The following is a 102,571-nucleotide window of genomic DNA, read 5'->3' as shown; positions in this document are numbered from 1 at the left end:
CCAGAGTGGTGGCCCTGGGCTGGTGGGCGGCTCCCCTGCACCCCCTGACAGCTGCCCTGCCCCTTCCTGTCGGGCCTCCCATTTCCTGGGGTCCAGTGGGGACAGATCCGTGGGGACAGCCCTGCCTGCCTCACTCCCAGGGGTTGCCCTTTTCACCAGCATTCCCTGGAGGGTGGCCCTTGGGAGGGAAGGGGCAGCATCTCCCCACAGACTGCGGCCCTAGGCGGGGAGGCGGCTTTCCTGGGGCTCAGCGAGCACCATCTGCCACCGGGAGCAGATTTTATCTAGTTTCAGAAACACGTCAGGACCTCCTACTTTTTTTTACTTAGAAAACAGTTTTATGAGTGTTGCAAATGTAACTTAGACTTAAAACAACATCATAATCAAACACAGCAAACATGGACAGTTTGGCAGTTCCTCTCAAAGTTAAACAGAATTACCATGGGACACTGGCGTCTGGGCCACCCACCGGACGGGCCTGTCATTACCCAAAGAAGCGGAGACAGGCTTGAGCCTCGATGTTCCCACGCCGGGTGCATAGCAGGATCACTCACAAGAGCCAAGTAGGCGGAAACAACCCACTTACAGGACACACCTAGGAACGCAAACATACAGGCACAGGAAGGACTAGACACGATTAGTCCTCGGGGGAGGGAACGGGCAGCTGCTGCCTAAAGGGTGTAGTTTCTTTTGTGTTGTTGACAGTTGTTTTGAAGAGATGGAGATGATGGCTGTACAGCAATGTGGATGTCAATGTCACTTAAAAACCGTTAAAACGCCAACTTCAGTGTTGCATAGATTTCACCTTAAAGTCTTTAAATAGAAAGTAACATTGAGTGTACTTCTCTACCCACCTCCCCGCGGCTGGGCAGTTGAGTGACAGCTGGGTTGGGCGCTGTGTCCCAGAAGGGCAGGCTGGAGGGAGGGAAGGCGAAGCCCCAGGAGCCCCAGGCAGCCTCCCTCTGCAGCCAGGGCCAGGGAGGGCCCTACCCTCACTCTCCCTGGAGCTCCATTTGGTGAGTCATCCCCTTTCTGTTCTTCTCCACTCACTGTCCTGTGGACTCTGACCCGGGCCCGGGCCTGCGGCTCCCCCAGGACAGGGAGTGACAGCCACTGTCCTAGAGCTCAGGTCAGCCCCACAGGAGGGATCGCTGAGTGCTGGCTCCCGGGGCTCCTTCCCCTCAGGCCTGGTGAGCCACCATGGCCACCTCACCTCCAGGGACCTTTCCCTCCCCGCCTCCGCCCCTCTGAGAGCTCCCTACCTATTCCAATCCCTCCCTCAGCGGCTGCAGGGGCTGGGCCCAGCACTCTGCCCCTCTCCTCCCTCCCAGCCCCATCAGCTCGGCCCCACAGGCTCCTCACACTTCTCTCATGTCTCCCAAAAGTGGGGAGGGCAAAGTGTGAAGCTCTCACCCTAACCGGTTTGGCTCAGTGAATAGAGCGACGGCCTGCAGACTCAAGGGTCCCAGGTTCGATTCCGGTCAAGGGCACGAACCTTGGTTGTGGGCACATCCCCAGTGGGGGGTGTGCAGGAGGCAGCTGGTCGATGTTTCTAACTCTATCCCTCTCCCTTCCTCTCTGTAAAAAAACAAAGTGTGAAGCTTTCACAGGTGCCCGCTCTCTGAACATGGAGGGTTCCTATGAAACCTTGAAACCTATGAAACGGAAGCCAAAGCAGCGTGACGCCAAGACGTTCCCTTAGGGCACCCCGATAAGAGGAGAAAAAGCCCAGCCGTGCGCTCACGGGCAGCTCAGAGCTCTGGCAGCTGGCCCTGAGATGCTGGGTGTGGCTCCGGAGGGAGCGGCAGGGCCCTCGCCAGGCCCGCGCTGCCTCTGTGAGGGCTGAACACACTGGTGCTGGTGAAACAGGCCCTTTGGGGTCCTCCCGTTAGCCAGGTCTTTCCTAAAACCAAGGGCGTCACGGGAACCTGCACTTTAAAAAGACATCACATGATGTATCATGGGAAACGAGGGTTTGTTGGAATCTGGGATTTTGTTACCCCTATTTACAGTTTTAAATTTCTTCTCAGTTGAGTGGTGGGGTGCTAGACTCTAAGGGTGTTCAGCCCTTCGGAATTTTGATCTGGTGCTGCCCAGCCTGCCTGGTGGGGGTCTCCCCCTCCCAATCCTCAGTTCTCTCCAGGCCCCTGAACAGCACAGGGAGGCCAGGCTGGGCTGGGGAAGAGAGGCAGGCGTGGAGGGCACCTCCGGCTCCCCCAGGGGAGTGTGCTCCCCGGGGACAGGGCCTGGGCCAGCCCGGTCCCAGCAGACATGTTCAAGAGGTCGGGACTGGATGGGGGAAAGCTAGGGTCTGTGTACAGGGAGGGGATCACCCTATTGACCCATTGGGGCAGAGATCAAGAGCAATAGGGCATCGCCCCCTGGTGGCTAGAGAGGGAGGCACCAGCTCCTGGAGCATCAGGCTGACAGGTAGCCCTGGGCACTGTGGTGAGGGTCCCATGACCTCTCGCCTTGTCCTTGGTGGATAGGGGACAGTCTAGAAGAGGTTGGACAGATACTCATGTGCTCCCCCTGGAGGTGTGACCGCACAGCGGGCCCTTGCCGGTTACGTTGGCCACTTGGAAAACCTGTTGGCCTTGCCTGGCTGGTGGTCTGGCTGTGGGAATGGCATGTGTCTGGAGACCTGCGGCCCCCACCCTGTGCCCTGCCCAGGACTTAGAAGAAGGGAGGAGACAACTGTGGGCCAGGAAAGCCCCTTCCCTTGGGAGTGCCGGGAGCACAACTCCCAGTGGGCACCAGGGGGCAGCACTGCCCAGGCATCAGGCTCCTTCCACTGGCTTCAGGGGCTGCCCAGGCACTGAGTTCCTGGCGTGGCCTGAGTATCTCCAGGGCCCTCTCCACTCTCCAGAGTGTCCCATCGCGGAGTGGAAGAAATGGCACGGTTCTCTGCACAGCGGGACCTTCATCTGCTGCATGCTCACCAGCCTGACATGTGAGCATGAGGTGACGAGGGAAGGGATGGAAGTCTACGGCAACGGATACGTCAAGAAGGCAGGTTGAGGAAGGCATTTAAGGCCATAGCTCTCCCCTTCTCGTAGACCGAGAGCTCAGTGTGCGTAACCGTCTCCCTCCTCGCCACACTATAACTGCTATTCTCTAGCACTATCCGTTCCTCTTCTCCCTCTCTCCCTCTCACCTCTCTCCGAGAACGCTCTCATTCTCCTTCTCCGCCACGCCGCTCTCGCACTCTCCTCTTCTCTCTCCGTCTCTCCGTCTCTCCCTCTCTCCGTCTCTCCCTCTCTCCGTCTCTCCCTCTCTCCGTCTCTCCCTCTCCCCCCCTCCCCCCCCTCCCCCTCTCTCTCTCTCTCTCTCTCTCTCTCTCTCTCTCTCTCTCTCTCTCTCTCTCTCTCTCTTTCTCTCCCCCTCCCTCCCTCTCTCTCTCTTTCTCTCCCTTTCTTTTTTAATTCTGGGAAGTCTCTTATCTACTGTATTCTTAGAAAGGTTGGCAGAAAGCACGGGGATTTCCACGGCCCCATCACGAATCCTAACCGGGTTGTTTAAAACCAGGAAGGTGGTTATAAATGCTCCGTCCGCTCCAGCCGCCCTCAGACCTGCTTCCGGAGGGCCCCGTGGCGGGACGGCCGGAGCCCGGTGAGTGGTGGGCGGTGGGGTGGACTCAGGTCTCTGCCCATGTATTCAATGTGCCTGTAGCCGCGGCTGCTCGTCCGCGGGCCGGTGAGTCCACTCACAGATGCTGAGTGAATGTGAATTTTTAAAAACTCGAGAAGGTACTTAATAACTCACGTATTGTAATGAGATGAGAATCCTTCATTCCTGGCACATGGCCCTGCTTGCATTTGGTAAGATTATCTGTAGTTCACGTGATGGGATCAGCACAGCACAGTACCTGGGTATTCCATGGATATTATATTGTGATATTATTATGTGGCGCATGCGGAAGGAGTCGTGTAATAACCTATTTTGTCCTTGAATGGACCCCATACAGGGCGGGGCAGACGTAGGTTTACAGTCGTTCCTATGGAGAATAATACAAGAGTGAACTGTGTTTCGGGGACTCTGAAAGACCGCTTCTGTTTCTCTCTTAAGGGATGAGGTTGGCGCCTGTGGGGTCTGAGGCCACAGAGCACTAACCACGGGGCTGCCGCCGTGCCAGGCAGGGCCTCATGTCTCCGGGACCCCACGTTCCTCCCCCCCGGGTCTGCTTGCCTGCCAGGGCCGCCTGGCAGCGGGGTGGGGTGGACCAGGAGTTTGGGAACAAATCTTTATTATTTTATTATTGATTTCAGAGAGGAACGGGGAAATTGAAGCATAAATGATGAGAGAATCATTGATTGGCTGCTTCCCACATGCCCCCCCCCCACCCCCGGGGATCCAGCCCGAAACCTGGGCATGTGCCCTTAACTGGAATTGAATCTGGGATCCTTCAGCCCGCAGGCCAACGCTCTATCCACTGAGCCACACCGGCCAGGGCCGAATCCACCTTTTTGGAAATGAATCAGCTCCTGGGGAGACAACAGTCATGGGCATCACCACGCTGCTCTGAGGAGCCAGTGACAGGCGGGGCTGAGGCAGGGACTGCAGAAACAGAGGTGCCAGGCGCGATGCCCTCTTGGCTCAGACGTCCTGGCTCCGGGCGCAGGACCCCGGGCACGAAGCTGTGTGACTCTCGCTGGGCAGCATTTCTCATCCCCCTGGGAGCCGGCTGGCGGCGGGGGTTCCTTCCTGCCCTGAGGTCCCGAGCCTCCATCCGGGAGAGGTCTGACATTTCCCACCCCTCCTGGCTCCTCTGGGTAAACCCTGGGCCCCACCAAGGCGGCCGAGCGGGCTTTCTCAGTCCTGAGAAGAGCTGCCAGGCTGCCCCCCTACCCTCACCACCCCCCCCTTCCCCAGGAGCACTGAGGGGCTGGGAGAGCAGCTTGGCGGGGAGCCTCCTGCTGCTCACAAAGGCCCTTCTCTGTGACAAACGCGCGCGCTCCGGCCAGTTTCCCAGGCCCGGCTGGGAGGGGAGCCGTAGGAGAAAGTGTGCGGGGACTTTTGGTTGTGTCTCCTGACTCGGCGCCAGATAGCCTCTGGGTTCAACAAAATGACATCACTGCTGACCGAGGGATGGCTCTGTCTGGCCCTCCTGGAAGGATGGCTGTCTTGGCAACAGATCGCTATCAGTTCCTTCTTGATTGGCGGGAGGAGCAGCTTTTTTCATGTGGAAAACCAGGGGCCCGAGAGCTGGACGCGCCAGCCTCCCTCCCAGGTCCTCCCTCCCAGGTCCCCGCGGATGGCAGGGCACGAGGGAGGGCGCTGGTCCGAGGCCCAGGCTGTGTGCTGGCAGCAAGGGCCTGGCCAGGGGTGCGATTCCCCATGTGGCCCACCTCCCAGCAGTGCGCTCGGCTGAGCCACCTGGAGCCGGTGTGGTGCCTGGGAGAGTCTCACCACCAACACCGGTGGGACACACACTCTCCCTGGGCCGTGGGTGTCAGAGCCCCCTCTGCTCTGCGTCCACGCCTCCGCTCCCAGGTGCATTTAAAGCTAGTTTCCATATTTCCCAAGAAACCGGGAGCACCTGTCAGAAAGAATGTGTGCACCCTGTGTTCCTACCGTGTTTCCCCGAAAATAAGACAGCCTCCAAAAATAAGACCTAGCGCATGGAAAGATAAGACATCCCCTGAAAATAAGACCTAGCGCATGGAAAGATAAGACATCCCCTGAAAATAAGACCTAGCACATGGAAAGATAAGACATACCCTGAAAATAAGACCTAGCGCAACTTTGGGAGAAAAAATTAATATAAGACACTCTTATCCTCGGGGAAACAGGGTAGCAGCGCAATTTACAATAGTTAACGATTTTGAAACAGCCCATCAGCAGGTGAGTGGATACAAAAGCTGTGATACACGTTCACCGTGGAATACTAGGCAGCAGTAAAAAAAAGAACGCTTACCATGAGCAATAGCATGGAGGGACCTGGAGCATATCATGCTAAGTGAATCAAGCCAGTCAGAGAAAGATAAGAGTCACATGATCTCTCTCATGTGTGGAATCTAATGAACAAAATAAAAGGATGAACAAAATAGATCTAGAGACCTAGAAGCATGGAACAGACTGATGAATTTCAGAGGGAAGGGGGAAAGGTGGGTGGGTAGGTGAGTGGAAGAGATCAACCAAAGAATCTTTATGCAGCCCTAACCGGTTTGGCTCAGTGGATAGAGCGTCGGCCTGCGGACTGAAAGGTCCCAGGTTCAATTCCATTCAAGGGCATGTACCTTGGTTGCGGGCACATCTCCAGTAGGGGGTGTGCAGGAGGCAGCAGATCGATTTTTCTCTCTCATCGATGTTTCTAACTCTCTATCCCTCTCCCTTCTTCTCTGTAAAAAATCAATAAAATATATTAAAAACAAACAAAAACCAACAACAACAAAGAACCTGTATGCAAATATGCATAACCCATAGACACAAACAATAGAGTGGTGAAGGCTTGGGGTGGGGGGGGAGACTGGCTAGAAGGGGTCAATGGGGGGAAAGGAGGTACATAATACTTTCAACAATAAAGATTTTTAAAAATCATCAAACTTCCGGCTCACCCCAGAGGCACACAGAAGCTGCTGTTGGGTTTGAATTGTGGCTGGAATATTAATTCAGTGAGGTCTATGTACTCAATTTCTTCTGAGGGCCTCAACGCCCCTAGTAAACACTCAGTGGCCATGCCTTCCCACAGCACCAACAGGAGGCCTTTCCAGGTAACCACACCTCACCCCAGATGCCATCGTCAGCCAATGACAGTCCAGAGTCCCGTCGCGGCTGCATTCTGGTTGCCTGGGCCTAGGCAAGTGGCGACCACTTCAGACCTATATTAATTTTCTCAAATGAAAATGAGGATGATGTCCCATTACCGCCTCCTGATTCACTCAATATGATCATGTGTGGGAAATGTTCAGTGTTCTTCAGGAATGAAACATTTTTGGAAAGTTTGAAGACTCTCAAACCATGAATAACTCATTGCATAATTAAATTGGCTGATATCGGCCTACCATGCCTAAAACAAACACATTGATTAAGTATGGATTTATAAACAAACTACTTAAAATTTTACTTAGATACAAGTGTTCATTGCACAAAAGGATTCTTCTTTATAACTTCCCGAATTATTGGCATCCAACTGCATTCAATTCTTAAGACGTCGCTTTGTTACTTTCTCATACTCAGATGTTTTCCTTGCCTTCTCTCTGCTGGGGGCACACTGAGGCCACCCCCCTATTTGGAGCCCTGAGTCCACCTCAGACCCACGTTTTTAGGAAGCCTGCTTACCACACCTCCACTCTGGGAACAGGTATCAACTCACTGGTCTTGAAGTCACTCTCTGTATCCCTAAAAGGAAGGGACATTCTTTCGTAAGCTGATAGGAACTTAGAAGAAGCAAGTTCTAAGAAGGGGTGTGGGGGAGGAGTGGGCTCAGTGTGAAGGGGGCACCTGGGGGATGGGGGCTAGGGAGGCGGGGAGATGCCTGCTGGGTGGTAATAGCCAGACATGATTGCTGATTGGGAATGAGGAAATGAATACGGAAACAAGTAAACACAGCTCCAAGACCAAAAATTTTGGTGGAGGAATCCAGAATCCTATGTATCTTTATAACCCATAGAGCATGTTCTATTAGAGTTAGCAGGATATTCACATAAGGAGCATTGATGTGGTAGAAGAGTTTAGATTAGGCTCTTGTAAAACAGTAAGTGTGTGGGGGGAAGAAGGGGGAGGGAGGGGGTTGCCCTGGCCTGTGTTTCTCAATGGTTAGACCATTGGCCTGTGCATCCAAGGGTCATGGGTTCGATTCCCTGTCAAGGGCACGTATTTGGGTTTCAGGTCTGTTCACCACTGCTGGTCAGGCAAGTGCAGGAGGCAACCAGTTGATGTGTGTGTGTGTGTGTGTCTTTCTCATATTGATGTTTCTCTCTCTTCCTCTCTCTCTCCTCCTCTCTCCCTCCCTCCCACTTTTCTGAGAAACAATGGAAAAATGATCCTCAGTGAAGATTAACAGACAACCCAACACAAAAAGGTAGTCACTGTAGTGTTCAGACAGTACCTAGCTGTTTTCCTTTTTCTTGTTGTTATTTTGTACTCCGTATTGCCTGGCATATGCATATATATATTATAGTCTTATTTATTTAGTACAAATATTTATGTTCTCTTTTACTGATTACTTCTGTGTTGTTGTTTTTTCTCATCACGTTTCATGTTTAAATCCTGTGCCGGCTTCACTGCCCCACGGGAGGTGCTGCGCTTCATGGGAGGAATGGCACCTGATGGGCAATGAAGGGACAAGTCAGGCACGTTAACCTTCTCTCTGACCTTCCCCTCCCTCAAGTCCCTCCAGCACGCAGGCCTGGGCCACTGGGAGGGAGACCTGTGTTTAACGCAGTCTCCACGGCACCTGTGGTGAGCAGTCTCCCTGCTGAGTCCCTCATCAGACCCGGAGGCCAAGGCCAATGCCTCCTACAGAGAGCCAGCCCTGCTTGCGCCTCAGGGTGAGGGGAGGAGGCTCAGGCCTTCGCAGACCAGATGCGACCACCCTGAGTTCTGGGGATGCAGAAAGAGCAGAAATCCACAGGTGATTTCCAAAGGGCAGAAAGAGAAGTGAGAATCTGCTCCAGCAGGTGAGAGTGGGCAGCTTGCATTTATTTAAACATCAGTAGCATCACCCGGCGTGTTTCCGTGGTTGAGCACCCACCTATGAACCAGGAGGTCACAGTTCCATCCCAGGTCAGGGCATATGCCTATGTACGGGCTCAATCCCCACTAGGGGGTGGGCAGGAGGCAGCCGATCCATGATTCTCTCTATTCCTCTCCCTTCCTCTCTGAAATCAGTTTTTAAAAATTTAAATATCAGGCCTGGACCGGTTTGGCTCAGTGGATAGAGCATCAGCCTGCGGACTGAAGGGTCCCGGGTTTGATTCCGGTCAAGGGCATGTACCTTGGTTGCGGGCACATCCCCAGTAGGGGGTGTGCAAGAGGCAGCTGATCGATGATTCTCTCTCATCGATGTTTCTAACTCTCTATCTCTCTCTTCCTCTCTGTGAAAAATCAATAATATATATATATATATATATATATATATATATATATTTATTTATTTATTTATTTTAATTTAAATATCAGTACCATCATCCTGAGGCTGGGCGTGGGAAATTCTAGTGTTTGAGGGGTACACACTCCTGGGGTGGAAGGATTGTGCCCAGAAGAGAGGGGTGCCCTTCTAGCTGGGCAAGGCTGGTGGGCCAGACACCAGATGGAATCTGATGCTCACGTGTCAGCCGTTCCTGTTCTGCTTTGTGATCTCACGTCCTTCCAAAGCTTCAGGTATGTTTGCTGAGCGCCACGGTCTTGTGTCGGCTTTGTTGGGAGGATAAAGGAAGACCTGTGTTTAGGGGTGCTGCTGGCCTGGAAGAGGGGCTCACATGAAGAAGCTGGCTCTTCGACAGAGGAGCCTGGATGGCCAGGGAGAACCCGGAGCAGCTGTCAGAGGGAAAAATGTCCAAGGAACCTCAACCACAGACATGCCATTTCCCCTTTCTGCTGCCCTCCCTCACCCCGTCAGCGTCTCCTGTCTCCCTCTCCGTGAACACGCTGTTCTGTTCCCTCCTTTAAGAACGAGAGTGACAGACGTTACACCTGGAAGCGACTGGCAGTGCGTAGGAGCAACCTGCACCCCACGCCTCCCCCTCTCTTCACTCGCCGTGCTGCCCGGTCCTGGGGCCACCTTCCCGCTAAAATAGCCCAAGAGTCGGCGCTGATTTTGCAAGCATCGTCGTGGTGCAAAGAAATCTCTTGCTCAACTTTTCGGACCTGGAGCGTTTGCCACAGAACTGCTCCCACGCCAAGAATTCATGCCCCGAGGCCTTCCTTTCACCGCGAAGACTTGCAAGCGGATCCTTTAGCCTCAGCCCTGGTTGCCAGGCCGCCGACCTTACAAACAAGAGGTGCAACCCGATCTGGATGGAGCCTGTGTCCGCTGTCTATTTTTAGGGAAAAAATCATTCACCCACAAGGCCGCTGGGAATACGGCGTCGCTGGGGGTGGGGTAGAGAGTTCAAACAGCCTGAGTCCCCTGCTGTCAGCGGGGGCGGGAGGTGGTTAGAGGGACAGGAATTGTTCTGGGTTTGAGAGGAGGTCAATGCAGTTTCCCAAAAACCATCGACTGTTTTGCAGAGCGATAAAAATAATCCTTCCTTCTAAAAATAGCAGCCTCCCCCCCCCCCAAAAAAAAAGAGAAACAAACAAACAAACAAAATAAAAATAGCCCTCCTAGAAACCAGAGGCCTGGATCTGATTACAGTCACAAGCACAGAGCAGGTTCCCGGTCCCAAGGCCCAAAGTGCTACTTCGCAGATATTGTGTGACGCCCCCGACCCCACCCCACGGAGCTGGGGTCTCCCCTCCCGGGGACAGGTGAGCGCCGAGGGCCTGCGAGGGAATTCGGAGCTTGCCCATCACTTACTCTTCACTGTTTTCATTTTCCTCAGATCCCCTAGGCCCATGGTCGGCAAACTGAGGCTCTCGAGCCACATGAGGCTCTTTGGCCCCTTGAGTGTGGCTCTTCCACAAAATGCCACGACCTGGGCAAGTCTATTTTGAAGAAGTGGCATTAGAAGAAGTTTAAGTTTATTGTCAAAACTGGTTTGGCTCAGTGGATAGAGAGTCGGCCTGCGGACTGAAAGGTCCCAGGTTCGATTCCGGTCAAGGGCATGTACCTTGGTTGTGGGCACATCCCCAGTAGGAGGTGTACAAGAGGCAGCTAATCAATGATTCTCTCTCATCAATATTTCTAACTCTCTCCCTCTCTCTCTGTAAAAAATCAATAAAATATATATGAAGAAGAAGAAGAAGAAGGAGAAGGAGAAGGAGAAGGAGAAGGAGAAGGAGAAGGAAAAGGAGAAGGAGAAGGAGGAGAAGAAGGAGAAGGAGAAGTTTAAGTTTAAAAAATGTGGCTCTCAAAAGAAATTTCAATCGTTGTCATGTTGATATGGCTCTGTTGACTAATGAGTTTGCCAACCACTGCCCTAGGCCACAAGTTCCCAAACCGTGCTGCCCATCAGAATAAATGGAGACACTCTTTTAAAAATTCCAATCCCTGGGATATCCCCCAGGCCTGCTGACTCCCGGCGTCCGGCCGGGGCAGAGACAGCTTTCGTTCCCAAGAGGATTGGGACGCACAGCCCAGTCTGAGGTGCAGGGGGACAGGCTGGGTGCAGGGGCTCGGGGGGCCACCTCCTTGTCTCTCCCGTCTCTTCTCAGCCCCGGTGACCTCCCGCTGCCTTGGGCATTGCTGGCTGCTCCTCCGAGTCACGCTCCCTCTGAACCTGGGGCTCTCCCCTCTGCTTGGGAGACTTCCCACCCACCCGCTCCTCTGCCTCACATGTCAGCTCCAATGTCCTCTGTTCGGAGGAAAGCACCAGAAAGGCGGGATGAGGCCTGCTTCACTCACAGTGGTACCTGCTGGGCCTTCTACCGGGAGGGAGGGAGGGAACGGGGGAATGGGCTGGGCAGGTGGAGGAGCAGGAGGAGGAGAATGGGGTTCTATCCTGTCTGTGCCAACTTGCTGCACAACCATTTCTTGAGCTACTCCCCCTGAGGGGCTACTCTCCCCGCAGACAAAGGAGGGGCTGGGTGGGTGGCCAGCTGCAGGAGGTGTCAGCCTGGCACAGGGAGCTTGTGTGAAGCTGAGCTCAGCCCCTCCAGGCTGCCTTCTACACGAGCTCAGGGGACTCTGAGGCCCTTCCTAGCCATGACCTTTCGTCATGTCCCCGTGAGCACACAGCTCCTGCGATCTGGGCATGCGGAGGACAGAGAGTACCAGAACAAGTGCTGGCTTCTCAGAACCTGCCTTCCCCCACCCCACCCCACCCCGGCTGCCCCGCAGCGCCATCCGTGGAGGCGGGACCTCGAAGGCCATGTCCTCTGTAGCCCACTACGTGGGTCTCCGCTCTGTGAGCCCATCCCCTGTTACAGGCATCCTGGGGGCCGCAATGAGGGTGCCATTCAGGACCCCCACAGGCCTGTGACCGCCGTTGCCACGAATGGAAGGCTATGAAGTTCTTTCTCCTCAGCCCCTTTAAAAAGTGTAAAACGGAAGACCTATGGAAACCCCATCAAATGAATGTAAAGCTAATGTATAGCTTCACGAGGTGCAGTGATCGTCCCTTCATCACTGCTCACCTCCCGGGATCGACTTTCATGGCCCCTCAGAGCCCCTCCACGTCCCCTCAGCGCCTCCCTTCTCCTGGAGCAGGGGTGGGGAACGCCCGGCCCGGGAGCCGTGTAAGGCCCGAGAAATCACTCTCCCGGCCAAGGAGAGAGCTAATTAACTGTCTGACCAAGTGTAGCAGCTGGTTTGTAAGTTGATGGAGTTGTATGGCCCACAAATGGTGCCATAAATATCCCAATGGCCCTGGCAGGAGAAAGGTTCCCGGGCCTAAAAGTAAACACCCTCCTGGCTTGTAGGGTTGCCACTTCCTCTCGTTTCTTCCTGATTCCATCGCCTGCTCACATTCCTGGTCTCCACAGTCTCAGCTTGCCTTCTAAAAACGTGTGCTATGCCTTTTTTTTTTTAATTAAATTTATTGGGGTGACGTTGGTGACTAGAATGACACCGGTTCCGGGTGTACAGCTCTATGACAGACACACCATCTGGCCTCTGCATCGTGTGCTCACTCCCACGTCAGGTCTCCTTCCAGCACCCCGGGTCCCCCTTACCCTCTGCCACCTCCCCCAGGTGTTGGGCCTTCTGCGTCTCCTTAGATTTACAGGTGCCCTGTCCCTCTAAGACAGGGGCCTGGCGCCTGTGCTTCCCCAGCCGGGTTTGCTGATTGCACATCAGTGCTCTGTGCTCCGGTTTCCTGCAAGTTGGCAGCTGAAATCAGAGGTTTCATCAGTCTCACTTCCAATCCTCTTGGCAGGACTAGGTGGTGGTGTGTTCTTTCGTCAGGAGACACATGTCTGGTTTTCTCTTCCTCCCACTCCTCCTCCTCCTCCTCCTTCTCCTCCTTCTGACCCTCCTTGTACCTCGCTGCCCCGGCTCCTTCACACAGGCAGGCTTTGCTCTGGGAGCCACAGCGGCAGCGTGGAGCGGATGGGCGGAAGGCAGGCGCCCGTTTGTGCTCCTGTTTCGGCAGATGCCAAGGCTGCCTTGCTGTTCGGACCACAGAGACGCTGTGAATACACCTCCTCTTCCGAGGGGACCGGCACAGGCTCCGGGGCTTTCCTGGTCTCCCGAGCTCACCCGGCAGCACAGGCACCAGCCTGGAGGGAAGGGCTCCGGAGAGGCCCTGCCAGGCTCGGAGCAGCGGAGACATGGCCACGTCTGGTGTGTGTGGTGCCCGCCTGAGGGGCCTAGCTCAGGACGCGGAGCCCAGGGGGCCTTTGCCACCGTCTCTCCACCGTCTCTCCTGGGGCCTGGAGTCCTGCCGATGCAGATGCGCCCTTAGTTTCCTGGTGAAAGGCTGCTCTTGCCAAAGAATAGCAATGCATCAGATCCTTCCTCTTTCCCTCCTCGTCCTGGGGTCCACCCCTCAGGCCTCACGTCCGACGTCCAAATTCCCTGGTTCTGAGTGCTCTGGGCCCAAGACTTGGAAAACAGCTCGGCTAAGAGGAAAGTTCTCCACCATAAAAAAAGAAGAAGAAGAAGAAGAAAAACAAAGAAACCTGAAGCAATTAACGCTTTAATTTTTCATGACCCATGTTTTTATAGGTGCAAATGACTCATCGCCATCATGAAATATTAACCAAGTCAGTAATCCAGGATTAGGTACGAGGCCAAATTGCTCCCCATTGTCCACCAGAAAGCGATCAGGCAGCAATTTCTGAAAACAAACCGGAGCTTCCAAAGGCCCAGCGGGGAGCGAGGGCTCCTGTCCCACAAGGCCGGTCCTGAAGGGCCCCGAAGGCTGCGCTGGCCTCCAGCAACCGAGCAGAGAGCCACAGGGAGGGCGGAGGGTGCGAGCCGGGCCTCCAGGAAACCCAGCAGGCTGCGGGCTGCGGGCTGGGCCTGGGGGCGGGCACCTCTCACCAGGATCAATCCTGGTGCCCCATGTGTTCGGCGATAAGAAGATGGCGCCAGAAGGGGGCCTGCTGGAGATTACACTTGTTTTATTTCACTTTTTTCTTCAGCAAAATAGGCTACGGTCGCATCACAATGTGGCGAACGCTGTGGGTCGTATTGGCTGTCTGAGTCGCCTCTGCTTTCCGGCCGGCCTGGCTCAGTGGTTGAGCGTCAACCTCTGAACCAGGAGGTCACGGTTCCATTCCCGGTCAGGGCACATGGCTGGGTTGTGGGCTCCAACCCCAGTAGGGGGCGTGCAGGAGGCAACTGGTCAATGATTTTCTCTCATCATTGACGTTTCTCTCTCCCTCTCCCTTCCTCTGAAATAAAAAATAAATAAATATATAAATATATAAATATATAAATATATATATTACAAATAGAACCTTTGTCTTGCACAGGCTTCCTGCCAGCAAAGGGCCATCTCCCCACGTCTCCCCAGAGGTAGGCAGCCCTGTCCTGGGGATTGGGGGGGATGGTTCTCCCTCACAGTAGGTGTGTCCGGGAGAAGGAGCATTGACTCGCGTGGAACTGGGCCAGCCTGTGAGTGGGATAAGGACCTTGAGCGATGGAGGGCCGAGAGGCCTCAAGGGAAATGCTGAGCCTCTGAGAACAGGGCATGGGGCGTGGGCCATTCTAGTGTGGCCGACGCCGCTGTCTGCTGACCCAGCGGTCCTTCTAGGGAAGAGCCCTTCCCGGGAGCAGCCACCTCCCTGAGGAGCCGGGGGTGCCAAGTCCTCTGCCTCCCAGACTGGCCTGGGCCGAGGTCCGGGTTTGCCAGATGAGACTCTGAGGCGGTACCCGGAGCTGGAGGGGCCATTCCCTTCCCTTCCCCACAGAGAAGCACCCAGACCCATGCCCAGCAGTGAACTTGGCCCTGGAGGACGGCCTGGCTAGACACCGCCTTCCGGCTCCTGCCTCAGGCCCTCACCAGTCAGAGGTGTCCTGGCCCACGCCTCACCCCCAGGACCACAGCTTGCCCCTGGGCAGTGGCAGGGACCCAGGACCGCCCGGGAGGAGGCCCAAGTAATTGTGGCAACTCCCTGCCCTAAGCCAGTGTCCGCTGTTTGCACCTCAGGGACAGCGGCCCGATCTGCCTGACTTTTGTACGGCATTGCGAAGTGCTGGGCATTGGCAATCGTGTCCCGTTGCTGTTGCTTCAGAGACGGGCGCTGTGGGAGGCATGTGACACCCCTTCCGCTCTGTCCTCAGCTGAGGAGTGGGCACAGGGGCCATGGAGAAGCTCCAGTCGAGACTTGTAAACGGCCTGGCCAGTGTGGCTCAGTGGTTGAGCGTCGATGTGTGAACCAGGAGATGTGGGCTGGATCCCCAGCAGGGGTGGAGGTGCAGGAGGCAGCCAAGCAGTGATTCTCTCTCATCACTGATGTTTCTATCTCTCACTGCCTCTCCCTTCCTCTCTGAAATCAATAAAAATATATTTTTTAAAAAGACGTGTAAACAGTTTCAAGCTGGCCCACTCACCCCTGCCCACTCTCAATGTATTTCCATCCAGTGGCGGCGACTGAAATTTACCTTTGCTCTCATTCCCTCTCCTGCCATGTGCCTTCCTACGTTTATCCCTTTTGCATGCAAAGAGAGACAGACTGACAGGGGCGGGAGGGGAGGAAGCCAGCGCCAAATACAGGATTTCCTCTTGTCGGGCTGGACCGGCCGAGGAGGCCTTTCGGAGTCTCCCCACCAGGTCCGTGCCACCGCAGATCGGTGTGGCTGCTCTTACAAAGAGACCCCGACGCCATGCCCTGTCCCACGTCAGTCAGGAGTCTCTCTCTGTGTGACTGCCTGGGTGGGGCTCTCAGGCTGCTGGGATGGGTCGGTGCCGCCCGAGCCCCAGGCCCCCTCAAAGTGCAGCTTCTCCCTCACAGTCAAGGGCACTGCCCCATTTCCCAGCATCACTGCCACGTTCCAGCCTCGCCTGTGAGGGACACGGTGCTGTGCGAGTCCAGTCCGTAGGGAGACAGCAGGATAGTCTGTCCTGGCTCCCAAACTACGGTGAGACTTGTAGGCAGCAGACACCCTCAGGGTGAAATAAGTATAAGTGTAATCTGCCCTCTCCCAGAAGGTCAAGCTCACAAATCCCATGGGAAGTGTGAGGGCCAGCGGGTCACCAGGCAGCCGGGGGTTTGGGGTGTGGGTGCCCTCCTCACGAGTGTCTCCCGCCAGCCCTTGCACAATTAAAGACCCCCAATGCTTTTGATTGATAAACTAGATAAGGCCATTGGCTTAATGACAATACTATGAATCAAGGAAGAGACCCTACATCTACATAGATAAAAGAGAAATATGCAAATTTACCATCACTCTGTGACACCCACCAGTAAATCAGGAGTGAGTATGCAAATTAACCTGACAAAGATGGTGGTGGCCACGCCCCCAACCACTCCAGGCTTCTCGGCAGCATGCATGCAGGTGTGGAGTGGCCAGGAGGGGTGGGATGCCTGCTGTGAGGGTAGGGCGGGGTGGGGGTGGGGGGTGAAGGGAACTACAGGAGTGGCTCTCTGGCCAGAACGAAGGCCTGGGACCCAAGTGCCAGAGGAAAACCGGTGCTGGGAGCCAGAGGAAGGAAGGCCTATTGCACAAATCACGTACAACGGGCCTCTAGTTTTCAAATAAAATAAGAGGAAACTGGCTGAATAAAAGATAATGTGCATTCTGTTATTATTATTAATCCTCACCTGAGGATATTTTTCAATTGATTTTTAGAGAGAGGGAAAGGCAGAGAGAGATGCATCGATTGGTTGCCTTCTGCACGAGCCTCACCCAGGACCCTTTGGTCCTCAGGCTGATGCTCTATCCACTGAGCCAAACCGGCCAGGGTAGATAAGGACCATAAGCGATGGAGGCAGCTCAATGATTCCCTCTCATCATTGCACGTCTGCTTGCTCCAGCACCCTCCTGGGCCCTGTCTCTGCGCCAGGGGGGTGCCTGCTAGGAAACCCGAAAATGTCCTCACAAATCTCCTTGCCCAAAGACATGTTGAGAGGGAGGGAGGGAGGGAGAGAGGGAGGGAGAGAGAGGGAGAGAGAGAGAGAGAGAGAGAGAGAGAGAGAGAGAGAGAGAGAGAGAGAGAGAGAGAGAGAGAGAGAAAAGAGAGAGAGAGAGAGAGAGAGAGAGAGAGAGAGAGAGATCAGCTGACTGCCCTCCACCCTCCACATGTGCCCAACCAGGGATGGAACCCAAAACACCCAGCTGTGCCCTGAACGGGAATGGAAGGGGCGACCCTTCAGTGCCCAGGACTCCGGCCAGCTCTCCTGCGTCTTTTGCTCCCTCACTCGCTGCCCCATGCCCTGCAGGCGTCCCAGGGGAGGTCCATGCGGTGAGAGGACATGTGAACGCGAACGCCTGCCCTGGCTGAGGAGAGCCGGCAACGAGGGGAGGCTGTGGGGTGGCCTTCGCTGCCCTTGGCATTGGCCAAGGGTGTGGGGGGAGCACGCAGCTGGCACCGGCCCCGCTGGCCGGGCCTGACTCCCTGGGAGGCACTTGGCATGACTGTGAGCGTCCGAATAACCTCCCGGTTCCAGGTACCAAACACCTTTGCTCGGCTTTGGCAAGCGTTTGCCTCTCTCCCCGGGAATTCGCAGTTTGGCCGGCTCACTGGGGAGTGTGGGGGGGGGAAGGGCGGGTCCCGTTTGTGGAGTTCCTGTGCTCCTCCGGCACCTGCTCCTTTACACTCCCATCTGCACGTCCTGCCTGGGGGGTGGGGGGCCCTGCACCCATTTCACAGCGGTTTTCCAGATGTTGGTGCTCAGGTGCGTCAGAGGCAGGAACCTTTCACCTTGGGTTTGCACCCAGGTCTCTCTGACTGGAAAAGTTCACTTTTCCACCTCAGTGCTCCCTACATTCAAATTAAACCTTTTTTTTCCCCCAAGAATTAAACATCTTCACATTCCCCCCTACCTGCCCCCTGGAGGTCAGATGCTGGGTTGCCATCTGTCCCCCAATGTCCAGTCCTTCCCAGCCGGAGTCAGGCCTGGAGTCAGGAGAGGACCCCAATTTCTAACCCGAAATTCTGGGACCCGGTATGTTCTTGCTCCAGAAATGGAGGTTCAGATGTGTTCAGGTTTTATAAAGGAGTGCTAATGCATGTGTCCCGCCTCACGTAATACCCGGCAGGGCCGGAGGGAGAGGGGGAGGGCGGGTGTTCACATGAGGCAACTCCACTGGCGGAGCAATCCCGATTGAATTGCATTCCGGTGGCGAACCCCCAGCCTCCGGATAAACATTAAATCATTAACTGCAGCAGAGGGCACCAGGGCCAACGGGGTGTGCCTCCGGCATCGACTTCCGAGCCCACACCGCGCCGGTGGTTAAACCCCAGCCAGAGGCCACGGTGGGAAATGTCGCCGTCCCCTCCCCGTGACTGTGACTCCTCTCCTCCCGATGGGTCCTCCGCGCCCACACACTTCCTCGCCGCCTCCAGTCCGCCCTGGGGGGTGAACCCTCCCGCGAGGGCTCCTCCTCCAGGAAGAGAGGGCTCTCTCTGGCTCCAGGGGCTCCCAGTCAGGCTTTCCCGCGCGTCCAGGAGCCCTCGCTCTCCTGGCTGCTGCATGCTGCTGCCCAGGCCCGGGCGGGGGCGGGGCAGAGGCGGAGGTGTGGCTGGGTAAGGTCAGCTGCCCAGGCCCTGGGCGGCCCCTTCCCATCCTCCTCCTCACCCCAAATTCACAATTCGATGCTCACCCATGACCTCCCCATCTGTCCCAGCTGTGCCATGCCTGCAGGAGGCATTTTCTGGTCTTACGAGTTGCAAGCAGAGGGGTGCCTCTGTCTCTGCCAACGTTGCTAAAAGCCTCCAGGCTGCCGAGACCGGTTTGGCTCAGTGGATAGAGCGTCGGCTTGGGGACTGAAGGGTCCCGGGTTCGATTCCGGTCAAGGGCATGTACCTTGGTTGCGGGCATATCCCCAGTAGGGGGTGTGCAAGAGGCAGCTGATCGATGACTCTCATCGATGTTTCTAACTCTCTATCTCTCTCCCTTCCTCTCTATACAAAAATCAATAAAATATATATATTAAATAAATAAATAAATAAATAAATAAATAAATGCCTCCAGGCTGAGCACAGCCTGAAAAGGGCCCTTTGAGAAGGAAATCCTCGGTTGTGTGCTGCTTCCTGTGTGTGTCAACCTGCCCCGTGGCTGTCACTGCACTACCGTCCCACCCCAGACCCGAAGGGGACCCACAGAGACCTCATAAAGGTTAAGTCAGGGCTGGGGAACCTTTTTGCTGCCAAAGGCCATTGGGATACTTATAACATCCTTCCTGGGCCACCCAAAGTTACCAACTGAGAAAGTAGCTAGGTTTGGTCCAGCGTTTCATTAACTCAGCCCCAATGCCTGGCAGGGCCAGGCCAAACGAGTTCACGGGCCTCTTGCGGCCCATGGGCCCGACGCTCCCACCCTGGTAGTGAACCAGGCCGACCGACGGGCATGCCTTCACCTTCCGTGGACGCTGCCTGAGGCGCAGCCGCACCTGGAGGCCCTTTGCCATCAAGAGAAGGTGCTCGGTGCAGGCAGAGCCAGAGGAGGAGGAAACAGGAGCGATGCGGGTTCTCAGGCAGGTGAGAGCGTTTGGGGAAGGCTTTCTGGCCATTGGGATCTAGCCTAAAGGAGGTAGCCCTTCTTGGAGTGGAGAGGGAGGGGGAAGGATTAGGAACGTTCACCCACTGAGGTCTAACCCACACCCCCGCTGGCTCAGGTCCCGCCACCTCTGCTCAGGCCCCAGAGCTGCCCGGGGAAGCTGGGTGAGGGGCGGTGTGGGCTGGGCTGGGTCCTCTCTCCTCTCCCCGCCAGATCCACAGGACCCTGCCTCGGAGGGACGTGGGTATTGTCAGGAAGCCGGAGGGTAGCTGCCGCTGTGGGTAACATCCTATGCACCAGAGATTTCCATTTGCCCGGATGAACTCAGGAGCCCCCCCAGGACCGGGAGCTGAGCCTGACTTCCGAGGAGGAGGGATCCCGGCAGGAGCAAGGCCCAGCCTCCCGTGGCCCCTGGAAACTCAGATGTGCAGCCTTTCATTTCATTTTATTTTATCTTATCTTATCTTATCTTATTTTTACCACACTTTGATTTATATTTTCATTCTTTATATTGTACATTTAAAACTTGTTCACATTTCTTCCTTAACACTCCATTAGATTCTCTTCTTTTTTCTAGATGAAATCTGTTGGGGTGACACTGGAGAGTAGGATAAGGTGACCAGACGTCCCGCTTTTGATGGGACAGTACTGATTTTTAGCAATTTGTCCCATGTCCTGAGGCGTTTTAAAAAAGTCCCGATTTTTGGCATCGCATCCCTGTCATGCCTTCCTGTTCACACAGCTCTCTGCGCACACATGCACACACACTGGAGCATATCACACACACACACACACACACACACACACACACGCACACGCACGGGGGCATGGACACCACAGCTTCCTGGAACACGTGCTGTAGGGCCCGGAGACCACAGCCAGGGAGAATGTCCTCAGGGCTCCTGTCCTGACCGCCAGGCGAACGTGTCCCTTTGTGCTCTGCGGGCTGAGCCTCGTCCCAGGGCTGTGCCCGCAGCAGGACACACATGGGATCCACGTCCAGAGACTGTCACCTCCCAGAGCGGGGTGGCAGGGGGGACGCTGTCCTGGGATGCTCGGCCGCCGTCCACGGGTTTGGCCCCCGTGGCTTCCCTTCTCCTCTCACGGCGGGTCTGTCTGGGGCCGGGGGACTGCCCTCCATCCAGCCTCCTCCTGGCAGGCGAGGCTCCGCACAGTGTCTCCGGAATCCACATTTCCCGGGTAAATTAGATCCCGGACAGGGGTGCTGGGTGGCTGCGAGGAGTGGGGGTGCGGCTGTTACAGGAGGGAGGGTGAAGCCACCGGATGAACCTGCGAGGTGGAGGCAGGCCCCTCGCCCTCCTGAGGACGGTTCTGTCTTCCTCCGGCCGGGCTGACTGTGGCTGTTTTTGTAGTTGATTCTGGACCCCAGGTCACATCTCTATTTAAACCCAGGTCCCCACTTCCCTGCCTGGATACATCCTGCCCTGCGGGGGCGGCTCCTGGTGAATGGTTCCTGTCCTTAGCGCCTGGGCCAGCGAAAGTGGAGAGAAGGAGAGAGAGTATTGACAGGACATTCAGGGAGAACATTAGGCAGGTTTCCTCCAGGGGCCAAGTTGCTTTTATTTTATTTATTTATTTATTTATTTATTTATTAAATATATATTTTATTGTGGATTGTTTTTTTTGGTTTTTTTTACAGAGAGGAAGGGAAAGGGTTAGAGAGTTAGAAGCATCGATGAGAGAGAGACATTGATCAGCTGCCTCTTACACAGCCCCCACTGGAGACGTGCCTGTGACCAAGGTAACATGCCCTTGATTGGAATCAAACCCAGGACCCTTAAGTCTGCAGGCCGACGACGCTCTGTCTACCGAGCCAAACCGGTTAGAGCTGCTTTTATTTTTTTTAATAGATTTTTATTGATTTCAGAGAGGAAGGCAGAGAGAGGTGTAGAAACATGAGTGATGAGAGAGAATCATTGATCAGATGCCTCCTGTGCACCCCACTCTGGGGACTGAGCCCGCAACTCAGGCACGTGCCCTGACTGGGAACTAAACGGTGACCTCCTGGTTCAAAGGTCGAGAGCCGCACCGGCTGGGCCCAGGGTACGTGCTGAATCCCCACGGGTGGAGCCGGAATCTGTCGCGTTCGAACTGCCCGTCACAGGAGACAGGAGGCCCAGGTCTCCGCCCCTGAGCACAGTGACTCCTGTCCTGCGTGTCCCCCACAGAAGCCGCGGCTATTTCAGTTGGCCGTGACTCTAACGAAGGGAAGCATCGATGTGCTGTTTGGCCCTAAAAATGGCAGGACTGGTTTCCTTTAACAGCGGCCGTCAGGGCTGCGGCGGGCCTAATGCACTTTTCACAGCGGATCGTGTTCCTCTTTCCCGGCACCGCGCTGCCAGGGGCACAGACTTCCTCCTCCGTGCGGCGCTTGGCTTCCCAGCCGGGGACCTGCTCTGGCCCACATCCTCAGACTCCGCCAAACGGGGCTGGGAGACCATCGTTTCTGAAAAGAGGTCGAAAGGAGTATTGATCGGACTTCCATGCACTTACGAGCCCGCTGTCATGTTGCGCTTCCATTTCCCCGCACTGCTGGGGCCTTTCCGGGCCTTCCTTCCCCTGCGCTCGCTGTCCTCTAATAACCGCCGGCTCTTCCCAAGTCACGGGGACCCCGTGGGTGCGGCGGGAGCTGGCAGAGGCGTGAGGAGGCGCCAAAGGCAGCTGCCAGCATGAGCCACGGAACCTCCTTGGGCCCTTTCTCCTCGGGAGGCACTCTGAGATAAGAAACCTGCCGCCCACACCCCTCTGCTGCCCCCGCTCCCCTGGGGTTCACAGCTGAGTCACTCCTCAGGCGTGGGCGTCCCCCTCCCCGGGCAGCTGGCACCGGCACCCGCACCAGCCCCCCCTGGCACCCTATCCACAGGCCCTGGTGAGGGGTGGGGCTTCCAGGGGCCCCCGGAGCGCACTGGGAGGGCCTCCCGGGGTCACGTGGGATAACTGAGAACCAGCCTCGACGGAGTGGTGACCCTGGGCAGGCGCTGTGTTAAATGCACAGGAACCCCGAGAGGGTGGGACTGTCCTTGTCCAGGGAACAGATGAGAAAGCCCGAGGCACAGAGTTGGCCAAGGTCACCCAGCGAGTGGAAGGGTGGAGCCAGGACACGAACCCAGAGTCCGCACTCCGCACCGCCACCCGGACGGCCTCCACGGGACTCGTGCAGAGTGCCGGGCAGCGGGGCAGGTGTGACCGGGGTGTGGGGAGCGGACCCTGGCTGTGGAGGTGATGCCTCCCTGGCCATAGGACAAGCCCCCCCCCCCCGCCCCCCTCCCGAACCCCGTGAGCCAGTCTTCTCAGCGGAGTTTCCTGTGGCCAGGCCTGGAATGTGAGGTCAGCGAGGGTGCCCCCCGCGGAGGTGGCTGTGAGAAGGAATGAAGATAAGGCTCTGGGCCAAGTGGACCATCGTCCACGCCCTACACATGCGACCTGTGGTCACTTGTCCCCAGAGGCTTGCCAGCAGCTCTGAGTCACCCTGGGAGGCCAGGCCTCTTAGAAAAACCACAAAATACCTCCCCAAAGAAGCTATTTTGTGGGACGTTGGGTCAGAAAGTTATTGAATCGTAGTTCTAGCATCTTCCAGACTGTATTTCCAGTGTCTCTCTGGCGCCTGGGCCATCGGGCAGAGCACACCTCTGGTCAGTGTGCACAGGCCCGGAGGGTGTGTCCTGCTGCCTGGGCACGGACCAGAGCTGTGAGCACACCGGGCTCCTCGCTGAGTCACACCGCAGCCCCGTCTCTCCGCCCGCAGAGTGTGGTAATGGCCTCTGGCCACAGGACTTACGAGCATAGATGGGCCTGGAGCCTCCCCCGCTCAGCCGGGGAGCCTCTCTCACCACAGGCAGGAATGGCTTTGGCCCTGGGACCGACGAAATCCACGGCACAGACGTAAAGCTCCATTGTCAGCAAGGCTCCAAATTGCTCCCACCTGCCCTTCCCCTGATTTTACAGCCCAAACCCTTCCCTGGAAATTCCTGTGTATCCACCCCCCCACACACACACGCTCCCTCCCTCCCGAATCATTTACACAGAATCTAACACCCTTCGCCTGGTTCCGGGAATCCTTTTTCCATCACAGGTCCAAGCACCACTATCAGCTTTGTGGTCGAGTCATTGCTGTTTGACCAAGTCACAAGCATTTGCTGAGCTCCGCCTGTTTGCCAAACACTGTGACTGGATACCAGGGTGAAAGCGTGGCCACCCCTGGGCCTGGCCCACGGCGCTGAGTGGTGGGTGACGTGGGGTCAGCTGCACAAACAGGTGACTGAGGAGAGGGCTTCCCGGGAAGGAGGAGGGGCAGGGGGACTGCCCCTTCCAGGCTGGCGAGGACCATGTCCCGCCGTGTGTTCCCACTGCGCTGTCCTCGCCTCCTCCCTCCCATCCCCGTGTGCCTGGCTCCTCTGTCGTCACCTCTCATAGGGGTGCTCCTGTCTGTTTCATCCGCGGTGGCCCCTCACCCCAGCACACGGTCCCACTGGCATGTTTTCCTCCACGTGTGTTCACATGGGCATCCTGCGTTTCCCCACCCAGCAGACGCCTGGTGAGCACGTGTCCGTGACCCGCAGAGCCTCTGCATGAAGGTGAAGGAAGGAGCGACATGCTCCTGGGCGTTGGCGGGATTGACCTGCAGGGTGAGGGCAGCTGGTCCAGTAGCTCCCTGGTGGGAGAACATTCCAGAAGAAGTGGGGACGGCTCGGGAAAGGCTCGGGAGAGCAGCCTTGATCGCCGAGGGAATGGTCTGCAGCACGTCAGGCCTTTTCCTGAGAACAGTGGTCAGGGCTCTTGTATGATTGCAACAGAAATCATACATGGACTGACATCAACATGGAAGAAATTTTGTGGCAAAGCCCTACACATTAGAACCATATATCTAAGTCAAGACTTCAGTTCTAGAGACTTTGGGAAAGAGTGACCATTCGTTTTGATGGTTTGTCCCTTCACCTGCCTGCTATAAAGGTCAACCAGACATGAGAAGCGTCACAGAGCAGCCAGCCAGCCAGCTGTGCCCCAAAGAATATTTAAAGCATCTTTAATCACACACAGAGTGTGTATATGTGACATATGTATATGTATGTGTATACATATATGCACACACTATTTGTCTATTTTGCATACACTGTCTATGGGAGACTGACCGACCAGTTTGAGCTGGACAGGTATCCTTGAAAGTGGGCTCTCTCCTCTGCCCCGGTTTCCAGGCACACTTGCAGTGATGCATTCTAGAACATTCTTGGCCTGTTGAAGAGTGAGTTCATTGGCTGGCAAAGTGCCACCAGCACTAGAGGCTTTACTGCAGGCCTGGCCCATGGTTGCACATTTCTGGAGATGTGCTTATCCAGGAAACATATGCAGAGGCCCTAGTCGGCCCCAGCCCCCGTGTGTGTAAGGAGCCAGGCGCACAGAGGACAGGCTCCTGATGGAGACAGACAGACAAGTAACCTGTAGAGGGTCAGGGGGCAATGGGAGGGGCTTGGATAGTCTGGGGTTCTTAGAAGGCCAGATCCGGGCTTGCTGGGTGGAGAGCAGGGCTCAGGGATGAGCGTGGCAGGTCGGGCGGAAGAAACTGTACCTGCAAAGGCAGGGAGAAAACACAGCCTGTGGAGGGAGGTGCTGGGGGTGGGCAGGATCCGCAGGGGTGGTTGCCTGCCGAGGGAGGCAGGGGCCCTGTGGACAGGGACCTTGTGTCTGAAGCCAGGGAGTTTGTGCAGTGGAACTGAAGGGTGTCCTTCAGGATTGCTGCAGACCTGCCTCTTCGCAAGAAGCCCTGGGCAGCTGGGAAGACGCCCCCGAGGGGAAGAGGCCTGGCTGTCAGCAATGGTTCCTGGGAAGGAGACCTAGTGCAGGAGATGGAGATGAAAGGGGGTGAAATGGAAGATGGCCCAGGATGGGGGAGACGATAGGATGCGACCAAGAGGCTGAGAGAGCGGGGCTGTGAGGACGGGAACCACTATGCACCAGGCCCTGTTCTAGGCTCCCGGCTCCCAGCACACGGAGCAGACAGCCTGCCCGCCTCGTGGCTCTGGCATCTAGTGGGCGGAGCCAGACTGAAAAGGACAAGCGAGTCAGCAGGCAGTGGGCCAGGGCTAAGTCCTCAGGAGGAAAAGAAAGACAGCCGTGCTGGCCGGCGGGGTGAGGGCATGGCATTCTAGGCAGGTGGCCAGCAGAGACCTACAGGGTGAGGGAAGCTGGCCCAGTAGCTCTCTGGTGGAAGAACATTCCAGAAGGAGTAGACAGCAATGCAAAGGCCCTGGGGCAGCCTGTTCCAGCAACTTCAAAGGGCCCTTGTGGCTGGAAGGACAGGAGGGCAAATGGCAGATGAGATGAGAGCTGCGGGGTGAAGGAGGGGAGCCAGGACTGCATGAGCCTTGTAGGCCGCGGTCAGGACTTACCGGTAGGCTTTTTCTCCGCGTGAGACGGGAGTGAGCGGAGGGTTGTGAGCAGTGGACATGATCTGACCTTCGTGGTCATGGGCTGACTCTGGCTTAGGGATGAGAGCAGGCTGGAAGGGGCAAGGGCAGAGCAGGGAGACCTGGCATGGCGATGGCAGTGGAGGGGGTGAGTTTGGTCAGACCTTGGATTTATTTTAAAGGTCAAACCCCAGGCATTGCTGACAGATTCGATGTGTCTGAGAGGGAAAGTCAAGGTTGACTTCAAGAGCTGTGGCCTGAGCAGCTGGAAGATTGGAATAGCCACCTTCCGCGGCAGGAAGATCAGAGGTAGAGCTGGTTTCTGGGTGGGGATGGGGATAATTACGGGCTTAGCTTGGGAGAGGCCGAGTTTGAGATGCCAGACGAGATGTCCAATCACAGTGAATTACAGAGGTCTGGGTCTCCCCGGGCTTCAGATGGGCTGTGGGACCGGGCCGGTGGGAAGGCCAGTACCTGCAAGGTGTCATGACAGGGCCACCTCCCACCTGTTAGCATGTGGCTCTTTCACAAAATTCCACGGCCTGGACGAGTCTATTTTGAAGAAGTGGCGTTAGAAGAAGTTTAAATTTACAAAATTTGGCTCTCAAAAGAAATTTCAGCCGGGACCAGTTTGGCTCAGTGGATAGAGTGTTGGCCTGCGGACTGAAGGGTTCGATTCTGGTCGAGGGCATGTACCTTGGTTGCGGGCACATCCCCCGTGGGGGGTGTGCAGGAGGCAGCTGGTCGATGTTTCTCTCTCATCGACTTTTCTAACTCTCTGTCCCTCTCAATTCCTCTCTGTGTAAAATCAATAAAATATATATTTTTAAAAGAAATTTCAATGGTTGTACTGTTGGTATTTGGCTCTGTTGACTAACGAGTTTGCCGACCACTGTCATAGGCCATTAGGAAACTGAAAATGAAAACAGCAAGATGCCACTCACACCTATTAGAGCAGCCAAAACCCAGACCAACACCAGGTGCGAGGACAGAGGGACAGGAACTCACCCATCCCTGTGGGAACGCAGAGCAATGCAGCCACCTTGGAAGACAGGTTGGCAGTTTCTTCCGGAAGTAAACACACTCTGACCACACTCTGATCCAGCAGTCACAGTCCTCGGCATTTGCTCTGAGGTGTTGAAAACTTAAGTCCATACATAAACCTGCACACAGGTGTTTATGGCAGCTTTTCTCATGACCGCCCAGACTTGAAAGCATCCAAGGTGTCTGTCAGGAGGTGCACAGATAAGCTGTGGCCCATCCAGATGATGGAAGGGTATTCGGTGCCAAAAAGAAATGAGCCTCAGGCCATGGAAAGACACGACAGAGAACCCTTAAATGCATCGGAAGAAGTGGAAGTGGAAGAAGCCCATCTGAAAGGCTACTCACTGCATGCATCCAACTAGGTGACCTGGAAAAGGCAAAACCATGGAGACAGGGAAGCTCAGTGGTGGTCAGGAGTGGGGGTTGGGAGAGGAAGGAGTGAACAGTCGGAGCACAGAGGACTCCTAGGGCAGTAAAGCTCTTACAACACCATAATGGCTGACACATGTCATCATACATGTGTCAAAGCGCATAGAAGAGTGAACCCTAATGTAAACTATGGACTTTGGGTGATGAAAAAGAAAATAAAACTAAGAGGTGGAAGTTTAGGGGGTGGGGCGGGGATAGAAAAAAGAACATAGTGATTGAACGAACTTTAAAAAGTTAATGATGCCTGACCCGTGTTGCTCAGGGGCTGAGCGTCTACCAATGAACCAGAAGGTTGCAGTTTAATTCCCGGTCAGGCTCGATCCCCAGTAAGAGGCATGCAGAAGGCAGCTAATCAATGATTCTCTCTCATCTTTGATGTTTCTCTCTCTTTCTCTCTCTCTCTCTCTCTCTCTCTCTCTCTCTCTCTCTCTCGCTCTTTTTTCCTTTCTGAAATCAACTATATATAATCAATAATAATAAAAGCATTATATGCTAATTAGACCAGACAGCTGAACGACCTTCCAGATGTCATTCCGGACATCCTTCTGGACATCCTTCCAGACAAAGCTGTGGCCACGGGGGCTGAGGCAGAGGCAGTTAGGGGCGATCAGGCAGGCAGGCAGAGGCAGTTGGGTGTGATGAGGCAGGCAGGCAAAGTGGTTAGGGGCAGGCAGGCAGGCAGGCCAGTGGTTAGGAGCCAGCAGTCCCAGATTGCAAGAGGGTACAGGCCAAGCTGAGGAACCCCCCTCCCCCCACACATGAATTTTGTGCACCAGGCCTCTAAAATAAAAAAAAATAAATAAATAAAAAAAAATATATATATATATATATATATATATGTGTGTGTGTGTGTGTGTGTGTGTGTGTGTGTGTGTATGTATATATATATACAATATATATGTGTGTGTATGTGTGTGTATGTATGTGTGTGTGTATATATATATATATATATATATATATATATATAAAGTATTAATGACTTAGCAGATGTCATTTGAGTAAAATGTGCCTTTTGTGCTAGGCTCTCAGCAGGTGCTGGAAATGGGTGAGGGACTCACATGGGACCATCGCTGCCCTCGCGGAGCTTACGTTGCAGAAAGCCTGCTGGAAAAGCACGGGGAAGGGCGAGGAAGCAAGGGTTCCGGTCACGGTGCCTCAGGCAGAGCTGTCTCTGCCGGACAGAGGCTCCTGATGGTGTGGGCTGGGAGGTAGCCCCCCAACCCCAGGCACCAGGAGGAAACACGGGGGAGGAGCTCCACCGTCACCCCACCTTCTTGGACCTCAGCTGAGGGTGCAGCATCTCAGCCCTAGGCAGCCCCCGCTTCCTCCCGCACCCCGGCAGGTATCTTGACCCCCGAAAGAACTGAGGAAAGGCCCCAAAGAGGAAACTGTGCAGCTATGCTTGCAGCAGCATTATTCAAATAGCCCCGTAGTGGGAGCCGCGTAAGCACCCGTCTATGGATGGATGAGCATATGGTCTGTACATCTAGGGGGATACTAGGAAGTAAAAAGGATGTTTGACTCAAGGTGCTATGTGGATGGACCTTGGAGAGGTTCGCTACCCGACATAAGCCAGTCGCAAAAGGACAGGTCCTGTGTTTCCTCATCGAGGAGGTCCCTAGGGGAGTCCCATTCACAGAGACAGGAAGCAGAATGGAGGATGCGGGGGGCCGGGAGGCGGAGAGGGATGGGGCGTTAATGTTTAAGGGGACAGAGTTTCGGTTTGGGAAGACAAAGAGAAAGGTCCAGAGTGATGGTGGTGATGGTTGCCCAACAGTGTGAGTGCACTTCATGCCACTGACCTGGACACTTCACACGGTCAGCATGGTCCATTTTATGTTGTGTGTATTTTACCATAATTGTGCTAACCAAGATTGGAGCCCCGCTCAGGCAGGCTCAGGTCGTGTGGATGGGGCACTGAGGCAGACGGGGCTTCCCAGAATCCTGAACAGGAATGGCTGGGGGTCAGGGGGGCTGCTGCCTGCCGTCTGTCTGTCCTGGTCTCCTGTGCACATTCTGTCCCTGGCCCCACAGGTCTGCCCTCCGCGCTGCTTCTCCTGGCTTCCTCCTGCCTGCCACACTCCAGTGCCCACCCTTCCCCATACTCGCTCCTCAGATGTTGCGCTGTCTTCAGCCTCCCAGTCCACTGCCTTTTCTGTCGCCCCCAGTTCCAATTTGAAGAAATCGCATCAGTCATCCCATGTTGGGGAAGCAGGTGTATTGTAAGCGTCTGGCAGCTTGGGCTGGTACTCCTTAATCTATCATTTTGGCTAGGTTAGCGGGTGGCCCGGGGCAGACGGGCTCCGGCTGCCATGGGTGGTGGAGACAAGGGGTCCTGATGATGGGACTCCCTGGAACAGCAGTAACCTAATCTGAAACCTCCAGCCTGGCTGGTTCTATATTCGTCCCAGTCAGCTGCTCCCTCCCTCCCTCCCCTCAACCTTTCCACCGCTTGCTATTCTGTTGCTCGTTTATTCCAGAAATAGCAAATGACGTGCAAGGTAAGGCCTGCCCTCTTCATTTTTATATTCCCACATCCCCACGTGGTTGCACTCAAATGTTTATTAATAAACTAATTAATGGGAAAATGAAAATATAGAAAGAGCACTGAGTTTGGGATCTGACCATCCCAGTCCAGGCACACAAGGTCACTTTCTGTCTGAGTGACTTTTCAGAGGGAATCTAATTTCTCGGGCCTCAGCCTCACAGTCTGCAAAACAGACAGGCCAGAATGCATTCATATTCCGAGGTGCATTGCACTGCATCCCCCAAAAGGCCTTGAATGGGTATCTTTCCAGCAGAATTTCTCAGTCTTTAAAAAAATTTTTTAAAATATTTTATATGTCTATATAAAAGTCTAAGTGACCATTAGGACCGTTGACTAAACGACCAGTAACTGATCGCTATTTTGCACACTGGCCACCAGGGGGCAGACGCTCAACACAGGAGCTTTTCCTTGGTGGTCAGTGTGCTCCCACAGCGGGAGCACAGCTCAGCCAGAAGCCGGGCTCATGACTGGCGAGCACAGTGGCAGCAGGCGCAGTGGGGCCGGGATGAGCAGGAGTGGTATCACACTCAGCCCAGGCTCAGGCTCCTCCCCGGCCGCCTGGCACTTTGAGCACTGACCAGAGGGGTCCCGGATTGCGAGAGGGCGCAGGCCAGGCTGAGGGACGCACTGGTGCGCAAATTTTGTGCACTGGGCCTCTAGTAATTATATAACTGATTTCAGAGATGAAGGAAGAGAAAGATAGAAACATCAGTGATAAGAGAGAATCATTAATTGGCTGCCTCCTGCACGCCCCCTACTGGGGATCGAGCCTGCAACCAGGACAGGTACTCGGCCCAAAAATTGAACCCTGACCTCCTAGTTCATAGGCTGACACTCAACCACGGAGCTACACTGGCCGGGGTCAAAGTCTTTAATATGCTCATGGGCCTGATGAGCTCTCCAGAGGGAGATATACTAGCGAACACTCCCCAGGACTGCTTGTCCACACGGTCCTTCAACGTGGATCCCTCAGTGGGGCGTGGCTGGGCAGGTGACAGCCGGATACGCCCGGCTTCTCAGGTCTGCTCTAGCCTCCCAGCATCGCAGTGGACCTGTGAGTGCACTGGCTGCTACCTGTTTCCTCGCCTGGAGCAGATGGCTTTGGGTTTTGGATTCTCAGTGGTCCTGGCTGGCTTTGTTCGCTTCCTGTCTAGTGTTCTTTTCCTCGTGGTTGGCTAAGGTTCACGTCCCTCCGTCTGTTTATCTGTGACCTGCAGGACACCAAGGCCACTGAGTCAGATGCTACGAAAGTCGCTCCTCCTTATCTCGGGACGATATGGTACCTCCTGTTACCAAGCGAGATAAGGCACGGCCCCGCCGAGTCCCTGCTGCTGCCGATCCGGGGAAGGCGTCCCTGCGGGCAGCTGCTGTGCGGGAGGTCCCGGAGTCGTCATTCCGCCGCCAGATCAGTATCTCAGCCACGCGATTACGGGAGGCCCAATCTAACCTGGGAGTTTATTGTAGGAAAGTTAAATATCTTCCTGACTTTGATTAACGGCCAGATATTCCAACTGACCTGGGAGCAAGGAGCACTGTCAAATCAGAATGTGGGGTGCTCAGGGCAGCCAGAGACGAGGGGAGCACTCCCCTGCAGTGGTTTCCTGGAGAAAACCACAGAAGTGTATTCGCTCCCCCGCCTGCAGGCTGGAGCCTGAAATCAAGGTGTGGACAGTACCGCGCTCCTGGGCCCCGCTAGGGGAGAGCCCTTCCTCGCTCGCCTGCTTCTGGACGCTCCAAGGGCTTCTTGGCTTGTGGCAGCATCGCTCCCACCTCTGTGCCTCCTTTCGGTGGCCCCTTCCTGCCGAATGTGCCCAGGATTTCCTGGTTTATAAGGACAGCAGCCGTACTGGGACAGGGGCCCATCTTAATGACTTCATCTTAACTCAGGCAGGCAGGCACTGGCCCCGTTTCCAAATAAGATCCATTCGTGGGGCCCAGAGCCAGGAGTCCAGCGTATCCCTGGGGGACGGGGTTCCAACCGTAACACCTTCCCGTCAAGGAGAAGCATGCCCGGTGCCAGGGGCCCTGTCTGTGAGCAGGGACGGCCTAACCTCGCCCCTCGGCGCCCGTTCTTGGCTTTCCGAGAGAAGAGTCCAGAGGTCAGGCACCTCGGCACAACAGGCAGAGTTCAGAGCCCGATGTCAAAGGCGCTGGAGGCTGTGTTTGCAGAGGGGAGGACACCCTCGAGTCAGCAGAATGAGGGGCGCAGAGCCAGCTGCACTTCCTGGAATGCTGCCCCCGCTACTTGGTAGCTGTGTGACACCGAGCAAAGCCCTGGACCACTCTGAGTTCTGGCTTTCTCACGGGTAGATGGGAATGACACCAATCCCATCCCGGGGGTCACACCGGGGGGAGGCTTTGCCACCTGCCCCCACCCCCACAACCCCCTGAAGATAGATGGCAATTTCAGCAGATATTTTTGGTTTTTACAACTGATTGGGACAAGACTGGTTTGTAATCGTCCTCAGAGGCAGTGGGGACGTGAATTTATTGTGGGAAAGTTAAATTGGCTTAGCAAATACCTAAATCAAGGTGTGCACTGGGCCTGTGGTGGGTGGAGGCCATGGGTGCTGCTAAACATCTTATGATTCACAAGACGGTCCCACACAACCCAGAATGCTCTGGCCCCAAAGGTCCACAGGGCCATGTTTGAGGCCCCCTGCCCATCCTCAGGGAGCTGATCCTAAGGGGGCTGATAACTAGCTTTGGAAAAGAGGCAGGCTCGGTGCCCTGACATTGAGTCTGCCCAATAAATGGAAAAGTAGGGAGTTGGTGACAAGCCCATAAAAATATTTGAACTCACTAGAATCTTCAGGGTATGAAGAGGAGAAAGACTCGATGAATTCTGAGTGCCTGAGAAACATAAAGAATGTAGAAATATAATTAGCAAATGCAGACAGGGGGCATACAGAAGGGATAAAAATATTAATGAAGCACTTGTAATGTCGTAGGCTGGACACTTTTCCCTGAGTCACTTCATTTAATCTTTTTAGTGATGTTCTGAGATGAGGCTTTTCATTCCCATTTTATAGATGAGGAAACTGAGGCTCATGAGAGTTTAGTGTCTTGACCTGGGGTTCCGCTCCTTTAAGTGGTAGAGCTGGTATTTGAGCCCAGGTCTCCCTGTCGCTCCACCCTATTCACATGCAATTCCTGCCGCTGACAGGCTTATTAGTCATGATTCCAGCACAGGGTGTGGATCTGAGGAAGGCAGCCAGGAGATTCAGGAACCTGCTGGAGGAGCCTCAGGGATGCGGAAGGACGGGACCTCTACGCTTCTGAGGTCTGCTCTGCCTTTCATGTTCCCTCTGGAGAGTCCGACAGCTGGGCCAGGCCTGCCCCCCAGGAACAATGCAAAATGTGAAAGAATGAGCCCACATACGTCCCTTCTTCTCGCTTCCCAGGGCAAGTCCTATCTTCTCTGGGTAGCAGAGCACAGGTAAACTGCACAGAGGAGAGCATCTGATTTTTTTTTTAAATGGTAAACTATCTTAATGTAAATTTTTTCTTTATTAACTAAGGTATTTGCTAAGCAAAATAAGTCAGTCAGAGAGCATCTAATTTAACCAGGGATGTGACGACACCAGCACAAAAGGGGAGCGGATAAACGGAAGTGCACATTTGGAAGATTCTTGAATGTACACGAGGTGGAATAATCTCACGTGAAGGTTGAAAGTGCTAAGTTAAGGATGAATATGAACCCTAAAACAACCACTAAAATAACGATACAAGATTTACAGCAAGTAAGCCACCAAGGAGATAAAGCAGAATCATAAACAGTAATCAGTTCACCAGAGAAGATACACAAGTGGCCAGTAAGCATGGGACCAGATGATCAAATCTCCCACACTTCTGTGTCTTCTAAGTTCCTCGTCCTCACCCCCTTGGACTGCATGCACGTTGGGGGATGCTCTCTAGGGCCTCGGAGGTTATTTCTTAAGGGAGTCACTCCTGGAAGAGGAGCTGTGAGGTCAGGGACCAGGCTTGTCAGACATTACGTTTCCCATTACTTAGGAGAAATGAGGCTTAAAAAGAACACCAATGGAAATGGCGAAAGGCCAGAGAAGGTGATGAGCAGAAAGTGCATCATGAACTTGAACCTGACGTGAAGTCAACAGCGGGCACCGGGCTGCTGCCAGGTGAGCTTAACGTGAGATGCACCTGCTGTTCATAGGCCTGGCTGGAGGAGCCTCCTCACTTCCCCTGCCCCCCAGAAATGCAGGGGTCCAGGCCACTGCCTTGATTTACCTTAAAGTAGAAATAAGTTGCCTCACTCCCTCTTCTGACTCCGAAGGATCCTGTGCTAAGAGAAGTCTCCTGATTAGACATTTAAAAAATAATAGGGCTTTGCCAATAATGTCTCTAAAACCCCCAATTTAATAAACAAGAAAGAATACACTGTTCTGTGAGGAAGTGGAAGTCTGAAACTAACTGGAAATGTTGCTTTTAAGAGGAAATGAATAAAACCAATAGGAGCTAGAGTTCCTAAGTATGATGGTCATAATCGCATTACTTTTAAAGATTAATGAATATTATTTTCTGTAATAATAATAATTCTGGAGGTGGGGGGGGGGGCTGACAACACAGGGCCTCTGATGGTAAATGCTGTCCCTTTGGTCTTGTAAACGAAGCCGCCTCATTCTGTTGGGACTTCGCTCCGATAATTTCCTGTCAAATGCTCCATAAGAAATAGAGTGCCATTTGGAAAGGCATTTAGCGTGTCGGGAGGGATGACAAAGACCGTCAGTTGTCAGCCGTGACATGAAACAAAACCTCAGTGGAGAGACTGTGGACTTGGAAGGAGGAATGTGATGCAAAGACACTCAAACCGGTACTGCCCAGGTTTCATTCCACTCCCCAGGGAGAAGGTCAAGTTCACTGACGGAGGAAGAAATCACACTGTGGGTTCCACGGGCGTACTGAGTGGAAGCATCTGTTTTTTACTGGGATTGACCTCTATTGTGGGCGCTGATGCTAAGCCCGTTAGTAAAACCAGGACAGACGCAGGTTGGCACGTAAGAAGGACTGGAAGCTGTTTCCTCCTCCGTATCCATGTCTCTCATGGGGAGAAATCAGCTCCTCTGTCTGTCTCAGCAGCGACTCCTTGGCAGATTAGCGAACGCATTTTCAAACAGACAAATAGAACCTAAATGCCCCCCGCCCACTCCCACCCAACACACACACAATTCTTTGTATTTACTTTATTGTCACGGAATTTTTTTTTTTATTAACTCACTTTAAAAACTTCATTCTGGGGCGAGGGGGTTGAGGAGGCTTACACAATAGACAGGTTGCATAGGCCTATATCTCTTAAAGAAATTGAATAAATATGAATAACCTTCCACAACAGAAAGCACCAGGCCCCGACGGCTTGTACCGGTGAATTCTACCAGGCATTTAAGGAAGAAAATACCAATTCTTTACAATTCCTTCCAGAAGAGAGAAGGGGGAGGAATACTTCCTTAACTCATTCTACGAGACCAGCATTACCCTAATAGCAAAGCCAGACAAAAACAATATATTTTTTTATGCAAAGGAACATTTCTGTACAGTATGATGAGGTCTGTTAAGTTGTGGTATCATTTTGAGACCAGTCACTCAGGGTTGAAAGAAGAAAGAATTGATTATTCAAGGTGTTGACGTTACAAGCTTTTTAAAAGTCAGTACAAGCTTTTTAAGAGTCAAAATTATTATTACTTTTCAAACTAGGAATCCAAGGCCGCGGGACCATCCCACGGTTTTAGTTGCTAATAAGGTAAACATTGTTGCTATATCCGCTGTAACACTGAGCTTTATAAAATATTGTGTTTTCATCCATAGTTGCAGGCTCACAGCTCCCCAAACACTTGGAATTTATGAGTTGAGAGTGACAAAGGTGTCTTTTATGCTAATGAGGTGACTGTTGGGCCCCTGTTAGCTCCAGACTCAACTTCTTGGGCATCCTTTGCTCCCTGTCGACCCCTCCTGTCCACCCTCCAACCCATCTCTTTATTTTTTAGGCTCAAAGAGTGTTCCTTTTTACTTTTTGAAGATTTTCCCCAACTATATTGAGGTAAATGGAAGTTTACTAAACCTCACATATTTAAAGTGTACAATTCTATCAGTTGTGACATGCATATACCATGACCTTGCAAACATTTCCATCTCCACACACACTCCCCACCCCCAAGTTTCCCGTGTCCCTTTTCATCCAAGCCTCCCTCCATCGAATCTCCAGCCATCTGCTGATCTTCCTCTCTCTGCAGATTAGCTTGTATTTTCTGGAGTTTTGTATAAATGGAATCACACATTATGTTCTTCTCTTTCCTTTTGGCCTGCCTTCTTTCACTCAATATGATTTTGAGATTCTTCAGCACTGTCTATATTAACAGTCTTCTCTATTGCTCAGTTGTACTCCACTGTATGGTTTTACCACAATTTGTGGTGGATTGGGGTTGTTTCTGGATATTAGCTCTAACAAGTAAATCTCCTAGTCAAGTACGAGTCTTTGAATTTCATGCTTTCCTTCCTCTTTGGTTAAGTATCTAGGAATGGAATGGTTGGGTGAAATGGCGAATGTATGTTTAACTTTTTAAGAAACTGCCAAACTGATTTCGAAATTTACACTCCCACTAGTAACTCATGAGAGTTTCAGTTGCTCCACAACTGAAACTGTGGAGTTTAAAATTTATCCCCTTCATTGGGTTTTGTTTATTTTAATGCACAACAGTTAAGTTACCTCTTGGTTTCATTTCTACCAAGGGGCACGCATGCTCAGCTTTACAGGGAATAAGACCAGATCATGCCTGCTGTGCCAGTGAAGTTAATAGTGGCCTCCAAAGCATCCTGGTTTGGACATAAAATATGTGGTTTCTCTACTTCTAGCCCAACTAGCCATGACCCCAGGCTGCTCACCCACAGCCACAAAACTCAGCAAGGCATCCTGCTCCACAAAGACTTTTCCCTCCTCTAAAAGGGATTCTCCTGCTTTTCTTAAACAATTGTTTTCTTACTTCAACCTAATTACAGGAGGAAGGATGTAGTGCATCGTGGGGGAGGGGGACAAGTAGAAATTGATAGATGGAGGGAGTGGGAGCAGGTCCATTTGAGCTGGAGGCAGCCATGCTTGAGGAAGGATCTACTTAACTTTTCCACGCAAGAACCGGGAACCCCCCCTTTTTTGTCTGAGGTAGCGTGACTTGGATTTCTGTCCCTTGCAATTACGAGTCCTCACTAGAACACACAGTAGGGGACTGTACCTCACAGGCAACCACATTTTGTGAGCCTTAGCTGCCTCTCATTTCACATGTCTCCCCGAGAGTGGCTGTTTCTGCTGACCTGGCCCTGGGGCTTGAAAGCAGTGACGCTGGTTGGGAGTGAGACCTCAGAGAGCATTAAGTGACCAGGGTCAAAGTTTTTCACGGTCACTTCGCAGTTTGTTTGATTGAATACTCTAGTTTTGTGTGTCCCATGTAAAGCAGCAGGATCTTTAATATCTAACTCACTGTCATTTTTGTGGTATGACCCCAAAACTTCTGAATTTGGGGAAGCAGCCTTCGTTTCCAACTAGCATTTTCTTTCTAGCGGAAGAGAAGAGGTCGAAAGTGGGGGACAGAAGTTAAAAAGGCCCGGCCCAGTCCCCTCTGGAACATCCTCAAGTTTGACTGCAGAACTGAGGGAGGCTCCTGCCCCGCTGCCCTGACTCTGCCCCAAGCCCCAAAGAGAGGCCAGGTAGTGCCTGTCCCTGGGCCACCCTCTCCTCTGTGGGGCTCCGCCTGCCCAAAGCAGCCGCGCAGGAGAAAAGACACAACAGCCTCCAAGCCGCGCAGGAGCCCTCGGACTAGGGTGGCAACCCCAAGTCAGGATCAGGAAGTCCACCACTGCCCCCAGGTGACCCTTTGCAAAGAACGGGGCGTAGGCCACGCCCCTCAGTCCCTAAGTCCCGCCTCTGCGCCCCCCTGAGGCCCGCCCCGTGGCCCCGCCTCCCGCGCTCAGGGCCCCGCCCCCGCGCTCCGGGGTTCCGCGCTCCGCGGCCCCCGCCGCGCGCTGGCCCCGCCCCCACGTGCCCGGGAGTCCCGGGGAGGAGTGGCCGCGCGCGGGGAGGAGTGGCCGTGGTGCCGGCGGAGGCGCGGGCGGCGGGGCCCGGACTTTAGCTTTGACACGGGCGGCGAGCGGGACCCTGGCGCTGGTGCGGGACGCTGGATGCGGTTCTGGCGGGTCCTGCGTCCCACCGGAACACAGGACTTTTTCCTGGGATCCACGCAACTGCCGCGACGCCGCCAGCCCAGGTGCAGCCGCCGCGAGACGGTGCAGCCGCGGGCGGCGGGCGGGCTTCGCTGCCTCCGCTGCGTCCCCGCAGCCCTGCTCCTCCGCCGGCGCTAGGAGAGCGACCCGGAGAGTTCTTCCCGCAGGAAGCGCCGGGACGCGCGGCCCGAGGCGGCGTGGGCGGGATCCCGTGGCCCGGCCCCGACCCGCACCGGCTCCCGCGCGGGCGCCAGGGCTGGAGGCAGGGCCCCGGCGCTGCCCGGGGCTGGGCTCCGGCCGCGGAGTCGCAGGTGGAAGAAGGACGCCCCGGGGGAGCGCCGAGAGGTGGGGCGCGGGGCGGGCGGCGGGTCGGTCTGGCGGGAGCCGGGGAACATCTCCGTGCCGCCCTAACGAGGACGGAATTCCGGCAGGCGCAGGAGGTGTGGGCGGGTGGGGTAGGTCTCTTCCCCGGGGAACAGACTTGTGGCCTCTCTGGGTCCCGGCGTGAGAAAACCGGACCTCTCCGGAGGAACACCCAGGGCGCCCAGCCTCCCTGCGGGCCCCAGGGCCCGGGCGGCCAGCAGCCGGGACTCCGGGGGAGCACTTCAGCCTTAGGTGTGGGGAGCGCGAGTGCGGATGGATGAGCCGGTTCCGTTGACTTGAGCGGATGCATGTGTCTTCCAGGTGGCCAAGGGACCGCTGCTCCGGGACGCCCTCCGGTGCCTGCCCGGTCTCCTGGGCTCCCTCCTCCCTGGACAGCGCGTTCCTCTGCGGCGGCGTTGGCGAGGCCTCCCCGCGCCCCTGAGCCCGGCCGGCCATGGGCAGCACCCTGGGTTGCCACCGCTCCATTCCCCGGGACCCCTCGGACCTGCCGCACAGCCGCAAGTTCAGCGCCGCCTGCAACTTCAGCAACATCCTGGTGAACCAGGAGCGGCTCAACATCAACACGGCCACGGAGGAGGAGCTGATGACCCTGCCGGGGGTGACGCGCGCCGTGGCGCGCAGCATCGTGGAGTACCGCGACTACATCGGCGGCTTCAAGAAGGTGGAGGACCTGGCCCTGGTCAGCGGCGTGGGCGCCACCAAGCTGGAGCAGGTCAAGTTCGAGATCTGCGTGGGCAGCAAGGGCAGCTCGGCGCAGCACTCGCCCAGCTCCACGCGGCGGGACCTGCTGGCCGAGCAGCAGCAGCAGCCGCAGCACCACCTGGCCACGGCCACGGTGGCCATGCCCCTCACCCCGCGCGTCAACATCAACACGGCCACCCAGGCCCAGCTCCTGAGCGTGCGGGGCCTCACGGAGAAGATGGCCGCCAGCATTGTGGACTACCGCCGGGAGCACGGGCCCTTCCGCAGCGTGGAGGACCTGGTGAAGACATCGGGCGGCATCAACGCCGCCTTCCTGGACAGGATCCGGCCTCAGGTGTTCGCGGAGCGGTCCCGGCCCCCGTCCACCCACACCAACGGGGGCCTGACCTTCACCGCCAAGCCTCACCCCAGCCCCACCTCGCTGAGCCTGCAGAGCGAGGACCTGGACCTGCCGCCGGGTGGGCCCACTCAGATCATCTCCACGCGGCCTTCAGTGGAGGCCTTTGGAGGCACCAGGGACGGGCGGCCTGTGCTGAGGCTGGCCACCTGGAACTTGCAGGGCTGCTCCCTGGAGAAGGCCAACAACCCCGGGGTGCGAGAGGTGGTGTGCATGACGCTCCTGGAGAACAGGTGAGGACAGGGACGCCACAGGTGTTGGGGTGCATGCAAGAGTGGACTTTTTTTTAGGGGGGGTGGGAGGGGGAAGGGGACAGAAGGAGGGCCAGGGTATTTAATCAGTGTCCTCCAGGCCCCAGCCAGTATTGTTACCCGCCGCTGAGGTCTCCTGCTCCATAGCTTTCAGAATACGGCTGCCTGGGCTGGTGGCCCGTTTCATGAATGTGGTATAGCTGAGGCCAATTCATAGTTTGTGGGAGAGTGGAGACTGTATTGGTGTGACTGCTTTGGAGAACGTTGTTTGACTCGAGTCTTCGTGGGTGTATACCCATGAAGTACTCAGAGCCTGGGGACCATAGCTCAGTTTTGCATGTGAGGAAGAGCTAGTCGGATTTCCTCCCTCCCTCCCTCTCTCTCTCTCTCTCTCTCTCTCGCTCTCTCTCTCTCTCTCTCTCTGAGTGTGAGCGGGAAAATCATTTGTTTCCCTAAATAGGCCTATTTGTGTGCACAAAATCAGCTTAAACACCAGATATTTGCAAACACATGCGTGGTGTATATTTACCAAAATGCCATGAATGAATCACTCTTCATTCTTTCTCCTTATTTAGCCCGAAGCTGGCTTTCAGGCCCACAGTGGCAGCCCCAAATGCCTGCAACCTCTCCTGTCCCGTGGCCAGCGGAGGTCACAGGGCCGCGAGGTGAACAGTGGCCACATTTCCCCACTTGGCCCGCAGGAGAGGCTGTGGGATGGGCTCTTATCACAGAGCTGGCATTATTCTCTGCAGAGTTCTCTGCGGGAACTTCCGCTAAGCCCCCATGAAACAAAACAATATTATTGTAGCAGTAACTCCTGCCGTTAATAAAATAGTGAACTGTATAATGCAATCAGCTCTGGGAAGGAAGGAGATGTTTTTATGGTCCCTTCCAGGTCAGAACTCCCCTGGCGGTGGTGGCTGCTGGTGGGGGCTCACAGCTTTCCTTTGCTCTGTCTGGGTTGTGGGTGAGGCTGGCCCTGGAACCGCTTGGTGACACGGTGTGAGTGGGGGCTGGGGGACGGGAATCAGTGCACGGTGAGGGAGTGGCAGGATACATGGGCGAGGAGAAAGCAGGTCACAGTGTCTCGCTGGCCCAGTCCCAGCGACACTCTTATCACTGAGGATGGAGGGACCGTGCTCCGGCTCAGAGACCTGGGCCCCCGAGGCCCGAGCCTTCTCCCTGCACCGCCCTGTCCTTTGCTTTGCAGCACGACTCACTCCTTTTGCAAAATCATCTTGTGCACAGGTGAGAGCCGGACTCGGCCCTGGGAAATAGTTATCTGGAATGGCTTGTCCTCACCCATAGCAGCACGGATGTGTGTATGGGCGGGAGGGGAGGAGGGCGAATGGCAGTTCAGTTCCCATCAAGAATTTCCCGAAGGCTCCTGTTGGGGTGTGTATGTGTGTGTGTGTGTGTGTGTTGGGGGGGGGGGGGTGAATCAGGATCTGAAATTGCCCCAGTGAGAATGACCGCCTGGCAGCTCTGGCTCGTTTACCATGACAGTGATTTTTCAACTGTGGTCTCCAGACCAGTACTGACCTCTGTGACTGACTCCGAATCCCGGGTTTCTGTGTTTTCTGTGCACCCCGGCCGGCTCTGGCGCACGCTCAGGGCTGAGCCGCGTTGCCCTGTGTGCCTGGTGGCGGGCTCTGATAGCGCCTTCCTGGTGCTGGCTTTCCTGACAAGCCCGGTGAACCCACCGGAGCTTTCTCGGTACTGGCTTTATGTGTTGTTATCTTTGTTCTGATCATCCCTGTATTTTTCCAGCCATCTGATCGTCTTTGGTCAGAGTGAGTATGGGTTATTCGGCTTCCAGAAGAGATGAATGTCAGGGTGGAAAATGGGAGGGAGGGCCGGGGACAGCCAGCCGGCCTCGGGGGGAGGATTGGGGGGGGGGGGCAGGGGGGCTCCTCCCCACAGCGCAGACCCAGGCAGCCGGGGCACGTGAGGAGCAGCGTCAGCAACTCTTGTCCGCGGGCCGCATCTCTCCTTTCTCACACCTGCCACACCTGTTGTCCTGCAGGAAGGTGGTTCCTTTTGTCTCCTCACAATGCGCTCAGTGTTCTGGGCTGGCCGGGCACCTTGCTAGGGTCTGGTAAACATGAGGTCATCATTTGGGGCCGGTGTGACTGTCCCAGCGCTGACTGGGACCGCCAATCACATGTCATCAGCCAGCGATGCACATTCTGCTAGAGCTGATTCACAGAAATCCCTCGAATTCCAGTGGGTCCTCTTCTCAGTAAGAGGAAATAGTTAGTGTGAGCAAAGCTGGCTGCGGGGAGGTTTCCTGGTGGCGCTTTTTTTTCATACACGTGCACATTCAGGGGTCACCTGACTTCTGGACGGGTTCTCCTAGTTCCCTACCACTTCCCCGTCCATCCGACTTCCCCAGTACCTCCGAGAGGAAGGCAAGGCGGGCTTTGGTTAGCGCTCTCCAGCTCTGGGCGAGGAAACAAAAAGCAAAGAAGTCCCGTGACGAGCTCATCGGTGACTCAGCTGGGGCTCGGACCCAGACCTTCTGACGGTAGACCTGTGTTCTCCGCATGCATGCCGTGTTTGGTAAGCAAGTCACCCTTACCCACCTCTTGTTCAGGCATCCTGCACTCTGCCTGTTCAAGGACACGTGGCAACGTGTGTGTGCCAGTCACATTTTCTGACGTTAAGTCCATTGTAGAGGCATTTCAAACACACACACACCCTGGCTCCACCTCTTCTGTGTTAAATTGTGACATTCCTTAACCTCCCCAGGTCTCAGTTTTCCCATCTGTTAAACGGAGTTCAGGGAAAAAATGGGGCACTTCTTTTTCGAAGGAAATAGGGAACCGCTTCTTTTCCTGTCTCTGGGTTTGCATCAGGCGGGACTCTGCAGCGGCAGAGCCTTCCTTGCCCTGAGGTGCTGCCCCAGGGGCGGACCCTCGGGTGGGAGCTCCCAGAAACCGCACCTGGCCGGCGGCTGAGGAAGGACAGCGGAGAGCTAGAGACGCACCGTCACCGGGACCCAGAACTGACAGGTTTCCTCAGATTCCGCTGCCAGTCTGTCTTGGGCAATGCTTTTCCTTGTTCATTATTTATGGAGCAAGACCGAAAGAGGACTGCTCCTGCCAAATACCCTTGCAGACATTTGATGACAGCCAACATATGGAATGAAGGTTGTCCTTTTTTTTTTTTTTTTTTTTTTTTCCTGAGGAGTTGTTCTATTTGGAAAGAATGAGCCCAGGGAAATGGACAGATGATCACCAAGAGAAATAAAGAGGCTTAATGTTCCACTTACCCAGATCCCCACGGCCTCCCTCCAAAGGAGCCGTGGCGAAGTCCTGAGCTTGACAAGGGTCTAAATGCGTGTCCTTGCCACACGTCTGTCCGTGGCACCAAAGGACCAGGGGAATGCGTGCCTGGCGACGTGTCCCGATTGCCAATCAAGTTTATCCGATTTGATGACTATAGACACGGCGCACCTGTCACTTGGCTCATGCATTGGAAAACTGCGTGTTGAGTGGCTGCTGTGGACACGCGCTCGCTGAATTCCCGAGCCAGCGGGCCCTGCTGCGTACCAGCGTGAGGTGCGTGCGAATCCGCTGGCACGGCCCCGCCTCAGAGCCGGCTGGGAAACTCAGAGGTATTTATTTATTTATTTTTAGAAAGCCTCTGAGTGTGACTGAAAGCCGGCTGGACTTTCCCCAGATGAATATGGGGCTCCTTCATCCTAGGCCTGTGGTCGGCAAACTGCGGCTCTCAAGCCACATGCGGCTCTTTGGCCCCTTGGGTGTGGCTCTCCCACAAAATACCGCGGCCTGGGTGAGTCTGTTTTGAAGAAGTGGTGTTAGGAGACGTTTAAGTTTAAAAATTTTGGCTCTCCAAAGAAATGTCAACGGTTGTACTGTTGATGTTTGGCTCTGTTGGCTGATGAGTTTGCCGGCCACTGTCCTACGTGATTGGCGGGTGGGTAGGTATAGCCAGACACGGCAGCTGGGACATTCATTCTGATAGCGGTGGAAACTGAGGCTCAGACTGGTAGCAGCCTTGTGGCCTTCTGAGCTAGAGCTGTGGGAGTCAGGATCGGAAGCCGGGCCGCTGTCTTCTCCCAAACTTCCTGGCCTTGGGCTGACCCCTGGCCCACCTGCTGCTTCCTCCCTGCCTTGGGTCTCCGGCTGGCCTGGCTTCACCTAGGCTCCTGGGCCCAGGACAAGGCCCCAGAGGCCTCTGTTCTCTTCCTGTTTTTGTTCTGAAGGACCAGGCTTATGGCCAGAGGGAGAGCCGTGCGGAGGGCTCAGGGCCCCTCCACCCGGCCCCTGACATGTGAGGCTGTGACCTTGGCTCCCTGCCAGGGTGGAGCTCTGGCTTTCTGAGTCAAGAAGCGCTGGGTCACTTCCAGAGAGAAAGGTGGTCAAGGCTGAGCCTGCCGGGGCAGCAGGAGGAGGGGGTGTGAACGGAGAGAAGTCCCGGTGTGGGCATGGCCTGGGGTTTGTGTCACTCGGGGGGAAGGATGCTCCTTTTGTCTTTCAAGCAAGCTGGGCCCACTCGGGAGCTTGCGTGGGAGGTCTGATAGCATCGGGGATGTTCGTGGCCCTATTATCTACTCATTCATTCAGCTGATGGTTCGGAGCTCTCCCCAGGGGCCAGGGGCTGTGGCCAGCTCTGGTAATAAAGTGGAGAACAGGCCCCAGCCCCTGCCCTCAGGGCGCCTCCACGTTAGATGGGGAGACAAACACGTCAGCACATGGATATACAAGGCCAGACAGTGGCCGGTGCTGAGGAGGCTGGAGGGGAGGTGAAGAGAAACCTGGAGGTCGACGGGGTTGGGAAGGCCTCTGCTAAAAGCTGACGGAGGAGGGGAAATGGTGCCCCACTAGAGGAACCAGCAAAGGCCGAGGCCCTGGGCCTGTTCCAGGCAGAAAGCCAGAGGTCGGGAGTGGCAGGTGGCCGTGGTTGCAGGGAGAGGCAGGGCAAGTGGGTGGGGCCTCCAGGGCTCGGTGCTAACCACACCAGGAAGCCACAGAGGATTAGCAGCCGAGGCTGATGTATTACCTGTGACCAGGTGGCTCCGGCCGCTGGCGCCCTGGGCATGGGCCCTGGGAGCTGATAGAGTGGCCATTGCAGAGGAAAGGCTGAAGGCGATAGTGGCCGGGAGACGGGGAAGTGGGTGGAGGAGAGAGGATCTTTCTGAGGTGAAAACTGCAAAGACCTGCCCATGTTGTGGACGCGGTGAGGATTAGCTGCTGGGTTTCTAGGAGACAGGCTGAGAGGCAGCTAAGAAATCCCTGGGCGGGTAGCGTGCCTCTGTGCTGTGTGGACACGACGCAGCTTGCCGACCTCACCCCTCCCCTCCACTGTGTCTAGCTCGGGCCAGGGCTGGGTCCTGGGCCATTGGGGATGGAGGAAGAGCCTGGCCCTCTGACAAGGCAGCTTTCTCTGTGGCATCAGTTCCCTAGGGAACAGGGCCTGTTTGTGGGGGCGGGACTTGGGTGAGTATTTCTATCAAAAGACATTTACATCCATTCAACGCCGACTGAGCACCTAGGCTGTGCTCCCTGCCTGGTGAGGTCAGGGACGCCGGGAGGACAGCTTAAGCGCCGGGATCTGCTGCTTGCCTGCCAGGTCCTGGAAGCGTGTGCCTCCGCGTGGGGAAGGTGAGGGGCAGGACCAGCTCAGGTGGCCGGGAGCGAGTTGGTCGGGAGGGGAAGTTGGGGTCTGACGTGGCAAGAGTGTGGTGGCCATGGTGTGAAAGTCAGCCACCCCCTGCCTCGCACAGCTGGCAGTGAGGGCAGGAGGCCAGGGTCAGTGCCCAGCACTGACTGGGGGCCATGTGCCCACCACCCAGGCTTACCATGGGGAATGTTCAGACAGGGACCCGCAGGCTCCCACGCGGTGCCTCCCGGCAGAGAACAGCAGCGAGGTGTGTGCTATTTTTAATTCTAAGTTACCCCGCCTTCCCGGAGATTCTATCCTAGATAGAATTCCTTAGTAACGAGCGCTGCCAGTACCAAGTCGAAGGATGCCTTTCGCTAACACGTCGTGTGCTCATCACAGACAGTGTGGTCTGTGTGGAGGCACGGGCGGCTGAGTGGAAATTCCCCACCACTGACTTCCGGCGCCCACACACCCAGGAGGGGCCGCAGCGGTGCCTGGCCAGCCCTCGGCAAGGATTTAGGGATCTCAGAGGCGTCCCGACCCTGTGCCTCGTACACGGCCTGGTCCCGACAACAGGTTTTACCATCGTGGTTTGATTGACAGCTGTCAAACAGCTGGATTCCAGCAGCAGGGAACCCTGGGGAGACAGGCTCAGAGCAGACATTTCCTTGGAAAGGAGAGCCCCGAATCCTCCGAGAAGCTTTTGGATGAAGGAGCCCTGGGTTTTCTTCCCCGGGGCCGGCTCCCTCCCCCTGTAGCTTTGTTGTTTGTTTCCAACGAGCCCCAGTTTCCTGCGGGTTCTATTTTGGTTCAGCCTGTTACCTGATTAAGCTGCTAAGGGAGGCCTTCAATTATTTTAATCCAGAGGCCGCCGTCAACTCCAGCAACGCCGCGCTCTGCCCAGAGGACGTGGTTCCCGTGGCCACGCTGAGGGGTGCGTGCGTTCGGGGTGTGGCTGTATCGCGTTCCGGGGATCTGAATCCTGTTTGCTCACAAAAGCCGGAGGGTAGTAACATTGGGACTTGTCCTCCTTGCTGAGAAAGAAGGCTTGGATGATTTGTGCTTTTAAAAGTACTGAGAGGCCAGGACCGGTTTAGCTCAGTGGATAGAGCGTCGGCCTGGGGACTGAAAGGTCCTGGGTTCGATTCCGGTCAAGGGCATGTATCTTGGTTGCGGACGCATCCCCAGTAGGGGTTGTGTAAGAGGCAGCTGATCGATGATTCTCTTTCATCGGTGTTTCTAACTCTCTATCCCTCTCTCTTCCTCTCTGTGAAAAATCAATAAAATATATTTTTTTAAAAATAAAATAAATAAAAGTACTGAGCCAATATTCTACTCAAAAATCACATCCAAAATCCCAAATGCATTTCCTTCTCTCCCCCTTCCTCTCCCTGTTTGTCGGATGCTGGCCACCAGGTGAAGGTGCCTTCCGGGAAGCACACCCGGTCTGAGCTCAGTGCTTTTGCATTTTCCCTTTTCCAAACTGGGGGAGCGTATATGTTGGGGGCCTCCGAGTACAGATGATCGCCACGGCCTTGGGCGCAGGGCTTCCTCACTAAGAGGGGCGGGGCCTCTGCAGCTTCAGGTCACCATGTGGCTTTCTTCCCCTTGGTCCCCATCGTTTTTAATTGGAGGAGTTGTATTTTCAGCGACTGGTGGTTGTAGTTGTGCTAAGAACAAGAGCAGTCATTAGCACTGATAATGGCTGTGGCTGCGGCTGGAGCTCAGCAAGCAGGCTCACGTGTGGGTGGCGTTACTCGCGCCCTTTCACAGGTGCGGCTCCGGGGAGAGCTTGGCCCAGGCTCAGGGTAAACTTCCCCAGGTCACACAGGCCCGAGGGCCGGAGCTCACTGATCTCTCCGCCTTTTGTATTTTATTCACACCCCAGCCTGCATTTCAGCAGCTTGTTTTGCATCCCTAAGTCATGACCTTTCATAGGCATGCTGGTAGGTTATGGTGTGTGTGTGTGTGTGTGTGTGTGTGTGTTCTCGTATTTGTCTCTTCAAAGCGGAGCAAGGATATTTGCTGAGTGCAGGGTCCTATATTTCTATGATTATTCAGTCTTTTTCGATCCTCTTGCCCATAGCTGTTTTGTTTTTTTAAACAACTTGCTTTTATAGGAGCTTTCTAAGCATTCCTGTCAGTTTTCATAGAAACAGCTTCTCCTGCTCACTTCATCAGCTGGTGTCCTGTTTAGGAGACCAGAGTCATATTAGTATGTACCCCTGGCATGAGCAGGCCGGGGCACCGATGCGGGCGGCCTGGTAAGCACACGGTGGGGACCCCTGGAGGGTGCAGTGCATCGCTGACCGGCTGGGGTGCTGTGACCAGGGATTCCACCCCCCAGCAGGCTTTACGGAGACATGGGGGGGCAGTCTGGTGGGTCCCTAGAGCAGAGGTTGGTTATCATGTTTGTAAACTAGGACCTGGGCCCAAGTTTTAGTGTTGATTCATCTGGAGACAGCATTGCTGTCTGTGTATGTTGCACACCCGCAGTGACTGTATGTGGTTACTGACCCACTGATTTCTCCAGAAAATAGACTCAAAAATGGAACTGTACTGTGATAAGGTTGAGGGTTCATTGTCCCAATTACCCCTCCAGAAATTCCTTGCAGATGTTAGCAGTAGAGGAGGTGAAGGAGCAATGTCTGTTGCTTGTTCTGAGACCTGTGCTGGTCAGCATTTTCTTCGTGGCAGATGGCGAGCTTACAGAACTCCTGAGCAGCTGGGAGCTGGCAGGGGAGTGGGGGTAAAGGGGGAGAGGAAGTGCGCTCAGGGGAGGTCTGGGCAGGTGCACTGGCCTGGGTGGTTTATTAAAACTGTCCCAGGGCTGTGGCTCTGCACTGTCTTTTCTAACTGTTCTGAGTTTGATTTTCAGGTTTGGATTTTGTTCATGTTACCTACATGGCCACACATGTGAAACATGCAGGAGACAGCTGTATAGCTGTACATATGAACTGAACTCAGTTAAATCCAGGCAAGCCCTAGCTGGTTTTGCACAGTGGCTAGAGCCTGTGGACCAAAGGGTTCTGGGCTCGATTCCGGCCAAGAGCATGTACCTCAGTTGCAGGCTCCTCCCCCACCTGGTCAGGGCTCATGCAGGAGGCAACCAATCGATGCGTTTCTCTCCCATTGATATGTTTCTCTCTGTTTTCCCCTTTCTCTTCCACACTCTCTAAAAATCAATGGGGTGAGGATTAAAAAGGAAAAAAATCCAGGCAAGACTGTGAGGAGTTGATGTGTAATCTCGAATGAGGTTCGTTTTGATGCCTCCGACATTTATAATCACGCTGTCGTTAGATATTGCTCGAGTTTCAACTTAGAACTAAACGGTGCTTCTGCTTTTTCACGTGTTGGGGTGACGTTAATTGAAGGGCATCCGAGATGATTCAATGGCATTCACAGTGTTACCACTTGGAACCATTCATGCGACCTTTGCAAGTTAGGAATGTCCTGTCATTGATGGACAAAGCCAGGATTTTTATAAACGGGATGGTGAGTGGGAGATAAGACCGCAGACACCCAGGACCCCTGGTTTCAAATACAGTATTTGCGTTTGTCAAAATAGCTCTGGTATTTTTATTGATTGATGTGTTAAAGGTTTGATATTTAAATGTATACATTTCTTCTTAGTCACAAAAGTCCCTTCCAACCCAGAAGTTTGTCCCACAGAGGGGGGAAATGATCACTATTTCTACCAAAGAGCCTTCGTTCTGAGAAGGGAAAGTGGTTGTTTGTGGAGGTAGGAGGTGTGTGCGTTTCGTAGGCGGCCATACCCCGGGACCATAGCCTGGTGGCTGAAGCCACACAAATTTACTTCTCACCACCTGGCTTGTCAATGGCTACCTTCTCCCTGTTTTCCTGTGGTCTCCCTCTGTCCCTGGTCCTAATCTCATCAAGGCCTCGGGCCACTCTCCGGGCCTCCTTTTACCTTAATCACCCCGTTAAAGGTGCTGTTTCAGCCCTCGCCATTTGGCTCAGTGGATAGAGCGTCAGCCTGTGGACTGAAGGGTCCCAGGTTCGATTCCAGTCAAGGGCACATACCCGGGTTGCAGACTTGATCCCCAGTAGTGGGGGTGCAGGAGGCAGCTGATCAATGATTCCCCCTCATCTTTGATGTTTCTTTTTTTTTTTTAAATATATTTTATTGATTTTGTACAGAGAGAAAGGGAGAGAGATAGAGAGTTAGAAACATCGATGAAAGAGAGTCATCGATCAGCTGCCTCTTGCACACCCCCTACTGGGGATATGCCCGCAACCAAGGTACATGCCCTTGACCTGAATTGGACCCGGGACCTTTCAGTCCCCAAGCCAACACTCTATCCATTGAGCCAAACCGGTTTCGGCTCATCTTTGACGTTTCTATGTCTCGCTCCCTCTCCCTTTCTCTCTGAAGTCAACTGTATTTAAGAATCTATACTAATAAAAGGGTAATATGCTAATTAGAATGATAGACCAGATGTCTTCTGGACAATCTTCAGGACAAAGTTGCAGCAGCTGCGAGGGCTGAGGAGGGCTGGCAGCCATGGTGGCCAGCAGTGGCGGCGGCAGCAGGATGATGGGGCAGCCCTTCCCCTGATCGGCCCGGTCACCACCTGCAGAGGCAGCAGCAGCGGTGGGGTGATGGGGCAGCACTTTCCTCCAATTGGCCTGGTTGCCTCCTGCAGAGGGAGGCCGGACTACAGAGTGAAAGCTGTTAGAAGGATGTTCCCTGAGATCTCCTGGTCTGTGAGAGGGTGCAGGCTGGCTGGGCTGAGGGACCAGTGCACGAATTTTTGTGCGCCAGGCCTCTAGTAAGTAAACAAAGATGCTGTTTCAAATACAGTCACATCTGAGGAACATATGAATTGGGGGTGAGGGCAGGAGTCACGGTTCAGCCCATAACAAGATGGTGTAAGACAGTGGTTGGCAAACCGAGGCTCATGAGCCACGTGCAGCTCTTTGGCCGCTTGAGTGTGGCTCTTCCACAAAGTGCCACGGCCTGGGCGAGTCTATTTTGAAGAAGTGGCGTTAGAAGAAATTTAAAAAACTTGGCTCTCAAAAGAAATTTCAATCGTTGTACTGTTGATATTTGGCTCTGTTACTAATGAATTTGCCGACCCCTGGTGTAAGAGAAACTGCCCTGGGGCTTCCTCTGGGCTGTCTGTGAGGAACCTGCTCCTTCCGGTGCTTCCTGGAGAGGAGATGATGCTTCACAGGGTGAATTCTAGAGAAACCCGCTTCCCGGCTCGGGGAGTGGCCTCCGCAGGCGAGAGGAACAGCTTTCTGCGGGCCACATCGAGTGCGGACCGGTTCTTAGGTGCTGGGTTTGCTTCCCTTGAACTTCTCTCCTTCCAACTTGCCAGCCCTTGGTGTTCTCCTGAAGCCTCCAACTCTCCCTCCCCCTCCACCCCCCCTCCCGCCCCCGCCCCAGGCAGCAGCTCCGCCTGCCAAGCACCGCGCAGTGCCCTTGGCCCTGTGATGGTGACACATGATGTTTATCTGCCTGTGGAGTTCAGTGCCCTTAGAGCTGCTGAAGGAGGTGAGGCTCAGAGGGGCCCCTCAGAAGTCACTCCGGCTCGGCTCCCCGGCAGCCATTCTGCAGTACCAGCCGGTGTGAGGAGTCTGCACCCCTAGACTACACGCTGCTTAACTATTTACTTTCCCCCACGTGCCGCGGCTAAGGTTTTTATATTCATTAACTAACTTAATCCTCACCCCACCCCCGTGAGGCAGCTAAGGTATCCCCACCTTACACTTAAGAAAACATACCTGAGAGAATTTACAGTAGCCCAGCTGCTGTGGCTCAGTGGCGGAGCATCGACCTGTGCACCAGGAGGTCACGGTTCTGTTCCGGTCAGTGCATGCCTCGGTTGCCGGCTCGGTCCCCAGTGGATTGGGGGTGCAGGAGGCGGCCGATCAATGATTCTCATCGTTGATGTTTTTCTCTTTCCCCCTCTCCCTTTCTCTCTGAAATCAATAAAAATATATATTTTTAAAAGAATTTATAGCAAACTTTCCAGAAGTCCCAGCACTGGTGAGTAGGGAGCAGAGTCAGTGCCGGGCAGAATTCCTCAGAGCCCAGACTCTCCCTCAGTTCAGAGGCAGCTCATCCACAGCCCTGGAGAGGACCAGGAGGTTAAGCAGGGAGGGACAGTGTGGGCTAGCCTTTTCATATCTAGAAAGTGTGAAAACGTCAGTTCAAAGGGATGCTCCCTGGAGTGGGCCCCTCTGATAACCAGGACAGCTACTTAAATGACCAGTGGGCCGGTCGAGTATCACCCTACTCCTTCTTTGCCTGTGATACCCTTTCTACAAGAGAAATTCTCGATCTTGTTACAATCAAATCGACTCATTTCCCTTTGGATGCTGCTTTGCAAATTTCCTCTTACCCCAAGTTCGCTCTTACCTTTTCTTCTTGGTTTTATATTTTCCTCTTCGCTTCTAAGTTTTTAACCTCTCTGGAGTCTACCTTTGTGTAGGAGCCCAGGGTACGATTTTATTTTATTATATTTTTTGGAATTTTCCCAGAATCATTTGTGAACAAGGTATCTTTTCCCCACTGATTGGGGCCCTATCCTTTATCATATGTGTCCACCAAGTTTAATGTTTTCCTATGCCTCTCCCGTACTGTGTCTGATCCCATGGCATCTGGTTGGGCGAGTCTCCTTCCTGTTCTTATGAAAGATTGTTTAACCGCACACATTTTAGGATCAGGTTGCGTTTCTCCAGCATCACGCTGGAACCGTGATGGGAATTGCGTTGGCTTTACAGATGGAGCTTGGGAAAAGTTGACGTCACTGCCATGTCAGCTCATCCTTTCCTTGGACATCCATATTTCTTTACGTACTTAAGCTCCTTCTGGAACTTTTATGTATTTATTGCTGCGTTCCGATACTCAGTGCCGGCGGGGCCTCTTCTTTCTGTCCTCAGGTATAGGACTTCTGCTCGGCTAGTCTTCAGGGGGTTCTCCAGGTTGATTGTTCAGTCATTCAGTTGTCATTTTTGATATGGTTGTGGGAGTGATCACCTACTCCACCATCTTGACCAGAACCTTCCTCTGAGACTTTTAATAGAGCTCCACGTATTTCTACATGAAGTTTCAGTGCATTCTTTCTCAGGTTAAATCTTGGGTCCTTTGTGTCCCTATTTTTAAAAAATCACCAGAGAATGAAGTTCCCCAGTTTTGCTGGTACTTATTTCAAGGCTTAACTGTCCTTATCACTCTGAGGCTCTTTCTCCGCCCGCTGTACGTCCTGTGTCATTTGGGCCCACGGTTCTCAGCTTTTCCTCGTAGAGGTAAAAACCAGCCTTCAGAGACTCTCTGTGAACTGGGGGCCTCACGTTTAATCTCCTGCCGCCTGCTAGTCTCACCCTGAGGAACTTGAGTTCACTTCGCTTTTCTCCGGGATTCATGTTTTTCAAGCATAAAACATTTCTCAAGCATAAATCATTTCTCAGGCTATACTCTAAACCACAGACCTATACTCTAAACCTTCTTGTATGAGTAGGTATACAAATAGGAGTGGACCCAGTAGAAAAGCCCGAATACATTCTGCTGGCTCTAAACAATAAACCAAAAAAAAAAAAAAAAAAAAAAATAGGGCCCCCCCAATGATAAATGTTTAAAATTAATTTTATTTGTGCAGAACAACTCTATCCTTGAGTCAGACTTGATTGTAGATCAAATTTGAGGTCAAAGACCTTTGGATTCTCTTTTATAGTTGAGGCATCAGATCTTTTTTTTTTTTAATATATTTTATTGATTTTGTACAGAGAGGAAGGGAGAGAGATACAGAGTTAGAAACATCGATGAGAGAGAGTCATCGATCAGCTGCCTCTTGCACACCCCCTACTGGGGATATGCCCGCAACCAAGATACATGCCCTTGACCGGAATCGAACCCGGGACCCTTCAGTCCCCAAGCCGACGCTCTATCCATTGAGCCAAACCTGTCTCGGCGAGGCATCAGATCTTGAGACTGGTTTTTTAAAACCTATTTTGCTTCTCATGTGTCCGTGGGTTCCTGTGTGTGTGTGTGTGTGTGTGTGGCCACAGGCCTAGGTCTGAACATGCTTCCACCCACAGAGTGTCTGGTTCTGCGTGAGTTATAAATATACCATGATTTTAAATAGATCTGCATCTTTAGTGTCAGTTGCTTCTCTGCTGCTCCCATCTTCCCCATGATGGAGCGGCAGCGGGAGGGCTGGATGCAGTGGCTGGACACGCCTCCTGAAGATGTGTGCGCTCTCTCTCCTCTGTAGTCCTTCCAGCTAAGCCCATCGGGACCGGGCGAATGTTAGAAGTTCCTTTTTCTACAGCCCGTTTCCAGATGACCTGGTGCTGCTGAAGTCAGGGCCAGATGCCATGACCTCACTCCTTTGCAAGGCCTGACTGTGACGTTTGTTTCTGGTGTGCAAGTTGGGGCCTTTCGTTTTGATGTGTAACATTTAAAAGATACAAAGTGTACAAACCATGCCTGGGCCCTCTCTTCCCTCTTGTCAGTGTGTGTTCCTTGCTTGAGGACGCAGAACCCTCATGTCCCTCTGTCATTCTTCAGGTCCCTCCCACCTATCCCTTCTGTGCTCGGAGCATTCCCTTCCTTGTGAGACTTGACGGGCAGCAGAGTGTCTCCCCCCCACCCCCCACCCGCCCATAGGGATGCAGGACATGCAAAAGCTCACTTTCCCAGCATCCTTTGCAGCTAGGGCCTGGGCTCTGCTGTTTGGGGGTTCGTGCATGGGGCCTCTAGTTTTTAAGATAAAAAAAAAACATACCAGTCCATAAGCAGTAAAGGCTGAAATTTACCCCTCACAATTTTGACTTTAAAAAAAATTTTTTTTTCATTTTTGAGATTATTATATGTTCACATTCTGTTGACATTTGGGGCCAGATAATGGGGCCAGGGCTGGGCTGTGCATTGTAGAATGTTTAGCGGTGTCTCTGGCCTCTATGCACGTGTTGCCAGGAGCACCCCCTTCCCCAGGTGTGACAGCCCAACGTGTCTCTAGGCATCGCCAGATGAGTGTGCCCGAGGCAGGACTGTCCCTGGCTGAGAGTCACTGCTCTGGAACCACTCTTCAGAGAGGCACAGAGCGTGATGGCCACGGTGGGGACCTGGTCAGGGGGCCGAGTTTCTGTGGCTTCAGGAGAGGGCTGGACCCCGGGCCCGGGCTGGACAGGAAGGACTGAGCCACGGGGTTGACAGGGGGACCCCTTGGTCTGGTGAGGTTGAAGAGGAGCCATGGGTGACTCCCTGCATCTGAAGGGGATGGATGGAGGCTGGCGGGCACTGTTTTAGTCATGGAGCGTGTGGGGTGGATGGAGCTGGTGGGAAAGTGCCGAGTAGGAGGCAAGGCTCCTTGCACCCCGCCCCTCTGTGGGACGACCAAGTAAAGGAGGAACTTGGGAGCCCCAAATTGCTCCACCGCCCTGGGAGGCGACAAGGTTCAGATGCAGGAAGGCCAGGGTGCTATGCCAAGTGAAGGTGCCGGAAGATGCCGTGTGCCAGAAGGTGCCGTGGAAGGAAAAGGCTTGGAGCAGGGGTCCTCAAACTTCTTAAAGTGGGGGCCAGATCACGGTCCCTCAGAGAGCTGGAGGGCCGGACTATATGAACTACTAATTCCTCGGCTAACACCTCGGCTGCGCTCACTGCCCAAAAAACCTGGCGGGCCGGATCAGACTCCTCTGCGGGCCGCATGTGGCCCGCGGGCCGTAGTTTGAAGACGCCTGGAGGGAGGAGGTGTCCTCGCCTCCTGGATCGCAGGTCGCTTCAGGAGCAGCCTGGAGAGCGTCCCCTCCTCACACAGCCAGGACAGAGTGGAAATCTGGAAGGAGGGAGAGGGGGTTAGCTATTCCTGGGCCCTGTTTTATGGTAGAAACAAGGGGGTCCTGCCAGTTCTCTGCGATGGCTGTTTGGGTAAAGTTATTTCCGTTCACATGCTGGGAGGTGCCGTGTTATAGTGGCGGACCTGCAGGTAAAATATTGGCAGGGCTCAACATACTCGGGTATTAGTGTTCCTGCTTCTATCAGGGAGACCCTAACACTTCCTTAGTAATGACCCCATAACATAAGAGGAAAACTTGGTCGAAGTAAAATAATTGTTTTGTACACAGAGAAATCTCTCAAATTAGAAAAACAGTTGCATTGAGAAGTAAAATATTTTTTTGTACACAGAGAAACATCTCAAATTAGAAAAAATAGTTGTATCTGACTTTGGATCACAATTATTTGGTATAAGCTCAACTCTATTATAAATCCTATCCTAAATAAGCTGTTAATGCCCCAAAGCAGGACAAATCCTTTGCCGGGAGGAAAAGAAGTGGGAGGGAAAAGAGCATATGGTATAAATTCTATATATAGGGGGAACCTAAAAATAAAGCCGACTGGCTCTCCTCAAGTAGCTCCTAGGTACTTTGAATGTCTTCAGGGGAAAGAAAAAGAATAAGAACAGAAATAATTATAATTAAATGCTTTGACTTAGAATGCTGTCGCCTAAATTTTTAGGGACAGAAAGTGGGTTGGTGGCTGGGGCCGGGGTGGGGACAGGGATTGGCTGCCAATGGGCACCAGGAAAGTTGGGGGAGGCCTGCGTGCTCAGAAATTGGGTTGTGGTGATGATGGCCCCACTAGAAAGTCCCTAAAACGTCGCTGAACTGTGCACGCGCAGGGGGCGGCGTTTAAGGTGTGTACGTCTGACCTCGCCGCAGCCGTCAGCGTCGCTGCTCTTATTGGGCTTCTCAGTGGTTCTTGTGTCGCTTTCTCACTAGTTCTTTGCACAGTGTCTGACCTTCGGGGAGTCACTTAAACTCTCCGTGCCGCGTCGTCGTCTTTCGGAAAGCGGTGAGGGTGCGCCTGTGGGAGAAGTACTGGATTAAGTGTAAAGCACTGACAACACCCCTGATTCCGAGGCTCAGCTCATCCACCATCATCATCATCATACTCTTGGGAAAGGATTAGAAGCAGACGGGCCTGCTTTGGTCTGATGGATGCATTTTTATTTTATTGATCAAACTGGCACCAACCATCCCTGTGCCACACACGATCTGGCAGTGACTGGGACCATGTGGCTTCTCGGATCCTGGTCTGTGGCCCATCGCATTGCCACCCCGGACGGAGGCTGCCCTTCACCGTGCCTGCGGGGCTCCGGGAAGGTGGGAGAATCCCGAGCTGGGATGGCTCCTGAGGTAGGGAAAGCGGTGCCTCTGCCCCCGCCATGGTCCCTAAGCCGCCTCCACGTTTCACCCGCGCCCTTCGTGCTGGTGGCAGCGTGTTTGTGTGGCGTGGCGTTAGGCTCTGCAGGGACCCTGTGATCTAGATCAAGTTTCTTTTAAGCTCATAGAAGCCTTCACCTTGGCACAGACTATCCCGGTAGCAGCTGGCGGAAGGCACCCTTGAAGGTTGGAACAAGTAGACCTGGGTGTTGAAAGTACCGATATTTGAAATGCACTTACTGCTGCTTCCTTCCAGGAGAGTATACTTCGCTTGGTGGGTTGGGGTCTTTCTGGCATTTGTAGAAGAGCATGGTCTCTGTCTTAGATCTCATCCTACCTCCTCGGGCCTCACCGGGTGGGTGTCAGGGCCTGGGTGAGGTGGGGAGAAGGGGTCTGAGCCAGGCCAGCGCTCCTGACCCAGAAAGTTTATCCCAGGTGGGATGAGCCTGAACTCTGAGGGTGATCCCAGAGGGACAAGCAGGGCCCGTCCCGCTGGCCCCAAGGCAGGTCCTCAGTGGAAAACAAATGATCCTCATTTAAGGGCACCGGGAATGCGTGGCTGTGTCCTCCTGTGGAACTGCAGAGCTAGAGCAGCAGCCGGGAGGGAACTGACAATGTCTCTTCCCCCTAATGCCGAGTCAAAAGTCCTGCCTTGGTCGAAGGGAAAGAGGATGATTCGAGGCGTGCAGTTGAAGCCATTCAGGATGCACGTGCAGTTAAGGACGCATGGGGGGTGCGTTGGTGTGGGTGGAGGGGTAGGCAGGTCATCGCCGTCGCCGGGGGATATGCAAAAGTTGGCTTGTTTAAAATTTAGTTAGGCAAATCACTCTTTCAGTCGTCTCAGGAACTATTATTGGAAACGCTAGGCACCAAACTGTTTTTGCTACAACACATGAGTCACACGGGTTCGGCCGAGGCTGTGGTGACTGTCCATGTGGGAGGAGGTTGTGTACCGTGAGGTCCATGCTTGCCGCATGCTCTTTGTCTGCAGCCGTGCCCAGACCCAGTGGGACGCCGCCGGCCCTGGCGGAGCCCAGGGCTGTTCCCCTGTTCCTGCTGCGTTTGCTGCGCGCTCTGCTCCGGAGGCAGTTTTGCTTCTCAGCTCCGTCATTGCAGGCCACCAGCCTGACCCCTCCACTCCGCCTACTCAGTCAGGCCACCCTAGGTTTTAGAATTTTCCGTGAAGTCTTCTTTCTTTAAAAACGAAACGTTTAAGTTGCGGTGTACGTACATAACATAAAATTTACTGCAGCTGAGACGGAGCTGGGCAGCTGTCCTCCGGTCCTGTGGGAGGGAGGGAGCGCACACCTGGTGATGCCACAGACTCTGGCCAGTGATCCACGTCAATACAGCCGAAACATGCCCCGCCGGTGTGGCTCACCGGATTGAGCGTCACATCCACCAAGACGTCATTGGTTCAATTCCCGGTCGGGACACATGCCCCATTGTGGGCTCTATTCCCAGTAGGGGACATGTAGGAGGCAATAGATCGATGCTTCTCTCTCTTCTATCTCTCTGCCTCTCTCTCTCCCTCTCCCTTCCTCTCTGTTTAAAATCAATAAAAACGTATTTTAAAAATAAATAAGTAAATAAATGGCAAAACTTCAACCAGGCCCTTCCCTCCCTCAGATGAGATCTGCCGTAAACTGGTGGTGAGACTTAAGACCGTATTTGTCCTTGGCCAAAACGAGTGGTTTGCACTAAACACACACACACACACACACTGAGCTCTGAAATACGTAAATGGCTAATTACACGTATTTATTTTTAAATACGTTTGGAAAACGAGGAGATGAATGCGTAGGAGGCCCATCGGTTACTTCCGATGTGTTATTACGCATGTTCAGTGTTGTCAGGGGTTTCCATAATATCATATTTGGAAATGCTTTATGACAGCCCATTAGCAAATGCTGATCCCCAGGTTTGGAAACGTTCCGTTGAATGCGTGGCAGACTGAGTGTCATTCTCGGCCTCGGCTGGACAGACACCGCGGGAACCCGGGAAGGCTGACTGGTAACCAGTGCCCTTGTACGCCAACCCCCTCCCGCCTCTGGGGTTGAGGTGCGAGGGGTCAGACCGTCTCCATCCTATCACTCCCCACAGGACATGAGATGCAGTGAAGACAGCAGGGGCTGGGATTGGGGGGGGACGGAGCAGGGAGAGAGACCTAGCCCAGCGCCTGGCACTGGGTGGTCCTCAAAAGTATAGGTACTGACCAGCCCACCCCGCCTATGGAATTTCAAAGTGAGCGAACCTGAATTCTGAAGCATGGAAAATAGGGATTTTTTTTTTTAATGCCAATTCCTCGGAAAACATCGGCGAATGGTTCATTTGGTCATGAAATCCTAAGGCCGGTGTTGAATGCGCAGTGACCGTGGCCTCACGTCGCACTTCCCCGTGTGACCAGTGCACGCTGGTTTTGCTCGGTGCTTTCGAAGGGCCCGGCCGTGCTATCTGCTTGGGGGCGTGAGGATCTTGCTGCCGGACGCTGTTGAGTGAGCACCTGCGTGGGGAGGGCTCCCGAGGGCTCAGCGCTCCGGCGGAGAGGAAGGCGCTCCCCCTCCCGCTGCCCCAGCTCGGGGAGGCCGGCTTCCGGGAACGAATGGCTCGCCCTTCCTCCCGAGGCTGCTGGGCTCACTGAGGGTTGGAGCAGAGGTCCTCACGCAGACTTGGTTCAAGTCCTGCGCCTGTCACTCACTGTCAGGGTTCACATCAGCTTCCCGTGCCTCAGTTTCCCCGCATAGAAACTAAGAACAGCAAGGGGCGCCGCTCCGACGCCGGTGAGAGATGCAGGTGAGACTCCTGGAGGACGCGCAGCCAGCACCACCTGCTGTGTCCAGCTCGGCGCCTCTCGGCTTGGCCCCGGATCTGTCTCCACCCTCAAGCCCGGTGACACCATGAGACAAGAATCAGCGTACGCCTGACCGAGCAATGGTTCCTGCTTGGCTTTCCAACGGCTGTGTGCTCCATTCATTCTTCAGCCCAGCCCCCGGCGTGGGGGCAGCTGGGAGCAGGACACAGCCCCGGCAGGCCTGTGTGGACCTGTGAGAACTCAGGGACCTTCCACCTGCTTCCCCGGGCCTGTGGGCTCAGCTTGCTCCTCGGTCCGATGCCTGAAGGGGGCCTGGCACACTCCCCAGCACTGATCCCTGCACAGGCATGAACAAGCGCCCAGAGCAGGGGGGGCGCCCGCGCGCCATCGCCCGGTTATTTTTAGGGAGGAGAAGCCCACCCCGCGTCACCGCACACACATCCTTCCCGGCCTCCTCCTCCTGGTGCTGGACCTGCCGGCTGGAAGCGTGACTTCCACCCACCACGCCCAGCGGCCGGCTTCCTCATCCTGGTGTCCTGCCAGCCGCCTCCTCTGGAGTCACTGCCGGTCATTGACCTCTTCCCCAGAAAAAATGCTCCGAGCGTTTTTGAACTTGAAGTAGGTTCCCCATTCGCTTTTGCTCAGAATCCTGAGTTCCCCCATGTGGACAGGTGGTCTAACCTCGGGCGGGGCTGGGAGGACCAGGTGGTGTCTGGTAAGGCAGTGTTTGTGGCCACTTGGGGCCGCTCGCCGAGGGGTCCCAACGCTAAGCCCGTGCTGGGGGCCACAGGGATGAGGGAACAGGACCAGGATCTGGGCCCCGGGGTCAGCCGCTGGGATGGCATTACTGCAGAACTGAAGTGGAGGGTCCAGCCCCGACCCCACAGCTGCATAGGTGAGTGTGGGAGAGTGTGAGGCACAGAGAGATCGGGACGGACCCTGGGCCAGCCCAGAAGCAGCCTCCACTAGTCTGCTGAGTCCTCTGTCATGGCCGACACCAAGGGCAGCATCGGAGAGGCTGACAGACACTCGCTTCCCATGCTCGGGAAGACACTCAACTGGACGGTCAGTGATGCCTCCGGGTGCCCGGTCCTGAGAGCCCTCCAAGGAGATGTGACCTGGGCGCTGCTGATCAAACCAGGCCCCCAGGCCCTGTCCATCCCATGGCCACGCCGGCACTGACCACCACACTTCATTCTGTGTCTTCCCTGTGGGACTCAAGGGTGCTCTTTTTTTATTTTTAATTAAGCAAATTTTTATTGATTTCAGAGAGGAAGGGAGAGGGAGAGAGAGAAACATCAGTGATGAGAGAGAATCATTGATCGGTTGCCTTCTCACATCCCCTACTGGGAATCAAGCTCGCAACCCAGATGTGTGCCCTGACTGGGAATCCAACCGTGACCTCCGGGATCATAGGTCAGTGCTCACCCACTGAGCCACATCTGCTGGGCAAGGTTGCTCTTTTTCGTTGGTCGGAGGGAGCTTCTCCTGGTGGCAATGTGTGTCCTCTCTGGTTTGGGATCCTGAGTCTGTTTGTGACCCTGCCCTGTGGCCAGGAGAAGGATGCCCGGGCAGCTGCGGGAGGTCCAGGTTAGGGGCACCGAGACTGCCAGGTGTGGCAATCCTGCGGTAAAAGGGCCTCACCTGTGCCAGCTCTGCACAGCCCCAGGACACCGGGCACCGCCTACCCCATCTGTAAAAGCGGGCGGGAGCTTTGCATTGCAGATGTGGTGTTTATTTTTAAATGAGGGGCTGACAGGGTGCGTGCAGTGACGCCTGGGCAGCCAGCTAATCTGTATTGTGGAAAAACACACAAACCACAGATTATTTTAAAGAGGAAGAAAGCACAAACGCAGATGCTGCCAGCTCCTCGTGACCCGTGAATTGAGGGGAAACTCAACCCTGGGCACTTCTGAGCGGCGGGGGGCGGTGGCGTGAGCTGGCGGATGGGCAGGGAATTCAGTTGCTCCTCTTCTCTCCCGGGTAGTTGACACCGCCCCTTGCCTCTGATTTCCAGGGCACGGATGATGTTCGTCCGTAGGTGTGTGCATCCCTTCTCTCTCTTTCCTTCACGTGAATCTGAGCAGCCCCGTATTCATCGGAAACGCACGGAAAGCGGAGTGACAGGGTCTGTGTCTGATGCCGGAGTGAGTCAGCCTGGACTCGAACAGTGGAACCTAACCCATGGCAGGCTGCATCCCTCCCAGGCGGGCAGCAGTGCTGGCTTACCAAGGCCCCGGGCACCGTGGGGCCCAGCCGCGGAGCTGTGCAGAGGGTTTCGCGTTTCACCGTCCACGTGGCCCACGGGCTCAGCCCCAGAGCCAGAGCGAGGGGCAGGTGAAAGCCTTGGTCTGGGAGGCGGGGGGGGGGGTGGGGGGGGGTGGAAAACTGCTGCAAATGGGAAGCGGGGAGTGTGATTCTCACACCGAGTGAGGTGGCGGTTTTGAATTATCTAACTTTTGAAAATGGGAACACCCTGCCGATGTGCGCAGGCTGCTCGGCCGGGTGGGGAGTGAGCTCTGGGTGTTTAGTGTACAGTTTAGTGCCTCCCCGCAGAGGTGTTTTCTGCAAAGAGGGACAGGGTAGCAGAGAGCGGCAGAGACAAAACCCATAGGCCCTCTCTCTCGGACACTGGGGTAATTTAGGTCCACTGACCCAAATCAGGGCAGGAATCCGCCAGCACAATGAGCTCCTGTTGCCAGGATGGGCTGAATCGAGGCCACGGTGCCCGGCTTTTCCACGCTGGCCCTGTGTGCATTCAGGCCCAGACGACAGGCAGGCTGCTCTCCCACGACAGCCTGGCCGCCCCAGCCCGCCCACAGAGGGTTTGCTGGCACCAGGCGCCTGCTCGAAGGCGGGTGGGAACCAGGCTAAATCCCTGGACAGAGGCACGGACAAAGGAGTAGGATTTCATGGGAAGAAGCCCAAGACGTGGAAACCACCCTCCTCCCCTCTAGTAACAGCCCAGGCATCCTCTGAGGGGCGATTGGATGGAGGAGATGCGCTAAATATATTCAATGGAAAGTGCTCAGCCATAAGAAAGGACAGGCTACCACCACTTGCGACAACACGGATGGCTCTTAAGACTGTATCATGCTAAGCAAAAGCAAGTCAGATGGAAAAAAAAGCCAGGAACCATGTGATTTCACTCATGTGTGGAATATCAAACAGAAAGCAACAAATGAATGAACAAAACCAACTCATAGACACAGACAAAGCGAGGGCCCAGGCAAGGCTGTGGAGGGCCCTGCCCGGACCCTGGGGACCTGGGGACCTCAGCTCCAGGCCTGGCCGGTGACTCCAGTTTCCGCTTTGGGGTCTGAAATAAGAGTGCTCTGCATTCGGTTCTGAGTTGTCCCTGCAGGAAAGTTCCATCGGCTGTGCTGTGTGTGGGGGTGTGTGTGTCTCTGTTGTTGTGTCAGGGAACCTGGGGGAGAAATCACCTCCCGGGGTTTCCAGCCGCCCACCCGGAATCTCCGTGCAGGACTTGAACCGGACAGGGAGCCTCTTGCCCCTGTCCACACAGGGCCCTCGGCCACCGCGGGGCAGGACAGACAGCGCCAGGCGCCCTCCAGGAACGGCGAGCCTGCTCTGCACTCGGCGGTTTGCATTTTGATCTCATCAGCGTGTTCCTCTCTATAAAGTGTGAATCCTAGTGACCCGAATGCGCTGTCGGCTGGGCCTGGGCCAGCGGGACCGGGTTACTCCGGTTCAGAGAGGCCCCGGGCTGGGGTGGCAGCGACGGGGTTCCCCGGGTGGCTGCGTGGGGGCGGGTGGAGATTGCTCACCCTGGGAGATGGCTCACCCTGGCCAGGGGCAGAAGGGCCCGCCAGACTGTCGGGTTCTCAGACTGGGAAAGCGTTATGCCCAAGGTGGACCGGGCCTGGACCCCTCTCTTACCCGCTTCCTAGCAGCCCTTTGATTTTTTATTTATGCCTTTATTTTGGTTAATCCTCACCTGAGGATACTTTTCCACTGGCTTTTAGAGAGAGTGGAAGGAGGGGGAGAGACAGAGAGAAATATCGATTGGTTGCCTCCTGCACATGCCTGGAGCAGGACTGGGGATCGAGCCTGCAACCGAGGTACGTGCCCCTGTCCGGAATTGAACCCAGGACCCTTTAGTCTGTGGGCTGACACTCTATCTAGAGCCAAACCAGCCAGGGCCCTAGCAGCCCTTCCAAAAGAACAAGCGAAGTTTGCTGAATTCGGACGTTAGTATTTAGAAATACAGAACGCAGCCTGCGTAGCTGTCGGCGTTGGGCTGTAGGTAGATGTCAGGCCCTCGCATTGGTGTCCACGCACACCGGCTATGCGCGTTTTATCTGGGCTGAGGGAGCAGCAGGGTTTCACGCTCTGAGGCGGGGCCCCGGCATGGGGGGTGCTCTCCCCCTGGGATTGAGGGGTCAGCGGTGGCCGCCCAGGCTCGTAGGGGTGTCGAACTCAATCAGAGAAGGGGCCAAAATCTAAAATCCAGCCTAAATCGCGGGCCGAATGGTTTACTGAACAGTCATAAACTGTCATTGTGATGGAAACGCAGCGGAGTGCAGTGATGACAGCGCGGTGCGGGCCACATTGCAAGGCCTGGCGGGACGGATTTGGCCCGCGGGCCTTGTGTTTGACACGTGCTCTAGGGGATGGCACGGTCGAGTTTTAGAAACAGGCAGGCAGACCGCCTGTCGGATCCCAGTGGGCCCCTGCGCTGTCCCGGCCCAGTGCTAAGCACAGTTCCTAGGTAGGTGTTTCCCACGTTCTTCCTTCCTTAGGGAAGTGGCTCTCCAAGTGTGGTCCCCGGACCAGCAGCGTCACCCGGGACCGTGTTAGAAACACGGATGCTCGCCCTTGTCGGTTTGGCTCAGTGCATAGAGCGTCACCCCATGGACTGAAGGGTCTCCGGTTTGATCCCAGTCCAGGGCACAATTCTTGGTTGCAGGCCCTCGTTGGGGCACATGCTGGAGGCCACCAATCGATGTGTCTCTCTCACATCGATGTTTCTCTGTGTGTGTCTCTCCCCCCACCTCTTCCCCTCTCTCTTAAAAAAAAAAAAAAAAAAAAAATATCCTCAAGTAAAGACTTAAAAAAAATGGAAAAAGAAGTGCAGATTCTCAGGACACACCCAGAAGCCCTGGAGAGGGGCCCATCTCTGTTTTCACAAGCCCCCCAGGCACCCGGATGCTTGGGAACCCCTCCTGAGAGGTGAGGGCACAGCACTGGAGCTCCCGCACCTGAGCCCAGGCATAGGGCTGGGCAGATTGGACAGCCACTCTGTGCCTCAGTGTCCCCATCTGTAGATTGGGGTGCTAACAGGACTGCATTAGGTAATGAATGTTAAAACCGGGAGGACATCCTACGTGTTTGCTCTAGCTCACTCGGGGTCTGCTGGTTTTGATCCTCCATTTGTTTGACCCCAAGACCATTTCCTCATTTTCCTGTACAGCTGTCCCAACTAAATCTAACTCATTTAGTTGTTAAACCACCTCATTCTGCACCAAAAAAAAAAATGTTGGCTGCTGTCTAGGTCCAGGCTAACAAGGAGGGTTCCCTCCTCATCGCCAGCTCTGGTTCCTGCGTGGGAGCTGAGCTGCTCAGAGCCCGAGAGGGATTTTAAGGCCAACTCTGAGCTGGGCATGTGCGTGCCGTTATCGATTAGCCATGTCTGTCCGGATGCGCAGGGGGTTCTTTCCTCCTATTGCGGGTGGTTGTCAGGCAACTCAGTGAGGACTTCTGATGCTTTCCTGTCACCGGGTCTCTGGGGAGGCTGAGTCACCACCGAAAACCGCAGGCCCGGGACCATGTGGGCTGCGTGATCAGGGCGGATGCACGGAGGAGCCGCGTGTGGTTTGTGGGCTGAGCCTGCCCAGGACTTAACGTGCTCCTGGCCTCGTAGCTCGGGGTGGCTGTGGCCATGGTTGAGGCCCTGGGCGTTCTGATCCCTGGCCACATGGCTTTCCTTCCATTTCATCACGACTAACAGGCCTTTTAGCCCCATTTGCAGTTCATGGGAAGGGCGGCCAAACAACAGGAATGTATCTTCTCGCAGTTTGGGGACCAGGAGTCGGAGAGCAAGGTGTCTGCGGGTGGGTTGGTCCTGGGGCCTCCGCCCTTGGCTTGTAGAAGGCCGTCCTCTCCCTGAGTCTTTACGTGGTCTTCTCTCTGCACTTCCGTGTCCTGATCGCCTCTTACCAGGCCCCCCTCATGGGGATGGGCCACTTCAATAGGGGCTGGGCCCTTTTTTAACTTAATTACCTTTTTGGAGACCAGGCCTCGATCACAGTCACCCTTGGGGGTCCTGGGAGGCTAGGACTTCCACATGTGGATTTTAGGGGGGACACAATGTAGAGGTTCAGGAGGAGAGCTCAAGGGGGCAACGGGCCCAGCACCAGTTTATTTGTGTGTGTGTGTGTGTGTGTTTGTGTGTGTGTGTGTGTGTGTGTGTGTGAATCTCACCCAAGAATATGTTTCCATTGAGTTTTAGAGAGAGTGGAAGGGAAAGGGAGAGACAGAGAGAGAAAAACATGGATGTGAGAGAGACACACCAATGGGTTGCCTCTAAAGTCTACATCCGAGGTACGTGCCCTTGACCAGAATAGAACCCGGGACCCCTCAATCCGCAGGCCAACGTGAGAGCAGAGTTAGTGGGGCGGGAGGAGGGATGGAGACCGTCTTTAAGAGTAGAACTGGCCACAGGTCCTGGAGAGACAGGAGCCCCTCTGAGCGCGAGGGACCTGTGAGCATGGCAGAGGGAGATGGACACATGGCTCGGGGTCAGCTGGGCTGAGGCCTCTCAGTTCGTGACATTTGATCTTTTGCACAGTTTCTGCAGGAATCGATGTCTGGTTTGGGAACGGCAAGTGGTACTGTCACCTTGCATCCCCACTAAGCCTCTGGGAGTCTCCCCCGGAGCCCAGCTCAGCAGGTCTGCTCGAGGAATTCTTCGATGTGACCCACATGTGGCAGTCTTCATGGGCGTGGCACCTTAGTTAGCGGTCATACCCTCAGTCGGTGGTCTCAGAGTGCGGTTCCCGGGCCGGCTGCCTCTGCCTTCCTGGGAACGGGTAAGGAATGCCAGCGCTCAGGCCCATGGCGCCCTGCTTCGGGAGAACACTCAGAGAAGGGCGTTTGCGGTTGTCACCTGAGCGTGAGAGTGGGGCTGACAGAGTTAGAGGTCCGTCTGGCAGGGGCACCTCCCAAATTACAGGCCAGCAGTTTCTGCCCGGGGTCCCAGGCAGCTTTCCAGCCTGACTGCACAGGAGGTCCGGCCAGCTTGTGCTGGGGGAGGTTGGGGGCGGGGATTGGGAAGGGAGGGCCTCCCTGAATCCGTGTCTTCAATGGAAGAGCAGCCAGGGAGGAGCGGAGCGAGGGGCCTGGTGGCAGGCCGGGGATAGGGTTTCGCACACGGCAGCTGGAACTCATAACCATGGCGTCAGGGGACCTCTGGCTTTGAAGACCGAGATGCTGCCGCTTAACAAAACACAGCCACGGCCCGCCCGCCACCGTCCGGGTCCCCAAGCCTCTTGCCCCTTGGGTGCCCCGAGATCAAAGCTTGGCTGCGGCGGTGGCTGCTGTTGCTTGTTGGGGGCTTGGCCCCGGGCTGCAGCTCACGGTGTGCACACAGCAGCCAGCGTGCAATCTGCAGAGGCCGAGGGTTCTCCTCCTGGGAATTCAGGGGGCAGGCAGACATCCAGAGACCAGCCAGGTCCTGCACGTCTGGAGCTGACTCAGAAGCCTGGGGGGGAGCCCAGATCGCCAGAGCAGTGCCCGTCTGTCCCTGAGGTGGGACCTCACTCACCTTCTGAAAGCCCGTACCCACGGCGCTTGGGGGCCTTGCTGCCCTCGATCAGTGTTCCAGTCTGTTCTGTGCTGCCGAGCAGATCAGATCCTGGGCTGTGGGTGGCTGGGCCACAGGAGAGGTCTGGTCGAGGATCTGGACGTCCTGTCCTGGGGACCCAGGGTCGGCCCTGAGCCCTGATGCTGGTCCTTCTGCCCTCGGGGAGAGCCTCTGGGCCTCCCGCAGACCGCAGTCCTGCGCCCGATCTACAGGGGTTCCTGTGTGTGTCGCGTGCCAGTCAGTGAGCCTTCCTGTGCTGCCCAAACCACAGGGAACATCAAACCCTGGGCTCCGGCTCTGGTGGGCCCCAGATGATTTTGAGCCAACTGGTAAACCTTTCCACACACACTTTGTTGTTTTCAATTTTTCTCTCCAGTGAGTAGCCTTTAATCATACTTCTTTCAGCTGGCGGGCCCCTACACAAAACTGTTTGGGCAAAAGATTGATAATTGTTATTTATCAAGACCGTGCAATAATGTAAAATTCCCATACATACTGATCTAGTGTTTCCATCTAATTATATCCAATTAATAAAGGAGAGGGCCCTGCCAGTATTTCTCGGTGGTTAGAGCTCAGCCCATGCACTGAAGGGTCAAGGGTTTGATTCCTGGTCAAGGGCATGTACCTGGATTGCAGGTTTGATTCCCTGCCCATCTGGGGCACATGGGGAAGACAACCAATCAATGCATCTCTCTCACATCAATGTTTCTCTCTCTCTCTCTCTCTCTCTCTCTCTCTCTCTCTCTCTCTCTCTCTCTCTCTCTCTCGTCGTCTCTCTTTTTCCCTTTGTTCCACTCTCTTCTTCCACTATCTAAAAAAAAAAAATTAGTGGAAAATATATCCTCTGATGAGGATTAACAAAACAAAAGGGAAAAAACGAAGGAGAGGAATGAATAGCATGACTGCAAAATGCCAGCTACATTGCAGAGTTCCTATTGGTCTCTGACTGCCCCGCCCGGGCCAATTCCCTCCCCATCACTCACCCGCTCTGATGAGAGGATCGAAATTGGCCAATAAAAGTCCAGTTTCTAGTGGTCAAGCACATGTAAATTTAAACAGCATAATAACATCTCTGGGTTAGGGAGGATTAACAAACATTACGCAGGCTCCATGCCCAGCAGGGCGGCGTGCAGGGCCAGGGAGCGGGTCATCGGTACATCGGTCGGTGGACATCCACTTCTAAAAGCCATTTTGCAAAAGTTTCTTAAAATCTCCAAACGCACGTTGCCATGACCTCCTGGAAATCTGTTGTTTGAGGCAATCACAGGCATTCGAAAAATAGCATATGCGCAGTGTTTCACTACAGTGATCCTTAGAACAGTGGCAAACTTCAAACAGCCTTCTGTCCGACAGATCGCTCTAGCATATATGTCTCTCCACTCAATTACAAAAAAAATACTTAATGAGATGGAATCGTGTCAATAATGACAATAATTTCTAATTTATGGCAGTTAAAAATAATAGAAAGTGTGTACAATATGATTTCAATTTTACAAAACGGATATATTTATTTTTATATGGTCTAAAAGGATAGATATCAAAATGTTAATGGTATTTCTAGGTAGCAAGATTGTGCTGATGTTTCTTTCATTTCTGTGTGTGTGTGTGTGTGTTCTACATTCTCTGCAGTAGCGTGTGTTCTGAAAGGACCTTCTTATAAAAACGTGAAGAAGAGATTCCTGTGAAACGTTCCCTCTCGCGTGGGGCTTTACACAGCCCCCAGCCCGAGACCCTCCCGGGCTGCGCTGTGTCACAGGCTGGGAGGAATGCTTGCTTTCTGCTGATGAATGAGGCCCTGCCTCTGACAAAACCCAGAGGGGCCTTCTTCTGGCGCAGAAGGAAGGGCCGCTCGCTGGGAGGGGAAAGGTTGGCATCCAAAGCCAGACGAGGAATTCGGGCGGGAGCACTGAGTGGGGGCCGCGCACTGTGCTAGTTTTCAGTCTGTCCTGGTAGCAGGAACTCCACGTTCAATCAATCGCTCTTACTTGTCCCCGGAAAACTAAAATAAACAAGTTCTCTAGACGGCGGCCATGAGCAGTTGGGAGCAGCAGGAATGAGCCTCAGTGTTACAGAAAGTTGGGTGATGGGAGGGAGGGGCCCAGAGCCGGGCCAGGTCTCATGGATCGCATGTGAAGTTGAGCTTTAGGAATATTCATTTAATGGTGGCTTGACAGGCTTAGGAAACATGAGAGGGTGCGGGAGGAGGGGAGGGGAGTAGGAGGAGGGGAGACTGGTGATTCCATCCAGGTTGGGGGGGGAGGGTGTGGCTTCAGTAAATGAGAGCTTTAGGGCCGCCTGAGAGAAAGCCCTGGCGGAGGAGCATTAGGGAGTGAAGGGTGGGTTTTCAGCAGTGCTGAGGGCGGTTTCCCCCTGGGGCCCCGAATCTGCGGGATGTGGCTCAGTGGAGAAGTCGGAGGTGGTGCGCTGAGGCCAGCCTGTGGGCGGAATCTCATCGGAAAGCAGGTCTGTGGGCTGCAGCTTGCTTTGCCGCGCAAGATGCGGGGCTGGCGAGCGGATAGACAGCCGGTATGGGGTGTTATCGCCAATGGGGTGAAAGGCCAACAGTGATGGCGTGGGGGGGGGGGGAGGGTAGGTGGGGAGCTGTTCCCTGTACCGTTCTCTACATTTTCCTGGAGTTTGAAAATGTTCACGATCACAGTATTGGTAGCAAAAAGACAGAGCAACTAGATGGCAAATCCTAAAATTGTGGACACTTATAGGGAAAAAATAGTTGACCAGGAGTCCCCTGTGAATCGCCAAATACAAAAATATGGGGAGGAGAAAAAAAATTGCAAACCCAAACCCTTAATTATTGGTAACTGGCAGGCGTACATTAAAACAAAACACAAAACAAAACAAAAATGTGTTGCTTACTTTCTTTCTCACAGGATTTGATGCTCATAAAGAATCTATAATAATAAAAGCGTAATATGCTAATTAGACCTGACGTCCTTCGGGGACTTTGAGGGAAGCCCTGGTCCCGGGTGCCAGAGGGAAGCCAGCCCTGGCAGCCAGGGGAAGGAAGGCCTACTCTTGCACGAATTCCGAGCTTCAGGCCTCTAGTTTTTATGCAAAAGATTAAGGTGTTGGAAGGAAGCCTAGTGCATGGAATGGATGGAAGAAAAGACAAGGCCGCCCCTGGAAGATCGCATCCCCCAGGGCTCTGAGCACCTTCCCACGGGAGGACCATGGGAAAGTGGGGGTGCAGAGGGGATGGGGTCAGCCAGTCTTCACCTGCAACCAAGCTGAGGTCGTGCAGGAGGCGACTGTCCCTGCAGTAGATGCAAAAGCTCATTTGACCTGTGGTTCCTTCCACTTCCCCCAAAGGAAAGCCGCAGAGTAGCCAAAGAGGAGTCAGAAAGAGCAAGTGTGGCTCAGTGGTTGAGTGTCAGCTCATGAATCAGGAGGGCAGGGCACATGACCAGGTTGTGGACTCGATCCCCAGTGGGGGGCATGCGAGAGGCAGCCGGTCACTGATTCTCTCTCATCATGGATGTTTCTATCTCTCTCCCGCTCCCTCTCTCAAACCAATAAAGAAATATTTTTTTAAAAAGTGGCGCCAAGTGGGGAGCATGCTGCTGACAGAGGGAGCGGGCTGTGGGGAAGTGTGTCCCAGCCTCCGGCGGGAGCCAGACTCGCTTCCACCGGCCGCTTCCACATGGGTCTGACGCTCTGCTGTTTCCCGTTAGCGCTGGGCTGTCACCTCTGCCCGGTGGTTTGTGGTGGGAGAGATTTCCCGAAGGGGCTGTCCTGGTCCCACACGGAGGGTCTCCCTGGGAGCCGGGAGCTGGGCGCCGGCCAGGGACACAGGAGTCTGGGGGTCGCGCTGGGGGGCCTGAAGGAGCAGGACCTGACTCAGACACGGACTCTCTTTGGGGTGCTTTTCCCACGTGGACAACGAGGAGCCTGCAGGGAGAGGAGGAGCCAGCCTCTCCATCTGCTGCACAAACCCCTTGCCGAGAATGGCTCCTACTATTCCTCCGCCCACCCTGTGCCTGCACCCCGGTACCTGTCCGCTGAGGCCACTTCCCAGGAGCCCCTCGCTTGGTACAGAACTCACAGCGCCTGGGTCTGCCTCCTGGAGGGCCCTCGCCTGGCTGAGACTGGGTTTGTCTCACTGAATCTTCAGCGCCCAGCAGAGCCTGGTACAGAGCCTTCATGCTAATGTTTTATCTGTGCGGAGGCTGGATGGCTCCGCATTTCATGGCTGTGCATTTCCTGTCGCGTCTCAGCCTCTGAAACGCGTCACTGAGTAAATCGGTGGAACTCAAAGTGCCAGCAAGGGAGCTAAAGAGAGATCCTGACTGGGAGCGTGGGTGAGGGGGGCGTGCCACCCTGTAGGTGTGTTTGCAGGACTCGCAGAGCTGCCTCTGACCGCCCGTCAGGGCCAGTGAGTTCATTCAGTCTGCAGCCCGAGGCCAGCCTTTGTCTTCTGCTCTTCGACCGGCGGTGTTTCCTCCTGCCAGTGGGGCAGGGTCTGCCTGGCACGCTGCCCCTCGCCACTTCTCGTTCTGTGCAGACCTCACTGTGGCAGATGCCGCCCTTGGCGCTGAGGGGACCTCTGCCCTCAGCGCCTTCCCTCCCGGGGCTTGTCCAGCAGCCGTGACTGCACGCCTTCTAGGTCTTTCTGAGCGTTTTTCCATCCTGACTTCAGGCCAGGCCCTTGCCGTTGCCATTTTTTCTAAATAAATCGCTGCTTTTGTGGGATTTGCCTCTCTTTCCAAAGTCCCGCGCAGACAAAGGCATTGCAGCGCCCTCCTGGAGCTGGGCTCTTCTCGGCGCGCTGGCCAAGCCCAGGCCACCCAGGCTGGCATGCCCCGTGCCTCCCAGCTCACTGAGGGTCTCAGGGAGACAGGCCAGGCCTGTGCCCAAGCAGAGTCCCGGCTTCTGGGAGCCTGTGGGAGCCGGGACCACGCTGTGTTCATCTTGGCCACCCTGGCGCCCCACAGTTTCTGACACTTAGAAGGACTCTGTGTATGTGGAGTTAGCGAGGGGGTGGAGGAAGGAGAGGAGGAGCAGGATTGAAATGAGAGAGGAGATCCCCCTTCAGGGCGGGGAGTTAGACTGCCGAATGGAGCATTTGGTGAATGGGTTTGCGGCTCCTTCAGGTGTGAATTCCCTCCGGGGGCGGTATCCGTGTGCTAGAAGACTCTGGTACCAGAAATGGGGAATAGAGGCTCTCCGCTCAGATAGCCTCCAGCTGGATAAGGAATAACGCCCGCCCGGATACCGTGTCACAGAACCCATCCGGACACACCTTAACATGGCAGCTGCAGGGAGGGCGGAACAAGTAAGCCTGGCTGGGAGGGAGGGAGGGAGGGAGGGGAAGGTCCTTGTGCTTGGAGCACAGGGAGGGCCCTGCCATGAGCCCCCAGGGTCTGTGAATTGTTGCTCCTGCTCCTGGTGGTGTCTTTGAAACTCTCATTGCACTTCCTGGAGTTGCTCTTTAGTAACTTGTTGCCTTTGCTTGGCTCGTGCTTGCTGAGTTGTGCAGAGGATTGCTATACAGAGAGTCCTGCAAGTTAAGGTGGACCTTATGGTGGATAGAACCCCTTCGGAGGGAGGCACGGGTCCTGGAGAGGCCCCTTTCCGCTGCAGAGAGCCTGTGCAGAGAGCCCGAGGAGAGAGGGTGCTGGGGCACAGGGACCAGTAACCGTAAGCACATTATCAGGGTGAAGAGGGAGCTGGTGACACCTCAGCACCCGCCGAGCTCACTGCTCGCTGCTTCCTCCTGCGGGGATGAGTGCGCCGTGGCTGCCTGCGCACTGTGACCCTGGCCACTGCAGAAGCCACTGGCCCAGAAGGGGAAGTCCCTCCCCGTAAACCTCCATCCACTTCTGAGTTCTCTCCCCGAGGGTGCTGCCTGCGGCCTGGGCTCTGGCCCGGGGACTGGAAACGGTGGCTGTGTCCTCCCGGCCCCCTCTCTCCCCGTGGCGCCTTTGCCTCTGCTGGCCCCTGTGGGCGCCTCCGTCCCTGGCCCTCCCCCTGGCAAAGCTTACCGGCCCCTCCACCAGGAAGCCTTCCCTCACGCTGGGCCGGCTCCTCTCTGAGCCTCGGCCGCCCCCTTGCACCCTGTACGTCATCTTCTGGTCTGACTACGGCCTCCAAGGGGCCGTGAGCTCTCGTGGGCGGGGAGCAGGTCAGAGTCGGCGTGTGCCCCCGGTTACCCCGCACAGGAGGGCGCCATCCAGGTGCAGAGAGCCAGGGAGCCCTGAGCAGCCTCCATAAGCAGTGATTGCACTCTTTCCTGTCATCCTCGGGGGCCAGCAGAGGCAAAGATGGGGAAGATGGCCACTGAGCGTGGCCCGGTGTCCTTTTCCGAATTCCTCTGCCTTCGTTCAGGTTCCTCACGTGAAGCGGCTGTCGGTTCCTTTGAGAATTTCCTGGGGTGAAAGGCACATTCCGGGTACCATCCAGCTCGGTGGCATGACGCTCACTCGCTTGGCTCCCGCCACACCAAGCACCTCCAGGGCCATGTCCTCATCGCAAACCGAGACTCTGTCCATGAACCACTGACTACCTTCCCACCCCTGGCCGGGCCTGGAACCCCCATCTACTTCCTGTCTCTGTGAATGTGACACGGCACCTCAGAGGCATGGAATCACACGGGATTGGTCCTTTGTGTCTCGCTTATTCCACCTCATACTGTCCTCAGGGTTCATCCCGGTAGCACAGGCCAGAGTGTCCGTCCTGAATTTGTTTTTGGGCTTTGAGTGTGTGTGTGTGTGTGTGTGTGTGTGTTTCTGTTAATCCTCACTTAAGCATATTTTTCCATTGATTTTGAGAGAGAGAGTGGAAGAGAGGGGGGAAAGACAGAGAAAGAGAAACATCGATGTGAGACAGACACATCGATTGGTTGCCTCCCACACGTGCCCAGACTGGGGCTGGGATCGAGGTATGTGTCCTTGACTGGCATCGAACCGGGGACCCTTCAGTCCATGGGCCGACGCTCTGTCCACTGAGCCAACCCGGCTAGGCCAGCGCTGCCGTCTGGAAAGCTGAAAGATCTTCCACTGCGTATGTGCCCCACGATGGACGTTGGGTGCTGAGAGCAGTGCTGCTGTGGGTGGGTGGGCAGATACCTGCTCCAGCCCAGGTTTCCAGCCTCCTGGGTACCTGCCCAGCAGCGGAATTGCTGGCTCAGACAGTAAAATCACTTCCACCATTTAGTTCTGTAACGGTCATTTCAGTCCAATCCGAGGCCACTGAGTGAGGGGAGGTGACGTCGAAATGCGGCTGAAATTTCAGCCTTTTGCCCCGTGACCTGCCTGCTGCCTGCTGACATGAAATGGTTTGTTTTCAAGTGTGGTTTCAATTTTTCTTACAGCATCAAGCTTCTCGCTGTGCAAGAGCTCCTTGACAGAGAGGCCCTGGAAAAGGTAAATGTTTTGTTCTTCCCGCTCCACACCCACACCCACACCCGCACCGAAAACAGGCAATCCCTGCCCTCAGAGAGGGAGTTGGCTGCAGGCTGGGCGGTTACTTGTGTCCTAACGGTCAGTGCACCACGAAGAATTGTGGTCAAACCCCCCGCGTGGCTCTTGTGCTGCTAACACTTGCAGACCCGCCTGGCTTGGCCCCTCGGGGCTGTGCGAGGGCAGAGGCCCCGCCTGGGCCGTGCTCTGGGCCCAACCCGAGGGCCAGGGTCCATGACGGCCACTCCCCTGCATCTCTGCCGTGTGTCCTCCTCTGGGCTGGTGGTGATGAGACTGAGGCCCAGTGAGGCGGCGAGCGAAGTGGCGGAGGAAGGAATTGAGTCCTGTGGTTCCATTTCCCAAGTTAATGCTTTTTCTAATTCCCAGACCAGTTCCTGCATTCGAGGCCCTTTTAGGCTACTTCTGAGCACTGGGGAACTCCCTCCCCGCCTCAAACCAAGGTTTGCACGGTGCCCTGGAAGAGATACTGGTGCACCTCGGCTTTCTAGGTTCAAGTCAAGGCACAGCTGGGACCCCTGGCCGGTTGGGGGTTTGAGGTCTGGGTGTGAGGTGGGTTGGGCTCCCAAAACTAGGCTGGACAGGTGCCAAGGAGGTCAGGCTCTCCAGAGGCACTCACACACCCCCAAACTCACACCGGCTGCTCCCCTCGGTTGCTGCGGCCTCTTCCTAGCAATATGATTGCAGGTGTTCATTAGACTACATAACGTTAACATGGAAGAAAGTGGCTAGATCCCAGCCAGCGCGGCTCGGTGTTTGAGCGTCGACCTAGGAACCAGGAACCATGGTTCGATTCCCAATCAGGGCCCATGCCCCAGTTGCAGGCTTGATCCCCAAGGGTGGATGTGTGTGCGGGAAGCAGCCGATCAATGAGTCTCTCTCACCATTGATGTTTCAATCTCTCTCTCCCTCTTCCTTCCTCTTTGAAATCAATAAAGTTACTTTTTAAAAAGTGCTTAAAGAGATAAGCACTGAGGTGATATTTTATTCATAGAATTGTTTGGATTAGCGGTTGGATTGCAGGTTGACACTGAAGCAAATTAAGTTTTTAGGCACCAAGCCGTGATGTGGGCGAGGGGAGGGGTTCTGGGCTCGGGCTCTGAATCTCACGTCCCATCAGCTCGTTTCCATTCCAGGTAAAAAGCCAGGAGCGCGCTGCCTGGGAGCTCAGGGGCGGGACACCGATGAGTACGTTGGCGGAAGGCTCTCTAAATGCCAGGCACTCAGGCCGTATGAATTCTTAATTACGTATGAATTCTTAATGTGCACCAGCCAGAAGGTGTACTAGGTCCGGGAGTGCAGGGAGCTCCTTTGGATGGGTTTGGAACTCCTAAAAGGTTACCTCTCCTGAAACAAGTCTCTTCTCAGTAGTCACTGCAGTTCTTGGTTTTGCTTCTCAGATTAAACACACACATACACACAAACACACCCAACCTCAGACCAAGCTGGTAAACAGCGGCAGGAACATATCGGCCAGGTCTTTGGAGCTGAGTTACTCTCCGATCTGGGGGGGCCATACAGGGACCCCCACCTGGGGAGCCAAGGGCTGCGGGCCCAGCAGAGAAGCGGGCTGCTGTGGGGCGGGGCGCACGGTGTGGCTCAGACTGGCTCCTTCCTCACTGACTTATCTTGGGGTTGCTAATCCTCTCTGCGCTTCCGTTTCCCAGTCTGCAGAGTGGAAATCCGTGTAATCCCCTGTCCACAGAGGTCTTAAAAATACTAAGTAGACAGCCAGCGAGAAAGACTCAACACTGCCCTGCGCTGACTGATCCCCCAAAGTTAGCTGCTGCTCCTGCGCCTTCTCCTTCCTCCCTCCCCTCCTCCCTCCTCCTCACCGGGCCTGCTCATGGCTTTGTACTGCTCCCTGTCTCCACACGTGACCGGCAGACAGCTTTACACGGCGGTCTGAATGAGCACGGGCCCGCCGGAGCCAAGGCCGCTTCCTTCTTCCTTCTTTTGTGCCGTGTGTGCGCCTGCTCCGTCACCCACCCTGCTGGCCCCTGTGGCGCTCTCTGCGTGCAGGCGGGTGGCAGACGCTCCGGCAGAGCCCAGAGGCAGCCAGCGGCCATGCGCGTGGTGGCCAGTGCATTTGAGTGGCAGGTGGACTGTGACCTGGCACAGGCCTGATTTTGCACCCGTTTACCGGAACTCAGGACTCACAGGTCCTTATGCACCCGGACGAGTGGGAGGCCCCCCAGGAAAAGCTCTTGGTAACTCGGAGAGCGTTGCTACCGGAGCCTGGTCTGCAGACCAGCAGCCTCGGAAGCAGTCAGAAATGCAGACTCTTAGGCCCTGCCCAGACCCCCACCTAGGAACCAGGAGGTCATGGTTCACTTCTCGGTCGGGGCACATGCCCAGGCTGCGCTGCAGGCTCGATCTCCAGGAGGGGGCTTGAAGGAGGCAGCCGATCAATGATTCTCTCTCATCATTGATGTTTCTATCTCTCTCCCTCCCACTCCTTTCCTCTCTGAAATCAATAAAAATATATTAGCAATAAGTATAAACCCTACAGCTAATAATCTTAAGTCTACCAATTTCTTATTTAAAAAAAATAAAACTGTTAGACCCACAAGAAGGTGGTTTAATGCACATAAATGTCAGGACTGTGGCATCCCTCTGAAGAAGCCATTTGGACCGGAAGGACTTTTGTCAAACATCCCGCAGGTGCCAGAGCAAGGACCTGCTCTGAGAAGGAAGCTGCCCTCCGGCCGTTCTCTCTGCTGTGAGGGCAGGACGCGTATGTTTTCCTGCACTGAAGTCACACAGACTTCGTTCCCAGGCTTTATAAACAGGCCCACCTAATGCCTTTCAAACGTGGCATTGCATGAAAGGAAATAAAAATATTAGTACAGCTTGATTTAGTAAGATCATTTTTCAATGACCGCTTCCTGCAAAGCTGCAAACAATAGCTTGGCCCTGGCCTCCAGCTGGAGGTCACCCTCCCCTGAGGGGCCAGAGGGCAGAGCACGGGCTCACCCAGCCCTAGACCTGCCCGACTCATGGCCACTGCCTGTGCCACCCCACATCCCCTACCCCCTCCAGGCTCCCTGGCCTCTGCAGGCCATGACTCAGCCATCCATCAAAGCTGAGCGTGTCCATCTCCATCCTCTAGAACCCGGGCTCTGAGGGCGCACTGGGGGTGAGGCCACGCGGTGGGACTTCTTCGGCGGGTTATTGCCAAGCCTCGGTTTCCTTTTGGCATGGGGGCGGGGGTGTCGCAGTGATACCGACTTCACGAGAATGAAGTGAGATAATGTATGAGCTAGAAGGGGTTCTGTTTCTGGTAAGCACCAGAGCAATGGTGGCTAATTCTATCCCTAATCTATCCCTAATCCAGCTGCTGCTGTGGTCATTGACATATCATCCTCATCACCATCGATAACTTCCTCCTCCTCCTCTCTCGAGAAGCCCAACTTGAGATTGATTTGTCGCCATTGGCGGATGTGAAAAAGGGGCCCCCCTCCTACCCTCCTGCCACATTGTCTAGGTCAGTGGTCAGCAAACTCATTAGTCAACAGAGCCAAAAATCAACAGTACAATGACTGAAATTTCTTTTGAGAGCCAAATTTTTAAAATTTAAACTTCTTCTAATGCCACTTCTTCAAAATGGACTCTCCCAGGCCATGGTATTTTATGGAAGAGCCAAGCCCCAAACATTCTTATTTTAAAAAATGTTGGCCTCTTATCATTAGAAAGTATCATTAAATCATTTTACCTAGAAGTGAAGATTTATACAAAGCAGTTGCTCATTTTTTTTGTGTAATCTCTATATCGCTATTTGTTTTTATGATGAATACTTAATGAATTTAGGTTGGAAATATTTTTTTAAAACGTTTGGAGCCATTAGGAGACAATGCTATGAATTTAGGTGCGGGCAGGAAAGAGCTCCCGCCTGGAACTTGTTTTATCCGATCACTGCTGCACTCAGAGTCTGGATTGAGTGCCATCTTCTCCCTGGGAGGAAGTCCTTGGTGGTTTGATTGCTTTGTCTGTAGTCTCTGAAAGTTCTGAGCTCTTTACTTTCTTAGTGGTTGCATCGCCATTCATCAAATTCCCTCTAACTATTTCCGTGAGCTATAGACACATTACTCCGGTGTGGTTCTCTTCCCTCTCCCCCTTTTTATGCTGTTGGTGCACATATTACATCTAAACATGCTACCGACCGCACTATACATTGTTCCAATCATTGCTTTACATATTCTTCCTCTTTTAAAGGAGATGAGGGAAGAAAGGAGCACGCATATATATCTATAGAGTTGTCTACATTAACCTTCTCATTTTCCATTTCCGGCTTTCTTCCTTTGTTTCTGTGGATTCACGTTCCCATCTGGCATCACTTTCTCATTCCAATGCAGCTTTGCTCCCTCCCATCTCCTTCGGGCTGTCGTCCACTGTGTTACATTTCTATATGTTGTATATCCAGTCATATATGTTGTTTACACAACATGAGTAAAGGAGGAAATACGCACTTATCCTGTCTTGTGTTATTACATAATTACCTTTCCTGGTTCTCTTCAATTTTTTCATGAGGATTTGGGTTGGTCTGGGGTCACTTGCTTTCAGCCTAAAGAACGTTCTTTAGTAATTCTTATAAGAAAGTTCTACTAGCAACTAATTCTTACAGTTTTAGTTCGTCTGGAAGTGCATTGCATCTTCCTTTTTTGAAAGGTGGTTTTCTGAACTTAACACATTGCGGACCAGTAGTTTTATTACTAGCTTTACCCAGTAGCCAGATAAGTTTCTATTGAACAAGTACAAAAAAACATAAATGTTAAAGGCATGCTTTAAAATTAAATACCCATTGCATTTCGAAGTTAATTTATTACATGTTCCTACAAGCTAATACCTTTTTAAAGAATTCTCGTGATTGTCCACAAGCCTCAGAACAGAAAGCATGCGAGTTCTCGTGATCCGTCCTCGACATGTTCAGATTCCTGCACTTAGAACATGTCATTCCACTGCCTCTGGCCAGGGTTGTGGATGAACATTCAGCTGTTAATCACATTGGGAGCAGGTGGCTTGCAAGCTGGATGTACACCTCGGCCACTGTGTTTACTAAAGGGCTATTTCATTTCCTGGGTTTCTGAAGAGTGACACAGTGTCCCAAGGCTGGTTTGAAGAAACTTCGAAGGCTTTTTCCTACATAAAGTCCAACAAAACATTTCACACAGTCTGGCAAACAGAGAATGAAAGGGAGAGAGCATCCTGCTATTCTTGTAAGACAAAGGACTTTGTACTAAGAAATACCGGATTTTGACTCTCAAACTATATGTTATTAAATCAATTTAGTAAATTACAACCAGCATTTGTTTCATTATGTATACGAATGGATGGATGGGTGGATAGATAGGTCATGGATGGGTGGATGAGAGGATAGATGGATGGGTAGGTAGATGGATATATACACATATATGCACATAGTTGGCAGGCAGACAGTTAACCAGATTGCCATATAAAAACTTTTTATTTCCATGAGTCACGGTCAAGATGTTTGAAAACTGCTGTCCTAGACTATTTATTGGCTTGGCAGAGAGGAAGGAGGGCTTGCCCTGGGTTTTTTCCAGTCAGTGACAGGCCAGCTTGGGCATGGTACATCCTAAGCACTTCTTCCTCCTGCCTTGTGAGTCTCTGGACTCTGTTTTGCTTTTTATCAGAAAATCTGTCCAACTCAAACTCATTGCATTCCCTTTCACATTGCTGCATGGGGCCACCACCTCGTGGAAACACCCACATTGCCATGGTGACAAGAGTTATATGCAATTTCCTGTCTTGTTCGGTCCACCCTCAAAAGCTTCTCTTATCGGGAAATGCTAACAATGAGTTGGTATGAGAGAACGTTCAATTCATTTTTTGACAGAATTCTGAGATTTTTCATGAATGATTCATTCATTTCTTCAGAGCATGACTGTGTCCAGCCAATTTGGGGCTAATTTGTCATTTTAAGCGAAACAGAAGGGCAGGCAGGTATAACTGTGCGGCTCTGTTACTGAAAACATTTATGCTGCTGTTCTTCGCGGGGAAGATGACGGGGCTGGTCAGGAAGGCTAGCTCTGACCAAATGGATTCCATGGAGAGATCTATCGGATTGTTAGCTGCCTGTTTAGAACGAGTGATTCCTTCAGGTGATAGAGGACTGTTGGGTGGCATTGAAATGGTGAGTCTGGGCCTTAATGAGATTTGAAACTGCTGGGAAAGCATCCAGCCTGCTTTCCGAGATTTTGATCTGTCTGCCTAGAAGTGCTGAAGTGTACTGTCATCCCTTACGAACTGAATCCAAGACTCGTTTCTAGAACCTGGACTTGGTTTCCCTCTGACACTCTGCCCTGGGCTACCTCCCCACTCCTTCCCTTGCCCTAAGCCTGTCCCATCAAACTCTTGTCCATGAAGTACAGACTGACTTTCACATGCAGATTAATGAGGTGGGGAAGGACAGCCAGGGACGGCAAAGCCGCTCCCCGTTTGTGAGTTGCTCCAGAATGACCTGCCTTCCGGTTGCCTGTCCTGGCTTCCGACACCAGGGGCCACTCAAGAGATTTATCCACGTGGCTGGATAAGACCGCAGTGAGTCACAGAGCACCCCTCTGATGTGTTCAGCTCTGGAAGCCACAAGGACAAGTGCTTGGGACTAAAGCATGCTCCTCAGCATTTGCAAGCCCAAGGGCTGGACCATGTTCTGGGATTCTGCCTGAACCCCATTAACACAGCTCCTGGGGGATCAGCAAAGCCTTCTCTCCCAGATTATAAAGTTGTGAGACTGTAGTTTGTGTTAGTGCTCATCGTTTCTATCCAACAGGCTTGATCTCCCGCCCTGTCTCCCCCTGGCCAAAACCCTGCTGAGGAGTAAATTGCTGCATATTGATTGTTCGTTTTGTGTGTCATTATCCAGACATCCATGTGGTGCAGTCAGTTTGAGCGGCTACATTTGAGAATAAGAGGGGAAGAAGAAACAAGTATTTTTAGGCATCAGTTCAAGATGTGGCAGGGACATTTGTTAATGTTGTTTTGGTCCTTAATTTATTTATGAGCAGCACTTAATCAGCTTTTACTTATGAAAGAGAATTAACTGTGCGTGTGTGGATGCACAAATGCATGTCTTCTACATGGATAAACTTCAAGCCAATTAATCAGTATTTATATTACGGCCAGAAAAGTGAAATTTCTAGAAAATGTGAAGGCAGAGAGAAAAATGAAAACATGAAGTTACTATTTGGTCTCTGTGATTTACTTTTTGGTTTTTTTTTAATGTATTTTTATTGATTTCAGAGAGGGAGAGACAGAAACATCAATGATGAAAGAGAATCATCGATCAGCTGCCTTCTGCACGCCCCCTTCTGGGGATCACTCCCGAAACCCGGGCCTGTGCCCTGACCAGGAATCGAACCATGACCTCCTGGTTCATAGGTCTACACTCAACCGCTGAGCCATGCCAGCAGGGCTCTGTGACTTATACTTTCGTTGTCCAGTCCCTCGTTTATATCCTTGCCAGAGTAACTCTTCCAAAGCACAAGTCGGAGCATAGTGCTCCTCTCCTCGGCAGGCAGCTGAGTGGCATCTTGGAGTCAGACAGATTTGGGTTTGGGTCCTGGCTCAGCCACTTGGCTCTGGCTGACCTTCATCCCGGCAGCCCCGTGCTCTCCGTGTCTCTGGTGGGGTGACGCCTCCGTGGCGGGGCCCGGTGTGTGAGTCGTGTGAGGAGTGTACACCCGCGCCTGGCCCGCCCGAGGCTGGCCTCCCAGCGGACAGAGGAACGCTCTCCATCTGATTGAGACATAACTGCTCGTGTGCTGTGGGCACCGCCGCGGCCCTGGGTGCCGCCTGGCTTTGTGATACGTCCCTTCTTTCTGTCCTGTTTGCTTCCGAGCCGCCCTCTCCCAGGATGTTGGAAGGAGAAGCCCGTGACACTAGCGCCAGGCAGGTTGGCCGTCTTTCAGTGCCTCTGGCAGAAATGTGATGGGAGAGGCCGTGGCGGGCAGACAGCTGGGGGCTGGCTCTCCGCCTCTCCCGTGGGCACAGGACACTCAGGACCACTCGTGTCCGCACACCCCAGGAGGAGGGCGCTGTTCCGTGGCTGTCGCTCCTGCGCCATCAGGTGTCTGGGACAAAAACTCACAGTCCCCCCCGCCTTCCCTGGCGGCCCGCACAGAAAAGGACAAGCAAGCCTGCGTGGTTCGCCCCCCGAGATAAAGCAGGAAAAAGGCAGGCCTTCAGGACTAGGGGGTGGCATCATGCAAACCAACGTAAAACAAGCCCTGAGTCCGAACCCACGCTCTGCAGGCGCACGTGCACGATTATTGCCCGAGGAAGGCGGGCTGCGAAGGCACCATTTGAAGTCCTGGCGGCGGGCAGACAGCCATCCGAGGGTCTGTGTGCACTGTGTCACGGGGCCGCTCCTAAGGGATGGGGGTTCTTCGCAGAAACGAGAGGGAAATGAATGCTGGGAGTCTTGCGTTTGACGTGAGTCTGAGAAGGTCTGTGTCTGGGGTTTAAAAATCCGCCGGTGTCCCCAGGGGAGGGGAGGGGAGGGAAGAGAAGGGAGAGGAGGGGCAGCTAATGGAAAGGGCCAGCTTTGCTTGTTCTCTCAGGGATTTAGCACCTATAATACATCACCGTGTCCTGCCTGGATGTGTGGGCCTATCTCTCCTCCTGGCCTCGCCCTTTCTGTTGCCTCATCTGAAACCTCATGGGGGGAAATGCTCTTATTGATAACGTGCCTGTGGGAGGTGTCATGTGGGTTCCGAGGCCCTTTCCCCTGTCCACACCCACTGCACCTGTGCGTCAGCCTGCCCACTTTGACACTGTCAAAGAGGGAGAAGATTCTAGAAAAGGAAGTGTACGGTCGGCTTCACCCTGGAAAAAAGTCATCATCATCCCACGAGCTGGGGTAGAATGGGGCATCTGCTTACAGGTAAAATGTGACATCCGTGGCTGGCGCTCCCCGTTGGCTGTCTGGGAATTTCATTAGGAAGAACCAGTGGAATGCGGACCCCTCGGCCTTCGCTGTTGGCACGTTTCTCAAGCGACGTGAAAGCATTGGCATCCGCGGAATGACACGTGGGCGCCAGCCCTGGTGCGGCCACCCCGGGGCCCCTGCTGGGATCGGGGCGCTTGGCTCTGCCTGCAGCCTTCCTACGCGCGCCGAAAATAGCCCCAAACCCTCCAAAACGCGTTGCTATTTCCAGACTTGCCTCCACTTGGAATAATTAGTTTCAATCATTACTCACAAGTACATGCCTAAATTGGGAAGAAGAGCTTGTTTTATTTGTCCCCAAACTGTCTTTTTTGAGCTCTGAAAAGTACGCTCCCGAAATGGCTGGGCTGCACATTCCGAGGTGACCAGCAGGGGGAGCAAACTGCCGGCCGGTCCCGGCTCCCCGCCTGACCCTGGCCCCAAGGCTGAAGCCCCAGTGTCTGTTTGTTGGGTGGAAAGGGTGGCTCCTCTGCTTCACCTTAAACATCAAAGCCATTGCTCACGTCGATTTTTTTGTCACTCGTCACCTGGGGGTATTTTTTCCACTGGTTTTTAGAGAGAGGGGAAGGGAAGGAGGAAGAGAGAGAAAAAAAAAAGTGAGAGAGGCACACCGATTGGTTGCCTCCCGCACATGCCCCAACCAGGGCCAGGGGCCAAGCCTACAACCAGGCCGTGCCAAGGGCCTGTGGAGGGACGGAGCGCGGCTGGTTTGCAGGACAGGGGTCAGTGTGGCCGCAGCACCGAGGCTGAGGGTCAGGGTGATGAGATGAGTGAAGGGAGGTCAGAGACCTGGCCATGCTGGGCCCTGCGTGCCCTGACAGGACTTTGCACCTTGTCCTGCGAGCGGCCGTGAAACCCCTGAGCCGTGTGAACAGGAGACCTGGGGTTAGAAAGGCCACAGGGCCACCCCAACAGGTGGGGGATTGGGTTCTGCCTTCTGCTCAGCTGGCTGTGGGCGGGGTGCTGCCACCCGCTTTGGTCTGACGCTAGAGAAGCACGCCTGGCCTGTGATCCTTGTAACTTGTCCTGGGAGAGGGAAGCTGGGGAGAGGGACGTCCTTTGATTCACCTCCTGCAGCCTGCTGTGAGCCATCCTGCAGCTCCCTCATGCCTCGTCCCACAGGGAGTCTGCCAAGAGCCAGAGGCTTAGGGTGTGGTGTGGCCGTGTCCACAGCTCCTCCAGCCTATGGGGTTGTTTGGGGATCGTCACACATTCACCCCTGGGGAGTGCCCGCCGGGGCCCGGCCCTCAGAGAGTCCGATGCCGCCAGGGACGGCCCGCTAACCAGGGTTACCGAGAGCCAGGGCGGGCGGCGGCCGGGGGTGGGCTAGCCGCTGGGGTGTTAGAGGCACAGCTGGTGTGGGGGAGGGTGTAGCATCGGAGGGCTCAGGTGTGCAGACCCCAGTTACCTGGGAGACTGTTTGCGGCCACACACGCCTCCCCCTTTCCATTTCCACCGCCACTGCCGGCCCAGTGCGCACCCCAACTTCCACAGCAGCATTTCTTCCTTCTGCTGTGTGGGCGGAGAGCCACCTGCTCCCAACAGAACCGGGGGAGGCAGAGCTCAGAGGGGCGGGCTCTCGGGTGCTCCTGTTTTCCTTGGCAGTTGGGGCAGGAAGGACTGGGGGCTGGTACAGGCGGGCTGGCCCACCCCCTTTTGGCAGGGGCAGGAGGCACGCCCGGCTTCCCCCCTCCCTCTGACTTCCAGCTGCATGACCTTGACCTGAAACTCACACTTGAGCTTGGCCGTTCCCTGTGGCATTTGGCTCAGCTTGCTGGGCCCCACCCGAGACCCTGTGGATGTGGTGGTCCGGGCGGGGCCTGGGAGTCTGCATTCCCGTAAGTTCCCAGGCGATCCTGATGGTGCTCTGACCAGCCCCCCCTGCATTCCCCAAGACTGTCTTTGGGAGTGAGCATGGGAAACTGTCACCCTGGTCACCCCTCTCACGCCGCCCTCCGATCAAGGTGCATCCCCGGGACTGTGTTGGGCTTGGGTTGAGGGTGAGAACCGGGGAGTCACCTGCCCACAACTGCAGGCGTTCTTCTCCGACAAAACGAGGTTGCACCAGGATGGAGCCTGCCGTGAGCACGCTGCCTCGGGACCCCCCCACCACTGGCTCCCGGGCCACCCCCGCCTCACTGACCGCCCCGTCTTTGTCTTTGCAGTTCTGTGCGGAGCTCAACCAGCCGGTCCTGCCCAACATCCGCAGGTGGAAGGGGCCTCAGGGGAGCTGGAAGGCCGTGGTCGCCGACACGCCCTCTGCTCAGCTCCAGAAGGTACCCTCCCCCAACACGGGCCTTCTCCTCCGTTTCACTGAACGTCCTTCTCCCCCATCACAGGCATTCGATAACTTTCTTTGCCAACAACCTGGATGCAGTTTTGTCTTTCTGCCTGTTTTGTCCCCTCGTTTCTGAACGCCCGGTTGTCGTCTGTGCTGAGATCGGAACGGACGGCTCCCCGGGCGGGAGTGGGAGTCTGGGGTGTTGGGAGGGGGCAGAAGTCCTGTCGGGAGCTGAGGCAGCTCATGGGGTGTTTCTGTCCTCTGTCCTCTGCCGAGCTCACGGAGAGCCTGCTGCTGGTGGACGGAAAACGCGGGAGCCGAGGGCTCGCTGTGGGTGGCGGAAACTGAGAGAACGGTGGCAGCGTTCGGCAGACTTCAATTTTCAATTCTTTCCTCGGTGTCTCCCTTTGTGGCTGTGTGTGTGCACTGGCACTCTTACACATCCCAAGGAAGACCAGTTTTTGCTCATTTGGAAGGTTCGCTATTTGTGGAGTTTTAGGTTTTAAAACAGACTTTTGTTAGTTAATCGTGGGCTGGGAACTGTGTCATCACACAGTTTCCCTATAAATGCAGAAGTCATCATGCCATCTCCAGTATAGCAAATCCTATATAATAAAGGCCTCATATGCAAGTTGTCCCCTTGACCTGGAATTCAACTGGGAGTTTCACTGGGAGTTCCACCCAGGGGAGGACCAACTGCCCTCTGGCCAGCCCCGCCCCAACCAGCAGCAGTGGCAGGTGCCTGGGGGAAGGGAGGCCCTGACTGGCAGCTGCTAGGGACCCTGCCCATGCACGAATTTCGTGCACTGGGCCTCTAGTATGCTTATCAAGGACATAGGCTTGTCCCACTGTGAGCGGCATTGAGATTTGGGGCTTTTACATGATAACTATAAGCTGGATGACAGTTAACCAGCCATGGCGGACCATAAGGTCTATTCATAGCGACTGCTTAAACACATGTTGGAAAGCTCCTTTCTCCGGGCATTACGTGTTGGGGTGAGATGCTTTCTGTGGGAGACACCCTGTGTGCTCACTGTGGCCTGGGAATAGCGCTGAGCTGGACGGAGTAGGTCTCGTTCTCACCACTCTGCGCCCTCACCTCTGTGAGTGTGTGTCCCCAGAGGCAAGAGCAGCCTGCAGCCCTGGTTGCTTAGAAGGGAAAACCCTGTATCCTCAGTCCACTCAGAAATCATAGCACCTTGCCCTGTTGTTGTTGCTAATAGCACCTGACATGTACGCAGGTTCATGATGCTCTCACAGCCCCTTTAATACTCGGTAGTCATCCCTTCAACAAATACCCTCCTTCCCCTCCCCCCCTCCACTGCCAGGATGGCAAGGCTCAGCCCCAAGCACCACATCCTGCCAGCCCGGCCTGTCTGCCTGCCCCTCTGGCCCTCACAGCGTCTGCTCCCGGTTTCAGGCCCTGGGGGTCCTCGGAGGCCTTGACCCGTTCCTGCATTGGCCTGTTTGCCCGACCTCCATTCACCCTGTAAATGTTTGTGGCGCCTACCAGCCCCGTGTGCTGTAAGCGGCCGGCAGTCGGCCAGCACACCCAGCCCTTGGGTCTTGTTTGGATTCCCAGCATTGCCATTTACCGACTGTGGGTCTCAGGGGCGTTACTTACCCTCTCTGAGCAGCTGGGTCTTCCTCTGGCCCATGGGAGACTGCCTCAGAGGACGGGGTGATTACAAAGGTGCCCCTCCCCGCACAAGAGAAGTGCCAGGCACCTGGCTGTCCGGAAAGCCCTGGGAGTTGGGAAACGGGTGGTATGAGATGTCTGGAGGGAGAGCTTGTGCTTCAGGAACAGCCCCTGAGTGTGTAACCCTGGGCCTCCTGCCTCGTCCCCCAGCCCCCCAGCCCCGAGCCCCACCCCTCTCCTAACTAACACCTCTCTTCTCCCGCAGGGGGCCGGCTTCTCGGGGTTCCTGTGGGACGCGGGGGCCGGGGTGGAGCTGAGAGACGCCGCCTCGCAGGACAGCTCCCCGGGCAACGGGCATGGGAAGCCCGCGGGCCCCAGCCCGTACCTGGCGCGTTTCAAGGTACCCGCGCCGCGTCACGCGAAGGCCAGCTTCTCCTGAAGGGGAATGTCCTCTGTAAGGGGGAGACAGGGGCGCCTCGGCTGGCTGGCCTCCTGGGCTGCCCTGCTTAGGGGCTGTGTCGGGTGGTTGGGCACACGCCCTTCTCCCTCCTGTGGCTGCAGGGATTGGTGAGCACACACCTGGGGGAGCCGGGGGGGGGGGGCGGGATTGGGGGGGGCTGCCCCTGGTCCCTGTGTGGAAACCAGCTGGGCATCATCTCTATACCCTCCTCACAACACTGGGCCCCTTTTATGTTCCGAGCTGTACCAGCTTCGGCCATGGGGCGGCAGCCAGCGCCCATGGTGTCTGTAAGAGGCGGCCGATGAGAAATCAGCCCACATTCTCTAAACAAAGCCGTCCCTAGGCAGGCCCTCAGCCGCCCGTGCTTCGTGCCCCCTTCTAGGCCAGGCAGCAGCACAGACAGAGGCGTGGCTTCGCTCTGGGGGCTCCCCAGGAGGGGTTTCCCTGCCCACATTAATAAGAGGGGCCCTCTGCGGTCAGAGCCACAGCTGCAGAGAGCTCCTGGCGGGGGATGGTGGCAGGCCGGGCTCACTTCCCGGGGCCCCTGCACGCCCTCCCTTCCCATCAGTGCGCGGTGTGGTTGCCCTGACAGACGGAAGTCAGGATTGCCAAACCCCAGCAGCCAAGCAACAGTGCGAGCTCAGGACCCGCCCCACCTGCACCCCGAGGCCCCTCCTGGGGATGCAGGACGGGCAGAGCCTGTGCGGGAGGTGGAAGCGAACATGGGGGTGCAGGGAGAAAGAAGGCACGGCGGTGGGGGGATGTAGGTGGGTGGGGGAGGAGGTGGGGCCCACAGTGGGCCTTGCAGGGGATCCCAGCAGTCCCCTGCCTGGGGAGGACCTGGACCTTGTTAACCAGCAGCTGCTAGAGCCCTCCCCTCCCTTGTGGTTGCTTAGAAAGGAAAACCCTGGCGTTCCCGATGGGCCAACTTCCCAGGCCCGCAGGAGAGGGTGCATGTAGGGGGCGGGGAAAGCACATTTGGGTCTCTCCCCGCAGGGGCCTCTGACCCACCTCCCGGGGCCGCCTGCCTCGCCTCCGGCTGCCCACGTGTGTATGAAACCACAGCGAGTCGGTGGGAATGGAAACCAGGGCCAGAAGCCTCTAAGCCTGTCCCTGTTGCTTTGTCTCCTCCCGTCCAGGTGGGAAGCCATGACTTGACCCTCGTGAACCTTCACCTAGTGGCCCCGCCCCTCCCCGCGGGGGAGAATCCAAGCAGGAACCACAGCGATGGCCACCGCGCGGCCAGCTTCGCCCAGGCCCTGCAGGAAACGCTGAAAGGTGGGGAACGGTCCTTCTCCGGGGCCGGCAGGGTGGGCTCTGCCAGCATCTCTGGTCCTGCAGGCTGGTCCTTGGGTGGGCAGGGTGCATGGTGAGGGCACAGGAGGCAGCCACGCCCGCACCTTCTGGAGCCCAGCCGGCGCCCTGTGCATGGGGACCGCCTTGTCTCTGCGCGTCTAGCATGCGAGACCCACAGCATCGGCTTTGTGGCTCTCCTCCTGTCTGTGATGGAAAGGATTGGGGGGGTCGATGACACCACCTCGGCTGTGAAGGAGAGACGGCTGGTGACAAGTGACGGGCGTGGGAAGGCCGATCGGTGGGCAGTACGTGGTTTCTCGCTGGTGGGCGAGGACAGCACCGGCGGCCGAGCTCTCGGAAAAGCTGCTTTCCATCTCGGCCCGTCAGCAGCTGCAGGGCCTCAGGCCCGTCACCCGATGGGGACCCAACAGTGCCGTCCTCGCAGGTGCCCGGGGGCTCGCTGACCGGAGAACCGAGCCCATCGGTGCTGGTGGACGTGCACTGACTCGGAAGGTTCCAGAGGGATTAAAGCACAGGAAAAGGCAGATCTGAGTGTGGTTAGCCGGGGGGAGGAGCGGCCAGGGTGGCAAAGCCGGGACGTTTTGGCCGGGCTTGGTTTCCTGGACACTGGCCTCCGGTGAGGGCTCACAACCTGGATTTCTCTTCCACGTTTTTGAGTTTTGACCACTGTTCTCTCGCTCTCTCGGCATGTTTCTTGTTACACCGGCCCCTCACAGTGGAGTCAATTAATGAAGAATCGACTACAAAAAAAAATTGGCCCAACTACAGACTTACATTTGAGATTGTTTTATTGCCTAAAAGACACAGAACATAAAATCGACCATCCCAGCCACTTAAGTGTAAGAGTCGGTGGCATAGAGTGCATCCACTTGGTTGTACCACCGTCCCCTCCGTCCATCTGCAGAACCGTGTCGCCATCCTAAACGGAGACTCTGTCCCCTTAACCGCTCGCTCCCCTTGTCCCCTCCCGACCCCCCGCCGTGCCTGGGACCCTCCATCCACTTTCTGACTCTATTAGCTTTTCATCTTGATTCGTTTTGGGATCTTTTTATGCATCTGGTGGAAGTGGCTGCTCTAGGGACCCCCTAGAAGTAGAATCTTCAAGTCTTTGCCCGTTCCTGTCGGGCTTATTTCATTTGGCCTCATGTCCTCACGTTTCCTTTATGCTGTAGCAGGTGCCAGAATTTCCTTCTTTTTAAGGCCAAAAACCTTGCCGCTGCCTATAGAGGGGAGCAAAAGTAGGGTTATAGTTGTGGGTATTCCAAACACAGTTTATTCCTGTGCGATTATTTATTACTGTATCACTTCCCACACGAACAACCGTCCGCTTACTATCGCCCCACCCTGAACATTTACCGCCCGTCCACCCGCCGGTGTGGCTTACCTGTCCATCGGCCAGGGAGCACGTGGGTTGTTCCTGCCTTTGGCTGCTAGGAACATGGAAATGCAGCTTCCGGTCGGGGCCAGGCTGTGCTGGAGCCAGCGTTCTCCTGGAAAGATGAGTCTGTGGGCTGAGAAGGGAGCAGCTGTGGGAAACGGTTCGCCTTCAGTTAGTCTGGAACCCGTTCAAAAGGAAGGCTGGATCACTTTTGAGAGCTGTGGCCATTTCTGTTGTTCTTGATCTCAGGCTTTTCCCTTTTTCCTTTTTTAACGTGGAAACACAGAGGAAGCCCGCCGGGTCGCTGCGGGGCTGATAACCGTGGGCACACCCAGTCTCTCCGGTTTGCATCGGAAAGGCGGGGCCGGCTCATGCTCCAGGTCACCCCGGGCTGCTGGCCCACAGCGGCGTGGCCGTGACGTGTCCGGGTGTCCTTGTGTGGGCAGCAGAGATGGCCCCTCACCTCCACTGGAATGATCTGTCTTGAGACAGAACCGTGTCACCATCCTAAACGGAGACTCTGTCCCCTTAACCGCTCGCTCCCCTTGTCCCCTCCCGACCCCCTGCCGTGCCTGGGAACCTCCATCCACTTTCTGTCTCTATTAGCTTTTCATCTTTACTCGTTTTGGGATCTTTTTATGAATCTGGTGGAAGTGGCTGCTCTAGGGAGCCCCTAGAAGTAGAATCTTCAAGTCTTTGCCCGTTTGTGGTGGGCTTATTTCATTTGGCCTTGTGTGGGCAGCAGAGATGGCCTGCCCGCATCCCCCCTCAGGCAGCAGGCATCCCCCCTGCCTGTTAACCCGGGACTCGGCCACCTGAGGACTCAGGAAGTGCCCCTGCCGCGGGCGCAGCGGGCAAACCCTGGGCACAGGCGGCTCAGCTGAAACAGAGGCCCGCCCTCGGCCCCACAGGCCGGCAGAGCCCACAGAGCCATGCGGGTGGCGAGCTCGGGCCCTCCTGCCGTTGTCGGAGGCTGTGCCAGGCTGGTGCCAGCGGGGGCTGTGCCCGTCATACCATGGCGTCTTCTGCTCTCAGAGCCCCCGGGGCAAGACCCACGCAGGCACACAGTCGTGCCCGGCATCCTTCTGTGGGGACCGGCACCTGCCACCGTCACTGACGTGTTACATGCCTCGGGGCCGTCTAGGAAATCCGCCCCAAGCATCTCCCTGTCCTTCTGGGAACCTGGGATGTCTCCGGGAGCCAGCTGAGGCGATGCTCTCTGGGAAAATGCAGGCTCTGCAACCTTGAGATTCTCAGCGACAAGCAGGGTCTGGGTGGCTCCCAGCCGTCGCCTAAAGGAGAGGAGCCGTGGCGGTGCCTGTGGGGAAAGCTGCGGCCTCCTCCACAGAAAACAGAAACGCGTGCCTTTCGCTCCCGAGGCTGCACCGCTGGCCTTGGCTCCGCACACCCGCATCCCTCCTGGTCCAGAATGGTCCTCCAGGCCACCCCCCCAGGTCTGCCCCCCGGGAAACCTCTCCTTGTGGGGGCCTTCCCCTCAGCCTGTTGGCGCCCTCCTCTCCTCCATCGTCAGTACAGGCAGCCACCCCTCCCTTCCCTCCCACCGGGAGCGGCGCCGTGGTTCTGAGGTTCCTCAGCCTTCCACCTGTTGAGTCCACCGTGTCCACTGAGTGTCTGCGTGCAGCAGGCCCTGTTCCAGGCACCGGGGGGTTTGCGATGAACCCCCACCCCTGTCCACATGGCTGTGTCACCCCAGCTGTGTGGGCGAGCTGGATTGGAGGGCTGGCCCTGACTTACCTGCTCAGAGGGCCGGGGCCAGGGCTCAGCGATGATTACCGATGGCCGGGTTGGACTTGTTGGTAACATTACTTTCAGGTCAGCTTTCCCACTGGAAATTGCCACTGATCTCTCAAGACAGATCATTCCAATGGAGGCGAGGGGCCATCTCTGCTGCCCACACAAGGAAGCCTCTGGAAGGCTTCGGTCTCATCCCCTTCTTGTCCCTCCTGGCCTTAGAGGAGGGTCCCCTGCGGTGCACGAGTGCCCTCTGCTGGTGGCTTGTGCCATTTCACTTTCGATTCTTCCCTTAGCCATTGCTACTGAAGCAGATTCCAGTCAAGGAAAAGGATTTGGTGGGTGTCTCGGGTACAGTGGGCTCTCGTCTGTGAACTGCTTTCTTCAAAGCCGCAGTGACTGAGCATCGACCTGTCAGGGCACATACCCGGGTTGTGGGCTCCATCCCCAGGAGGGGGTGTAAATCGTTGATGTTTCTATTCCCCTCTCTCTGAAATCAACGAAACATCTTTAAAAAGAAAGGTGTGACAGAAACACTGCACCTGTGATGTCATGGCTCCCTGCAGGCTAGGGACACGCGGCGATGGTCAGACTGTCAGCGAGACTCGCTGAGCCCCGCGGAGCCCACTGCCCTTTCGGGACACGTCTGCTCACTTTGGACAATTCTTGGTAACTCTCCCACTCGCTAGTATACGTCAAACCGTGGGAGAAACGTTGAAAACGCTTTAGAGAGAAAAGCTCTCCGGGGCGGCTCTGTATTAGTCCACTGGGGCAGCCGTAACAGAACACCACGGCCGGCGGCTTGCACAACCCATTCATTTCCCCCAGTTCTGAGGCCAGAGGCCCAAGGCCAGGATGTCAGCAGGGCTGGTTTCCCCCAAGGCCGCTGCCCTTGGCCTTCTGGTGGCCACCTTCTCCCGGCATCTTCACGTGGCTTTCCTCCGTGTTCAGTGAATGTTTCTCTGAGCTTTTGTAAAAACTCTGGGCGAGACCCTCAGGCCTCCGTCGGCTGTGAGATTTGGAACACACAGCTGGACTAAGGGTGACCTCTGACATGCGCACCCTCCTTCCCCCATTACCAGGTGTGTTACTAACCTCCTCTTTAAGGTTTGGGCATTTTTGTACAAGGGATTTGGGGAAATGGGAAGAATGAGAACCACACGGCAGTCCTATCGCCTGGGGGCATCCAGTCAGACTCGGGGCCACTCCTGACGTCTCCCTCCCCCTTCCAGGAGAAAAGGACGTGGTGGTCCTGGGGGACTTCGGCCAGGGCCCGGACAGCAGCGACCACGACCTCCTGCGGAAAGAACGGTTCCACGCCCTGGTCCCCGCGCACACCTTCACCAACATCAGCACCAAAAACCCACAGGGCTCCAAGTCCCTGGACAACATCTGGATCAGCAAAAGCCTGAGGAAGGTTTTCACAGGTAACCCCAGCCGCGCCTCCTCTCTCCTGCTCGGGGAGGGAGGAAGCGAAAGCTGTCGGAACTGGCAGTGCCCATGGTCTGGGCTGAGCAGGAGGCGGGGCTTACCTACCTCCTCGGGGGGGCAGTTGGGGGGTTACAGTGCAAGTCACCATGTAACTGTCACTCCAGCAGAGCCACTTTTAAGAGTGAAGGGGGTGGGGGGAGTGGAAAGGAATGGAAAGGCATTCCCTGGCCTCCGACAGGGTACACGGGGGGTGTCCGGGCAGACCTGGGTATGGGCTAGCTGAGACCCGGTGCAGGGATGAACTGACACCCTACGCCTAGGATGCCTTGCCGCTCAGCAAGCATTTCTCCAGCCTGGGCACTGCATGCCCAGGAGCAGCAGTCGGGGTGAGCAGAGTGGCGGGGTGACCCATAAGGCAGGAGAAGCACGTTAGACAGGACCCCACCAGGACCAGGGTGCTGTGGGTAATCAGCACTGAAAAGCAGCCCACCCCAAAAACAGGAACCCGCTGAGGTCACTGTTTGGGGTCAGAAAACAGAAATATGGAGGCCACAGTAGGCGCTTCTGCAAGGCAGGAACTGGGTTCTCTGGGCTGCCTGGAGGCTTTGGGACCCCAGCGGCTGCATAGAAACATCCATGAGACAGTCCCAGGTGAGAGGGCCCAGGCCTGGGCCGCTAGGGCACTGGGATACGCAGCTGGGCCGAGGTCCTCAGGGCCAGAGAGTCCAGTTTGGACACTGGTTTCCTGGGGGACTGTGTCCTGAGAGGGAGAGAGGGGCTCAGGGGGAGTGGCAGTTGCGTGCACAGCTGGTTCCCTGGAGGGGGCCCCTGCAGGCACTGTTCTCACCAAGCCAGCCTAGAGCCCAAGACCACAGGGCCCCAGGGTCACAGGCAGGTCACCTGTCGCTGTGCTGCTCAGGTGTAGAAGCCGAGGCCCAGCGAGCAGTTCCCACCATCGGGGGAGGCCACGGCTCCGACCAGAGGGCCTGGGCATCTCACACTGGCCCCCGTGGCTCCGCCCCAAGGCCTCACATGCCACTGCTCTGCACCGGCTCTTGGGACCATTCCATTGCCTTCCTGCTTCATATTTTCCTTAATCTTTGCTTTGTAAATATTTACTGGCTCCTAAGCCTCTGTAACTGGCCCGTTGTTCCCCTATTTATGGAACTGCCCCTCCACCCCCCACCCCCCACACACACACACACACACGCACACACAGCCTTGCATTGGCCATCCAGGGAGACTGACTATCCCACTGTCAGACACTCCTCTCCCAGATTAGAAGTGTAAGGAGGCGGCCAACCATCGGCTGACGAGTGTGGGTGGGCCGGCGCCCTGGACTGCGGGCTTTCGGGGCCTAAATGAGCAGCGTCACCTGTCCAGAATCAGGGTGGCCCCACGTCTCATTGACGGGCGCTCCAGGCGGCAGTGTGGGCTGGGCCCCAGGCCTCGGGGGCAGAGTCGTCTCCGCCCTCCAGCCCGGGGCTCCCCGTCTCCAAGGCCCACCCTGACTCTGTCTCCGCCCCCAGGTCACTGCGCGGTGCTGAGGGAAGGCCTCACGAACCCGTGGATCCCGGACAACTGGTCGTGGGGCGGCGTGGCGTCGGAGCACTGCCCGGTGCTGGCCGAGTTTTACGCGGAGAAGGACGGGACCAAGCGGGAAGGCCCGCGGAGCGGCAGCGGGGTGGCCTTGGAGCGCAGCGAGGCCCACATTAAGCACGAGCGGTGATGGCGCGGCGGCTTCCCCACCTTCGCTGCCTCGAGGTCTTCATCCGGATCCCGACCCGCCCGCCTTCTCCGTGGACCTCAGGACCTCTGTGGGGGACGGAGGTGCCCGCGGCCAAATCGGAAACCCGGGAACTGGAATGCCGTCTGCCCTCCGGCCGCCAGCCTCTGCAGACGCCGCCGTGCATCGGCCTGGGCTGCAGCGCAGGGAACCGTCCTGGAGGCTGGAAGGGAGTGTGCAGAGTGTTGTGGGCTGCGAGGCCCGGCTGAGCAGTGCTGGGAGCTCCCCGCTCTGACCACCAGTCTGTGATGTTCTGGCTGCAAATTACATAAAACTTCTAACTGTGACGGAGCGTCCTTCTCACATATTCTGAGTGGTGGTTTTTAGTTTGGTTTGTTTTTTTGTGGTTTTTTTTTTTAATATGTTTTATTGATTTCTTACAGAGAGGAAGGGAGAGAGATAGAGAGCTAGAAACATCAATGAGAAAGAAACATCGACCAGCTGCCTCTTGCACACCCCCCACCGGGGATGTGCCCGCAACCAACGCACATGCCCTCGACCGGAATCGAACCCGGGACCTTTCAGTCCGCAGACCGACGCTCTACTGCTGAGCCAAACCGGTTTCGGCTTAGTTTGGTTTTGAAAAGTAAACACATGAAGCTGCCCGGCTTCAGGGAGAGGCTAGATCCCCAGCTGCGGGTGTTCGGTACCCACTTTGGATGCCTGGGGGGGGGGGGGGGGGGGCTTGAGGGTCCTAAACACAGAGCAGCCCCTCCAGGGAGCTCCATGCCATCCCCTGCCCTGCAGAAGTGCCTCTCACCCCGCTGAACCCCCACACCCACCGCCGCCCCCCACCCCAGACTCTCGGAAGTCTGCACATCATCTCCTCCCTCCGGGCCTGACCCTCACCAGGGTCCCCCTCTCTGCTAGGAGGTCTTTTATGACGGAGTGCTCCACCTCTTCATCCCTCCTCCCCCCAACCCATGGCAACCACTGGTCTTTTACTCTCTCCATGGCCTTGCCTTTGCCGGTGTGTCCTATGGCTGGAATCACACAGGAGTCGCCTTTTCAGATCGGCTTCCTCCCTGGCAACCTGTGCTGAAGGTTCCTCTGGGTCTTGCGCGGCCCCACAGCGCATGCCTTGTCCTTGCTGAGTACTATCGCGCCACCCCTGTCTGCGCTCTGGATCGTTCCTAACCCGCCCTCCTCCCGCGTCCCCTGCCACCCAGCCCCGCCCAGTCCATAGTGTGGCCTTTCTGCCCGCTTCCTCCCGCCCCTCCCGCCCCCTGTCCTTCCTGCTCCGCCTCCAGGACTGTAGATGGAAGGCACCAGAGAGAAGAGAAGAACGGGGTGTTTCTGTCCAATCAGCACACACTGTGCACCCACCAAGCTAGGCCCTGGGGATGGGCGGGGGGGGGGGGGGGGGGGTGTCCTCCAACGCGGTCCTGGTCCTGGGCGGGCGGGTCTCCTGTGCCCTCCCGGTGAGCCTGGGAGAAGGAGCTGCGGGGATCCGGGTGCCAGGCCCCTGAAAGCCTCGCCTCTCCCTCCCGCCTCAGCGGGGCCTCCCGAAGCAGCCAGGCAACAATTCTCCTGCCTTTCCCATCACCTGCGGGAGACCCAGGCCCAGCCGCGTGGCCCCGTGGCTGGGCGTCCACCTATGAAGTCACTGACTCCCAGTCAGGGCACATGCCTCGGGTGTGTTTTCAGTCCCAAGGGCGGTGTGCAGGAGGCAGCCAATCAATGACTCTCTCATCATGGATGTTTCTCTCTCCCTTCCTTTCTAAAAAGAAAACACACATAGGCCCCCTAATGAATCAAACGCAAAGACCCCCCCAGGCTGGTGATCCCTGAGATGGTGTCCAGGCTAGAACCCGCCCCCCACCTCCACCCCCCGCCAGCTCTCTGCCCGGAGCCCCTCTCTGCTGCTGGCACTGCCCCCTGATGGCTCCCACCCACCGCCCGGCTGCGCCCAGGCTGGGCAGGGAGGCGGCCTTCACCAAAGGGAAGCACCAGGGAGTCATGCAGCTGATGGATGTGGCCTGAAGGTGGGCCTTCCTCACCTTCAGCTCCTGGGGCAGATGGTGTCTCCTGCACCCCGCCCCCCTCGCCCTGGCCTTCTACGACCCCCCCCCCCCCCCCAGCCAGTTGGGAAGACCCTGGGGCAGGCTAGAAGGAAGTGCAGCGGGAGGACATGACGGGAGCTCCCTGCCCGGCTGGGGCTGTCTCCTGAGTTCACCGGCGGTGCCTGCCCCCTTTCCCAGCTGCCAGGACTCTGGTGTCAGTCTGCCCAGGAAGTGCCTGCCCTGCCCACAGGTGTGCACCCTCAGCCTAAGGGGTCTCCGGAGACGTGGTGTGGGGCGGGGAGGGGGTAGGGAGGGGCCAGAAGGACGATGCTGCCTGCTGGGGAGTGCCCCTGCCTGGGGCTCCCACAGCGGACCTGAGAACACCCTGAGGATCCAGGCGGACCATCGCTCCATTTCACAGTAAGTGACCTCCTGGGCTGCACATCGGACAGGGAGGCAGGGCCGAGGGCGTGGCATCTGGGCAGGGGAACGTGAGGGCCGGGGGGTGAGGGAGGGACGTGTCCAGCAGAGTCCCCGGGGCGGAAGCTTACAGTGTGTTTGGGGGAAAGACGACTCAGAGCCAAAGGCCAGATCTTTGAAAGCGATAGGCTAGCTATGGTCGGCAAACTGCGACTCACGAGCCACAAGCGGCTCTTTGGCCCCTTGAGTGTGGCTCTTCCACAAAACACCACGGCCTGGGTGAGTGTGTTTTGAAGAAGTGGCTTTAGAAGTTTAATTTTTAAAAATTTGGCTCTCTCTCAAAAGAAATTTCAGTCGTTGTCCTGTTGATATTTGGCTCTGCTGACTAATGAGTTTGCCGACCACTGGAAGGAAAAGGGGGGCTGCTTGGGGCTTGGGGGCCCTTGCAGTGAGAGGAAGAGGCTGCGGGGGGAGGGGAGACATGGGGAGCCTGGCCGGCGGAGGGCGGGTGGTGGGGTTTGCCGTGTACCTATTGCTGCCTGCGCCCTCGCTCAGGGGTCCCAGAGCAGAAGGAGGGGCAGGCCCTCTTAGCACGGGTGGGAGGGAGAGCAGTGGCTCAGTGGTTCCTGGGAGTGTGTCATGGGTTCCAGTGCCCACTGCCCTGACACCCTGACCAGCTGGGGTGGCCTCTGGGATGTGTGGCTCCACCAAGCTCAGCTCCACAGACATGGAGCCACATGTGTGGGGTGACCCTGGTGGGGCTGATTGTCTGTAAGTGGGTCCATTTATCAACCTCAGGGATGTCTTGGGACAACATGGAGGTCACCATTCAAAGCAGGGGGTGAGGGGGTCTGGGCTAGCTGGCTTCTCTGCCTATGGCCTGCGCTTCTCCAACACATCCCCAGGAGACACGGTCCCGATCCCCAGTCCAGCTCTGCTTCATCCCGGGTGACTGGAGCCCCTCCAGGGCCTGGTTCTGAACTGGGAGATGGAGATGATGTGTGGGGATGGCCTCCACTGGGCAGGGGCTGGGTGGCGGGGTGCCTCCTACAGCCGCAGTAACAGGACCTGGCCAGCAGAGGGCGACAGCCCCTGCCTCCTCCCAAGGCAGGCAGCTGGGCTGGGCTGGGCTGGGCGGAAAGCACAGCTGCTTCCCCTTGAGGAGGGTTAAGGGGCGGGGGAGGCTGTAGGATGGCTCTGGAGCCAGCTGAGCATCCAGTAGTCGCCCTGGGAGGCCTGTTCTGCCTAACCACCCCGCAGACCGGTTCCCTCCGGTGGCCGCAGAGCTCTGGCTGAGCCCTCCAGGAGCTGGGACAACCTCCCCCCATCCCCTATCCCACCCACCCTGCCAGCCCCACCCCCAGACCTGGTCTGAGGACGCTGGGGCTGAAGGCAGGACCTGGAAAACAGGTGACCGGCTGGGGGGCGGGCCCAGCAGATCCCTGGAGCTACAGGGGAGCGCTGAGGGTGCCGTGTGCTGACTGGGGGCCCAGGGGACGAGAGATGCTGCCACGGGGGGCGGGGGCAGAGGTCACAGGTCAAGGGAACAGAGGCTCTGGGCAGCCCAGGCTTCCATTGTCCTCTCTGCCCTTGTCTTGCTGTGTACCCTCAGAGGAAGAAGCCCCTCACCCTCTCTATGCTGCCCGTAGCTTCACCCGCGGGCAGGTGCACGGCGGGGGCGGAGCCACCGGATAGCGGAGCCACCGGATAGCGGAGGTTCGGCAGCTAATCGGGGGCGGGGCCACGCTATTGGCCAGAGGTGCCCACGTGATCAGGGGGCGGGGCCAGGTGCACAGCTGGAGGTGCGCTCCCCATCAGGGGCGGGTCCACATGATTGGCCAGAGGTGCACACGTCATCAGGGGGCGGGGCCCGCAAAGGGCGGGATGCACACACACCTGAAAGCCATGTGGGCTTCTGTGAGGACGGAGGCGGAGGCCGAGTCAGGTGAGTGGCGGGACAGGCCGGGCCTAGAGGAGGGGACTGTGGAGGGATGGGGCCAGGAGCAAAGGAGCCCCAGGAGCCCCTAGAGGCTGATGAGGCAGGAAGGAAGGACCCTGCCCCGGAGCCCAGCCCTCCGAGGGAGCACGGCCCTACGCGCCCTCATTTCACATTCTGGCACCCAGATGGCCAGAGCGCTTGTTCCTGTTGGTTTAGGCCAGTGGTCTGCAAACTCATTAGTCAACGAGCTAAATATCAACAGTACAACTTTTGAGATACAAAATTTTTATTTTTCAACTCAAACTTTTTTTGGGGGGGGGGGTATTAATATATTTTATTGATTTTTTTTGCCCCCCTCCCTCCCTCCCAGAGTTTTGTGTCCATTGGTTGTACTTATATGCATGTATAAAAGTCCTTCGGTTGATCTATTATCTCCCCCAGATCTTCCTCCCCTCCCCGCTGTAATTTGACAGTCTACTTGTTGATATACTGTCTCTATATCTATCTTTTGGTTCATCAGTTTATAATGCTCTTTATTATCCACAAATGAGTGAGGTCATGTGGTGTTTCTCTTTCATTGATTGGCTTATTTCACTCAGCATGATGTTCTCCAATTCCATCCAGGTTGCTGCAAATGATGAGAATTCCTTCTTTTTTATGGCAGCATAGTATTCCATTGTGTAGATGTACCATAGTTTTTTGATCCAATCATCTGCTGACGGGCACCTAGGCTGTTTCCAAATTCTGGCTATTGTAGATTGTGCTGCTATGAACATAGGGGTGCATATTTCCTTTCTGATTGGTGTTTCTAGTTTCTTGGGATATATTCCTAGAAGTGGGATTACTGGGTCAAATGGGAGTTCCATTTTCAGTTTTTTGAGGAAACTCCACACTGTTCTCCACAGAACTCAAACTTCTTCTAACGCCATTTTTTCAAAATAGACTCGCCCAGGCCAAAGTATTTTGCACTTCCCGACCTCTGTGTTGGGTCAGGAAGGCAGGAAGAGGCCTGGGCTTGGGGTCTGTGCTGGGCAGTGGCCCCCAGGCAGCCTCAGGACTAGTGTCCCGGAAGCTGGGTTGGGCAGGGACATGGCCTCCAGGATCCCTCCGACAGGGCAGCGGGGAGCCGGCCGGAGAGGAGGGGGCATCCTGTCTGGACGATGCCACTGAATGGGCTGTTGCCCCGCTGAGCGGTGGCCGGTGGTACCGTGGGGATGTACGTGACAGTCCCTGACTCAGCTCAGCTCAAGGAATTCTGTGACGAACTTGTGAGTTGGAGGCTGAAATCGGACCAAAGAGCTAACAATGTTGCGATGGGCATGCGGGAGACTTTGGGACCCCTTCTCTCCAGCTCTTTAAGGCAGTAGATCTTTCGCAGAAGAGGCATGTTTGTTAAAAGTTAGAGTGTGGGTTTGGGATTGGCTCTGAGGTCAACCAGCAAGTTGAACCAGCTGGGCCTCCAACCTAAAATAGAGGCAGAGGAGCCAGAATGAAAAAAGGAGGGCTCGAAGGCCCTCTAGTGGGCGGTTGTGGAGCGCCACTCAGAAGCGCGCGGGGGGGGGGTCGGGGAGACACACCTGGAGCTCGCCCAAAATCACGAAAAGGGATTAGTCTTCCTAAATCCAGGAAGACCTGTTTACCTGGGAGAGCTACTCGCTTTTCTTGGCCAAAATACGGTTATAAACTATATGATAAGGGTTATTTTTAAAAGGCAAGAGAACCAAAATATCTGGTCTAGCCGAATCCGGTTTGGCTCAGTGGTAGAGCGTCGGTCTGCGGACTGAAAGGTCCCAGGTTCGATTCCGGTCGAGGGCATGTACATTGGTTGTGGGCACATCCCCGGTAGGGGTGTGCAAGAGGCAGCTGGTCGATGTTTCTCTCTCATCGGCGTTTCTAGCTCTCTATCTCTTCCCTTCCTCTCTGTAAAAAAATCAATAAAATGTTTTTTTTTAAGATTTTCAAAATATCTGGTCTAAATTTGAGATGTTAACACTTATATGTGGGTCTGCCCGCCAGCCCACCTTACCTATGTGCTGCGCTTCAGAACTTTGATATACTAGTCTATGGTGTTAAGGTTTTTTTCAGGTTTATCTCATTCCCATTTGGGAAGGAAGAAGTCTCCAGAGCATCACAACCTCTTGAAATTGATAGCCACTGAAATTCCACCTGTTCGGGTTTTTTAAAGGACCCCCATAACTTTTGAGAGTTCATATCATAGAATAATATCCAAGATCTATGAAATGCAAAATT

The 102,571-nt window shown here is 55.3% G+C and overlaps 1 protein-coding gene across 2 annotated transcripts; it reads left to right on the top strand.

Annotated features, from left to right (window-relative positions):
• The first annotated feature begins 38,182 nt into the window (after nucleotides 1-38,182).
• Nucleotides 38,183-96,246, top strand: EEPD1 (endonuclease/exonuclease/phosphatase family domain containing 1). 2 transcript variants are annotated; one of them, XM_045578640.1, is made up of 8 exons: nucleotides 38,183-38,630; nucleotides 39,004-40,035; nucleotides 74,842-74,893; nucleotides 86,081-86,191; nucleotides 88,101-88,235; nucleotides 89,435-89,573; nucleotides 93,975-94,169; nucleotides 95,703-96,246. In XM_045578640.1, exons 2-8 carry the CDS (start codon nucleotides 39,137-39,139, stop codon nucleotides 95,900-95,902), a joined length of 1,731 nt encoding a protein of 576 aa, XP_045434596.1. In that variant the 5' UTR covers nucleotides 38,183-38,630; nucleotides 39,004-39,136; the 3' UTR covers nucleotides 95,903-96,246. The 2 variants fall into 2 exon arrangements, with proteins under 2 accessions (XP_045434596.1, XP_036285761.1); XM_036429868.2 differs by having other exon boundaries at nucleotides 38,183-38,664.
• The last annotated feature ends 6,325 nt before the right edge of the window (nucleotides 96,247-102,571 follow it).

Source organism: Pipistrellus kuhlii, unplaced genomic scaffold (genome assembly GCF_014108245.1).
Source record: "Pipistrellus kuhlii isolate mPipKuh1 unplaced genomic scaffold, mPipKuh1.p scaffold_m20_p_10, whole genome shotgun sequence".
Classification (NCBI taxonomy): Eukaryota; Metazoa; Chordata; class Mammalia; order Chiroptera; family Vespertilionidae; genus Pipistrellus; species Pipistrellus kuhlii.
The sequence above is the reverse complement of the archived record's forward strand: the minus strand, read 5'-3'. Positions and strand labels throughout refer to the sequence as shown.

Coding starts and splice junctions, on each gene's coding strand:
- EEPD1 (XM_045578640.1), top strand. CDS start 39,137: ATGGGCAGCACCCTGGGTTGCCACCGCTCCATTCCCCGGGACCCCTCG. Junction 74,894..86,080: donor ACAGAGAGGCCCTGGAAAAG/GTAAATGTTTTG, acceptor TTGTCTTTGCAG/TTCTGTGCGGAGCTCAACCA. Junction 88,236..89,434: donor CGTACCTGGCGCGTTTCAAG/GTACCCGCGCCG, acceptor CCTCCCGTCCAG/GTGGGAAGCCATGACTTGAC.